At 47.6% G+C, this 141,005-nt stretch overlaps 8 protein-coding genes and 2 long non-coding RNA genes across 18 annotated transcripts; 7 read left to right on the top strand and 3 right to left on the bottom strand.

Moving 5' to 3' along the window:
* Positions 1-16,146: 16,146 nt before the first annotated feature.
* On the bottom strand, positions 16,147-20,293 carry LOC125747798 (dual specificity protein phosphatase 6-like). Its single transcript, XM_049023307.1, has 3 exons — positions 19,371-20,293; positions 18,782-19,216; positions 16,147-17,751 (listed from the first exon to the last, which is right to left on the bottom strand). The coding sequence occupies exons 1-3, from the start codon at positions 19,768-19,770 to the stop codon at positions 17,435-17,437; spliced, it is 1,152 nt and encodes a 383-aa protein (XP_048879264.1). The 5' UTR covers positions 19,771-20,293; the 3' UTR covers positions 16,147-17,434.
* Positions 20,294-23,481: 3,188 nt separating this feature from the next.
* poc1b (POC1 centriolar protein B) lies at positions 23,482-50,499 on the bottom strand. 2 transcript variants are annotated; one of them, XM_049022236.1, is made up of 12 exons: positions 49,880-50,499; positions 48,772-48,856; positions 48,512-48,683; positions 47,770-47,949; positions 47,323-47,430; positions 45,943-46,058; positions 45,502-45,635; positions 45,329-45,397; positions 45,071-45,223; positions 44,905-44,982; positions 31,373-31,570; positions 23,482-29,977 (listed from the first exon to the last, which is right to left on the bottom strand). In XM_049022236.1, exons 1-12 carry the CDS (start codon positions 49,892-49,894, stop codon positions 29,840-29,842), a joined length of 1,446 nt encoding a protein of 481 aa, XP_048878193.1. In that variant the 5' UTR covers positions 49,895-50,499; the 3' UTR covers positions 23,482-29,839. The 2 variants fall into 2 exon arrangements, with proteins under 2 accessions (XP_048878193.1, XP_048878202.1); XM_049022245.1 differs by having other exon boundaries at positions 48,772-48,852.
* Positions 50,500-50,772: 273 nt separating this feature from the next.
* LOC125747263 (uncharacterized) lies at positions 50,773-53,941 on the top strand. Its single transcript, XM_049022259.1, has 5 exons — positions 50,773-52,349; positions 52,451-52,507; positions 52,628-52,774; positions 52,847-53,085; positions 53,251-53,941. The coding sequence occupies exons 1-5, from the start codon at positions 52,256-52,258 to the stop codon at positions 53,647-53,649; spliced, it is 936 nt and encodes a 311-aa protein (XP_048878216.1). The 5' UTR covers positions 50,773-52,255; the 3' UTR covers positions 53,650-53,941.
* Positions 53,942-55,975: 2,034 nt separating this feature from the next.
* Positions 55,976-63,448, top strand: tes (testis derived transcript (3 LIM domains)). Of its 5 annotated transcripts, none has more exons than XR_007399559.1 (8): positions 55,976-56,173; positions 57,244-57,329; positions 58,264-58,522; positions 58,861-59,235; positions 59,425-59,640; positions 60,929-61,087; positions 62,188-62,461; positions 62,702-63,448. XR_007399559.1 is itself a non-coding variant. In XM_049024611.1 (8 exons), the coding sequence occupies exons 1-7, from the start codon at positions 56,147-56,149 to the stop codon at positions 62,377-62,379; spliced, it is 1,314 nt and encodes a 437-aa protein (XP_048880568.1). In that variant the 5' UTR covers positions 55,977-56,146; the 3' UTR covers positions 62,380-62,382; positions 62,671-63,448. The 5 variants fall into 5 exon arrangements, 1 of the variants encoding a protein (XP_048880568.1); XR_007399561.1 differs by lacking the exon at positions 62,702-63,448 and adding an exon at positions 62,558-62,653; XR_007399562.1 differs by lacking the exon at positions 62,702-63,448 and adding an exon at positions 62,606-62,642.
* Positions 62,345-62,798, bottom strand: LOC125748474 (uncharacterized). Its single transcript, XR_007399563.1, has 3 exons — positions 62,702-62,798; positions 62,558-62,653; positions 62,345-62,461 (listed from the first exon to the last, which is right to left on the bottom strand). It is a non-coding gene; the product is annotated as an uncharacterized LOC125748474 (long non-coding RNA).
* Positions 63,449-65,502: 2,054 nt separating the features above from the next.
* On the top strand, positions 65,503-72,390 carry LOC125743752 (uncharacterized). The gene is made up of 3 exons (XR_007398329.1): positions 65,503-65,687; positions 65,820-66,024; positions 70,856-72,390. It is a non-coding gene; the product is annotated as an uncharacterized LOC125743752 (long non-coding RNA).
* An 8,619-nt stretch (positions 72,391-81,009) lies between these two features.
* On the top strand, positions 81,010-83,727 carry LOC125745431 (caveolin-2-like). The gene is made up of 3 exons (XM_049018332.1): positions 81,010-81,717; positions 81,928-82,115; positions 82,570-83,727. Exons 1-3 carry the CDS (start codon positions 81,550-81,552, stop codon positions 82,718-82,720), a joined length of 507 nt encoding a protein of 168 aa, XP_048874289.1. The 5' UTR covers positions 81,010-81,549; the 3' UTR covers positions 82,721-83,727.
* Positions 83,728-84,795: 1,068 nt separating this feature from the next.
* Positions 84,796-89,336, top strand: LOC125745425 (caveolin-1). Its single transcript, XM_049018319.1, has 3 exons — positions 84,796-85,073; positions 85,703-85,870; positions 88,145-89,336. The coding sequence occupies exons 1-3, from the start codon at positions 85,041-85,043 to the stop codon at positions 88,484-88,486; spliced, it is 543 nt and encodes a 180-aa protein (XP_048874276.1). The 5' UTR covers positions 84,796-85,040; the 3' UTR covers positions 88,487-89,336.
* An 8,304-nt stretch (positions 89,337-97,640) lies between these two features.
* Positions 97,641-128,168, top strand: met (MET proto-oncogene, receptor tyrosine kinase). Of its 4 annotated transcripts, none has more exons than XM_049025642.1 (21): positions 97,641-97,872; positions 98,911-100,102; positions 107,423-107,614; positions 109,856-109,990; positions 110,796-110,969; positions 112,223-112,383; positions 112,758-112,860; positions 112,945-113,081; positions 113,191-113,355; positions 113,921-114,020; positions 117,576-117,794; positions 118,657-118,803; positions 120,146-120,302; positions 121,228-121,368; positions 121,777-121,995; positions 123,913-123,993; positions 124,520-124,701; positions 125,381-125,490; positions 125,640-125,805; positions 126,490-126,626; positions 126,948-128,168. In XM_049025642.1, exons 1-21 carry the CDS (start codon positions 97,865-97,867, stop codon positions 127,156-127,158), a joined length of 4,137 nt encoding a protein of 1,378 aa, XP_048881599.1. In that variant the 5' UTR covers positions 97,641-97,864; the 3' UTR covers positions 127,159-128,168. The 4 variants fall into 4 exon arrangements, with proteins under 4 accessions (XP_048881599.1, XP_048881608.1, XP_048881591.1 ...); XM_049025651.1 differs by lacking the exon at positions 97,641-97,872 and adding an exon at positions 98,010-98,030; XM_049025634.1 differs by lacking the exon at positions 97,641-97,872 and adding an exon at positions 98,514-98,665.
* Positions 128,169-132,920: 4,752 nt separating this feature from the next.
* Positions 132,921-140,628, top strand: LOC125738814 (F-actin-capping protein subunit alpha-2-like). The gene is made up of 10 exons (XM_049008210.1): positions 132,921-133,034; positions 137,052-137,115; positions 137,647-137,698; positions 137,790-137,853; positions 138,046-138,252; positions 138,598-138,677; positions 138,863-138,941; positions 139,241-139,312; positions 139,475-139,537; positions 139,789-140,628. Exons 1-10 carry the CDS (start codon positions 132,996-132,998, stop codon positions 139,927-139,929), a joined length of 861 nt encoding a protein of 286 aa, XP_048864167.1. The 5' UTR covers positions 132,921-132,995; the 3' UTR covers positions 139,930-140,628.
* The last annotated feature ends 377 nt before the right edge of the window (positions 140,629-141,005 follow it).

The following is a 141,005-nucleotide window of genomic DNA, read 5'->3' as shown; positions in this document are numbered from 1 at the left end:
TCCCGGGCTCCCGCTCGCTTCCCTCCGTCTTTTAATACCGGGGTATTTCTGAATCCACCCACTCTGCCGTGTTTTTTTGTATTTTTTTTTTAAGTTGCCATCATCTCCGCTTATTTTATAAGTGCGATAGGAGCAGCCCAAATACAACTAGATAGAGCTGAGCCCCCATACGCTGGTCCTTCCAGGTCTTAGGGGGCGCCGTACGACTCGGCGGGTCAGGATGCCGTGTCTGTCACCGGAAGGTTGTTGGTTCGAATCCCAGGGTCAGCTGAGCCACTTCACTGCTGGGCCTGTAAACAAGCCTCATAACTCCCAGGGACTGTCTAACCTCACATTCTCAATCGTACATCACTGGATAAAAGCATCTGTAAAATGTCAAAAAGCACCAACTGTCACATTATTTTTGTTTTTATTTTGTTACCCTTTGTCTACCTTGTTTGTTGCACAGTCATGTCATTGCCAGTGTACCAGTACATTCATGCATGTGACTAATAAAAAATCTTGAATCCTGAATCTTGAAACCGGTGCCGATTCCAGCTCTGTGTGCAAGTGAGCATCGGAGAGCAGAGTTGATGACAAAGCCATATGTGTGTGTGTGTGTGTGTGTTTGTGTGTGTGTGTGTGTGTGTTCAATTTGTCCACGTATTAAATCCTCTTGCGCACATTTATGTAAGATAAATGCACATAATAATGACAGTACTCGTCTGTTTTGCACAGTTCTTATGAAGGTTGACACTTTTTTTGGATGAACATGTGAGATATATAATGTGAACAACATGGATTTGAAAAAAGTGTCAGAAAAATGTGTTAAATGTGTTCTGGAAGAAAAAAAAACTGTTATGTAACATCTTATGTTATGCAACATTCGACAACCAGGAATATGAAACCTAATTAGACATGCGCATATATCCTGGCACAGGGATGGCTGCCTCTATGAATAGGAAGGATGGATGCAGGGATGCAGAATGGGGAGCTAACAGAATGGGGAGCTGACAGAATGGGGAGCTGACAGAATGAGGAGCTGACAGAATGGGGAGCTGACAGAATGGGGAGCTGACAGAATGGGGAGCTCACAGAATGAGGAGCTGACAGAATGGGGAGCTGACAGAATGGGGAGCTCACAGAATGAGGAGCTGACAAAATGGGGAGCTGATAGAATGAGGAGCTGAGAGAATGGGGAGCTCACAGAATGGGGAGCTGACAAAATGGGGAGCTGACAGAATGGGGAGCTCACAGAATGAGGAGCTGATAGAATGAGGAGCTGATAGAATGGGGAGCTGACAGAATGGGGAGCTGACAAAATGGGGAGCTGATAGAATGGGGAGCTGACAGAATGGGGAGCTGATAGAATGAGGAGCTGACAGAATGGGGAGCTGACAGAATGGGGAGCTGACAGAATGGGGAGCTAACAGAATGAGGAGCTGACAGAATGGGGAGCTGACAGAATGGGGAGCTGACAGAATGGGGAGCTCACAGAATGAGGAGCTGACAAAATGGGGAGCTGATAGAATGAGGAGCTGAGAGAATGGGGAGCTCACAGAATGGGGAGCTGACAAAATGGGGAGCTGACAGAATGGGGAGCTCACAGAATGAGGAGCTGATAGAATGAGGAGCTGATAGAATGGGGAGCTGACAGAATGGGGAGCTGACAAAATGGGGAGCTGATAGAATGGGGAGCTGACAGAATGGGGAGCTGATAGAATGAGGAGCTGACAGAATGGGGAGCTGACAGAATGGGGAGCTGACAGAATGGGGAGCTCACAGAATGAGGAGCTGACAAAATGGGGAGCTGATAGAATGAGGAGCTGAGAGAATGGGGAGCTCACAGAATGGGGAGCTGACAAAATGGGGAGCTGACAGAATGGGGAGCTCACAGAATGAGGAGCTGACAGAATGGGGAGCTGATAGAATGGGGAGCTGACAGAATGGGGAGCTGACAGAATGGGGAGCTGATAGAATGAGGAGCTGAGAGAATGGGGAGCTCACAGAATGGGGAGCTGACAGAATGGGGAGCTGATAGAATGGGGAGCTGACAGAATGGGGAGCTGATAGAATGAGGAGCTCACAAAATGAGGAGCTGACAAAATGGGGAGCTGATAGAATGAGGAGCTGAGAGAATGGGGAGCTCACAGAATGGGGAGCTGAAAAAATGGGGAGCTGACAGAATGGGGAGCTCACAGAATGAGGAGCTGATAGAATGGGGAGCTCACAGAATGAGGAGCTGATAGAATGGGGAGCTGACAGAATGGGGAGCTGACAAAATGGGGAGCTGATAGAATGAGGAGCTGAGAGAATGGGGAGCTGACAGAATGGGGAGCTGACAAAATGGGGAGCTGATAGAATGGGGAGCTGACAGAATGGGGAGCTGATAGAATGAGGAGCTGACAGAATGGGGAGCTGAAAGAATGGGGAGCTGACAGAATGGGGAGCTCACAGAATGGGGAGCTCACAGAATGAGGAGCTGACAAAATGGGGAGCTGATAGAATGAGGAGCTGAGAGAATGGGGAGCTCACAGAATGGGGAGCTGACAAAATGGGGAGCTGACAGAATGGGGAGCTCACAGAATGAGGAGCTGATAGAATGAGGAGCTGATAGAATGGGGAGCTGACAGAATGGGGAGCTGACAAAATGGGGAGCTGATAGAATGGGGAGCTGACAGAATGGGGAGCTGATAGAATGGGGAGCTGACAGAATGGGGAGCTGACAGAATGGGGAGCTGACAGAATGGGGAGCTGAGAGAATGGGGAGCTGACAGAATGGGGAGCTGACAGAATGGGGAGCTCACAAAATGAGGAGCTGACAAAATGGGGAGCTGATAGAATGAGGAGCTGAGAGAATGGGGAGCTCACAGAATGGGGAGCTGAAAAAATGGGGAGCTGACAGAATGGGGAGCTCACAGAATGAGGAGCTGATAGAATGGGGAGCTGACAGAATGAGGAGCTGATAGAATGGGGAGCTGACAGAATGGGGAGCTGACAAAATGGGGAGCTGATAGAATGAGGAGCTGAGAGAATGGGGAGCTGACAGAATGGGGAGCTGATAGAATGAGGAGCTGGTAGAATGGGGAGCTCACAGAATGGGGAGCTGATAGAATGGGGAGCTGACAGAATGAGGAGCTGATAGAATCTGGAGCTGACAGAATGGGGAGCTGACAGAATGGGGAGCTCACAGAACGGGGAGCTGATAGAATCTCCTCCTTTCAGGCTCTACAGCAGTGTTTCCCAACCCGGTCCTCTGGGACCCACAGACACTCCACATTTTTCCTGCCCTGCTTGTCTCCAGTACCTCTGGCATCTCAAAAGATGGTGCATCCATACAGTGAGCTAGTAGTGTTTCCCAATCCGGTCCTCAGCGACCTGCAAACAGTCCACGTTTTCGCTCCCTCCCAGCTCCAGCTAGCAAAAATGTGAGCTGTATGGCAGAGAGCTTGCAGGGAGCAGAAACATGGATCGTCTGTGAGTCCCAGAGGGTCACATTGGGAAACACTGTTCCAATGTGTCTAATGTACCTCAATCATGAGATACAAACACACATCATGAGATACAAACACACATCTCTGATACAAACACACATCTCTGATACAAACACACATCATGAGATACAAAAACACATCTCTGATACAAACACACATCATGAGATACAAACACACACTGCTCTGGGAGATTAACTCAAATGTGCATTAATGTATTTAAGGCAGAATCTCGCCTTCGGCCTACAAAGTTGCCTTACAACTGCATCGCAGTATAACCTGTTGAAGGATGGTGATGCCATCAAAAATGAGCTTCCAGCCCCCCAGAGCAAAGCAGCCAAGGGTTTGAGCATGAGGCCATTGTTAGTCACGTGATGCATGTGCCCACAATGCAAAGCCTTCACACATTTTCCCTTTCACACCTCGATGGTGATTGTGTGTGACACACCTTGGAGGAAACGGTGAGAAAGGATGCATCTGATTCCTGCTGGAAGCGTGACGCGAGAAGCCAAAGACAACCGGAGATTTTATAACCAGCAGCTGAATGGCCGCCAAGCAAGTAAAGCTACATGAAGCACCTTTTCCTGTGATGATCTTACATAGAAAAAACCCTGCTCTGCTGTTCAAACAGCCTTTATTAGACCGTGTTTATTCAAGCCACATGTATGTAAAATAAATATGGGCTGCTTTAAATTTCCTATAATGAGGCACAGCTTCTGATATTTAAATTAATGATCAGAGTTTATGCTTCACAGTAAATACTTCATAGCAAATGCTTCACAGTACATGCTTCCTGGCAGCCAAACAAACAGCACACGATTCACAACACCTGATTCCCGAAATTCAAACAATTGCCGCATATGATTCTTCTCAGAACATGCTTCACGGGAGAGCTGAACACATGATTCACGGTACGTGCTTCACCATCCTGGTTGCCAATCAAACAATCATAGCGGCCTGCAGAGCCTCTTCTGGAGGCATCACTTCACTGCTTACATGTCATGCCATCTTAACAGGTTTGTTCGGGAGCCAAAAAGCGCAGAGCTCATCTAGGGTCATTCATATTATTTTTGTGCTGTGATGTCGTCACATCAGAGATCGGACCAATCAGATGCCGCACGTCGCAGTCGTATGCAATCCTGTGTGGTCGTCACATGTCAGCTAAACATTTCTTTAAAAAGGATCAAAGTGCACTGCCTTGTGAGCGGCAATCTGCTGCTTATCAAACGTGTCCCTGGTGACCTTTTAAACTTCATCTGAAGCTAATTTACCATCTGAAGTAAACGGCGCACTGTGGAATTTTTATAATGCGCCGTAATTGGTGCATTTCCACAACTGGCCTGCTTTGAATGGTAACTCGCTGTCACATGACTCTCCCTCTTTCCAAGAGGTCAAGTAAATAAACCAAAATGACAGGAAAGAGGGTGTTTCTGTAAAACAATCCCCCCTCCCTCCCCCCATGCCGCCCCCATGCCGCCCCCATGCTGCTTCCTGCCAGAACATTTGCAAGTGATTTGAAGTGGTTTTATGGTGTCATTAAAAGGCACCTAACCTGGGGGGGGACACACAGTGCCTGCTGTTTCACTTCTAGGGACTGTGCCTCATGCAAAGAACATTTTAACAAGCATGAGCTGATTGCATTTCGGACTAAAATGTACCAAAGCAGCTTTGAGCTACTTTTATTTTTATTTGCATAAGACCCTAAACCTCCTTATTATACCTAAAGGTTTTTAATGGCAACTAACAATTCACTGTTTTAGAATTACTTTGAGTAATCAATAGCTATACCTGTTTTTAAGGTGAACTGTTTATTTATATTCAAATTAGGCTTGTAGATTGTTTTTTAGAATAAATCAGGAGACACTTATCCAAAGTGATCAGGATCCTGGCTGATTGTTGCTGGTCTGCGTTGAATGGAAGGTGGAAGCTGATGCTAACTTGACTCACATGCCGATGTTTCCAATCTCCAGGCTACCCCGCCTCTCCCCCCCCCCAGCAAAAGCATTTTCCACTTAAGCGAGCAGGTCGCAGAGCTGTGTGTGTCTGACACGGAGCCGCCGTGCAGGTGGCCAGTGGGCCCGCCAGTGGGCCCGCCAGTGGGCCCGCCAGTGGGCCCGCTGAGCGGCACCGTGCGATACTGCGCAACGCGGAGGTGACCCGTCCCCAAACGAGAAGGGAAGCGTGCCCAGCAGCCGTCTAAGGGTAGCATAGAGTGGGGGCGGGTGCTAGTGAGGACCCCCCCAGCATGAAACATCAGATCCACGCACCTCTTCCCAGCAGAGGGCTGGAGCAGCAGGTGGGGGGGTGACTGTACTGTAGACTGGATGGAGACTTTAGACGAGGCCTTGCCTTCATCTCTCCCTCGATAGCCTTGCATGTCATGCTCAGATACTTTAATCCCACTAGTATGTCCCAATACCGATTCCACATCATGCATCCAGAGCCAGTGGCAGGCCGGATCTCCTCCCAGACTCTCACCCAGGACCCCAGGGCGGGACCAGCAGAGGGACCCGCCCCATTCTGATGACCTGCTGCCCTGACTCTGGGGCGCCAGCTGGCTGCCTTTCAGGAGAGCATTTAGAGCCCGGCCCTCCTCAGCCCATGTGGGCCCCCCTCTCCCCGCGGGCCCCCTCCTGCTCCTTGTCCTCTGGATCTCACATCCAAGTCGCCACCAGAGTCTTTCCAGGGAGATTCTGAACCTCCCGCATGGCAAAGCGTCCGATGTCATGCAAGCTATTCGTGGGAAATGTCCCCAACCTTAAGGTTACACATGGTGAGATAAACCTACATTCCAGCACTTCATCACTTTTTTAATTTAATTTGAACTGTTAGTTCACTTTCTCAATGTCATTTTATCCGCACGAGCGGGCAGCTACACCAGGTCTTGTCTCTTCCAGACTGATTCAGAATCGGAATCAGGTTAATTTGGCCGAACATGTTCACAGATACAGGCAGTCAGGGAGTGTCAGATGCTCACATACATGCACTTTTAGGACAAGACAATGATCTCAAACAATTCTGCTCGAATATACAATGTGGCTGCGTGTTGTTGATAAATGTATAAAAAGTGCAGGAGTGCATGTCAGTGTACGAAATGCAGGCATAGATAAAGTGCACAAAAAAATACAATAAGCACAGTGAGCTATTTACAACTTTTCTGCTAAACTTGGTTAGTTGTGAGAAGCACAACCTCTAACCTTTGCATTGCCACCCACTTCAAAGCACCCAGATGGTCCCAAAGGAACAGTTAAGTGGTGAACTTTTAGGCCTGTTAGCCTAACCATCCCCAAGCCTGTTAGCCTAACCCCAACCCCACACCCTACCCACGCTCATACACAAGGCGGCATCTCTCCCTCCCCTCTCTCCTCTTTGTCCGGCATATTTAAGGCCGACCCCTTGACCCTCGGCCCACACGGAGAAGAGGTGACAAGGAAAAACAGCAGCCTCCCGCATTCTTCAAGGAACAGCTGACCTGCCTTCTTCTCTGATGGCCCCCCAGGGGATCAGCTTTCACAAAGGGACCCCCGACGGCGGGTCGTCCATTGTGGTAGCCCCCGGGCCAGGCAAGCAGGCCCCCAGAGCAGAGCAGGAGGCTGCAGAGCAGGGGGGATTAGGGGCCACCATTGTCCCCTCTAATCCTTAGCCATTTAACAGCGTCTCAGTCACCCCGCCCCCTCCCGTCACACCCACAGCAGATGAAAGCAAGGATCGCTCCTAGACGGCGTGAAATCCGCCATTCGCTGGGGAGTAAAAGCTATTCATTCACCTTTAAACCCCCCCCCACCCTGCCGAGGCCCCACTGACCTCCATGTGGACTCTTCAATATGGCCGCCTCAGAAGACAGAATGCTCCTATATATTTGGCCATGAAATGGGACTTTATCCACTTCTCACAGTATGCTGACTGGTTACCACCCCCCCCCCCCCTCCAGCCTGGCCTGTATTCATGCCTCATGTAGTCAGTACAGTGCCAACACTGAGACATCAATTACATTCAGATCAGCAATGTAAATCCCGTGAATGCATTATCGCCGACAGATCGCTGTATTGTGAATGGAAGTATTCATGCAGTAGACAGGTTTGTGATTAAAGGGGACATGCAGTCTTTGCGTTCAGGCAAGGAGGGAGCACTGTGTGTGTGTGTGTGTGTGTGTGTGTGTGTGTGTGAGTGTGTGTGTGGATTGTGTTTATATTACCTTTTGGGGACCAAATGTCCCCTGCAATGTGATAAAAACCTGTTATTTTCACCTTGTGGGGACCATTTTTCAGGTATTATATTTTGTTTGGTTATTGATGGTTAGGGTTAGGGCTGGGTAGGGGTTAAGGTCATCATGTTGGGATTAGAGTTTTCCCCATAGAAATGAATGGAGAAAGATATGATTACAAACCTGTGTGTGTGCATGTGTGTTATGTCATTCCCAGAGCGAGGAAAGTGCACCCAGTCCCCCCCCCCCCCCCCAGTGACGGCTCTCTATAACCCAGTGCTGTCTCCGGTGCTGCTGGCTGCCCACCCTAATGATCTGTCATCAGGGGGCCACGTGTGCTGTGGCCGCCTTCAAAGTCGGCCCCCCTTAGCCTACACATGCATTTCTGCAGCTCCTGATGTATATAGCAGCTATTATTATTATTATTATTATCATCCATCTATTTTCCAAACCGCTTATCCTACTGGGTCGCGGGGGTTCCGGAGCCTATCCCGGAGGCAATGGGCACGAGGCAGGGAACAACCCAGGATGGGGGGCCAGCCCATCGCAGGGCACACTCACACACCATTCACTCACACATGCATTCCTACGGGTAATTTAGCAAGTCCAATTAGCCTCAGCATGTCTTTGGACTGTGGGGGGAAACCGGAGTACCCGGAGGAAACCCCACGACGACATGGGGAGAACATGCAAACTCCACACACATGTGACCCAGGTGGAGACTCGAACCCAGGTCCCAGAGGTGTGAGGCAACAGTGCTAACCACTGCACCACCATGCCACCCCTATTATTATTATTATTATTATTATTATTATTATTATTATTATTATTATTATTATTATTATTATTATTATTGTATACTGGGTTTGGCAACATAAGCCTGCATAAAATCTGAAAAGAGTGGAATTCCCTTATTGTCCCACACTGTTCTCTTTTATACCAAAGTGCACATTATTGTAGTAACATAGCAAATCACATTTAAATTGTATGTATTTACCAGACACTTTTATCCAAAGTGGCCCACAGGGCCAGACAGCCCCTTACTCAGGATCTTACTCAGCATCATTCTGCCAACCAATGGATTTGGACAAACAAGCTGATCATGGACAGAAGATCTTAACCCCCCCACCCCACCTGGCGTGTTCTGTTGATTCCCGAATCATGTTTTTGCAGTAACTTTTTCCATCATGCATTTAGCAAAATAATATATAATATAATGATTTCACTGATGGGCCCTTGAGCCAGACACATCTCATGGCCAGGTCAGCAGCAGGGCAGTGAACCTGTGCTGCTCCTCCCCCACCCGGGGGGGGGGGGGGGGGGGGGGGGGGGGGAGGGGGAGGTTCATTAAGAGGCAGCGTCCCAACATCAGTGGCTCCTCAATGCTTTTAAGAAGCTGAATGGTAGCCTTTGCCTCATCTAAACAGTGTCACAGGAACTAGGTTTCACAGACAGACTCTCCTCCACCATGAAAGCAGACTGAAGTGCTGGATTAATAATATTACACTTCTTCATCTTAAAAAGGCAACAGTCTGTTACACGCTATGGAATAAAAAGTACGTAGATGACAAAAGCATCGTCTACTCACTGGCCACGGTATTTACATGAATATAAAGTTGAATGCCTTCCTTTTTGGAAGGAAGTCACACCTACTGAAGCACCGTCAATGTACGCTGCTGCAGGTACGAACCAGAAACAGGAAATGAGGATTCGATGCTGGTGCTACTTCATCGCATTACTGTGAGCTGCTTCACAATAATTAAAGGATCGAAAAGGGTGGGGGGGGGCACCACTTTGCACACGTGAGCGGCTCCCAGCGCCTCCGCCAGCCTCAGGATGCTGGTTCGGTCTTCAGCGAAAGACTCCCACACTGTCTTGTATTTATATCTAGATAAAGACCTGCTGTTTTAGCAGGACCGAAGCCAATTTGGTGCCATAGGCAAGTGACGCCGCTAGCGCCCCCTGCCTGCGACAAAGTGAAATCTGCTTGTTCAGAAGTTGGCACCCTAGGTAGCTGCCTATGTCGCCCAGTGGGTTGACCAGCCCTGGTTATGCCAGCCTGTTTGTATACATACCTCAATATGGCACTGCTATATGTGGCCTGTCGGCCCAAATCTTGGCTGTTTGTGCCCTTGAGGTCATATTCAGCTGATCGTGGGTCTGACGGCCTGAAATGTCACCCCTGCACAGAGATTGACCCGAAGGAGCCGCTGTTCTGCCGATTGCCCTACTGATAACAGCACTCGCAGGCCTAATATTAGAAATTTTTGTGATGTGACGTTCAAAGAAATTATTTTGTAGATTACAGAGCAGACATTACTGCATTCAAGGGAAACTTTTTGTGTTTAATCATAGATCAGCTGCATCATGGCTCAAAAAAAAAACCTCCAAAGCGGCTTGCAGAGTGTGAGAGTGGGAGGACGAAACTGACTGGAACCGGATTTGAAGGTCTGTGAGTAAGAGATTAAGGACACTGTTGGAATGACAACTGGCTCTGTAAAGGGAGAGGACACCAGGAGAGCAGAGACCAGCTCCATAAAGAGTGAGGACACTGTGAGAGCAGAGACCAGCATGATAAAGGGTGAGGACACTGTGAGAGCAGAGACCAGCATGATAAAGGGTGAGGACACTGTGAGAGCAGAGACCAGCTCCATAAAGAGTGAGGACACTGTGAGAGCAGAGACCAGCATGATAAAGGGTGAGGACACTGTGAGAGCAGAGACCAGCTCCATAAAGAGTGAGGACACTGTGAGAGCAGAGACCAGCTCCATAAAGAGTGAGGACACTGTGAGAGCAGAGACCAGCTCCATAAAGAGTGAGGACACTGTGAGAGCAGAGACCAGCATGATAAAGGGTGAGGACACTGTGAGAGCAGAGACCAGCTCCATAAAGGGTGAGGACACTGTGAGAGCAGAGACCAGCATGATAAAGGGTGAGGACACTGTGAGAGCAGAGACCAGCTCCATAAAGAGTGAGGACACTGTGAGAGCAGAGACCAGCTCCATAAAGAGTGAGGACACTGTGAGAGCAGAGACCAGCTCCATAAAGAGTGAGGACACTGTGAGAGCAGAGACCAGCATGATAAAGGGTGAGGACACTGTGAGAGCAGAGACCAGCTCCATAAAGGGTGAGGACACTGTGGGAGCAGAGACCAGCATGATAAAGGGTGAGGATACTGTGAGAGCAGAGACCAGCTCCATAAAGAGTGAGGACACTGTGAGAGCAGAGACCAGCATGATAAAGGGTGAGGACACTGTGAGAGCAGAGACCAGCTCCATAAAGGGTGAGGACACTGTGAGAGCAGAGACCAGCTCCACAAAGGGTGAGGACACTGTGAGAGCAGAGACCAGCTCCATAAAGGGTGAGGACACTGTGAGAGCAGAGACCAGCATGATAAAGGGTGAGGACACTGTGAGAGCAGAGACCAGCATGATAAAGGGTGAGGACACTGTGAGAGCAGAGACCAGCTCCACAAAGGGTGAGGACACTGTGAGAGCAGAGACCAGCATGATAAAGGGTGAGGACACTGTGAGAGCAGAGACCAGCTCCATAAAGAGTGAGGACACTGTGAGAGCAGAGACCAGCATGATAAAGGGTGAGGACACTGTGAGAGCAGAGACCAGCATGATAAAGGGTGAGGACACTGTGAGAGCAGAGACCAGCTCCACAAAGGGTGAGGACACTGTGAGAGCAGAGACCAGCTCCACAAAGGGTGAGGATACTGTGAGAGCAGAGACCAGCTCCATAAAGAGTGAGGACACTGTGAGAGCAGAGACCAGCATGATAAAGGGTGAGGACACTGTGAGAGCAGAGACCAGCATGATAAAGGGTGAGGACACTGTGAGAGCAGAGACCAGCTCCATAAAGGGTGAGGACACTGTGGGAGCAGAGACCAGCATGATAAAGGGTGAGGACACTGTGAGAGCAGAGACCAGCTCCATAAAGAGTGAGGACACTGTGAGAGCAGAGACCAGCTCCACAAAGGGTGAGGACACTGTGAGAGCAGAGACCAGCTCCATAAAGGGTGAGGACACTGTGAGAGCAGAGACCAGCTCCATAAAGGGTGAGGACACTGTGAGAGCAGAGACCAGCTCCATAAAGGGTGAGGACACTGTGAGAGCAGAGACCAGCTCCATAAAGAGTGAGGACACTGTGAGAGCAGAGACCAGCTCCATAAAGGGTGAAGACACTGTGAGAGCAGAGACCAGCTCCATAAAGAGTGAGGACACTGTGAGAGCAGAGACCAGCATGATAAAGGGTGAGGACACTGTGAGAGCAGAGACCAGCTCCACAAAGGGTGAGGACACTGTGGGAGCAGAGACCAGCTCCATAAAGAGTGAGGACACTGTGAGAGCAGAGACCAGCTCCATAAAGGGTGAAGACACTGTGAGAGCAGAGACCAGCTCCATAAAGAGTGAGGACACTGTGAGAGCAGAGACCAGCTCCATAAAGGGTGAAGACACTGTGAGAGCAGAGACCAGCTCTAGAAAAGGTGAGGACACTGTGAGAGCAGAGACCAGCTCCACAAAGGCTGAGGACACTGTGAGAGCAGAGACCAGCTCCATAAAGGGTGAGGACACTGTGAGAGCAGAGACCAGCATGATAAAGGGTGAGGACACTGTGAGAGCAGAGACCAGCTCCATAAAGGGTGAGGACACTGTGAGAGCAGAGACCAGCATGATAAAGGGTGAGGACACTGTGAGAGCAGAGACCAGCTCCATAAAGAGTGAGGACACTGTGAGAGCAGAGACCAGCTCCATAAAGGGTGAGGACACTGTGAGAGCAGAGACCAGCTCCATAAAGGGTGAGGACACTGTGAGAGCAGAGACCAGCTCCATAAAGGGTGAGGACACTGTGAGAGCAGAGACCAGCATGATAAAGGGTGAGGACACTGTGAGAGCAGAGACCAGCTCCATAAAGAGTGAGGACACTGTGAGAGCAGAGACCAGCTCCATAAAGGGTGAGGACACTGTGAGAGCAGAGACCAGCTCCATAAAGGGTGAGGACACTGTGAGAGCAGAGACCAGCTCCATAAAGGGTGAGGACACTGTGGGAGCAGAGACCAGCATGATAAAGGGTGAGGACACTGTGAGAGCAGAGACCAGCTCCATAAAGGGTGAGGACACTGTGAGAGCAGAGACCAGCATGATAAAGGGTGAGGACACTGTGAGAGCAGAGACCAGCATGATAAAGGGTGAGGACACTGTGAGAGCAGAGACCAGCATGATAAAGGGTGAGGACACTGTGAGAGCAGAGACCAGCTCCATAAAGGGTGAGGACACTGTGAGAGCAGAGACCAGCATGATAAAGGGTGAGGACACTGTGAGAGCAGAGACCAGCATGATAAAGGGTGAGGACACTGTGAGAGCAGAGACCAGCTCCATAAAGGGTGAGGACACTGTGAGAGCAGAGACCAGCATGATAAAGGGTGAGGACACTGTGAGAGCAGAGACCAGCTCCATAAAGGGTGAGGACACTGTGGGAGCAGAGACCAGCATGATAAAGGGTGAGGACACTGTGAGAGCAGAGACCAGCTCCATAAAGGGTGAGGACACTGTGAGAGCAGAGACCAGCTCCATAAAGAGTGAGGACACTGTGAGAGCAGAGACCAGCATGATAAAGGGTGAGGACACTGTGAGAGCAGAGACCAGCTCCATAAAGGGTGAGGACACTGTGAGAGCAGAGACCAGCTCCATAAAGGGTGAGGACACTGTGAGAGCAGAGACCAGCTCCATAAAGGGTGAGGACACTGTGAGAGCAGAGATCGGCTCAGCAAAATACTGCGTGGGTGAGCCCAGTGTTTTCTCATCCTTCACCACTGTTATTTTTAAATAATAACGGCTATTTTTACCCTTCTGCATGGCAGAGTGTGGGCTACAGGATGGCCGCGGATGGAGTGATTCATGTCATTCTCTGGTCTCCATTGTCAGTGGCTGAAAATTTCTCTCCACTTAAAATCCAAGGTTGGTCACCGACACCTACAGAGGTGCAGTGGCACGCAGAGCAGACCATCCTGCAGCTCACACACTCACGCAGAGTATCCTGCATGCATTGCATACTGCCCCCTATAGTAGGGCTTACACACTATAGTAGGGCTTACATGCAAACTGTCCTGCAGCTCACACACTGATGCTTAATGAATGCATAGCTTACCGCAGCCCAAATGCATGCATCTCGCAGTGTGTCTGTAAGGGACGCAGGCATCATGTGTCCCGTGCATGGCCCCTTCATGTTCCATTGCCATCATGTGACTCTCTGCTGTGTGTCCCTCCCCCACCCCTAAAGACAGGTGACACAGTAAAACTCGCCCCTTCGCCGTCCCTGTCGCTGTGCATCTTCCTCCAGTCGGGCGACCGATCTCCGGAACCGGATCTGCAATCTGTCACTGTCACAGCTGCGGAGTGGGGGGGGGGGGGGGGGACATGCATCACTTCCCATTGTCACATCCGCCTCTGCAGCTCTGTTTTAATGCGACAGCAGCTCGGCAAACGGGCTGCGAGTGTGAAAACTCACACTGGAATCATGCTGACGTGTGACCCGCCGGTGCACATTTAAAGAATGGCAGGCACTGGCTCCATTAATCACCAAGTTATTAACCGACCCCAGAATGATGAATGAACACACAGGTGGTAACCGCACCAGGGATGAATGACACGCAGACGTACGCACACACAAATACACACCCCGCCTCAGTCCCCGCTGGTCACATGATCAGCTGCAGCTCTCCAGTTGGCCGCTTTGTCCTTCTGGCTTCTCTCCCGACCCTGGGTATCATTTCAGCAGCGGCCTTCAGCCTGCCTTCCTGTGAGAGGCAGGAGGTGTGAATTGCTGCACCGTAGCGATAATGAAAGTGAGCGGCGGTCCGTCCGGCCCCTGTGGGCTGCGCTCCGTCTCCCTGGCATACCGACACCCCCGTCAGGAGCTCCGGTTACACCTCGGTGCTGAGGCTCAGCGCGGCAGAGAGGATGCATAACCTGTGTTAGCAGGAAGAGCCGGCGGACACTGCGCGACAGCTGCACATTACCAGGAGAGATGGGAACATTCCTGAAATCTCTCTGATACTATTTTCTAGTCGGGGTTACGTGGGTTAAGGGCCAGAAGGTCAAGCTGCCCTAATGACGGCCAGGGGGCTCCTCTGGCCTCCAAAGTGAGCCTGAATTGCAGGTTCTACTGTGAGCTGGGTTCGAGGCCTCAGCAGACCGCAGAGTCGCCCCCACACTGCGGGGGAGGTCTGGAAAAGGCTGGAGCAGCCCCCCACGGCGCCCCTGCTTCATGATGCATCCCAACAGCTTGTCTTTCTCTCCACTTCTTCTCTGTATCTCCCGTGAAACTCAGAGAGAACAACCCCCCCATCATACCCGGAAAAGAAAAAAAATGCTGCAGAGCGATTTAATTAGCAGCTTGTCTGTGGCTCAATTAAAGCGACTTTACTTCACGCAGGGGCCCAGCGTGCTGCAACCTCCCCGCCGCAGCGAAGGCTGGAGGATCACAGCCAGGACACGGTAATGATTCGAGGAGGGCGACCAGGCCAGTAACCCACTCCCCCCAAGCCAGGCCCCGCCCACCCGCTCTCTGGCCAGGCCCGCCCACCTGCTGAGGTCAGCCAGGCCCCGCCCACCCGCTCTCTGGCCAGGCCCGCCCACCTGCTGAGGTCAGCCAGGCCCCGCCCACCCGCTCTCTGGCCAGGCCCGCCCACCTGCTGAGGTCAGCCAGGCCCCGCCCACCCACTCTCCAGCCAGGTCCACCCACCTGTCGAGGCCGGCCGGCCACCTACCTTTCAGGGTCTGCAGACAGCAGAGGGGCAGTGCGCCCGGAAGCGGCTGCGGTGTGTGTTACAGAATCCAAGCCGCGGCTTGACATTAAGCCGGTGGAGACCAGTAAAAGGGGCTGTCGGTGACGGGTGACGGGTGATGGGTGGGGGGAAGCGGAAGCCATTAGCGCGGATTAGCACCACCACAAAGCGCAGTGGCCACGGCCCCTTGGGTTATTTTTAAGCCGCCGAGATGTTATGCAGCCTGTATTATGGGGTGGCCAGGAAAAGCTCTCGCACGAGGACGGACAAACGTGCAAAGAGGCCCAGCACAGAGTCACATGACCGGAGGCATCGGACCCAGGACATATCGCAGAGACGTAATTACCAAAGAGGGCCTTCGTCAGTGCTGCCACCCATTAAGACACATAACACACCTTACATTAAAAAAAAAAGTGTTTTTATGAGAGTGTTCTTTATACTTCAGCAAAACAGTGGAAGCCATTCCTTCCTTTCATAATTAAGCGATAAATTATCAGCAACGTGTGATGTTTTCATGTCCTGCCAATGTCCTGAGTCACGTGACATTTCAGCACCTTGTTCTTGTCGTCAAGCTGCAGGCAGCTGCAGGGAGTGTCATTCAGCGTGAGTTTTAGTGAGTCTGGCATCACACGGATCCCCTTTGCAGCCCCAGCCCCACAAATGAAAACAGACAAGTCATCTCAATAGACAAAATAGCAATTTATTAATAACTTAAACCTCCTTTACACTTGAAGACCACGCCTGCTCACACCAGCATCTAAGTGACAGTGGGGTGGCAGGACAGCGCCCCCTTCAGGGATACACTGACCCTCAAACCGGTCAACTTCTCTGACATCAAACATGCATTTGGCAAAAACAGCCCTGAAGAGAAGACAGAGTCTAGTCCTCAGATTGTCACTGATCCAATCAGTCCACAGCTCTGATTCAAAGTAAGCTGCTTTTTCTCCCCCAGAGGTCCCTGGGAAAAGGAGCCCCCCCCCTCAAATCCAATGAAAACCCCTCAGTGCATTTATGTAGTGCCCTTAAATCGCATTACATCTGCATGCACAAATTAAACTTAAGCTACCACTTTAACTAGCAAGCCTTGTCAATGTATGGATTTGAACACAATGACCTATTTTTTCCTGTTGTAATTTTCCACTGGTTTGGGCTGTATTTGCCCAACTTGGTGGTGACAGACAGGCTGATAAGGGCCAGTGCAGAGCTACTGCCTGGACGTACAGACGGGTGAAAAGAAGTGGCCCACCCCTCCTCACGGAGGGCAGGGGAAGGAGCCGACCGGCAAATCCATACATCGAGCAAAGAGAAAATATATTACAAATATACACATTTGAAATCTGCAAAATCTAAACATTTTTTGGTTTATCAAAACAAGAACGTCAACCTATACGTAGGATTACATAAAGAAACACTGTAGGCCCTTATTTTCATTGGCCGGTTTATGAGAAGAGCAAATCTTTACTGTAGAGTCTTATATTAAATGTATACACATGTATAAATGTTTCAAACTACTCCGCACGAATAAAATGGAGTATCAAGTAGTACGCCCTTAGGATCTGGGGGGGACCCACCCGCCCGCCCACCCGGGCAAGTCTTCACAGAAGACGAGATATCTACACCCTCGTCGACAACGTCTGCAGGTGCAAGTGCTAGTTAAAACACACACATCGGAACCCATAAACATCAGCCTTTGCGGTCACCTGACACATGACCAGTCACATGATTTCCCAACTTTTGGACAAATAAAATCAGAGTCCAGGAGAAAGAGAAAGGTTTCCTTCCTTGTTTGCTTCCTCGCTCATAACAGCTGCTGTGTGTCAGCCAGAGCACACACACACACCCCTCTCTGTGGAGCACAGCTGTCACCTCAAGCCAACTGCGTCAATCGTGTTAAGCTCACTTGACAGGAGACAAACTTTTTTCCCCCCTCCATGAGTGGTCACCTCCTGGCTAGAGGAATGCAGGCTCTCACGTAGACTCCAGGGGGTCCAGCTGAAAGACGTTGTGGTTGGTGGGGGTGCTGAAGTAGAGCGGCTGGGAGCTGGGAGGGGGCAGGTCATTGTCGCAGGGGCTGCTGATGCCCAAGGTCCGCTCAAAGTCCAGCAGCTGGCCCATGAAGTTGAAGTTGGGCGAAATGTTGGACTTCTTCATCTTGACGATGTCGTAAGCGTCGTTCATGGTCAGGTTGAGCTTCTGCATCAGGTAGGCCACGGTGACGGTAACGGACCTGCTGATCCCGGCCAGGCAGTGGACCAGCACTCCGCATTTCCGGCCGCGGGCCTCGTCTGGGGAGGCAGGGAAGACGAAAGAGATGCATGAGGGTGACGCTCAGCTTGGAACGCAAAGAACAGGTGAAAGACCAAATACGGCACAAGCATGAGGACAAAAGGTTTCACGTGTCCAGAAGAAACAGCCAGGAAACTTGCAAACTAGTCTCAAATTTTTAAAAGACTCACTGACACACACACACACACACACACACACAAAAGCCTTGGGTATCATTTCTAAATAATTACTGAGCCCTTCCTAAGAATCCCATGTGACAGAAAAGCACCAGTAAACATGGTCTGTAATACCAAACAAAGACCATTTTTCAACATGGCTTAGAGTATCTGAGACAGGAATCAACAATCAAGGTCTATTAAATGATCCACCCAAGTATTGTACCACTAACAATGGCGCTATTGAAGCATTTAGGAATAAGAGGAAGTCATGAGGTTCAGCTGTGAGGACTAACAGGATGCTGGCATTCCCTGCAAACAGCTTTCTCTCTCTCTCTCTCTCTCTCTCTCTCTCTCCCCCCCCCCCCCCCCCCCCCCCCATGAGGGAAAAACATCGCAGTGCCCTAGATTAGCTGCTCTGCTGCTTCCGGGAGAAATTCCTTCCTGCTCAAATGACACCCCCCACCCTCACAGGGATTCATGACGAACCTCCGTACCACAGCTACCCCCCCCCCCCATGAGAAGCACTAACAATGGCCGCTGTCTTCACGTACATTTTGTACTCGTGTCAGTACCGTACGTGTGACGCAGAGAGCCTGGTGAAAATGCCTTTTCCTCAGCATTTCAGCACATCACCCGACACCCTGACTAATCTGCACTGTCGAGTGAAGACTTAAGCGCCTCCTGATGTCACCTCATCCCTTTACTCAGATTCAGGAACCATATGGCCAGATTTAGCGGCCATAATCAGACCCTACGCCGTGCATCGGCGGTGATCTGGCGTTTTGCCACCGCGACGCACTGCACAAGACCCTCTGAGAGACGCATCGTCTTCCATAATGGCCCTGACTTTCAAAAGCATGCATGTTCTCACCGATGAAGCTGATGGCTTCTGGGAAGAACTGTGACAGATTCTGGCTCCAGTGATCCGATATCGGAATCTGCTTGTACTTAAATTCCCCGGCATTCTCAAACAGGTTGGGGAGATTCGGAGTCACGTTCAGGATGTACTTGATGCCGTACTCTTCCAGAATGTCCAGGTTGGTGGAATCCTTAGCGCAGCCCAGGTACAGGTGAGGCAGGATCTCCACCGGGAACGAGGGCTGGGCGTTACACAGAGGGCTGCCGTCAGAATCGGTTGCACTGTTTGGGTCGCGGTCGACGTCGGACTCGATGTCTGAGGAGTCGGAGCTGATCCGCAGGCCTCCCAGACCCAGGACCTGGGCTGTGGGCGAACTGCTGGATGAGGGGCTGTCCAAGTTGGTCTCACACAAGCCTGGGAACTCGGCTTGAAATTTGCTGAAACCCCCTGCAGAAGCAGACACATGAATACATGAATACTGGTGACCCGAATTAACTCATGCCACACGTCTCCAAGATCCTGACATATTAACCATACACCACTGCATTTTAACGGAAAGCACGCATTGCAACGCATAGATTAAATAATAAGTAATAAGAACCTTCTAGGTAAAAGGCTTTGCACCCCTCGTCCTTCATCCGCCGCAGCAGCAGCCCCAGCACCGAGCCCCGGTCCATGTTCTCGTTCCAGTCCCGGCTGTACTCGTCGTACAGGATCACCGTATCAGTCTTGCACCTGCGCGCAAATTTCTCACGGTCCTCGCCGCTGGCCAGGAGCGACTTGATCGGCAGGCTCCCGTTCTTCAGCCTCCGCAGCATGAGGCTCGGGATGGCGACGTTGATCGCCGTCTCCACATGCGAGGAGTCGTAGAGCTCTTGCGTGCGGCAGTCCATGAGCAGCAGGCGGCCGCTGCGCGTCTCCAGCTGCTCCTTCAACCACTCCGCTGTCTTGCTGATCGCCATCACCGAATCCAAATGCACGGGTCTGACCGTATCTAGCATTAGTAGAAAGCCTAGTTTCAAGGCTTAAGAAATATTATTTCCACGCGGCCTTAATAGGACCTGTATTTTAGATGTAGACCTTTTTCCCCCCTGAAACTAAGCTTCAAGGTAACCAAAGGCAAAAAGTCCTCGCAAAAATACGATGCGGATAATTTAGAGAAACGCCTATAAAATGACTACTTTTATGTTTTTGCGTCGAACCTATCCGGTTATGCAGGGATAGCGGAGTGTGGACGCTTCTCGGCGCCTCATTCATGCGGCCGCACGCATCGCCTGTATATTTATCAATGAGTCACTGAACGCAGCCGCGCCTCCGAATCATACCATCGCAGCGCCTCGTAGCTAAAATCCCAAGGGGCTCCTTTCGCACGATATACTGTTTCAAATGCTGCTCGTATCTCGATGAATCACGGTCGCTCCCCCAAATCCATTTACTTGAATAAAGATCCTTTCCAGACGGCGGTTCGTCCCCGTTACTGCGCTCTCAGCGGCGGCGAGCTCCTGAATGGATACAAACATGAAGCGTCTCAATGGTTACATTATGTGCGCCAGCCAATAGGAGGCCGCCGAGCAGTGGTCGTCCTGGAAACGGGGCCGGATGGAACAGACTGTGTTGATGAATTGTTAATAAGTTTGTCATTCACAAAAACGGAAAGGAATTTCCGCTCCGGATCAGGCGAGCGCAAACAAACAGCGGTGTCTCAGTCGAAGAAGGGGGGGGGATCGGAGCCCCTTCCAGGCGATCATGTTTCCTGGTGTCTCAAGCGCGCTGGGACTTCAGTCGTATTTGGAAGCCTGATCGTCTTTGTGGCTGTAATGAGTAAAAAGGGTGAAAATAACAGGCTGTAATGAGAGCACCAATAATATCCGTACATAATAAATTATATTGAGATATTTCTGGTTATTTACATGTATTTAATTACAATAACAAGTCACGATGCATAAGCCAACCACGGTGGCCTCAACGTAGCCTTTGTTTTTAACCAAAAGAAAACGAATACTTAAGTTTTATGCATTTAGGGAAAACGTGTTTCGTGTATCAATCTACATAAATGTATCTATTTTTGTTCTGAAGTAATCATATTAATTCATGATCATCTACCAACAGAAACCAGACGCGTTGGTGTCTGAGGCGGCTGTGGATTCCGTTTGATCCAGGAAGTAAGATTATAATTATTTGGGATAATGAATCCGTAGCAGCAGCGTGGGCTTATCGCCAATACCAAGCAGCCTCATTGTCATGATATAGCTGTCCCTTTCCCGCACGACCCGTTCTAAGGTTTTAGCGTGTGTGGGCGGCATCCATTAGCGAGAGACGGAGGTATGCGGAACGAGAAGCCGCTTCGCACCGACTCGCTCACTGGAGGCTTCAGCCCCAGTGTATCGAGGCACCGACTTTCCTTTGATCTCCTTTGGTATTCAATGCATTTATGGATACAGTGTTTCAGAGTGCGTGTATAACATGAAGTCTGGAGAAAGTTAAAAGCAGAAATACGAATTCTGATGAGCGGTGCATTTAAAAATTTATAAACTGATAAGCAGCGTTTTACTATGCTTTAACGGTGACACATAGATGATGATAAAGTAGACTTAAAGGCTAATCAATAAATTAAGAGACCCATCTGGAAAGTTCAAACGCTCACATGGGGTTCGGCAGCTCACAGTTGCGGCCAAACGCGTGATTACCTCATTGCACACATATTTATTTCAGGCACATTAGATGAAATTGAAGCTCTAACCCCAGAGTCTGCCAAGTTCAGTGTAACATGGTGCCGAAACATGTGCGGGATTATCGGGCTTTTCCGAGGTGAGAACAGCTGTGTGATACAGGTGACCGTTTTCTGCGTCTTTTACTCTGCAGGTAGCGTCGTCGGACAGTGTGTATGTTGCAGTAACAGTTACATATCAGCTCCTTTTCCTTTTGTGGACATATAGTGGGTGGGTGGGGGGGGGGTGTCACACTTACACTCCAGGTTCCTCAGTACGGCAGTATGTGTAAATGACCGAACTGTTCCGAATATGTGCGCATAAACATCCGGCCATGGCTGGTTGTGTACGTCTGCACCTTGGTTACGCCATAACCATACACCCCATTTAAATGGCCTGAATTCTCATTAGGTTTTTACTAAATCTTTTGTCAGAATTTACGTAATTTAACTCGACTGAGGCAGAACAGCAAAGGTATTTTCACCAGTAATGTTAAGTCGATAATGTTGCTTAACCAGTCTGCCGTTACTTTTAATCACTGCAATACTACCTATTATAACAAAATATATATTTTTTCCACAAATATAAAAATGTCTTTTGTATTTTAAATTACTGTGAGTGGCCTTGCATATGCCATCCTGGGTGTCCCCGTGTCTGTGCTGGGTAAACGGTTACAGAAGGGCAGGCAAACATGGACCACTAAAGACACTGATAAATTTGTGCGGGGGTGCAATTTTTTTTTACCGCGTGGCGGTAGATGTGCGTTTCTGCAGACGCTACTCTCTCTGTGCAAATCTAACAAAAGTCAAACCAATCAAGTCGCTTCTGGTTCTGTTTACCCAGCTGACCCTGAGCAACCGTGGCATTTCCGGACTCGCTTACCCAGAGCAAAAGATCTGATAATGCTACTCTATTTCGACGTAAAAAACAAAAACATACCAGTAATCTACATATATCAGTTAAGTCCTTTTATTCAGCGGAGAGACTTCTGCCTCTTTCCACCATATTCAGTGGGTTGAAATAATCCCTGAATCATGGTGCTTCTAAAATGACTTTTACCCTGCTATAGGCTGGGAGTGTGGGCTGGGCTTCAGGCTTTCACGCTGACATTTCCATCGCTGTCGATCGTGCATACATCCAGTGGGCATCGTAGCTCGCAGGACGTGCAGTTTCGGCTTTATTAACACAAGAATCGTGACACCGGCGAATGACAAAAGGGCTTCCTTTAAATTCGCTGTGGTGGGTGTTACAGGTAGCTAGCGTTCATGTGTGCCTTCATGCTTTCATGCGCGATTTAACATTGGTACGTATGCAAATGAACAGTAGCACGATAAAAAAAAACAAATAAGAATTTCTTCTGTTCTCCAAAAAGCTCCTGCCATCTTGTTGGATAGGTAGATGGACACCCCTTTGGCTTGAATAAAAAAATACATGGACTTACTGGACGGTTGCTAGAAGTACTGGAGTGACGTCAGGAGTGATTTTGGAATGATTCAGCTGAGACACTTTGACCGACAATAATATATAATATAATCAACATCAAAATCCTTTAAACATCTTCTTCTTTGACTGCGTTAGACTTTTGCACAATAATGTATGTATAATGTGTTTGCCTGTATTAAAATATAAATGTAGCCTATGTAGAGCTTGGGGCAGCCCTCTGACCCATTCTGAGGGACATTTGGAGAAAATTCAGACCCCCCAAGGATTAGAATGTTGCTGGTTAATTATTTTTGTTGGTAATTGGTTTGCTGAAATAATGATGCATCTAATTATTTATTTTTTCTCAGCTGGAGTACAGGCAGGGCCAGAATGGTCACAAGTGTCACGCAACGGGTCCGCATGGGTGGGTGTGCTAGCTTGGATCGTCACTCATTGGGGGGGGGGTGAATCATGTGAATAGTGAAAGATTGCAGATATGTAATCTATCTCAGTAAAATATGACAGAAAGGAATGTAAGACTGTACCTATTTCCATGTACACAAATGTTTATTGATGCCACTGTATGGTTGATAAGGGTTAGGGTTACAGGATAAGATACACTGAACAGCTGTTTGCCTAAACTTGTCAAGGTCGGGCATCACACTTACATTCACAGAAAAACAAAAAGGCCCCTTTTCATCATGTGACACGGGACCCGGGTCACTTCCTGTTGTCTGCCTGTTCTGCAGGCCGCCTTTTTCATGCCTGACTGCGCTGCTGCCACGGCTGCCAGATAATGGCGACTCCGTTCTTATCAGCTGACCCCTCAGGCCATCTCTGTGGTGCGTAGGGGCCCTTTAATCTGCCACCCACCCCCCATGGGGGTCAGGCCAGGAGCCGTGTTCCTGCAGTGTGAAGTTTCACTTCCTGTCACCAAGGCACTTCCTCCCTGCTTCTGTCACTGGATGTTTGTGTTTGGAGGTTGTTGTTCTCTCCTTGAGCATTTAAAAAAAATGGCTGATTGCTTCTAACCTTTAAAACGAGGAAACCTGAACACAGTGCTGCCCGAGATGAAACCTGCAGGCCCCGGGTCCGAGGACACGAAAGATGATTGGCTGCAGGGACTCTGTGATGCCATAATTTACATATTTATTGGCTCGCTTTTTATGGACTCATCAAGCAAACAAAAGCAAATTGAATATTAACTGATTCAGGTCACCCTGAACTATTGGAAGAAATAAGTTCAAACTCTGTTCCTTATTAATTTCACAGCTCTTCAAGGTCCCAGTTAGAGAGACCATCTCGCTTTCATTCATTTCTCCATCTTCTTGCTGGTCACACCCATTCGTTCCTCCACATTCCCTCACATTTAAAACATGCATGTTTCCTACAGGCTCCCCAAACATCCTTAACACAGAAAGGATGTTTTTACGCGTTAGTGCAGCCCACACAGGGCATTCTGGGTAATGGTCCTGAACCTGTAATTTACTGACAGCAGGAGGATTGTTAATAGGCGGCTCCTGCAGTATAATTACTGATGTCTCGGTGTTCGCCGGAGGCCCGCCATGGGGAACCACATCCGCGGTGAGACCGGGCTGCCAGGAGGGCCCACTTCAGCAATATGTTCAGAACCTCTGGTTCCAGAGCGCCACAGAGATGCCCGCACATGACCCTGGCACAGAGCAACAAGTGCCTTTGGAAAACACCTCCCTGTAGTTAGTGAGATTATGGGTGTCCCTAAATGCCACATATTTAGCTATAATCGCCCCAGCTGGGTCAGCTAAGCAAACAGAAGCTTTTATCTGGCCATTTAGAACCTGCCTAGAACATGTCAGCGATGCTTTGAAAGGTCAATGTCGTGAAAGTGGATTTTGACAAGTGTGCCAGTAGCTCTGGCCAGGGGCCTTTGACCTTTAGGGGTGCTCGGCCTCAAAGAAATACGAGGTGAAATTGCCGGATCGGTTTAGAATAGTGTTTCCCAATCCGGTCCACATTTTTGTTCCCTCCCAGAGCAACAATGTGAATTGTCTGGCAGGGAGCTGGGAGTGAACAAAAATGTGGACTGTCTGCGGGTCCCTAAGGACCGGATTGGAAACCACTGGTTTAGAATAATAATTTTTCATGGAGGTAAACACTAGAATCGAGAATGGCCTGTGTTTCTGCCTATACACAGAGCATTAGTGACAGATGGGAAGCCAAAGGCTTTGCCTGTCGACCTCACTGCGCTGATCCTGACAAGACCACCTCTGCCTCGGCTCTGTGAAAAGGTCACTCTGGCTGCCCGCTGTTGCACTGGGGACAGTCACCGCCTGCAGGAAGCCATCTCAGCAGCTCGACTTCAGTGTCAGGCTGCTTCCTTAATCACACCGCACACGCTCACGGCATCCCTTAATGGTGTGAAGATCAGCCAAGCACACTCGAAGGAGTTTCTTCAGGGAGGGCTTGGAACTATGACAGTTTATGGGTTTATCAGGATGCCTGGGGGGGGGGGGCTGCAATGAATGCCTCACAACAGCCGTGACTGCGAAGTGATGGAGGATGTCAGAGATAAAGGGAGAAAGGAGACTGGACTGTGTAAATGTGGATTTGAGTGTTCAGCCATCTACTGATGATACACAATGAGAAGTCTCTGCACGCCATGAAGATGCCATTGCGTGCCACACTTCATACCCCTCTGTGCCGCTCAGTGGGTTAGTGGCTCAGTCCACACACACTACAAGTAATTTAGAGACACCAATTCTCCAAACTACAAGGCATCTGGCTTTGGGAGGGAACCTGTACAGCACTGGGGGAACAGGGATGGGATTCAAACCCTCATTCCTAGGGCTTTGAGGTTTCACGGACCTGTTATGAAACTGATGATGGAGGTCATCCCCCACAATCCTTTTCACCCGACACTCCTGGATGTCACCTGCCAGCTGCGCTTAACCGGATCCCGGTAAGACGCATTAACCTGGCTGAGTCATGCCTACTAGAATGACGGAAGCCAAGCAGGCATTGTTGTAGCACCAGCCTTAGAAGCTCTGTACCACGCAGGTGGACCAGCTGTCCATTAGACTCATTCACTGGGTCACACGGAACCACCTGGGAGATAATGTCCAATTCCAGAATCTACAAGAATCTACCGTTCACTGATAAAACTTCATGCGCAGACCAGGTGTGATCTCTGTACAATTTAATCATTCATACAAACGTATTAAAAAAGATTTTATTTACCCGTCCATCTTTCAACCACATGCCATAATTATTGAAATAATTTGCAGTTCCACAAAGCATGGGGAAAAAATGTACGGTTCTACTGAAAGTCTTGGCTGAAGAGCTTCCAGGCTCTGGGGCATGAAGACACAGCATGTTCATCTCGGAGTCACATTGGCTCAGAAAAAAATATCTTTAAATCTTCTAAGTTTTCTTTCCATTTTATTCAAGGTTTTTTTTTTTCCATTCAGAAACCACAATCCAGCCTCACCTAGAAGCCCTGACCACGAAAAGCAGCTCAGCTTCCTGGTTATGTAGCTCATACTGTGTTATATACTAAAGAAACTTCTTAATTTAACAACATTATTAACAAAAGCTCCTCTTAAAAGTATATATGAATGAATATCTTCATTCTGTTGCACTTATGCTGCATCATTTGTGCTGCTAAAGGTCTCGGCAGAGTTTAACTCCGGAAGAGAAAGCAGGTGTGTTTTTTTTCTCTTAAAAGTATCATTAAAGTAAACAGTGGATTTCCTCGGCTCCAAACCGCCCCCAGCCTCTGCCGGTAAGTGCTCCGATCGCCAGGAAGTCATCGGGAAAAGACAACAGCCATTACAGCCACGGAAGTGCTGATGCTATCGCTGGGACAAAGCGTCCGAGGGAGGGCCATGGATAACCCTACCGTTGGGTTCATTAGGCCCCTCCCATGGAGGAAAGGGGGTGCGGCCGTCCAGCCACGTTGCAGAGCAAACGCGAGCCCCAGGCTTAGCAGACCTGTTCATTTGGGACTTCCTGTTCCACCGATTTTTACCTGTGTGTCAGCATGAAAACTGCTTACAGCTGCAGCCTAAAGCAGCCATCCACAGATCCCACACTCAGAAGAAAGCTCATGACAAAAGCAACGTGGCTGCCGGTCCCATCCGATCAAACAGTCCATTCAAACTCCGTTCATGTTATATATAGCGCCTCTCACAACACAAGGCACTTGACAAGAGTGCGTGGCAACACTGATTAAACAAAATGGTGCATGAACTGGGAAGGAGAGGAAGAAAGAATGTGAGAAGACAATGGAGGAGAATCCTTTGAAAGAGGGACCTCTATTATGCAAGTTCAGCACGACCCACATGGGCAGCAGATGAGTCTCCAGCAGAGGGCCGGCATTCCTGCCCAGCTTTCCCAAGGCCTGATCACCTTCATCGTGCTGTCATGGCTAAGCGTGGACAAAGTGGCAAAAGTGTGGTTATAGAAACCCAGAAGCAAAATAAAAAACTGAAACAAGAGTATGCTGTGTTGACTGAGATAGTCTCTCACTGATCTGGGGGATTAGCAGCTTTCCACGACGGACCCCCCCCCACCCCCCACCCAAGGTGAGGCTGCAGAAAGTCGCCGATGTGGCAGGAACACCTGACAGCGTCTCATATGGAGGGCAGAGGCACAGGAGAAAACACCTATCACACTGGTGGATCCCAACCGCCAACCGGCAACCCCAGCACCCAGCCCACGCACCCACATCGCACATGCAGAGCAGCAGAAAGGGGGCGTTGTGTGGATCAGTTGGTGAGGATGCTATGCCTGTGATTGGAAAGTCATTGGTTCGAATCCCAGACTCGGTTTAGTGATGTCACCATTGGACCCTTATGCAAGACCCTTAATCCCCAATTGCTCCAGGATCTATGTATACCTGGTTTCTCAAAAAATGTATATTGTTCTGAGTCCCCAGTGCAGCCACACGCAGCAGCGGAGCTGGAGAGAGAGTGATCCTACACTTCCTCTGTCAAGCAGAAACCGGATAATAAACAACGAGCTACGCCCACGTGCAAGAAGCGATATTCAGCGGGGAGGCACAACAAGAAAACCGCAGTGAAATGGAGCAAGCAACTTAGAGGCCTCGGCAGCTTGACACGACGCGTTTGAAGAGCGTGACCCCATTCACAAAACGAGACGGCAGCAGAAGGTGAGCACCCTCCTGCACAGCTGCCAAAATTACTTTCTGTGCGGCAGACGTGACACCTGCAGCTCACACACCCCTCGTGCGGTCACCCCCCACCAGGTGCGAGAGGCGCCGTGGATGCAGGACTTCAACCACAGATACCAAGTTTGCTAGCCAGCCTGCTGCAGTCACTCGTTTGCAGGAAAAAAGGCAGAAAGTTTTCCCATTTTTCCGGTCTATTCTGTGGCTGTTACACAGATCCGTCTCCACGGGCTGCAGAGCGGCGGCAGCAATGAGCTGCAACGTACAAGCGTTGCCGCCTCCTCCTGTCCATCGGCTTGTGATTTACTGCTGTGCTCTCCCTGTGGCAGAGGGAGAAACCCGGAGCACAGGCTAAAGAGGGCAGGGGTCTCCTTCTTTCTGGAGGTCAGTGAGTCTGCACAGGAAGTGAGACACCAGACCGTGAGAGACAAGCCTGGTCCTGCTGGTCCCCTGCTCACACCGCTTTACTGTGCATGTCCCCCAGCACCTCATTTCCTGTACACGAGGTCTCTGCAAACAAAAGACATTGCAAACGAGCCCACATTGCATGGCGTGTCGGATCCACGGGCGCCGCTGTGGGCCTCAAGGCCGGCAGCACTTGAGACGGGATATCCGCCGGCTCAGCCTGTCCGCTGCCGCCACCCTCCTTTCCTGTGGATGTGCAGAGGCAGCAGGGTGTGTGTTTACAGATCAGGCAAACGCCAGAGAGACGCCACTAAGGTCTGGAAGATTCTACAGTGGTGCAGGCGAGGCCCAGACCCAAGGATGGCGAGTCAGACACAAAAGGAGATGTGAGCGAGGCCCCTTGAGAGGAGCTTCAGAACTGTATTGTGCTGCAGAGATGCCACACATGGCAGCCCCTTTACATATCAGCTGGACCATCTGTGCCGATTGCTTTGCCTTCGATGCGTATGTCTGCAAGCCACTGACACCCGGAGCCACACTTCCTGTATGCAGAGGCATAGGAACTGGAGGGGTGGGGGAGAAACCCCCCAAATATTTAATCTGGCTTCATCACACCAATAAAGACCTTCATATTTATATTATGAAGTTGTGTCCCTTTCAATCTCAGCTTCCTCTTGCACTATTGCCTGTATGTATTAACACTCAACCAACAAAGCAGATTCTGATTCTTCTAACGTAAGCCTGGCCTTACGGCTCTGTGTTCAGCGTGCAAAAACAATATTCCCGTACGGCATGAAAGTTCACTGGCCCCAACTGGCTTATTTCCATCACACACACACACACACACACACACAAAAGAGGCCATCGGCGTGAGGAAGGATGTCGCGCTGAAAGGGCACACGCCTGCATGCTCTTTATGGCTTCCGCGACAGGAAACCCACTTTCATGCGGGCGGATGAGTAAACAAGATGGTTCCTCTCGGCACAGACACAACAGACGGCAGAGCGATGCAGTGCCCTGAGGAGGGTGAAGGGGCTGCTTTAATTCCCACAGAAAGTACAAAGACAGACACGTGCTGGGTTAGGAGGACAGTACGACTGCTGTGTACGACGCTCTGTGCTGTTTGCGACGACCTGCACCAGGCGCTCTGAGGAAGTGGGCAGATTTGCATATTCGCTGCCTTTCTGCTGCCGACAAAACAAGAGGAGCTGGTTTTGTAGCTGTGGGTGTTTTCGGGGGGGGGGGGGGGGGGGGCGTGGGAGGGTGGAGGTTAGACCTTTATGCAGACAAGCTTAGGGAGCCATTGTCAGTCAGCTCCGTCCTGCGCAGCTCGAGGGCGGGGGGGGTAAGGCAGGCGCAGCCGGGCCTTTACACAGATGAGCTCAGGGAGCTGCTGTCGGCCTCCGGCTCCACTGCACGCAGCTGGAATATTCTGGCCTGCTGCTCCAGACACTCCCGCAGCTTGTCTTCGGTCATTGTCAGCCGCTCCTCCAGGATGGACACCGCCTGCAAGACAGACGGGACAGGCAGCTGGAGCGCTCAGTGCGTGGGTGGGTGTGGGGGGGTCACGCCTGGAGAAGCGGGGTTAGGGGCCAGCCAGGGTCACGCTGCACTCACTGCCCCCCATGAAGGAAGAGAGCGTGTGCTCTGTGACAGAGAGCGAGCGGAGAGGCTGTCCAGTGTCCAGCACTTACATGCTACAGTACAGCTACAGTACAGTACGGTCCAGGGTTTTCCCACAACCATTACGATCAAGCGTTCACTCGCTACGGCTACTCTCCAGTGTTTACATGCTGCGGCTACTGTCCAGTGTTTTTCCACAACCATTACGATCAAGCGTTTACTCGGTACGGCTACTGTCCAGTGTTTACATGCTGCGGCTACGGTCCAGGGTTTTCTCACAACCATTACGATCAAGCGTTCACTCGCTACGGCTACTGTCCAGTGTTTACATGCTGCGGCTACTGTCCAGTGTTTTTCCACAACCATTACGATCAAGCGTTCACTCGCTACGGCTACTGTCCAGTGTTTACATGCTACGGCTACGGTCCAGGGTTTTCTCACAACCATTACGATCAAGCGTTCACTTGCTACAGCTACTGTCCAGTGTTTACATGCTGCGGCTACGGTCCAGGGTTTTCCCACAACCATTACGATCAAGCGTTCACTCGCTACAGCTACTCTCCAGTGTTCACATGCTACGGCTACGGTCCAGCGTTTACATGCTACGGTCCAGCATTTATGCGCTATCATTACGATTGAGTGTTTACTCACTACGGCTACAGTCCAGCATTCACTTGCTACAGCTACGATCTGACATCCTTGCTCTGGCTATGGTCCAGCGTTAAATGCTCTGGCTACGTTTATTCGCTATGGCGAATCGCTATACAGTGCAGCGTTTACTCAATATGGTTATGGCAACATTTACAGCTACAGTGCAGCATTTAAAACTACAGTGCAGCAATGACACACTACAGCTATGATTTCATATTTACAAATAGCTTCGAGTCTAGAACAAAATTTTTAGTTTCTGTACGAAACTTTTTGCATTTACAGGAGAAACATCAGGTCGCAACGATGCCAAACCAAAGCACTGTATGTTTAAGATCGATACACACATGGTTTAGAGTGTTTCTAAGCCCAGTCCACGGGGACCCCCAGAGAGACCACATTTTTGGGAGCTGGGAGGGAGCAGTACTGTGGACTGCTGGGAGTTCCTGAGGACTGGGCTGAGACTCACTGACGGAGAGCATAAGCAGGACAGTAGCAGTGTGGCTCTTTGTGATGTTTGTTCGCAGTGAGGGTCTTCACGGCATTGCATGTGACTGCTGGTTAATGCGGCTCAGCAGCTACCAGCCCGATGCTAAGAGGAAGTAACGTTATGCTTGAATGTCATTAAACCTGCGTCAGGAGATCCAGCTGCTGGACGATGTTCTCCAGGGTGCTGGAGAAGGCCGAGGGCAGGCAGGAGCGCTCCTCCAGGGGGAAGGTCACAGCGCCCATCTGCTCCTCTTCCTCCTGCCTTGAGCCAGGTCCTTTTGAGGCCCGTGTGTCATCACCGACGGGCCACCTTCTGCTCCCAAGGCCGCCACCACCGTCCTGCAGCAGAGCAGAGGACGAGGCACCGTTCACAGCATGGTCCAAGCGGAAAGGCGAGGTCGTGGGGACACATTTCCTCTCATTCTGCAGCAATCGTATCCACCACGCCGGCCCCTTTTCTCGGGAAAGCCCACTTTGGCAGCACCGAAGAAAAGGCCGCTTTTAATCCTGCAACGGAAATCTTGTTGTCATGGCAAAATGTGCCACTTCTTAAAAACATAAAGTTAGCACTTAGGGCGTGATTAACAAAATGTTTTCTAGAACAGACCGCAGAGTGTTTGGTGGAGTGTAGAGCACAGACTGTTCAGCATTACAGCTAGCATAGTATATGTTATATATAACTTAGTCAGAACGATGTATTGACACTGACCCGACCCACCCAAAAGCGTGAAATGTTCTGTTAAGCTGACCCGAACCTTCCTGACTAGCATGTCAACCCACAGGGCCTATAGGTTATGGCGAGACTCACGTCTCACTACTGTTCAGATAATTACTAATGTGGACTTCTTTTAAGCACCTTGCTAGAATATAAAAATACATTTCCTATCCCCTTTCTTTATAATTCCTCATTGAAATGTCATCTCTTTTGTAAGCTTCCATCAGATCTATACCGTCACTGTAATGAACGACTTCGAATTAAGAATCGTCTGACTCACGGAGTCTCTCTGACTGAATTAAGAATCGTCGACTTTCAAGGGGAGCCCTAGTGTTCAGCACAGCCTTTAGCTGACCGTTTAACACAGGGGTGCCCAACTCCAGTCCTGGGGGGCCAGAGCCCTGCACATTTATGGGTTTCCCCTCATTTAAAACACCTGATCCTTATGCTAATTACCACACAGCTCTTGAGCTGAATCATTTGTGGTGGAACAGGGAAATAGCTAAGCTACACAGGGCTCCGGCCCCCCAGGACTGCAGTTTGACACCCCTGGTTTAACATAACAGGTAGCACGGTGTCTAGAAAAGCATTCACTACAGAAATCCATGGCCTATCACTAGTTCATTAAATTACATGAAAAAGGGTTTTGAATGAAGAATAGAATAGAGAAGACAGTGGGACACCCCTGAGACCTGGAGAATGCAGCTTCACATACAGCACTAGGTGTGTATATATGCACATCTTTAGAGGCATAATGAGCAGTGCTGCAAGGCGAGAACGTGGAGCACAGGCATGAAAAGGGGTGTGGGGGGGGATGGTGACATCACACTCACACATACCAACCTCACGCGCGAAAAAGGATGCAGTGTGACATCGACGCGGCTCAGGTGAGGAAAACGCCGGCAGGTGCCGTGAGAATAGCAGCCACACATCCGGCCCAAATTTGCTTTCAACATACGAAGGTATTTTTCACCCTCTCTTTTTCAAATGCAAATGAACGCTGGGTTCCCGCGTTTGTGGCGGTGCGCTGAGGTAAATCACGCTGCCAGTGCACCACCAAACCTGGCCGAGTGTCCCCCACCAGCCAAACTTAGAGGCTTATTTTAACTGTACGACTTCCCTATTCTCACTGACCCGTATCTGCATATGAGACTACTCACAGTCCACATCCCTGCAATAGTACCACACTTGAATGGTGTTTCAGTGCAGTGTAAACAACAGACAATCCCCTGAACTTCCCTAATCCTGAACCCAGATGATCAGCCCTTCACTGGTGATACAGATACAGCCACACTGCTGATGTGGACACCGACCACACTGGTCGACATGAACACAGCCACGCTACCGATATATACACAGACCACACTCACTGCTGCCACTTTCCCTGCTCTCAGCTGTTACACATGGATTATTAGGAGCTGAAATATGCCCATTCAGAATGCAAGCCTCATTGTGGCAGTGTCACATGACTGACTCTTCAGCCGCAGAGGAGAATATGCATGAAAGAGAAGTAGGGGAAGATCGGCGCATCCTCCGGGCTTTTGTTTCCTGGTTGCGTACAAAGGAAATGCAGCACGCCAGTGACCCAGCAGCAGAGATGCTCCCCAGCGCCTATAAGCACATTACGAGATTAAAGCGCGCTGGCAGGTCACGTGACAGGGGCGGGAACATCTTCCATCTGTAGGCGGCCATATGGTGCATTGAGAGTAGAACTCCCAATCAAATCACTGCAGACGGTTGGGGCCCATGTGAAATATCTAACCCGTTTTCTGAAAATCAAAGTTAGACATCTGCTGCTCCAACTATCAGCAGGAGCCTCCATAACTAGAGTTTCATATTTTACAGAAAGGATCATTCAATACTGGACGGAGAGTCGAGAGGCGCTGACAGTCACAGCAGGTTATGGAGAACATCCCCAGCCTGACATTCCTTGGTGACAAAATGCCATCCACCGGCCTTTGCGAGAGCTGCTAGTCGCCGTGTGCTTTGGACTCACTCCCATGGCGGCAAGCTAAAAGCCGCCCACACGTAGGATTTAACGCAGATAAATACCAACCATCAGAAATGTCAGTGCATAAGCAGCTACTTGACTGAGCACCGATGCTGCGTTAGGTCGTGATTAGTGCGAACACTCAAATGAGGCACTGAGGCAGGATGTGACTGCTGGAGAAGGCAGGGAAAGATATTCATCAAGAAAGTTCAGATTCATCATCAGGGGATGTTCTCGGGGTACGGGGAATGCTTTAGAGGCACCGGGGAATGCTCTTGGAACAAGAGGGAACGCTCTGGGGGCTCGGAGCATAGCGCTTTCGGGACACGGGGGAACGCTCTCGGGACACGGGGGGACGCTCTCGGAGCAATGTGCTCTTGAGGCAAGGGGGAACACTCTCGGGACACAGGGGAACGTTTTAGTAGCATGGGGGAACACTCTAGGGGCACGGAGGAACGCACAGAGAACATGGGGGACACTGATGGAATGGGGGGGGGGGGGGATGCGCTCACTCACAGCAGAGGGCTGGCATCCACACTAAATATTTCCAGCAAATAAGTGAGGCAGAGGGAATTCCAAATATGGCAGTAGACATGGGGCTGTGTTTTGACCCAGTTCTAGGAATGACAAAACAGCTGTGAGATCCTTGGTGGAGCCTGCCGATGACTCATCGCCGCACGGGGGCTTTAAGCCAGAGCATGTTTCCTGGCGCCACAATCCAGAGAACGGCGAGAGAGCATGAGAAATGGGGCGTCGCATTAAATGCGAGGACAACAATAATAATGAACCTACAGAGACACCTTCTGCTTCATTTTGTTCAAACCCTCATCTGTCTAGTGTTCACTGCATTACATTCTGATGTTAAGCAAGCAAGCCAGCGTTCAGCATGACTGTGTGCAGCATGACCCTTAACACCTCTAACAGGGCGCTAGACGCAAAGGCTGCGACTCCTGCATTATCTCATGGGTGAGCAGCACCCACTCGAGCTTGGCTGACCACAGCAGCCAAGCACGCCGGGAAGCTACCCCTACCCCGGCGTTAACGACAAGCTGCAGGAGAAGCTGCGAGATGGAGAGGTATCTGTGCTGAAGGTCTCTCAGGACAGCAGCACAGGCATAAAGCAGAAGAGCAGGAAGCCATTAACATGGAATTACAAAGCGGATGCAGGGCAGGAAATAGCATCCTGCCGTCTGAGAAGCCAATGTCAGAGCCCTCTCTGTGTGAAATTGATTATTATTACTTTGTGTCTGGGGGGTGGGGGGGGGGGAGGCATGGAGGCAAGACTGAATGGTGCGGAGGCCAAGATCAAACAGCCACAGCCTTGAGGATGAGGATCAGCCTGCTATCCAGACTTCTCCACTATCCGTCTAGGTGACGGACGTTTCATTTACTTTGAGGAGATGCTGTATATTTCAGGAAACACTGTTTCCATTCATTTGAAATGATTCATTTTCCCAGGTAGGTTCTTCTGATGCAGACCTGCGCTGAGCCGGGTATCTCCCAGGAAACACAGAGCACACACGCACACGCACACAGACACAGACACAGACACACGGCAGCACCACACCAGCGTCCCAAGGCACCCAGAGAAAATCCACACGTTTAGTTATACGCCTCATTATTTTAAGCTCCAGTTGTAACAGCCGAAAAGTTAATCGGAACTGGAAAAAGTGGCTGGCTGGTAAGCTGCGGACGGGGCCTACACACGTAATAGCGGGTCTCCAGCGGCCTGCTGTTTAAACTGCCACTTCCCTCCGCATTTCCGGCTGCCCGGCGCCCCCCGCTGCTGCTCCTCCCCACCTGTTTTGACCGGAGTGTCCTTTTCTTTGCGCTCCCACCCTCGCACGCACTCGTTTTGCCTTTATTTTTAGATCCTTCCGGATCCAGCCACTTCCGCCCTGGCAGGGACGTTCAGTTACTCCCCTGGCCGCCGCCCCGTTTGCTGTGTGGGACTCCACCTCCCCGGCCGGTCGGCTCTGTTTTTACTCCCCCTGACACACTTATCCATTCGGCTCCTCGTGGTGCTGACTGGCCTCGGCTTCCTGGAGAGCCTGACTCTCCCTGAGGACAGACAGATGGACAGACTGTTCGCCGCCATTACTCTGCATGATCACCCCTTAAGGCAGGGTCGCCGGGATCTGACTGACCACCACTGACAGCACAGAAGCAAAAATACCAGGCAAAGGCTCCAAAAGATCCTACTCAGCTCTCCTGCTGCCCAAGTGCATAAGCGATAAACCCATATGCAGCACCCCATTCTGCTGTTTCTGCACAGATACCACTGAATATAAAACAAAGTTCTGGTCAGGGCTACGTTGGCACCAGTACTACAAGCAACTAACAGCTTCTAACGCTCTGTAAAACGACAGCTTAATACAGAGTGATAATACTCCAACCTCATCAATGCCCAGAACACTTCAGAATTAGAATTTTTAGTGATTAGTTGTCATTGTTGACACACCACAGCACAGTGCACAACAATGAAATGTGCTCTCTGCATTTAACCCATATGTGACAATGTGACATAGCAGGGGGCAGCTAATTCAGTGCCTGGGGAGCAGTGCTTGGGGCGGTACCTTACTCAGGGTACCTCATTGGTGCCTTGTTGGTCGGGGATTCGAACCTTTCAATTACGAGTGTGCTTCCCTAACCATTAAGCCACCACTGCTCACATTAAGCCTGCCCACCCTTTAGTGATCAGTGCAACAATTTGTAGATTAGACTAGACTCTGCCATACTCCTACTTCAGCTATTTCTTTCAGAGAGCAGACCGATCCAGTGACACAGCGGGTTCCAGAGAGCAGACCGATCCAGTGACACAGCGGGTTCCAGAGAGCAGACCGATCCAGTGACACAGCGGGCTCCAGAGAGCAGACCGATCCAGTGACACAGCGGACTCCAGAGAGCAGACCGATCCAGTGACACAGCTGGCTCCAGAGAGCAGACCGATCCAGTGACACAGCTGGCTCCAGAGAGCAGACCGATCCAGTGACACAGCTGGCTCCAGAGAGCAGACCGATCCAGTGACACAGCGGGCTCCAGAGAGCAGACCGATCCAGTGACACAGCGGACTCCAGAGAGCAGACCGATCCAGTGACACAGCGGACTCCAGAGAGCAGACCGATCCAGTGACACAGCGGACTCCAGAGAGCAGACCGATCCAGTGACACAGCGGACTCCAGAGAGCAGACCGATCCAGTGACACAGCGGGCTCCAGAGAGCAGACCGATCCAGTGACACAGCTGGCTCCAGAGAGCAGACCGATCCAGTGACACAGCTGGCTCCAGAGAGCAGACCGATCCAGTGACACAGCGGGTTCCAGAGAGCAGACAGATCCAGTGACACAGCGGGTTCCAGAGAGCAGACCGATCCAGGGACACAGCGGGTTCCAGAGAGCAGACCGATCCAGGGACACAGCGGGTTCCAGAGAGCAGACCGATCCAGTGACACAGCGGGTTCCAGAGAGCAGACCGATCCAGTGACACAGCGGGCTCCAGAGAGTAGACTGATCCAGTCACACACCGGGCTCCAGAGAGCAGACTGATCCAGTGACACACCGGGCTCCAGAGAGCAGACCAAACGCACCGCACACTGGGCTCCAGAGAGCAGACCGAATGCGCCGCACACTAGACTCCAGAGAGCAGACCGAACACGCCGCACACTGGAGACTCCAACAGCCAACACACCCAGGTGTGCTTGTGGGAGCAGCTGTCTCTTGTTAAGCACAGGTCGACACATAAGCATCTAGCCTACAGGAACATTTCTTCCCAAAATCTGAATGTCATTATCCATCTTATTAATAGTTCTTCTTTGTAACAGAGAAATTCAGTGGCACATGGGCTATGGACAGCAGCCACCCCCTCCCCATCCAAAGGCCACACCACCACAGTAAATAAGAGCCAAAGCGCCACACGAGGCCCTGCCAGTCCAAACACACCACATGTGCCAGGCTGGGTTCCAGAAGCAGGAACATATGCAGCAGTTAAATGGGGCCCCTGTACAGCATGGGGCCCCCGGGGGCGACAGGGTGGGTGTAGGCTCAAAGATGTGTTCCCCATCAGAACATTGCGAAGGAATGTAAAGCCCTGACCAACAAAGGATTCCTCACACCTACTGCATGCCACCCACATCTCTGCAGAGCCAGGAATCTGCTGACAAAAGCCAGCCACAGCGACATCCTATCTGATATCCGGTGGCCCTGGCCATGAGGATCAATGAGAAGGTTCCTCTGAAGCCCCACCATCTCCAGTTTATCAGAGGCCAGACTGAGACCAGCACAACGTTAGATGCAACAGTGAATATGCGCTTCGCTAACAAACACACCACCCAAAACCTTTCAGTAAAAGCATATGTCACTGGTTCAAGCCTGTAAAACAGGGGTAGCCAATCTTATCCGCAAAGGGCCGGTGTGTGTGCAGGTTTTTGGGGTAACCTTTAGGTCAGCTGCTCAAACCCAGGTGTGAGGACTCTTCAGCCAATCCATCCTCTAATTAGTGACCTAATTAGGGAGATGCAGTGAAAACCTGCATACACACCGGCCCTTTGCGGATACGATTGGCCACCCCTGCTGTAAAAGATGCACTGGTTTAAAGGAATGAGTACTCCAGTGTACTCCTTTCATCTGATGTTAAGCTGTCTAGTAAAGAAACAATTAGACAAAGGAATGGATGATCCACATAGCAGTGATTTTGGATGGGACACCAGTAAACTCAACTCAGCCTGGTTATTCTCAGTCTCCCATAAAGCAGCACATGCTGTAGGCGCAGGGAGACTGTGAAGATCCTAAAAAGAGATTCGTAGAGGTCAAGGACAGGGCTGTACACAGAAGGTAACGTCCATCACGCTTGGGCAGGCCTCCGAAGCATGAACCTACGACCGACCGGAACAAACCAGTCACCAGAGGCCCGGGGGTGAGGGAGAGATCAGTGCGGAAAGATCCGGAGGGCCAGCAGCTATCAAATATGCCTGCTTTCTAAAAGGTGAGAAAGGATGCCATTGGTGTTCCTAAAAATAGACCTCCGGCAGAGAGCGAGAGAGGGATGGCCTTCTGTGGATCATCGTAAATAATCCAGACAGAGCCGGAACAGAACAGGAAGAAGCCTACAGTAACTGCACGGCATCCCGGGAATGCAGGGAAACATCCGCCCAGGGTCTGACACACTACCCCCAACAGGGGGGCCGTAAGAGGAGCTGGGGGCAATACCACTGCTTCCCCTCGTCTAATAAGAGCAAATTCCCACAAAGGGACCCACACCTGCCAAGAGGTGCAGCTCGGGAGACAAACAACAGGAATCCAGTTCCTGGGAACGCTGCTGAAAGGAGAACACAGGACACCAATGACAGCGAAGATCTCAAGGAAATGTTTCTTTGAAACTGCTTTATGGCAGCTAGCATACGTCTGAATATTGGCATAGGCTATGAGAAGAGGGAGCACATCGCAAGTATCACTCACACAGAGAGATGGTGTGGGCTGTGATGTCAGGGCACACCTGCTGCCCGACGTACCACTCGGTGTATATAACCCTAACCCTAAGCCTAAGCCGGAGAGCAGCAGCAGCCAAACCAAAGGTTCTGGGGGGGATCGAGTTACAGCCAGAGCCACACAACACGTGGCTTGACAACAACCCTCCGCTGACGGGTCTCCCTGCCATGGACCTGCAACGGGCTCCTCACCCAATGCAATCTGACATTTCACAGTACTGCTCCCCTTAAAAATGCCACAGGTCACGTAACCTGTTAAGAAGGGCAAATGTTACAGTAGGAACCACTGTAGAGCACAAAACAAATGACCTTCGCCCCCCTGAACTGCAGGAAGACGCATTCTTATGCGATCATCGCACGATACATCTGAATTTTTTGCTCGACAGGAGGATATCCGGTACACAAACTGTGCAATGTGGGGCTTCACATAGGAGCAGGACTAAAGGAACGGCCATGATTCGGTAATAAGGCCACACCAGGAAGAGGGCTGGTGAGATTGTCTAGAAAATGTCTCACTGAAGATCCAGCAGAGAAACCCAAACAGGAAAAGGAGGAAGGTCATTTAAAGGGGGAGGGACTTCCTTTAGTAAAGCAAACTCAGTCATCTGGTGCTTCTCAAAGGCATAACATGAATATGCAGTGTATCCATGCGCCCTGTGCTATCGATATATTAAAAATGGACACGTTTCCCAGCCCGATGCTAATGGCTAATGGACCAGCAAAAGCTGCAAGCAAATAGAAACTCATCATTCACTGTCTGCATCCTGAAGCTTCTCTAGAGAAGGTCCACCCTGCACCCCTTCATCCTCCCTGGCCCAAATACCCTGGAGGGTCACCAGGCCTGATGCCACCTTAGCTCTTAATTAGTCAACCAGTTGGTCAATTAACTGGGGAAGAGAATCTTCCTCCTGAGGTGGGAGAGACGGTGACCTGCATCTGTGCCAGGAAACTATCAACTGGCAATGACACTGCTCAAAGAATCCTAACCTGCATCTATACCATCAACAATAAAAATGATTTTTAAAAAACCTTTCGGTCTGGATTATCAAAACAAAGCAGCAAGACAGGACCTCCGACAACTCCTTCAAAAAATGAGCATGTACAGCATTTGGACCTTCCCTGAAAAACACTGGAAAATCTTTTTCCATTTCACACTTGAGGGTCCTGACTGCAAATGCACGGAAGTTTCATTCCCTGAAGCAACTTACTTTGTGGGAATCGCTGAAATTCAAAATAACAAATGATGAAATTGTGACCAAGTGACCAGTGCTGAATGTCTCCAGTGACTGGACTGCTCCCAACAGGCCTAGGCTATGCCGAAAGAACATTCTTAAGAATGGCACAATCGGTGCAGGAGACCTCCTTCTCAGAAATCTGCACTTCTCGGGTAATTAACATTCATCACAGAAATAATATACCAGACCAGCACTGGATTGTTTTGACACTTAACTGCAGGAAAACGGCAGCTAAAACTGAAACAGAACTTAGCACTGTGTCGTCACTGACATACGATTCGGCTGTGGCGGCCTGACCTCGGGACGAACAGGAAGCGGCTGTCAGGGGTGAAGGGCGCCGAGGGCGCGGGCATTCTGCACATGCCTTCCTATCAGCTACATGGCTCCGCTGACGCCTCCATGGAAACAGGAGGTTATGCGGAGGCAGGGCTAACACGCGAGATGAAAGGGGAATGGGACCGAAGAGACCGCAGATCCGGCCCTGGCCACATGGCGAAAGACAGATCCTGGATTTCACAGCCGTTCAGCTGTGACTCACAGCCAGAGACACTGTCCCTGGTGAAGAGCAGAAATATATCCGTTCATTACCATGTGACCCAGACACCAAGGCACTCAGTAATCCCTGATCGCCGGGTGTCTGTTTTCAGCACCGCAAAAGACCACGTCCCTCAGAGAGCTCTATGCTTCCACCATGTTTCAGGGATCCACTCTTTAAGCCCAGTTTGAGGGGCTCTACTGGAATAGATTTAGATATCTGAAAATTTCACTTCCCGTTTATACAACCCACTAGACTATGTTAATAATCCCCCCATGACACAACGTTCTGAGCACCCACTTAAATAATTCTCCAGCCAAAAATCGGTTAGCAAAATCAAACCCGTACAACCAGTCTAACCATAAAATTTTTTGCTACTAGCCGACTGGGCTAGTTCAGTAAAACATGTTATCCCACATGCAATCATTTTTTGTACTTGGGTTTTATCTGAATTACTCTCCTTTTTCAGCCAGTATATGAAAATGAAACGAACGCAGCTCAGAGCGCACATGGATGAACACGGAAATGGAAAGAAACATTACTAAAGGCACCTGCACAAACACACACTGTATCTCACGTCAAACTGGCCACAGTGTCGCGTTATTAATAACACGCTCTGTCATATTAATCACCAGCCACGAGCCTCGGGGGATGTCATAGCTGAAGATTAACAGCCACCGCCGGCCCTTCAAGTCAAGCGCATTTCCTGCGACCTGAAAAGGGACGACGGCACCACAAGGAACTGGGATTTAGTCGAGATTTTGCTCTGCTGCCATAGAGACAAGCAGGACACCATCTCGTCCATCCTCTACGGCCTGGCAGGACACTGGCAGGGCAAAGCCAAACCACCAGACATCAGTGTTCCTCACCGACAGTGACTGGTCTGGTAACGACACACACTGTACCTCCTCCCACTATCACCCCTGTTTAAGCCACTTTCAGACGTTCACTAGCACCCTGAACTTTTTTATACATTACACAGAAAGGCAGTACGTGTGAACGCAAATGTCTCAATCAGTCGTGCCGGACATTACAAAACGTCTCCCTGCTAGCTTCCTAGGACAAAGCCCAGGTAATTTCCAACTGACCCCCATGTGCGAATGGAACAGGAAACCATCCGCAAGTTCACCGCAAGCAAGCAGGCGTGTTGAAGACGCAGGAAAACAGAAGCCAGAAAATTCTGTCGGAAAGTGCATATGCTGAAATCTGTCATCCGACAGATTCAAGGAATGACAAGAGACTCAAAGGTGTGCGATCATATTACGATCCGGCTATGTGACTGCGGTGTAATCTGAACTAAGGCGCAGGTGAGCAGTGAACATTTTTGATGTGCTAACAAAACAGTGATTTCCGCAGTGTACGTCTTGCGTCATGCCCTACCTCCTGCATGCTCTACCAAAGTGCCACCCCTTGTTTAAACCCACTGTAGTATTTCTAGTAGGTGTGAATGCATCTGACACTGACAGCATCCGCTTGTGCCACATGTGGGAAAGGGCTACTCTGAAAAATGTCCAGTCCGGATTCTGCGGACAATATCTGGAATTCACGCGTGAATATGGTTTTACATACATTATTTATTTGTGTCACCCTCTATTCCATCCTATGCTGCTTCTGACTGTCAGTAGACAATCGAGCATAAGAAGTACAGATGCTCCTCTACTTAGGAATGAGATACGTTCTGGACGGCCGTTCTCAACTTGAAATGCTCGTAAGTCGTTATTCAACATCATTTTAAGGGTATACGTGAATACAAAGAACTACGATGCTGGGAGTATGCACGCTACGCTGCTGTGCAGCGGGAGTAGCGGCCAGGAGTCGTACTGGGCGGAATTGGTGCGTAGAAAAAAGAAAATTGATGTTGCAAACAGGAAACGGGAGCCAAATGAAGACAATTTGGACTTACAGTCCTCTTCGTTTATATGTCTGAAAGTTCATAAGTGGAAAGTTTGTAAGTACAGGAGCGTCTGTATGTGCAAAAATTTTATGTGTAGATACTTAGAAAATGTCATGCATGTTCTATGTTATATCTACCCTGGATAAGCTCCTCCTGTGTTGAACATACTTAGCCTATAAAGACCTTCCTGACTGTGAAGAAACTGGCTGCACAGCCGTGGATTTTGCTCAGCATGAGGCCTTTAAAGGTAACGCACAGGCATAGCGGCCGGATAGCGCACAGAGGCAGTGCTCGCCTTTGAGGCGTCCCCGATACCTGCAATAACCCCCCCACACAACTATTTATAGGCCTGGTGTCAGCCCTCTGTCAGGGTATTTTTAGCAGCCCCAGAAGGCACAGCTCCATACCCTTGAAAAAAGATGAAAGAAAGGCAGGGAGGGTGAGAGAGAGCGGTTATACAGGGAACATGGGGCAGGGTGCTGTTCACCCACACGGCCTGCGTGACACGGCCTGCGGTGCGGGAACAGGAAGTGATGCGGAGGGAGCCCCTATCAGCACCTAGGCTGCCGGCCAGTGGCATGGCCTGCGGTGCGGGAACAGGAAGTGATGCGGAGGGAGCCCCTATCAGCATGGCTAGCCACGCCACTAGCCCCCAAGGTGACTCCTCCACCTCCGCCTTGGTCTCTTGGACTGTCCCATTTGAGCTTCTTCTGCATCTTCAGCATCCCCCAACAATGAGACACTGAAGGCATCCCCCCTACTGCCAGCATGGCTTAAAGACAGCCCTGGCGTGTAGCGGTGCCCGCGGCCTGTCAGCCATGCGGCTCCCTGGGGGAAGTGGCCTTTGAGAACAAGGACCACATCCTGTCACTCGAGCCGCGGACCATAAGGCCGGCATCCACACCTCGCCGGCATCCGATACCTCGCAGGTTACGTCGCGGGAAGTGATCGCGTCCGCTTCCCGCATACTGAGACACGAAAACACCTGCTGCTCCCCTGGCCGGACACGCCGAGCAGAGGCGCCGGCTACCCTGCCAGAACCAGGAATAATCCTAACGTGAGCAGCGAGAGAAAAGCTGCAGTTAAGTGTCAAAATGCTCAAAGCTGGGCTCTGCAAACCAGGAGCATCTGCAGGTGCAGCTGCCACTAACCTACACATTACCACCACTGACAGTGAGAATACACTATATGCTGCAGTCGACGGTACTCCTACAGGTGCATGTGTGAAATAGAGGCATATTCTCTGTCCGGGAGGGGGGGGGGGACCAGACACACAACGCCCTAGGAGGAGAACTTAGAGCCACACAAATACAAGCTTTGTGTACTTCCCTGGACCAGTGAGAAAGTGCACTACTACTTTCAAGTCATTTTAACACTGAAAGGTCCAGTTTCGGAACAAGGGAAATGGCCAATACACAGCACAGCAAGATTACCCAAAATCCCCAGGAGCTGCTAGCAAGCGTTCCACATAAAAACGCAGCTCAAGTCTCAAAGGACTGGTCACATGGGGCATCTCGATACATGCAGTACATTAGGCACACACTGCCATCTGCTGGACACCTCCAGACATTACACACGTTACACAAGCATTATGCTTCAGAAACTAAACCAGGACATCCAATGATGGCTATTCTTATTTAATTAGCACTATTTTCGGTGTCGTAAAATAAGAGAACCAAAATGATCCTGAGGATTAACACACCCTCTGTAAACTGTTTTTAACATCAATATAGTGGCTTGAAGACAAGATACAGGAAACGTCCAACTTACTAGACGCTTACTATTCAACAGGTTCTGGCCAAAGAATATAGTGAAAGGAGTACCATGCTGGAGGTGAGGCTCTGGCCCAGCTCTACGACGTGTGGGTCCGGGCTCTGCGTGTCTGCGACACAGGGACTGATCTGCGAAGAGAGGCACACGGGATGTAGTGCGGCTATTAACGCTGGAGGAGGTGAAGCACTATGGATTAGGAGGCAGACGCTGTGCAACCTCGATCGAGCTGGACTGGGCCGAGTGGAGGTGGGGGGCCCGCGGGTAGATATCCATCAGGTGTGGGGGCGGGTCCGGATTGACGCGCCGGCGATGCCTTTTCAGCACTTCCTTATAGTCGAACGCGTCAAAGTTGGTGTTCCACATGAGAACCTGGACCGGCAGAGAAACGAGCATGGCAGCTGGGCCTCATTGAACCTCGCCATCGAGGACCAAACCAAACACGGTGTTTCTAAGATCCCCGGAAGCCACATGTACCTGGGAATCGCAGCCCCCGGAGACAAAGAGGTGACCATCGGGGGAGAACGCCACGGCAAGCACCGGCCCCTGGGGGAAATGCCAAACATTCCCAGCAGCAATTACAGTACAACCATCTTTACTCCACTCTACTGTCATGGAAGGCAATGACGGTCCCTGCCCAACAGCACAACCTTGTGGCCGCGGAGGGTATAGATCAGCCTCCCCTCCATCAGGTCCAGGATCTTCACTGTGCCGTCACTGGACGCACTGATGAGGTAGTTGTCCGATGGGTGAAACGAAAAGCAATTGATCCCAGCACTGTGAACTGTTACAGAATAAGAAAATAAACCTGTATGATCAAGCAGCACTAAAAGTCAAAGGGCAGGTCCAATGTGCGGGAAATGATTAGGGTTGGGGAACGCTATGTGCTGGTATACTGCCTCTGTTTCATCCCCAGTAAGGACATTTATGCTGAATCCTTGCCGTTTCACACCGTACTGGAATTAATGAATGTTACCCTATTCAGTACGAATTCGTCAGTACAGAGTATTTACAATCACAGCAGAACAACAGAAAGAGGTGTTTAGATGCACACTCGGTACATAAATAAAAGTTTATTCGCGCACACATACCTCGGTAGTGCTGCAGGAGCTGGTTGGTACGGATGTCCCATATTTTTAAAGTGTTATCTGTCCCCGAAGAACAGATACAGGTGCCTCTACTGTTAAAACCCACATATGTCTCACACCTAAAAAAAAAATGAAAGTTATGGCATTTTCCATTTATTTTCTCACATTCGGCTCAATCTTACATCTCCCGAGTGGCTGGTATATAGCTCAGTTTATGGGGACAGCCCTAGCGAGGGAGATGGAGTCCGTCTTTGTGTTAGCAGAGAGACACACGAGCCCTCGAGGTCTCCTGACCTTGGGGTACCTCATGGTCATGTGCCAGCCATTTGACCTACTTAGGAAATTCACGGTGGTTACCACAGCAACCATTCGTAGCTCTCCACAAACTGATACCGATGTGGTGCTCAAGGAACGATGCAGGAGAGGAAAACTCAGGCCAGGAGGCCACCTATGTGGTTCCAAATTAGAAAGTTTTAATTAGAAAGAAGTTATTTCCAAATACGACTAACATGTCACTCGCTGGGATTGGACACTCCATCATTGGTAATCCCGCCTTCTGGAAAAGCAATCCCTATACGCAGAAAGTAAAACAAGAAGCCCCCGTTACTAGGACAAAACAGTACTGGCTAGGCCAATCAGATTTCACGCTCCAAGGCTGTTTTGATCACATGGGCTGGGAAACACTTCATGTGGCCTTGGAAGATAACAATGCACAGGGTATTGTTTTGGTCTCAGTGAACGCACAGTATGTCAAGAGCTGCAACTATGATAAGGGGTGGGGGATTTCTGGAACGTTTCCATGGAAATTTTGACATGAGACTTTTGGGCAAACCCTGGACTCGCTGCAGAGTTTATATCTCTTGGCAGACCTGAGGACGCCTTGGTATCCCCCTGGAGGAGCTGGCTGCGGATCTGGGCATCCCCACTGAGCTCCAGTAGCTCAACATATAGGGCACTGCACTAACAGCACAAAGGTCATTGGTTCAAATCCCAGAGAATACACATAAATTGTAACTTCTCTACTGTAAAATAAAATAAAAAAAAGTTAGATAAATGAAATGAATAAATGCTCAGACTGCTGCCCTACCAACCGGAAGTGTGCTGTTGGCTGAATAATTCACCGAGACCCTGTTACCGGTTGTAGCAATAACCTTACAAATCCTCCCAACACCAGCTGCATCGGAACACACAAGCATGGGACTGTGCTGTAGTGTCCCACCCAGCAGAGGGCACCATGGACAGCCCAGGGTGTTGCACTTCCCTTCCTCCAGAACATCAGGCTGCTTGCTGCCTCGGCATGGCCTTCAGTTATCCCACCGTGAGCACAGGGCACGCGACGAGGCAGCAGATCGGGGCTTAAGTGAAGATGAGAAGCCGGCTTACCCGCCATGGTCTGTGAAGGTGTTTATGCACTGGCGGCTGGCGGTGTCCCAGAGGCGCACCGCCCTGTCGTCACCACACGAGGCGATCAGACGTCCGTCTGGTGAGAAACTGGGGAAAAAGCAGGGTGAGGAATCTGGAGGAGCCAGCAGGAGATGAGCCACACACACAAGCCGGCAGGTTCTGGCAGCCCCCTATGTGACGACCCTAAGGTTGGGCCCCCTCCCCAAAAATGACCACCTCTTTGCTTATCCTCATCTGTAGCTCACAGAAACTGCAGAGCGCTAGGCAGGTTTCCCCTGGAGAGTGTTTGTTTGACTCTGCAGGCTACAAATGAAGCCAACCACCCCCCTAAGCAGTCTCTGAAGACGATGACCCAGGCTGTGTACCAGCACCACACCTGACCGTCTATACACAGACCGTGTATGACGGGCGTTTCTCGGCCTGTACCGTGCACAGCGAGCCCAATTGGTGTGCTGCTTCAGGGAGAAGATGAAGCGCTGCTTCTGGACACTCCACACTTTCAGGGATTTGTCATCGGAGGCGGTGAGCAGCTGCTGGCCGTTGGGGGAGAAGCTGACGCTGCGCACTGCGGCCGTGTGCGCTCTGAACACCGCGGTCTGCCCTTTCCTGGGCAGGAAACGACACGTCACATTGCTGCCGTCACTAGCGGAATAGCGTTCAAAGGTGGGACATACAGACAGTGAGTGATGGGGAGAGCTTTCACAGGACTTACAGAGTAAAGCACAGGACAGTGTGAAGCACTTGTTGCATAGATGTATATCGTTCCTACAGTGGCAAGTATAGATGTAACTCAAACTGAGCCAAAATAAAGGAACCTTGGGTGTTTCTCACTGTGCCTACTTGACTGTACTTGTGTTCCAATACTCAAGAACAGAAGTACAAGTACAGTAAAAATCCCTAGATGTCGTTTTTGCCCCGCCTCAAATATCAAGGGTACATGGGTTGCCTCCTTGCTAAATTAAACCGATCACATGATTCATTGCGCCCCTAGTTCATTCTTCGGAGACAAGATAGCAAGACCGGTGTTGCCAAGACCACAAGCACGACCTTTGCATTCTTGGTATTGAGAAACACCCAGTATTATGATGGGGGTCCAGGGCATTTCACTTTGAAGACCCCTGGATGTATTTAAGGAATAAAGAACATGTGGTTTCTCCTCCTCACTCACGTGCTGGGGGTCCACAGCCGAACCGTTCTGTCCAGCGAAGCAGAGGCCAGCAGGTGCCCAGCGGGAGAAAATTCAACTCCAGTGACAGTTAGTGTGTGGCCCACCAATCGGATGGCCCGGGCCTTGGGATTCAGGCTCCACACCATGACAGCCGTGTCAACTGAGCTGGTTGCTGAAGAGCAGCAGACCAAGACAAATGGCATTTCCAGAAGTGAGAGAAGGAGCAAAATGAAAGCCGGATTTAAAGGCCACACACATACCCAGCTGTGTTCGGTTTGAGCTGAAGTGAGCACAGGTGACAGCATCTTTGTGACCTTTAAACTGTCGATCCAAGGAAGGATCTTCCTGAAACAACATAATTACATCCACAACTTGCAACACCCCATCCGAGTGAACATGACATATGAAAGATAAAAGTCATGGTTACTGTATATAATGAGCAACACTTTCTGCACGCAAACAAGGGACACAGTCTTACGTTATGAGGGGATCCGTTTTAGACACCGAGGATGACAGTATTTCTTGAGTGCATTAGCAGGAAATGTGGCTTGTTAAAGGCAGGGGCAATTCTACGATTTAATCACCCTGCCCCCACCCCACCGAATCCCTGATCATAAACTTAGCTCAAAAGGGAAACCCCGTAAACTTTGTATGAAACGTGTCGCTAAATGGATTTAGAAAAAAAAAAATTCAGGGGGATTGAGAACATATGCAGGGTGACCAGCTCTCACGCATCTGGCGTGACACTCACGCTTTCAGACTCTCACGCAAGTAATTTCACAGCAAATCTATATTATTCCATTATAAACCTAAATTAGCGACATCAAAAGCGTTGAGGCCTTGTGCCAACCCTACAGACTATTTACAAGGTAATAAAACTGTTACATAGATGTACATGCGTTTGCAAACTTCTCTGGGATTGAAAATCTGGTAATACTTTACTTGAGGGGACACAAACACATAGTAGTAACTCGGTTACTACTGAAGTAGAAATCATGAACAAATATAGTAGCTACTAAGATGAAAGATGTTTCATGATTCATTAATGAACAAACATGATGTAAGTATTTCAAATGTATTATTCATGACTTGTTCCTTCAGTAGTAACTAACACTTATTTTGTGGTTAATTAATACATAAGTAATAGCATAATACTGCATTATTTGTGTCCCCTCAAGTAAAGTGTTACCTAAAATCTAACCAAAGCTGGCAACTCTGCACATATGACAAAATGAGGAAAGTGACAGGGTGGATCCCTAAACAGGATCTAGAATCGACTATGGTTAAGGGGTTGGTGACTCAGACATACAGTAGTTCGTGTTTACTAAGTTACTCAGCGGAAAAGAGCCGCCCTGAGCGCCTTCTTACCAGCACGGACGCCATGGGCAGCGCCTGCGATTCTCCGGTGTGTGTGTGACGTACGAAGAGTCTTCAGCAGCAAATAAGACCGTTAGCCTATTAGCCTGTTAGCGCCGCAGCAGCGCTCACTGTCAAACAGGCGCGCTTTTCCCCAGGCTAGAGTATACGATGACCGAGTCACCTACCAGCGGAAACAAGTCGTACACATATCAGAAACTAACTATATTATGGTATATGCATCCATTTACTGGGGAGACACAATAGTTTCATCCTAAAAGTAAATGAAGTAAATTAACGTTAAGCATTTCTGAAGATGTTGGCTTTGCACGCACACTTAAAATATGCATAGATATATTAGCGTAATACAAAAAATTTGCACTGATTAATAAAAGTGCCTCAAGACTCCAACAAAGACACTACTCGTTCCCCAGATAAACTAGCTGAAGTGATTTTTTTTTTTGTAGCATGATCAAACTCCGTCCAGCATAAAGGAAATAAGGGGAACGTTTGGTCACTGTTGCTAGGCGACTGTTTTCCCAAAACCTGAACGTCCCAATAAGCTCATCACTGATTGGCTTTTTATACTGATTGGCATATTATTATAGAGGGCCGTAGTTATGCATGAAAGATTGCGTCCTGTTCGAGAAAATGTGGAGAAAATTATTCATATATATTAGTCTGTAACTGTTTTTTACTTTTACTGACGAATGCCAATGACACTTCCAGCTCATATACACTGCCTACACACAATAACAGCACGATACATGATAAAGACATACAGCTATATGTTCGTTTGGCATCAGTCCACCATGCTGTCCGATGGGATTCCCCAGCATCTGCTACAGGAGAAGAATTGCTATGCAAATCAGCAATGACAATACCCTTCAGGGAGTAAGTATGAAACGACATCCCGTCTTAAGAACATTGACACTTTTAGGGCGGGAAGGTGAGATAGTCAGCAAAAGTTGAAAGATCAAAACTTAACTTTAAATGGCAGGTTTTGTTTCATAGGGGCCGGATATTCTTCATAGACATATAGCTATTGGCTATCACTGGTAATGCAAAAAAGATGAAAAGGAGGAAACCTCAGTTTAAGGGTATATAGCTCTGTTTAAATACTGGAATAGGTGGAATTAAAAGAATATAAATCAGATATCTGTGGTCTCTAAGTGATCTTGCCATAATAATTCTTTTACTCTGCTTCATTTCCGTGAATGATACTAACAATCATATCCTAAAGGGGCAGTGTACGCATTACGTCTTAAAATCGAGTTGAGATAATTCCTAAAAAAACACACACAGAAAATCACCCTTTTCCATACCTAGACTTTGGTTAACGTGGTCTACTACGCAGAGTAGAACGTTAGTAAAATCGACCTATTTTAGTAAATACAGCGGAAAGGAAATTACGAAATTACAGCTTTATGTTGAGTATAAATTTAGGAGGACTGATGCTGTTGTGTTCCTTTTTGCAACACCCACCCCTCCCAGCATCGTCCAGGATGTACATAAATTTCTTCCGTGAAGGCAATTGCAAGGTTTTTTTCGGGGGGGAGGGTTCAGCGCATGTTCTATCCAGTTGCTGGGTCTCACCCCGACGGAGCCCTTGACCAGCTCCATAAAGGCAGAATCACATATTGGGTGCGTTGGACTTGGGCTATTATGTCTCTGCAGCTGAGGTGACGTGGAGCGCGATCTGCCGGCGGCTGCAGGGCTGGAGTATAAACTGACTGCAGCCAAGCCGGACAACTTCTACTCCTCGTAGTGTGCGAGACCTGCCTGCAATGGCAGCAGTGGGACAAAAAAAACTATTGCGTATAATGACCCTGTGTAAAAACATAGCTGCCAGGAATCAATATCAAGTACTGTACTATAATATTTATTTCAAGGATTCAAGTTCGAAATAAATTTTTCAAGTTTTTATTGTCATGTACTGAATACAATGCGATTCTTACTTGAATGCCTTCATTACAGACTAGACGATTAAACAAATAAAGCAGCGCAACATTACAGTAACTAACAATAAATAGACAACTAACTTCCATGTACTATTTCTATGCTGCACGATCGTCTTCTTGCTCTCGCGAGGTTTTTGTACCATGTGATATGGTGACGCGTGGTGACGTTTTTCAATCGCCGCTTTTTTCACACAAAAAAACTAACCACGATGCATCGCTTCCGGACCAGAATGCTTTGCTTTAAGCCAGCGCTGTAAGCGGCTGTGTTAAGTCGAACGCATCCATTTTCTGTCCAGTTAACTTTAATGAATAGTTTCATTAAATTTATGCATTAAGATTACGCATTTCTGCAGTGGAACAGATGCTGTGTGTTTCTGGGTAGATGGTTAAGCCTATATTAAACCTCCAGATATACATTACTTGAACCATGGCAACTGAAATCGTTCCAGTCTTACTAACTGATTCTCAAGGCTCATTGGTACTGCATGTGCCCAAAGATGTTGCAGAAAGGCTAAGGACTGGTGAGTACACAGTAATCTTTCATTTGCTAATGCTTGTTTAAGGCAAGTTGGGTCAAACACTATTGTCAATACCTCTTTGGTTGTGTGCTTTTCCTCCCCAGATAAGGAGTGCTTGGCTAGTCTAGCACATCAGGTTAGACTATCTGCAATGTTGCAAGGTAAAGTTTATTTTCGTATTTGTTTTATCAAACCACATTATTAGACAATGGGAGGCCAGTCAAAGAGTATAGTCATAACTACCACATCATCTGCTCTGCCTCCTGTTTTAATTCTTCCAGCACCATCTGCGTCCCCAAGACCCACTGCTGCAAGCCCACCTGGGCCCCTGAACCTTGGCATGCATATCCATTCACCAGCAGCACACTCAGCAGGTCCTAGTGCTGTGGAGGAGAATTCAAATCGGGGCATTTCAGAGTCACAACCAGGTATAGTGCCTATTTGAAAAATCACAATTAAATTTTACACTGTGAAATGACAGTACAATCTTTTCCTCTCAGAACTGAAACACCGGCTCACACTTTTTCTGCTTGCAACAATAAAAAAACATCACTCCATTTACAACACAAATAAGCCAGCTTTTTATAAAAGAGTCTATAAAGACATGTTACAAAGGGACCACAAATGCTCAGCGGAGCAGATAAGGAAGAAAATTACTAACATGTTGGCGACCTACAAAAGGGTCAAAGACAGATGTCAGACCACTGGAGAGGCAAGCATCAGCTGGGACTATTACACAGTAAGTAGAATAATGTTTACCAGTCTTGATATTAATGTTAACATTATGCCATTTTTTTACTGTACACTACTAATTAGGTCATGTAGCATGAGTTTTCCAACAATCACTACAGAATTGCAAGCTAATGTCACTTTGCTGGACTTAAACTTGTCTTTGTTTTCACAGATTATGGATGAAATATTTGGCCAGTCAGGAGTTGGGGGTGTCCCAGAGGGTACAGTAACCTCCACACCCCTCTCTACCCCCCAGCCTTCAGCACCAGAGCTTGATCCTGCTGTTTTAACCAAAAAAACAGCTACAGACGGGGCCACGGGTAGGAAACCAGCAAGTCAGGCTGGATCATTCTTTGAGTCATACGAAACCCATGCAGACCGGAGAACTGCTGTGCTGGAGTCCCTTGTGCGCCCAGATTTGGAGCGGTTCAGAAGGCTGAAGGAGAGGAGGAGGAGAAGCTTTGAGAAGAAAGTTCTCACAAGTCTTGGGCAAATTTCAAAGAGCTTGCAGGAGATTGCTAAAGGCCGACAAGAAATTGTTAAACTCTTGCAGAATGTACAGCACACATAAAAAAAAAACTGTGTGTCACGCATCATCATTCTCTTTGGGTGTTCTGTTCTCATAACATTTACATTAAAGACAGCAGTTGGTTAGTCAGTCTAGATCTCTAGGGACCAATAGTTACTGAGATTTCCTGCGGATTTGGCCAGGTTTCGTGGCTCCCAGGTTCCATGACCTGCACCAGGTAGGTACGGCAGGGGTCTGGAGTGTGAGACACTGCCATTAAAAGGTAAATTACAAGGTGCGATGCAAAAGTTCACACAATGTCTGCATGAACAACAATAAAAATGCACTTGATTTACATGTTGCCGTCACCCCCTTTAAAACAGTCCAATACCAAAATGGCAAATTTGTCAAAGTTAACTTTGTCATCTCAACCTTGTAGAAGTATACAGTGAGATGAAATGGCACAGCTCAGGGTCTACAGTGTGACAAATACTTAGAACAAAAAAAAAAAAAAAAAACGCAATATTGCAAAGACAAAGACTGCAAACCTAGACAAAAAATAGCAGGAATGTGGCATATAGCAAGTAATGTGTAGATTACTACAACGTATGGTCCTAATATATGTACATCACATTTATCAGAATAGCAGCATGACTTGCAGTACTGAAAGCAGTGTGTGATTACATATTTAAGAACATGTGTAAACAGCTGACAGGTCAGAATGTTTCACAGCTAAAGAGTAACGATAGAAACAGTACAGAACAATGATGATTCTTCATATCGCAGGCACGACAAAGTGACAAATGCAATGTGCAAGTGATATTTAAAGGTGATGTGTGATTTCCAGTACTTTTGGTCTTTGTGCAAACTGGACATTACAGTAAAGTGGCTGTGCATGTGTGCAAGTTAAAGAGGTGAATGTGGCAGTGTAGAAGATCCCAGGGGGTGAGCGGTGTTGAGGAGCCTGACAGTCTGGGGATAAACACTGTCCTCCAACCTGGCAGACCTGCGTCTGATGCTGCAGAATCTCCTCTCCTCAGGAGAGTGAACAGTCCATGTGAGGCATCCTGCACAATGCTGCAAGCCTCGTGAACACCGCGCTTGTGAAATGTGTGCTGTAGTGAAGGAAGTGGCACCCCGATAGTGTTCTCTGCTGTTTTCACTATCCTCTGCAGGCACTTGCAATCGGATGTGATGCAGTTGACGCACCAGGTATTGATGCAGCTGGTCAGAATAACGTCGATGGTGCCTCTATGGAACGTGGTGAGGATGGAAGGGAGGAGCCTCGCCCGTTTCAGCCGCCGTAGGAAGTGTAATCTCTGAGAAAACAGGTCATTGATAACATGGAAACATTGTTATAATAAACTATAACAATAAAGTAGCCTCAAAATGCCGTACATACCTCCACATGTCCTTTAGAAACCCGGAAATGACTCCTAAACTCTGGCAGATTGTATAGAGCAGGGGTCACCAACATGGTGCCCGCGGGCACCTGGATGCCCCCAAGCACCACATGAGTCGCCCGCGGACCTGTTCTAAAAATAGCACAATTCACCAGTGAACAGCGTCTAAAATTTAATTTTATTTTGTTGCTATTCTTCTTTAATCACATTTGCATTTGTATGGATTTGAAAATGACAATATCTAAAAAAAAAAAAACCTTTAAAACATGTTTATTATACGTGAAGTTTAAATAAATTTAGGAGGGGGTTTCAAAGTGGTAGTCCTTCATACGGCTCAGTACCCATGAAGTAGCTCTCAGTTTCAAAAAGGTTGGTGACCCCCTGGTACAGAAGAATGACATCATCCACAGACCCAATAATTTTTGGAACATGCCTAGAGAAGGGGATAGAATAAATGTATTTTCTCCTCAATGTATTCTTATCTCTCTTTATTTCACTTATGGGCTCCTCACTTAAAAGACACAGGAAGGTTCTCAATAAGAACTCCAACGCCGCGAGATCGGCCATTGCAATCATATCTCGCAGACACATTACGAGGAGTGGAAGTTGTCCGACTTGGCTGCAGTCATGATATATGATTTATACTCCATCCCTACATCCGCCGGCAGATGGCGCTCCACGTCACGTCAGCTGCAGACAGACATAAGCCCAACTCCATCGCACCCAATATCTGATACTGCCTTTATGGAGCTGGTCAAGGGGTCCATCGGGTTGGTAAAACATAACACTCTATCATTGTTTTTAAGGTCGTCAGTATTTTAATAAATCAATAAATCAGGTTGTGATTCCATAGTGGCAATAATATTATTAATAATAATATATCCAGACAATCATCCCAGCATCCAAAGTCGTTCTTATCTTTAAAAGCGTTTTAATGAACATGGAACGCACATTCCCTGCATAACATAGCACGGCTTCCCCGAGCGCCCTGTACTCTACTTGGCCATCAGAGGCGCCGCAGCCGCGGAAGTGCCTGCAAACAATAAAACGGGGGTGAGGATCGTCGGTCTGCGCTCCGTGAGAGGACAAGGCTCAGCGTTTATAATAAGTACATACACACAGCAACACTTTGGTCGCAGTCAGTGAGCCTACGGACCATGGAAGTGGAGCGGGAGCTTAAAAAGGTACGTGTCCCGGATCGTGGACGACGCCCTGGAGGTGCGGCGGAGTTTCGCTACGTCCCGTCAAATGATCTCAGAATGTGCTTATATATGTAAGCTTTCTGAAATGCAATCGGCCCTTCATCTTTGACTTATGCCGCACACTTATCTTTATATTATAGACACTTTATATTATGTTATATTTTAGGTGCCCTTAAATTTTTTGTTTTATTGACGACATCTTTCTTTCAATTATACACGAGCTGTAGTTGTAATCAATAAACCATGTGCCGTACAGGCATGCACATCCTTTGAGCTGATATGAAAACTGATATTCATATATTTACAGCAAAATGCACATTTATAATGTTTACTCGTATAAACTGATATCACGTATGGACACCCAGCGGATCGCAAGATGCGGCTCCCGAACTGGACTTTGCGCTCCAAGGGGCATGTGGACGTGATTTTACGGACTTTTCTGGGGTTTTTTCTCGAGTTATAAATGCATGGCCCGAAGATTTTCAGGCCGTCTTAAGTGTTATTCAGAGTGCAAAACCTCAACAGTCCTATGTGACACAAGGAAGCCCTGCGCAGTCCGTTTGACTTGCATAAGAAAAACGCCTTTGGCTGCTTAATTCCCCAGTTTAATGGCGAAATGAACACGAAAGCTGAGCTTTCATACGAAGTTTTTAGTAGTATCCTACTATACTGTGACCCTGCCTACGTGCCGCTGTTTGCTCTTGGTGAAGCTTTATCAGCGTTTGCGGACACACCTCCATTCATTCGTGGCCATTAAACGGAAGCGCTGCACTGAGTCATGAATTAGTAAGAAACTGACAAAGGTCTTTGACATGAATAGAATGAAAACCGTTAGGAAAGTTGCCAAATTGAGATACATCTTAAGCTTAGTTTTCTCTCGAGTGTGCAATGGCATCATTTCACTTGTGGATTTTATGCGTAGTATTTCAGAATTACCGTATTTACTTAATCGGGACACGTAACAGCAAATGTATGAATATCATCTGCATGCAGAGGGTCTGGGAGGGTCTGCATAGGGTTTGACGTTCTCACCATGGTCCTTTTCTCCGCAGGTCACTCTGGGCCACGAGATTGGAGCTGGAGCACCATGTCTTAAGTGCAAAGATAAATGTGAAGGCTTCGAGCTGCACTTCTGGAGGTTTGTTTCACTGTCACCGCTTAAGGTTTTGGGTGAAGGTTTGTTCTTTTTTATAACAAGGGAGAGCAGCATCCTGTCTCTAGTTGTAAAACAACAAAAAGTAACATTTCTGCAATAACATCCCTGCTCTTCAGATTGTAAGGGAGCTGATAATTCTCTCTTTATCTTCAGATAACACACAAGAAAGCACTGCGTTGTGTTTTCCAGGTATCTAGATCTTAAGCAAGTTTAATTTTACCATCAGAGGCCAATCCGGGGAATCTATAGGGGGAAGACTGCTATAGGGGTGTATTTGAAGAATCACTTGTTTCAGATGGGATGTTGTGGGTGTGATGTCATGCAGCCAGGAGGTCATGACCTTCCATAGAGAGCCGTTAGTCTTTATGTGTGCAGTAATGACTGCTGAATTTTATGGATAGAAACAGAGGTGAAAAGGCATGAGTGCCTGACCTCACAGATGCTCTTCTGAATGAATAGGCAAAAATTCCCAGAAGAGTGGCTGCTGTTATAGCTGCAATGGGGGGACCAACTTATTGATGGCTGTGGATTTAGAATGGGATGTCATGAAAGTTCCTGTAGGTTTAATGGCCAATATTTTTGTCCATAAAGTGTATCTTGCACGTGCAGTCCATGTGCATGAAGACGCATCATCTCCTCTGGACAAAAAAATCTGGGCTAGATGCGAACCATCTGCAGCCATCCGGTGCAAACCCCCAATACGTCATTTCACTTTGCTCGCAGCTAAATGCGCCCATGGAAATACGAAGTATTAATTTTCTGCAACAAGTTTAGCACAACAAATAACAGAGGATTCATTGCATTATATTATAATTTTGTATAAGTAAGCCTTTGCGAAAGTGTATGACTGATGTAGCTTTCGAATGTTTGAGCATTGGGGCCCCCTAGCTTATGGTATGATGTCACTCCCCTATAGAAAGATCTGTCGCAACTGCAAATGTGGCCTGGAGGACCATGACGTGCAGATGAGCTCCGAGGAGAGAAAGAAGGTGGGCAAGCTCTTCGAGGACACCAAATACACCGGCCTCATCGCCAAGCTGAAGAAAGATGTACTGCCCTCTGCGCCGGGCAACACAGGCCCCCTCCCCACTGATGCGGCAGTCAAGAAGGACGCCGCGCCGGTCCTGAAGGTGGCGACGTATGAGTGGATCCCGCCTGTGGCCAACCCAAGCCTGGTAACGTTCACGCTTACGTTGTGTTAGCCGTTAAGCAGATCATCTTCCTGCAGATCTGCAGCTGTGCAGGCAGCTGTAAAAAATTAGAAAACAATTGTAGGTATAAGTAATTTCTTGGTTTTGGGATGAAGGAGGAATGACCTTCTTTTTTTAGTCATAAAAAAGGCGATAATTCATACAGAAGAGCCAGTCTCATCATTAGCCAATTATGTGATTTTATGTGGTGAATGACAAGAGATGGGGCACCCTGGCGGCCAATCAGCTTTGAGCTGATACCGATGTTCCTGTGGCCCCACCCCTACATGCGTCCCTAAGCGTGTCCTGCTTCCTGCCTCCAGGCCGCACGCTACATAGAGATGCTGCCCAAGGAGAAGCAGCCAGTCACAGGCACCGAAGGCGCCATGTACCGCAAGAAGCAGCTGGCCAAGCAGCTGCCCGAACACGACCAGGACCCGACCAAGTGCCACGAGCTGTCGCCGGGCGAGGTCAAGCAGATGCAGCAGTATGTGAAGAAGTACAAGGAGGAGGCGCTGGGCGTGGGTGACCTAACGCTGCCTGAGGACCTGAAGAGCCAGGTTCACGCTGCCGCAAGGGAGGCCCCTGGGGCTGGGAGCGGGGGTGGAGGAGTGCCAGGCAGGGCCACCACGGCTGCTGTGGGGACGGTGGGACCTACAGGAAGTCCTCAGGCTGCAGCCAAGGCTGGACAAGCCTATGTGAGTTTGCTTTACTTTAAGGGAGCCAATAGAAATACAGAGATGGAAAGTGGGAGGAGCTTCCAAAATAAACAATTCACATCAGTAACTAGGAGGAGCTATTTAGCTATTCGATGCTGGCTATTGCTGACACGCAGCATATACACTGTACGTGGAAGTCCTAACCTGTGTCCACTGTTCTCCCCGCAGTCGTGCCACCACTGCCAGCAGCCGATGCGGCAGGGCGAGCCCGCCGTATACGCCGAGCGGGCCGGCTACGACAAGCTGTGGCACCCGGCCTGCTTCGTGTGCAGCGTCTGCTCCGAGCTGCTCGTCGACATGATCTACTTCTGGAAGAAGAGCAAGATGTACTGCGGGCGTCACTACGGTGACAGCGAGAAGCCGCGCTGCTCTGGCTGCGATGAGGTGAGGCCGCGCAGGGGTGAGGCTGGGGGGTGGTCAGCCGAGTGCTCGTTCTCCATTAATCCTGAGCTGAGGATTATGGGGAGTTTTGCTATGCCCTGGGGGTTTAGCCCTGAGAAACCGCCCGTTCTAAATGAAACTCATAATTACCATGTTTGTTACCTTTATTTTCTTAATTGTATTTAATCTCATTAGCGCATTTCAGCAGAGTTCAGTGCTCAGTGTGGGTTGGAGCCTTGGTCCGAGACCCATTTCTGACTCTCACAGTGACCTGGTTAAGCTCAGCTCAGGTGCCACCCGCAGGCATCTCACGTGCACCACCCATCGAACTGTACTGTCTTAACTTGGGGGAGATTCTCCTGCACCAGCAGCTTCGGCCCCCTCATCCCAGTATTCCCCCACAGCTAATGTTCAGTTAGGAGTTGAGCTTAGTGTTAGGGTTTGGGTTACACTTGGACTAGGGTTAAGCTTAGCATTAGGCTTAGAGTCATGCCTATGCTAAATACTCTACTTTGCCCTACTTTTGATTTATTTATTTTTCTTCAGTGAATCCAGCACCAGAATACTACTTTGTTTCTATGTGCTCCTTCAGTAATGTGTGTGTGTGTGTGTGTGTGTGTGAGAGAGAGAGAGAGAGACACTCATCATTGAAGCAGCACAAATGTGTATATATAATATACATAGTCGTAATATACGACTTTAGATATAGGGTTAGGATTAGGCTTAGATTTAGGGTTAGGATTAGGTTTAGATTTAGGGCATACTCGCATGTGACACAAACAGGAAGAAAAGTGTTTTCGCACAGCACACCAGAGTTCACAACTAATGTCCTTATTTTATTGCTTATTTGGAGTCATTTTGGGTACATGACAGACGGCAACTCATGGATTTATCTTGTATGCAGTGCAGTGATTTTCATTTAATTGTGCTGCACATAGAAGAAGAGTCACATATTTTACCAGAGTTTTTCTCTGTTGCATCCAGCTGTTCCTAGATACTCTCATCAGTCCATATTTCCAGCAAACACTGCACCTCTGCCACAAACCAAACTCATCTCTTTGCCGCCATGTTTGTTAAATGTTTGTCGCTACCTAATCTATACAACCGACCCGCTCCATTAGCGATCACACTAGATGGGCATCGTGCCCAGGCTCAGTGTGGAGTGATCACCCTAGTCAAATGAACTGGATTTTGGGGGTGAAATGTGCCTGGGCACGGTGCAGATCGCCTAGTGTGAGTACACCCTTAGGATTAGGGTTACCTGCATGTTTGTCGACGCGCTCTCCCACAGCTGATCTTCAGCCTGGAGTACACGCAGGCCGAGGGCCAGGACTGGCACCTGAAACACTTCTGCTGCTTCGACTGCGACTGCGTGCTGGCGGGGGAAACCTACGTCATGGAGAAGGACAAGCCGGTGTGCAAGCCGTGCTACATGAAGAACCACGCCGTGGTGAGCGGTCATCCGCCCCCGCCCCACCTTCTCATCCTCAGCACGCCTTATCGGGTCACTGAGCACGCTTGCGCGCTGCACAGGGTAACACGTCCACACACACACACAAGTGCAAAAGGTGTGTTCAGTCCTTACGCTCACTTTTTCAAGTGAATCTCCTCTAGGTGTTTCTGCGCCAAAGGCAGTATTCAGCTGCCATGGAATATGCACACAGGTGCTTCTCGATTCACGACTAGGGTACATTCTGATGAAGTGGAAAAGTCAAATATTTGATATGATATGTAAACTACTGTCACTGAATAAGTAAATAGTGTAACTAATTAAATACCAGTAATTGAAAAGTAATCTTGTATGGTTAATTTCAGGAGAAAATAAACATATGATACTTTGTTAAATACTTTATGAGATTTTTACGCTCAGAAATGCTACTGAGATTGAATGCTTGGCTGGGTGGATGCTGCCATCCAGCAGTATCGTACGGCATATCACTGGCCCAGGAACGGATAACAATGCAAAGTTGACTTCTGATCGTACATTGCCGTCGCACAATTGCAAAGCGAGGAATGAACAGGCGACTCGCATCGCTTTTCTGCTCTCGGCTCTCGGCCTTTCATAGCTGAGAACGTGAGACCATTTCACCTCAGCCTCGGGTAACTAGCGTATAATTGGAAGATCCTGATCGCCCCCTTCTAGAAATTGCTGTGCTGGCCCCGCCACTACAGAAACAGCAAATTGGGGAATATCATGAGAGAGGGACTGGCGTTTAGCAAAGGTAGCGACACCCACCTGTTCAGCGGCGCACGATTGGACAAAAAGAGTGAAATACTTAAAAGTTTCTTTCCCTTTCATTTCAAAGAAGTGGGTGCATGCCGTGTGTGGAGAATTAAGAAATGTGTTCCTGGAACTCACACATCATTTGAAGCAGTCCCCCCCCCCCAAACAATCCACATTTCTGCTCCCCCCAGGCAGGGAGCTGGATGGAGACAAAATATGGAATGTAGATTCTGGACGTGGAGTCAAAGTGTAACACCAAAGGTGTGCTTTGCACCGACATAATCATTGAATTTTAAATTGTTCTCTTTGTCCATACTGCCCCCTAGTGTTGCGCCGCCTGCCAGCAGCCGGTGGAGCCTGAGGCCCAGCGCGTCACCTACGGGGAGCACAACTGGCACGCCGAGCCCCAGTGCTTCCGCTGCTCCGGCTGCTCCTGCTGCCTGATCGGCCAGCGCTTCATGGCTGTACAGGGCCGCCTCTTCTGTTCAGTGGAGTGCAAGAAGAAGACCCCGGCCTAGGGGGTGCTCAACTGCATTCAGACACATAAAACACCTTCACCCAGCTAGGGGGCGCTCAACTGCATTCAGACACATAAAACACCTTCACCCTGCTAGGGGGCGCTCAACTGCATTCAGACACGTAAAACACATTCACCCAGCTAGGGGGCGCTCAACTGCATTCAGACATGTAAAACACCTTCACCCAGCTAGGGGGCGCTCAACTGCATTCAGACATGTAAAACACCTTCACCCAGCTAGGGGGCGCTCAACTGCATTCAGACATGTAAAACACCTTCACCCAGCTAGGAGGCGCTCAACTGCATTCAGACATGTAAAACACCTTCACCCAGCTAGGGGGCGCTCAACTGCATTCAGACATGTAAAACACCTTCACCCAGCTAGGGGGCGCTCAACTGCATTCAGACACATAAAACACCTTCACCCAGCTAGGGGGCGCTCAACTGTATTCAAACATGTAAAACACCTTCACACAACTGCATTCAGACATGTAAAACACCTTCACACAACTAGGGGGCACTCTTACACATTCAGACATGTAGTGCACCTTCACACAGCTAGGGGGCAGTCATCTGTATTCAGATCCGTAAAACACCTTCCCCCAGCCTTTATCGGTGTTCTTAATGCTTCCATTGTTGTTCACAGTCCTCTCTGAGGGTTGTGCGGGTCTGCCTTATGTCTGACATGTATTTCTAGTGATTGTACAGGTGATTTTTTTTTTTCTTTAAGACCTACAACATGAACTTGAGATTAAGCCAAAGCAAGCAGTTTCCTTTCACTGTATTAATGATATGCTTACTAGTAGCATTCAAAGTGACTACTGACCCTTGAGGGGGGGGGGAGTGCTCTAACATCAGGTGAACAGAGGTCACGGTCGGAGGACATCTGATGCCAAGTCAGGGATTCTTCTTTCTTACACCAAGTATTTGGAGTAAAATGTGGTGCTCATACCTGCTTAGAAATACAAAGCAATAGGTTTCTTACAGCATTGTTGTATTTTCATCGTGCTACTCAGCTGCACTTTATTAAACGCCTTTCATACACGCTAATAAAGTATCCTTGGTCAAGATGGAATGTGTGTTGCCTTGCCCAAATAGCTGGTCCCCCCCCCCCCGAGTCCGGAAGCGTCTTTGTCAGCGGTGGCACTGACCCAATCAGCAGTGCCCGCTTTGCCCCCGTGCAGACGGACGCGAAGGCACTGCCCCTGGTTGTCCCAGCTGATGGGCTGGCTCTTCATCCTGAGGTGTGCAGGGGAAAGTCCTTTTCCACCGTCCCTTTGATGTCTCACCCAGAGACACTCTGAGGATTGCATGGTGAGTTTTCTTTCTTGCAGAGGAAGCCTCTCTTTTAAGTTTGGCAGGCAGCCGCCCATTAAGTATATTATCGCTGTCACTCGTAGAGGGCTGTGACATTCTCTCAAAGGGCCCTGGTCCTTCCTTCCCTCCTCTGGGACACGTCATCCTGAAATAGACATGAATATTTTCTCTCGGCTACTTAAAGGGACGGGGTTAGAGACTAGTGAAAGCTTGCCTTAATAAATGTATGTTCACCGTACGAACTGGATATGGATGTATGCAAGTGCTTCACGTTTTCTGTCACGTGCACAAATGTACGCTGTACGTCTGCGTCGCAAAATGCTGGTCTATCTGCTGCCAGAATTGTGCTCGAAAGGAAGGAAACGGTACAAACAAATAAGATTAACAAAAGCAAAATGACTGCAAAACATATAATAAAAATCACGAGCAAAGACATCAGTAGCTGTAAAAAGATGTGCAGGGAAAATATGAGATGGTAAAAGCGCCATAACATTTAACTCAACCCCCTAATTAGTCGCGCTATATAATTACTTTGTTGGAAATCTGAAGCAATGAAACTTTTTAATTTATATGAGCTTGAAAAGCACTTCCGCAGCACTCCACTGTGGGGCGCCGATTTGTGTCGTTCTTAAAGGGGCTGTGCTCATGCCAGTTTTCGTGTGTATCCATGTTCACGTTCGCCTCACTTATTTGCATTGAAACGTTCATAGTAACGTTTTGCTTTGTTATCAGAACTTAGGTTCTCAGACGCTCCTGCATTCAAAGAGCCCGTTTTTTTAGCATGAGAGCTCACCATAAACTCCCTGGTTGTGACAGGAATGGATTGTTGTCGACTGCCGTAATTTACAACTTGGTGAGGCAGCTGCCAGATGCGTGACGCTTTTCTCAGAAGGTTTCGGAGGAGCGAAGCCTGGAGACAAAATGCCGCACATGATCTATGACAGCGGGGCTGAATTCGTGGGTCTAGCTTAACCACAAAAAGCAAGAAGAAAATACCTCGTTTGCCCTCGTGTTTTCCCCTTCATCAGAAACTGATTTTTAATAAAATATAGCAGCACCACAAAACAGAACATCACTGATGATTGCAGATTCTTAAAAATTATATGTTTCACTCATCCCGACATATAGCTTTTTATACTTAGTGCCTTGTTTGTCCTTTTCCTCGCAGAGACGGGATATTTATAGCCCCGATAACTGGGAACCACTTTTCAGTGTTTCAGGGGATTGGACAGCAAGCTGCACTTGGGGGTAGATTTTTGCCAGCTGAGCACCATAGCGACGACTGTCAGGGCAACGCGCGGGAATGTGGGGGTCTGTAGATGGGAGATCACTACACCCCCCCTCCCCACAGAAGGTCCTGTACCAACATTAAAGAATCCTCTTAATTCTTCATCAAAAACCTCAGAGGAATGACGTCTCAAGAGTATAAATCACATGCAGATGTAGCAGATATTATGGCTGACAAAACTCCAGCTACTGAATGTTATGTAGAAAGAGACAGGAAGACTAAGTGTTCAGTGACTGAGCATGTGCAGGAGGCTTCTGGACAATAACTCCTGGTAAATAAGCAGCTGGATGGCACACCGGTGGTTAGTTAGTGCCTCATCGTCATGGGGACCGGAGCTGGGCAAAGCTTCACCAGCCGGGGTTTCCCTGCTGCTTGGGAATTCTGGGTAATTATCCAAACATGCAATCACTGAAGGGGTGGTGGGTCAGTTCCGCCCCTCCCTTGCTCTCCAAGCCAGAGTAACATAGCTGCTCTGCTGAGGATAACCAAAGACACTCTGTGCCTTTCAGGGGAGCCGTACTTAGTGAAACAAAGTGTGCTGTTCTCTGCCTGACAGGAAGAGCCTGACACCTCTGGCTGAATGATGTAAGCAATTCATCAGAAGCAGATACGAGAAAGCGACGGATGATTCCGTGCAAGCCAAATCATGCCTCTGAGTCGGGCATGGAGAGCAAAGTATCTGTTTCATGAGTGCATAGAAAAAGGTGAGCATTTGAAAATGACTCTCCTACCCTGGCAATGTATTCGTAGACAGCATAATTATCATAATTATTTACATTTTAACCAACTAAAATACTGTCTTGGATTTGGTATTTTGTCAATTGATATACACTCAGTGGCCAACAGCCAACGGTGTGGCTGCAGCTGAAAATTTTGTATATGGAGGATTTGGGAGCAACAGAAGTGGTGGCTCTGGCTACGGAGAGGAAAAGCCCACCTCCAAAAATACACACTGCAGCGACTGCTGTGATGAACCAAAAGCATTCTGTGCCAGAAAGGCTTCGCAGAATGCACTCATCTACCCATGAAGAGTTTCTGAAGGTAAAAGTAACTCCTACAGAGTGCTGCTTACCAGGTGCCGGTACTCCCCTTGTTACTCAGTACCAGGGACCGGTACTCTCCTTGTTATGTGGTACCAGGGGCCGGTGCTCCCTTTATTACTCGGTACCAGGCACCGGTACTCCCCTTGTTACTCGGTACCAGGTGCCGGTTCTCCCCTTGTTATGCGATACCAGGTGCCGGTACTCCCCTTGTTACTCAGTACCACGGACCGGTACTCCCCTTGTTACTCAGTACCACGTGCCGGTACTCCCCTTGTTACTCAGAACTAGGGACTGGTACTCCCCTTGTTACAAGGTACCAGGTCCCGGTACTCCCCTTGTTACTCAGTACCAGGCGCCGGTACTCTCCTTGTTATGCGGTATCAGTCGCCAGTACACCCCTTGTTATGTGGTACCAGGTGCCGGTACTCCCTTTGTTACTCAGTACCAGGTGCCGGTACTCCCCTTGTTACTCAGTACCAGGGACCGGTACTCTCCTTGTTATGTGGTACCAGGGGCCGGTGCTCCCCTTGTTACTCGGTACCAGGTGCCGGTTCTCCCCTTGTTATGCGATACCAGGTGCCGGTACTCCCCTTGTTACTCAGTACCAGGGACCGGTACTCCCCTTGTTACTCGGTACCAGGTGCCGGTACTCCCCTTGTTACTCAGTACCAGGGACCGGTACTCTCCTTGTTATGCGATACCAGGTGCTGGTACTCCCCTTGTTACTCAGTACCAGGGACCGGTACTCCCCTTGTTACTCGGTACCAGGTGCCGGTTCTCCCCTTGTTATGCGATACCAGGTGCCGGTACTCCCCTTGTTACTCAGTACCACGGACCGGTACTCCCCTTGTTACTCGGTACCACGTGCCGGTACTCCCCTTGTTACTCGGTACCACGTGCCGGTACTCCCCTTGTTACTCAGAACCAGGGACCGGTACTCCCCTTGTTACACGGTACCAGGTGCCGGTACTCCCCTTGTTACTCAGTACCAGGGACCGGTACTCTCCTTGTTATGTGGTACCAGGGGCCGGTACTCCCTTTCTTACTCAGTACCAGGTGCCGGTACTCCCCTTGTTACTCAGTACCAGGGACCGGTACTCTCCTTGTTATGTGGTACCAGGGGCCGGTGCTCCCCTTGTTACTCGGTACCAGGCACCGGTACTCCCCTTGTTACTCGGTACCAGGTGCCGGTTCTCCCCTTGTTATGCGATACCAGGTGCCGGTACTCCCCTTGTTACTCAGTACCAGGGACCGGTACTCCCCTTGTTACTCGGTACCAGGTGCCGGTACTCCCCTTGTTACTCAGTACCAGGGACCGGTACTCTCCTTGTTATGCGATACCAGGTGCTGGTACTCCCCTTGTTACTCAGTACCAGGGACCGGTACACCCCTTGTTACTCAGTACCTGGGACCGGTACTCTCCTTGTTATGCGATACCAGGTGCCGGTACTCCCCTTGTTACTCAGTACCAGGGACCGGTACTCCCCTTGTTACACGGTACCAGGTGCCGGTACTCCCCTTGTTACTCAGTACCAGGGACCGGTACTCCCCTTGTTACACGGTACCAGGTGCCGGTACTCCCCTTGTTACTCAGTACCAGGGACCGGTACTCCCCTTGTTACACGGTACCAGGTGCCGGTTCTACCATTGTTACACAGTACCAGGTGCCGGTATTCCCCTTGTTACTCGGTACCAGGTGCCAGTTCTCCCCTTGTTATGAGATACCAGGTGCCGGTACTCCCCTTGTTACTCGGTACCAGGTGCCAGTTCTCCCCTTGTTACACAGTACCAGGTGTCGGTTCTCCCCTTGTTACACGGTACCAGGTGCCGGTTCTCCCCTTGTTACGCGGTACCAGGTACTGGTACTCCCCTTGTTACTCGGTACCAGGTGCCGGTTCTCCCCTTGTTACACGGTACCAGGTGCCGGTTCTCCCCTTGTTACTCGGTACCAGGTGCCGGTTCTCCCCTTGTTACGCGGTACCAGGTGCCGGTTCTCCCCTTGTTACGCGGTACCAGGTGCCGGTTCTCCCCTTGTTACATGGTACCAGGTGTGGTACTCCGCTTTTTATGTGGTACCAGGTGCCAATACTCCCCTTGTCACACGGTACCAGGTGCCGGTTCTCCCCTTGTTACTCAGTACCAGGTGCCGGTTCTCCCCTTGTTATTCAGTACCAGGTGCCGATACTCCCCTTGTTATGTGGTACCAGCAGATACTGAGAGATGCTGGTACTCTGTAGAAAAAAACAAGAGGTGCTGGTACTGTGTACTGGTGAGTACCGGCCCACATCAAGCACTGGCTAGGCTTAAGATAAAAGCTAATTGTTACTACACTGGCACATCTATTGTAGTATGTTTATCAGGAGGATCAGCAGCTGTAAGTATCCCAATACTACTCCGCGTGTCTTTAGGGCTGCGAATGGGTAGGATTACCGATTACTTTATCACCCAATCAGAGATTGAAAACATGTGCAAACATGGTTTTTGTCTCACCACCCCTATCAGACTTGAGTATACACATTCCGCGAGCTTGAGGCGGCAGTTTGGCAAGACCCCCAGACAGCTTTCCATGCAGCTCACGGACGATTGCGATAATGACATGGGCCTTGTTTGGTTATTATCCGGAGTGCGAATTTACTGCTTGGGAATGTCAGGGTGTCCTGCAGGGGCACTGGTGGGGCCCATCAGACTGCACACGCTCCGCACACACTCCTTTCACGGGCCGGACAGCCGAGGCTGCATGCAGGCCGAGCTTTTTTGGGATGTGTTTACATGGTGGAGAGTGAGAGAGAGTAAAGGAAGATGTGTTTAAAATGTGTCCCTGACACTGGGACAGCTCTACATCTTCCCAGAGCCACTCTCACACATGCTTAGTCCAATCATTCATATCTTTGTGGGGACTCTCCATTCATTTCTATGAGAATAACCCTAATTGCAACAATGGCAACCTTAACCCCTACCCAGCCATAACCTTAACCATGAGTAATGGAACAAGATACAAGACCTTTGGCATTTTTAGTTTTTTTGATTGCATTTGGATGTTAAAAAAAATTGAGGTTACTGTTGTGGGGACCTGAAAAATGTCACCACAAGCTAAAAAGTAACATACAACCCCCCCAGAGACACACAGCCACAGACAGATCATCTCTCACATGCACTCACACACACAGACACACCAGGCTGGAATGTTCTGGGTGCCTGACCTCAGAGCCGCTGCCCAGCGATCCCTCAGATCACACTGCGTGGAGGTGCAGCGTTCATTATGTACCTCTTATTCCTTTTTATTCTTTAACTACAAGAAATATATTAACTCTTTGTGTACTTGAGTCCAGGAGTGTTAGAGGGGCGTGGCAGATTCAGGGGGCCCCATACCATATAGGGGGCCCGGAATGTGAAACATAATGGCCCAAATGTATACACTTGGTGACCATGGGGAACATATAATATACATACCCCCACGCCAGCAATTTTAATGGTGAGGGACACCCCCCCCCCCCCCCCCCCAAGGTGTCATTTTGTCAGGCAGGCTAGAATTCCTAGCTAAGCCCCTTCTTTGTGTCACGCAGATACCGCATAATTCTGAAATTCTTCTGCATTCTGATCTTTTCCTAGATCAAACTGCCTTGTATCTACTGATTTATACACAGTTTATGCTACATTTTCATATCCTATAACTAAGACTTTTTAAGATTGAGATTCGTTCAGCTTAGTTTCTGCCGAAGCCCACCGTTAAAATGGAGGGGATGGTCTGCTCTCATCATGCACTTTCCAGAACCTCCCTGACTGCCTGCAAACGGACACAGTTAGCAGAGACTAAGCTGCCACTGGGTGAACTCTATCCCAGACAGAAGAAACCGTCTAAATGTTTCTCAACAAGCCATGTACTTACAGAAGCTTCATTTCTGCTAAATTGCTCCATTAATTCCAGTTTTACCCTCAAGGCCTACATTGAGCAAAGAGTGTCGCGCGTTGTCTTCTTAGCTAATCCATGTCAAAGCGTCAGTGTCCTCCTGAGGCCAAAATGGACAGAAAGCCGAAATGCGTCCAACGGGGCTGATACAAACCTTTGGAACTCTTGTATATAATTGAAATAATGGCACCCTTTAGAGGTACCCCCTTAGTGCCACCCCATTAGAGGGACCACCATTAGAGATTCCCCCTTAGAGGCACCCCATTACAGGCAACCCATTAGAGGTATCCTCTAAGTGCCACCCCATTAGAGGGACGACCATTAGAGATTCCCCCTTAGTGCCACCCCCTTAGAGGCACCCCATTACAGGCAACCCATTACAGGTATCCTCTTAGTGCCATTCCCTTAGAGGCACCCATTTAAAGGCACCCCATTACAGCCACCCCCTTAGAGGCACCCCATTACAGGCAACCCATTAGAGGTATCCTCTTAGTGCCATCCCCTTAGAGGCACCCAATTAGAGGCACCCCATTACAGCCACCCCCTTAGAGGCACCCCATTACAGGCAACCAATTAGGGCAGGTCTGGGGAACCTGTTCCATGGAGGGACAGTGTGGGTGCGGGTTTTTGGAATAACAGTGGATCCCCAGGACTGGATTTGAGACCCCCTGCTTCATTGTTTGCTGATTGAGAGGTCATCCCGAAAATCTGCACCCACACCGGCCCTGCAAGGATCAGGTTCCCCACCACTGCATTAGAGGCACTCCCTCAAAGACACCCCCTTAGAGACACCCCATCAGAGGCACCCCCTTAGAAGCACCCCTCCCTCCGGCTTCTTTAATTTTTCCACATTTTGCTAACTGGGGGAGGTGGCAGTGCAAGCCAGGGGCTCAGCCTTATACAGCTTTCCCATTGCATCCAGGCCACGTTCCAAGAGGCTGACTCAGACACGGCGGCCTGTGTCGGCAGAGCCTGGAGAGCGGCGAGCCCCTGGCCTGCGGCTGGGGGCTGGTGACCTGGGGGAGAGCAGCTGCCAGCACCGTGACAGCTGGAGATACAGACTGTCGTCATGCAGGTTGATTCCGCTGCACAGATCTGCTGAATATCTGCATCTGTGAAGGCTGATAAGTGATGAATTAGATGCTCTTCCAGTGGGGCATCTCTGTAATGAACAGTTTTATTTAAGTGTGACTGAACAATGCCAGTGGAATCTTGACTACACATTCTTTCCAGAAGAGTCATCAGTTTTGAGTGAACTATGTTTTTTCACAATTATGTTTTTCTTTGAAGAAACCAATGAAATAGCAGTGTTCCTCTGAAGAAAAAAGGTGACTTTATCTATCTTCTGTGAATAGTTTCAATCATTCAGTCCTTAACGCTAACAGTGCTGAAACCGTTATACAGTTATGCATTCATAGATTCATTTCTCCAAATCAGATGATGCTTTCACAGTTAAGTTCTTAAGTAGTACTGAAGTGGAGGAGTGTGTACACAGATGTGTGCTTTGCAGATCTTTGGTGGGTCCTGCAGCCACACCCAGTGGAAAAACGCTAATCCTTCAAGTCTTTCCAGAAGAAACCGGCATTCTTGCTCTGTGCTGGAAAACAGGGCTTGATTAATGTCAGGTCCTTGTCTTAGGGTTGCTGCATGAGCTTCTGTTCAGCATTATCTTTACTGTGTCGTTTCAACTATTTCCTTTGGCAGCCTGGGAAACATTCCTCAGGCTTTAGCAGATGTGCGCTTGTGTTTATCGTGTTCGCCATTGTTACACTGTTTGTGCGAGGCGTGGTTTGGATCGTGACCGTGACTTGCTTTAAGGAAAGCAGGAAGGGTCAAAGGAGATTATTAAAGTAGGTAAAACCACATTGTGTCCACTGAAATGCTTTTCTTCTGTGTCACAGACTTCTAGGGGAATTCACAGAAATAACATTTCTCATTTCATCACACAGGGAGTCTTTCTGGATAGTCGCCTCGTCTATGTATTGCAGCACCTTGGTACTTTTCTGCTGAAGGCGTATCAAGCAAGCGTTTGATGTTCTGAGAACCTCTAGTTCATAACTGTTCTCGGTAGGGGCGGGCAAATCTGTATTTTACCTACTTGTACCCTCCTCTGACTCGGGCATTCCTCACTATGCCTCCTGAACATTCTCCTGCACGCTGCTGTCTTCACATCATGAGTTATGTACCTCCCTGCTCCTCATCTCCCTCCTCCAGGATCTGATGATGCAGGTCCTGTTGCCTGTTCTTCTGGGGAACCTCCCCTTCATCCTTATGTTGTGTTTTCCTCATTTAAGGCTCCTGTTTTGGAACTAGGGAAGCCCTTTCCACGTCAATGCGAGGATATTGTTGTCAGCAGGTGATTCCGTGACCGCAGGACAATCTCTGGGGGATTTGACTCATGCTGTAAAAAAATGTCGTGATTTCCTCTGGCTATTGAAAACACAATGCCTCCGTGTAAAGGGAAAATCTGAACCCAGATATGAGGGTGTGCCTCTCACAGGCTCAAAGGAAGGCTTTCCACAATTATCCTGTTTTCAGCCTGGCCTTCACCGATTAGGAGAGGAAGTTCTGGAGCTAAGCAGGGCATGAAATTCTGAAGCACAGAAACATGACTTCAAGAATGTCCTTTGGCAGTTTCCATTCTTTACGAGACCTGCCATCATTTTTTTTTTTCTTGAACAGCAGAACATTATTTGATGTTTCATAATATAGTATTACATTACTTGTGACTGTGGGCACTGTTGAATGTTGCTAGTAAAATCTGGAAGATGAATGTATATTTTGTGAATGGTGGAGAATCAAGGTTTCCCTTGCTGATGCGGAGGTCTGATATACGTAAGGTTGTAAAGCTGACTTTCCTCACTGGCTTGAAGCAGAATCCATTTATACGTGCTATTGACTACAGACATTCCTCTGCTGAAATGTCAGATGGGAAACCCGGAGACAAGCACCATAGAAACCAGTTACTGGAGAACAAAGGAAAGAGGAGACTGTCCACATGTCTGAGCATGCGATGCTAACAATGAATCAAATCTGAAATATAGAGGATTCCATTAGAGAATGACATCAATCAAGTTCAGTCTAGGTCAGGAAAACCTGCCAACATATATTGTCAAAAATGATCCAGATGTCTGTACTTGGCGTGGCTGACTTATTTAGGTTTGCTACTCGCGTTTCGTTGCCGGGGTATTCCACTTGTTTTCGGTGGAGGGACCTCCTAGCTAGATGCGGAAAGCAGGAAGGGAATTCTGTTTTTCTGAGGCAAGACTGACTCATTTTGGCACAGAGAGAGGGTAGCAGATATGCTGGCTCCGTGTACGGCAGGGAGGAACCGGGCGTAAAAGAAAGCTAAGGGCTGTGTGGATTTCAGAGCATTTAGAGTACGGCTGAGTACCGACATTTTCTTTTTGTGGTTGTTGTAGACGTGACAGTTTGCTATGAGAGACGCAGGGCAGCGTTACTGATGATGAAGGAGGCTTCTGTCCCTCTTTGAATCATCAGGTCCTGTGTTTGTGTATGTTTCATTGTATCCAGGCAAAGGCTGTTCTTAGTTTCCATCCTCCCGCTTAAAGCAGCCCTTTCCTGAACCGGTGCCAGGAAAATCTGTGCTGGCTTGGCTGGGCAACTGTGGGAAGGACATAGTAAGGGCTGCCTGAGGTCTGAGGCAGAGAGCTTTATATAGCCTGGAGTCCCTGAAAACCTACCTTAGTACAAATGGCTCCAGAGCAAACTCCCTCGAAAGTTTGAAGGCTACAGTAGCAAGCAACCATAGGAAGGTGACCTGGGTCCCACCATTAGATGACCTGAGGTCCAATTGTTAGGTGACCTGGGCTCCCATAGGAAGGTGACCTGAGGTCCAATTGTTAGGTGACCTGGCCTCCTATAGGAAGGTGACCTGGGTCCCATCATTAGATGACCTGAGGTCCAATTGCTAGGTGACCTGGGCTCCCATAGGAAGGTGACCTGGGTCCCATCATTCGGTGACCTGGGGGGTTGCCTCATAAGGCTGCCTGGAGTCTCTGTCAGGCACCAGCACCACCATGATCCCCATACAAATGGAAATGCAATTATCCACTTGTGTTTGACAAAGAACCCAGTACTGCAAGAACAATTAAACATGTACCTTGGGGTCCGAGTGTCATGAGGTCACGCCTGACAGGATGAGATAAGGCTGGAATGACCTATTCTGCAGCATAACAGAACCCTAGTGCACTTCCTGCTCCACATTAATTAGCCATCACATTTACTTTCCACGTGCTGAGTTTGGCTCCTCAGCCCCTGCCTGCTCCATTATCTTCTCCGTAGCAGTTCCTGGGCAGCTCGGTCTGAAAGGCCTGTCACCCTCAGACCTGTCATGGACATTCTTGGCACCGTGGAGTTTGCAGCAGAATGAGCTCATGCAGAAGGTATGCAGTGCCAGCGGCAGTGGTTGTTAACCTCACTGTCGAATGACGTCGCAGACCTTCCTTTACTGTGCAAAACATAATACATTCCAAAAACACGACAGAACTCGGCCTTGACAAAAATTCTTAGTTTGCAGCTTTGACGTTATACGACTTTCAAAAAGACGCAAACAATGAAGACCATTTAAAAAGACACATGGAAGGATTTAATTCCACACATTATACACTAAAAATCAGAGTGCAGGTATCATGGAACTAAGTAGCCCACAGACCAAGGCGGTACACAGTCTCTAATAACAGAGCAGGAACTGAGGAATGCTGCACTTATTAAAGCAGGAGCACCTAAAGCACGGCGTCGATAGGAAGGTGCCTCCTCCACACCCAGAAGGATGGAAGCCTTGGAAAACCTGCAAGGAGTCTCATGAAGCATATGATGTCACACAGATGATTCATCATTTACCAGGGTTCCCTCCTCCGACCCAGGAACCCCCTTCGTTCCAGTGCAGACTTGTGCGTTCAGGTTGCTGTGTTTCACAGCATGAAGGTGCAAACTGTTAGGGTGAGCACTGGACATCGCAAAATGTATTCGGCAGGAATAGTCAGCTATTTGCAGTACCAGTCAAAAATCTGGACACTCCTACCCACAATAAGGTTTATTTCTACTATTTTCTACTTTTTAAAATAATTATAAAGACATCAAAACTATAAAATGACATGTATTGAATTATGCACTGACCGAAAAAGTATTAAATAAAAAAAAATTGTTGGGTGGGGCGGGATAAGCAGCTGTGGGTTGAGACTTCAAATCCCTGTTCAAATCCCTGGGTGGGTAAAATGATCCCATCACTGGGCCCTTGAGCAAGGTCCTTAGCCTCAATTTCTCCAGGGACTGGCTGGTCCTACTTTCTCCTCTACATCAATTTCATGAGGTGGCCTCCTGAGATGCTTCTCCAGCCGCCCTGACGGAGTTCCCATACATGCTGAGCACTCATTGGCTGTTTTTCCTTCACTGTCTGGTGAAAATCCTCCAGAACCATCTCTACCATGTGTAGGGGAGGTGGTCAGGTCATGTGATGTGACACTCTGTCACTCTCCGTCACAGACGGCTTGGCGTGTCCAAACTTTTGACTGGCAGTGTATTTTATTTACAGCCTCTGACAGGAGAGTACGCCGACCTCAGCTAGTGGCTTTCCCGGGTACAGGATCATCTGTCCTTATGTCTGGCTTGTGGTGGGATTGCTGCAGCAATGCTTACGTGTCGGTGATGTGTCACAAAGCTTCAGGCAGCACAGAGATGATGCACATTTGTGTCACATCAACAGGGCCCTGACCCTGAAAAGACTCTTTCCGTTCTCCGGTCCATTTTATTGATTTGCAGTGGTTTAAAACAGAAAACTAACCAAACGTTTTGTTTTGTAATAGTGTGACATTCGCAGTAAAGTACTTAACAGCAAACTAATAAAATTCATGCCCACATAATGTCGCTTAATTTAATTGAGCTGAGCGAGACTTTGCTTGGTCAGACAAGGGACAATAGGACACTTGTCACTTTCCCTTTACCGTTAATTTCCTCATTAATATCATGGCGCATCATTAAGAGCACATTACAGCAGGCGTAGTGGAACCTCTGGTTTAGGTCCATTACCAATTTGTGCATGTTTGCACAGTGATGTGGTATCACAGCAGTGGAAACTTCCTTATTTGGGTTCTGTTTTAGAGCAATGAATAGAGGTGCACTAGCCATGCATCAAGCCAGTGAGCAACAGCCCTAAGAGCACCTGAGAAGAGGATACTTTACTTTTTGCTTTGCTGGATTATCCCATGTTGGGAAAACGGCATTTTCCCTTTTGATTTAATGGTGAAGCTGAATCAGAAACAAGGGGATTTGATAAGTAATGCCTGTGTGGGTCTTTATCTCCGGTGTTACTGCGCTTAATAGTCAAACATCCATCCATCCATCCATTTTCCAAACCGCTTATCCTATTGGGTCGCGGGGGGTCCGGAGCCTATCCCGGAATCAATGGGCACGAGGCAGGGAACAACCCAGGATGGGGGGCCAGCCCATCGCAGGGCACACTCACACACCATTCACTCACACATGCACACCTACGGGCAATTCAGCAACCCCAATTAGCCTCAGCATGTTTTTGGACTGTGGGGGGAAACCGGAGTACCCGGAGGAAACCCCACGACGACACGGGGAGAACATGCAAACTCCGCACACATGTGACCCAGGTGGAGACTCGAACCCGGGTCCCAGAGGTGTGAGGCGACAGTGCTAACCACTGCACCACCATGCCGCCCCTAATAGTCAAACATTTTTATTAAAATAAAATTAAAAAAACAATTTCCATAAGTGTCTTTTCATACTTTCTTATGTGTGTCACTGTTTTGGACAGTTTGGATACTTTGATCAAAGAACAATTACAGAATATTTAAGCACTATCTCCGTTTAGTTCACAAGATGTCCAAAGACCTGAAAGATTTACGACGGACGTCTTTTAAAAGATGTAAAACAATGTGAAACAGACGTATAAACTTCACTCGGTCTGTTTTATCCATCCTTTTGGGTCAGGCGGTAATGTAACTGAGCGTAATTATGACTCACGAGGAGATACCGCCGGCCATCGCGGGCTGCAGAAAGCTTCAGACGGGCAGAGTGCTGCTGCCAAGCCCCGCCCCGCATTCCTCAGCCGGAAGATGAGACAGAAACAAAGGTTCCTTGTACAAACAGGAATGCAGATGTAGCACTTTAGGTGGAGAGGCAGGGCAAAGAGGCGAGCAAACTCATTGGCCGGAGGCTGCGCCCCATCCGCTGGATCTGCACCATCACCAAGCCGGACGGCCAGGTACACCAGGGCTTCGATTCACTGGAACATCAGTGCGCAGTGAATCAGGAACATCTCGCAGTTTACAAGTATTTACACATGAAATTTGAACACATATTTTTACACTAGACTTGTCTACCAAGTCAGAAGCAACATGAGCTGACATAAATAAATAGTGAATGTAAGTAGACAGGGGTGCTGCTGGGAAGGGTTACAGGACGACAGAGAGCTGGGTAATGCAGGTCCAGAGAGTAAAAGTCCAGACCGGGATTTCGTTTCAACCAACCAGCATAAAGAGTCACAGTCACAGAGGTCTCAACTGGTTGACCGAAACAAAATCTCGGTCTGGATTATTATTCCCTGGATCTGAATTGCCCAAGTCTGGGAACGCAGCTAACTAAAATTAATAGTAGTATATTCAGATCAGTGGGAACAAGGAAACTGAACGTATTTCCACTGTATTTCATCCTGTGTTTGACAGGAGCTGGTCAGTGCTACGCAGTGCTGGTAGACTCAGCGCTGTCTTCAAAAGATCAGACTTTTACCAACTGCTCGTTAAACTCTATTACTGGGAAGTTCAACATTCCACTGCAGTGCCTATTTTGGTCATGTGAGGGGGTGGTCCAGAAGGGCTTGGAAATGTCTGTTTACATGTGGGGGGGGATGATGCCCCCGCTTCATGTGCCGCTTCGAGTTAATGGCAAGACCTGATTCCTTTTATAATTCAGACACAGTGCTACGTAGTGCTCAGAAAGCACTTTCCACAGGGTCTCTATACAATATGTCCACTTTAAATAGTTATTATTTAGGTATTGTATATCACAGGGAGATTGAAACTGGCAAGTGCTTAAAGTGTGTAAGTGTAGCAGAGTCCAATCAGGACTCAGAACATTCCACCCCCAGACACACTGACATTGTCCCATTTATAAATTTACTGGAAATTTACCTGGAAGGACCTGGGTGAGCAGAGGAGGCTTCTGTTCTCATTAACAATGAACTTCATTATTTTGCGTGTAGCTCCAGTGCCCAGCAATGCAGGATGGAAACACGGACGAGGAATCTGGGGTTTTCTCCATGCTCCAAAACATGCGAAGGTGAAATGAAGTTGCCAAATTCTCTATAGGTGTGACTGTGTGTGTGTGTGTGTGTGTGTGTGTTTGGTTGTGTGGGTTATGCATATATTACATTCAGGGACCTTGTGGGGACACTTTTTGGTTCCTACAAGGGGAAACTCTATTGAATGCACTATATAGCTAAAAGTATTGGGACACCCCTACAAGTCATTGAATTCAGGTGTTCCAATCACTTCTATAGCCACAGGTGCATAACATCAAGCACCCAGGCATGCAGACTGCTTCTACAAACATTTGTGAAGGAATGGGTCACTCTCAGGAGCTCAGGAGGAATTCAAGCATGGTACCTGTGCATTCGTCCATACGTGAAATTTCCCTGCTAATAAATATTCCTCGGTGAAACCGTTAGTGGTATTATAATGAAAGTGGAAGCAATTGGGAACAACAGCAACTCAGCTACCAAGTGGTAGGCCATGTACGAGCTAGTATCGGAAAATTCATTGCAGAGTCTTAAAGCACTTATGTAAGTCACTCTGGCTAAGGGAGTCTGCCAAATGCTGTAAATGTAAATCATAGAGTGGGGACAACGCATGCTGAGACGCACAGTGTACTGAAGTCATCAACTGTCTGCAGAGTCGATAGCTATAGACCTCCAAACGTCATGTGGCCTTCAGATTAGCTCAAGGACAGTGTGTAGAGAACTTCATGGAATGGGTTTCCATGGTCGAGCAACTACATCCATTGCCTTACATCACCAAGTGCAATGCAAAGCGTCGGATGCAGTGACATAAAGCATGCTGCCACTGGACTCTGGAGCAATGAAGACGTGTTCTCTGGAGTGATGAATCACACATCTCTCTGGCAATCCGATGGACGAGTCTGGGTTTGGCGGCTGCCAGGAGAATGGTACCTGCCTGACTGCATTGTGCCAAGTGTAAAGTTTGCTAGAGGGGTGATTATGGTGTGGGGTTGTTTTTCAAGGATTGGGCTTGGCCCCTTATTTCCAGTGAAAGGAACTCTTAATGGTGCAGCATTCAAAGCCATTTTGGACAATTTCTTGGGAACAATTTGGGGATGGCTCCTTCCTATTCCAACATGTCAGCACACCAGTGCACAAAGCCAGGTCCATAAGGACATGGATGAGCGAGTCTGGTGTGGAGGAAAGTGACTGGTCTGCACAGAGCCCTGATCTCGACCTGATGGACCATGTTTGGAATGAATTAGAGCGGAGACTGTGAGTCAGGGCTTCTTGTCTAACATGCCTGACCTCACACATGCTCTCCTGGAAGAATGTTCAAAAATTCCCATAAACACACCCCTAAACCTTGTGGACAGCCTCCCCAGAAGAGTTGAAGCTGTTATAACTGCAAAGGGTGGGCCAACTCCATATTAAAGCTTATGTATTAGGAATGGGACTCCATTAAAGTTTGTGTGTGTAAAGGTAGGTGTCCCAATACTTTTGTCAATGTAGTGTATGTAAGAAAGTCTGTGAATGCAATCAAAAGCCTACAGACCTAAAGTCTTACATATTGTTCAGTTACTTATGGTTACGGTTAGAGATGGGTATAGGTTAAGGGTGTGGTACAGGACCTGTGGTATAGCAGAATGAATGAATCCTGTTTCTCAGGATTCTGTTTGTGTACTTTGTACTTTTCTCTTTGCACTACATTTACTTGTCTACACCATGTACACTGTCCTTGCAGCTTGTCTGTGTTGCACTAAATGTATGTTCGTCTGTGCACTACGTACCTCGCTGCTGTATGGACAAGAATTTCCCCCCTGGCATCAATAACGTTTATCTAATCCAATCTAATCTTACATGTTATTTGTTTTTTTAGCTTAATTTGCAACATAATACAGGCACAGTTTTGCTTTTTGGTTACCAGTGGAAACAAAGTTGCAGAAATATTAATACTTCTACTGAAAGACGCATCCAAGTTTGAGCTGGAGTGGAACGTGAGCCTGATCTCCCCTCCATCCTCCAGCGGGACGGTGACTGTCTGACCCTGCCCCACTTTTTACTTGGGCACCACCCTGGCCCATACACCCCAGGCCCCCAGCAAAACAAGGCGGAGACAGAAATTCCAGCGCTCTGCCATTGTTTATAGCAAAAGGTGATTCTTTTCTGTAAAAGACAGATATGTTATCAAGTTACATAGCCTGCGGGAACAGACGCCGCTCGACTTGCTTTACCGCCTAACACCAGATCCTGTCTTATAAATATAATCCCAGTCTTGTGTAAGAGCATAAAACGAAAGAGCTGTTTGTGCCGAGCTGTGGTGCTGCGCTGGGACACCACGTTGGCATCGCGCTTGTTTCAGGGAATGCACACCCCTCATTAACGCTTAACACTCACCTCCTGGAGGATGATCCAGGACTGGGGGCGGGGGGACACCCTTTTCGAGAAGCATTAAGAATGCGTTGATGGTGAATCACAGAAAATACTGACAATTTAATGCAAACTGCTATTTGTTTGTTGATTTGTTTGTTTATTAAAGCCCAAATTATACTCCTGTCATTATTGAATGGATATGTTATATCAAAGTTCTTATAAAAGCATACAAGTGGACATGACTGTACACCCCCCCCCCCCCTTGTTTGGATGCAGTCATGGGAATCTGTATCTACAACATAATCTTAGAACAGCCACAGACTAATAATGCTTGAGGGACAAGCAGCCTTTTTTTCTCACTGTACCAACAATGCCCTGTGGGTAACTAGGCCTGGGGTTTAGGGGGGGGGGGGGGGGGGGGCAACAGCATACCTTGCCTGTCACATTCCTCAGGCTACACGTCCTCCCTCAGAGTGAGCACGAAGCGTCCGAGATGAGGACATGCTAACCTGACACTTAGGCCCAGACTAAGAGAATCATTGAAATCAACTTCATCCATGTCTATTACATCTCGGAGGGAGGGAGGGAAGCAGGCTGCGCGCTAACGCAGAGAGCGTGGAGAAGATGTTAATGTGAGGCAGTTCCCATGTTACCCACGGTGTTCCCACATTAGCAAACATCTTCGGGATTCAGTAGCCGATTATTTCGTCATCGCTAAGATGCATTTACCGTTTTTTTCTTTTGGCTTTCATACAGCCTGCCTTACGGTACACACCCAGCAATTGAGCAGGTAAAATGCAATCCAGGTATCAAAAAATATATATTCAATCCATTACAAGTGAAATACTCCCCTTTGAGCGTACAACCTGCACGGTGTTTTTCACTTTACGCGTTGGGCGTGTGCCTTCACCTAGGAATTAGAGCTCCCGTGAAGCGCGCTCTCGTGAGGCGCGCTATCGAGCGCCTCTAGTCCGTTCGAAATGGGCCTCGAAAAGGAGAAATCCGAGACTAAGGTACTTGTGGATCATGTTGACGGTGATGATGGTGGCGGTCTCAGCCGATCAATGACACCGATTCTGGGCTGGAATGAGAAGGTGTCCCGGGTGGCTGAAGACAGAGATCCTCACGGCATAAACGCAGAGCTGCAGGTAAAGGTGCATTCCCACTCTGGGCTAAAGACTGTTTGTGTGCAGACTTTATCCGGGTTGCATTCGTGTCAGTCCCAGTCACGCAGGGGCGATTCATTTAATTGTATGAAAGTCGCTTCTTTAGGTCTGGTCATGGTCATCATAATGCCGCATAGCGGTGCCGACTTACCCCGTCTGTCCCTAAACGCAGGTGTGTGTGTGTGCGCGCAGGTTGCCTTTCCCGACATCATCGGCGAGCCGCCCGGCGTCCACAGTTTCGACGCGGTGTGGATCTGCAGCCACTCCGCGCTGGAGCTGCTGAAATACTCGCTTTACCGGCTGCTCACCGCTCTGCTCGCTGTGCCGGTTTCATTTATAGCCGGACTTCTGTTCGCCGTCACCAGCTGCATAAATATTTGGTATGACTTTATTGTTTTTATATTGTTATAAAATAATTATTTTCCAAATGCCTCTCTAGAACCTCTTTTGATATTCAGGCAGAGCATAGTACGTGTTTGTTTCTTTATATTTAAGTTCTAATTCTTGTATATAGTCTCCTTAAATTTAATTGTGAATGTACTCTGTGCCACGTTTCTCTCGGTCCCTTACAAAGATTAATGGGTTACATTTTATATGTTACGGAGATGACAGTGACTTGAATTGGCCCCTAGCGCGTGCAATCCAAACAGGTGCGCATGCGCTCATTCTGGGACGAAGGTATCATAAGGGAGCGGATATTGAAGGATAATAAGAATTAAATGTGAAGTAGTCTGCTCTTGGGAATCATCACCCATGAAAAGTTTTTTCTGTCCAGTGAGATTAGCCCTAATGCCCTTTCTCCTACAGCAGTGACATGGTGCGTTTCATTCTTAGGCTTATCACGCCTCTGATGCGAAGCTGCGTCATGGCCGTGTCCCCGGTTAAAACCATCTGGAGCAGCTGGACCCTGCTTTTCGTCGAGCCCTTCTTCCGGAGCGCAGGGCGCTGCCTTGCGGCACTTAGTGTCCGAGCTGAGGATCACTGAGACGCAGGGAACTCCAGAGGCTGATGCTTATGAGCAACGCCCTTTGCTAACTTTATTAATCTAGAGAGTAAAACAAACGTATTAATATGAACATTACTTGTCTACAACATTTGGTGTCATATGAACAAAATGTGGCATATCACTGAATAGTACCTATGTGGCATTTTCACTATACAGTGGTATTTGAGTTCCTGCCTTAACGAGCCATAATTAAATACCCACGTCGGGTATCCAAGTGAAGAAATCCAGGAGAAACAAGTACCATCCAAACGCAGGAGAAGCATAGCAATGAAATGAGGGCGATTCCCAGTGACAAATCATTGCAATAAGAGCCCAAAACAGAAGGTTACATTTATTGTCTTTTTAAATATTGTTTTCGTTTCTTATTTTTCAACATAAATGTGCCTATTAAATAAATGTCTGTTTATAAACTGTTAGAAAAGAGGGTACAGCCCTGGTAGATTGTACAGCTAGGGTACAATTGGCAGACCCTTGAGATTACAGCCCCTGTGACGCCATAATTGTACCACCAAGGGAACAAATTGGCATTTTTTTTCTGACAGTGCATTACTATGAAATGTAATATATAGTACTGGAAAATAATAATAATAGAATGAATATAAACACAAATGCACATTACATGTTTGTTATGCTGAAATAGGCATTTCGAGTGTCACGGAGCATTGGGGAGATTAATCAGGTTTACTTGGATGGACGACGACCTAATAACGATTTGGTAATTCCCGATAGTCGAGCTTGTGTTGTTCGAGGAACCAGTTACCCATAAATCCAGGGTACATAGACAGATGCTTTATCTGTGATGCAAGGTTGGGATTGAACTTGTGATTGTAATATGGATCTGTGTGCTTTATGTATGACTTTGTTTAGCTTTTGTTACGGCTGACCTGTTTTAATGCTCTGTAAGGGTGTTTTTGTCAAAGTGATGCAGTTGTGTTATTGTAATGTCGGGCAAATAACAACAATAATAAAAACAGAATTAACAAGTGGCTCGGCATCATGGGAGATATTCAAAGTGAGATGTTAGGCTTGGTCCTATCAGGGCAGGAGGTGTTGCTGGCTATCCTGTTTCCTCTGTCTTGTAGGCCCAAGTCACTAGTGTGTTTCCCTGCTCCCTGGGCTGCTGCTTTGCTAAATGGTTGAGTGTGTGGTTCTATGGTTATACCCCTTTAGTACTCAGTTTGAGGCTCACCTGTCCTGTATTTTTTATTAGTTTATTTCTTGTGTTTGGTATTGTTTATTTTTTTTCGCTTTTTGTATTTTCTTTTAAGTTTACCCTGCTCTTGCCTGGTTAAAATCCGTTCTTATGCTTTTGTCCCTATAATCTTTTCCTAGTTGTGAGCCTCTGAGTTTAGTAACGTTCTCTAGTTTCCCATGCTTCTTAATTGAAATGTATTCCTCCTGTTTCTCGTTATCCTGTGCCTCGCTGATTGGTTAATTGAGTTCTCGTTTTCACCTGTCCAGAGTCACGTCCTATTACTGGCGTATTTAAATGCCTGCTTTTGTTCTCTTCTTTGCTGATTCATTGTGGTTGTTTCTTAGTGTTGCTCTATATTTGTTTGTTAGTATTCTTAATTAATATTCCCTGCTTGATAGTTGTAGTAGTTAGTAGTCCTCCTGAATTTCACCCCACCCTCTGTATAATGGTTCCCAGTGTTGCTCCCTGCCTTAGTGTTTCTGTTAGTTTTGTTTGTCCCCTTGTGTTTTTTTATCTTCTGGTTCCACCTTTGTGTCTGTTTTTGTTCACAAACCTCTTTTTCTTGTGCTCCGCACCATCACTTTTCCTGCCTGCACCATGCCCTGCCGTAACACGTTTATGTTTTCACGCCTATAGTCAAAATTCTAGTGTAATTTTAGGACTTTAGGGCTTTAATATATGTATTCAAAGATATTCCACAAAGATTAAACTGGGTAGGTCATTCTAACCTGACCCAATGGGGAAAGTGTCAAGAAATTACGTACATAAGCAGTTACTAGTAAACAGCAAGCTTTTGTTCGTGTCACACCAATAACGTTTAATAAGTAATAGGTTACAGATACGCATGTCCTTGGAAGTGCCCCTTCACAGTAGATTAAAAGCGGAGAAGGGGAATGAGTACACGAAAGGTAGGAAGACAGACGCCAGCTTCCTGGAGGACGTGCAGCTAGGCAGCAGCGTGCACACGCTCCCTGTGCAGGTTGCGTCCTTCGCTCGGTTGCACTGGCCCGGTCCTGTAGGTTCGTCCCCACGCCTCCCGCGCGCCGCCTCCCAAAAGCCATCGTGCTGCTCAGAAGCGCTCGATCCGTTCGCACTCGGGACAGCATGACAGGAGGCATCAAAGACGAAGCACCTGAGGTAGGACTACCAAGGCCGATAAGATTAACTTACAAAAATGAACATATCCTTCGTTTTGTAGACGCTCATGCATTGCACAATATTTTATTCAGACGAAAAGAACGCACACTGTAAAGTGTGTGTGATGAAACGCTTTACGTTGATTTAAGAGCTCGGACTATGTCACATAATCTGGCAAAAGTATGATTCTTCATAAAAGTTAGTCGACTTGCGTTTTTTTTTTTTTTTTTTTTTTTACATTTTTTCTTCCTTTTCAGTTATATTGCCAGTCTTCATGGTCAGCTTATATTTCTCTGACGCGTATTTCGCTGAAAAAGTATAGCAAGTTTTATACATGTAGCTTACTACGTGCGCATTGTATCGCTGTGCTGGAAACTCACGTAGGGCGTTAGTGGGTCGTACTTGGGGCGGGGGCGAGGGGGGGGCGGGGGGTATTACCCAGGAGTGCTCCCGAGGCCCCCTTGTGGTGGGACACCCCTCATTACTTTCGATGGGTGTGGTGTTGTTACCTTTCATCCACTTATAACCATCTCGGTCTGCGGCAAGCTGCAGGTTTAGACGCTGATATAGTCCCCCTGTCTTAACACCCTTTAACTTTTCCCTTTCTCTGGACTTCAACGTATTCAAAGGATTTCCCCCACTCGCCATTCATAAGGAAACAAGGAAATATATACAAACCTAATAATAAAACTATGGATAACGACAGCATTCACGAGAAGACCCTGGAAGATGTTCACACGAAGGAAATTGACCTGGTTAATCGGGACCCCAAGCACTTAAATGACGAGGTGGTGAAGGTTAGTCCAAGTCGCCGTTACCAGCACGGACAACGCGAGTTAACAGTCTACGGTAACCGAGCGCCATCAGTAATGTGAATAATAATAATAAACAAAATATCTTTTACGTTGTGCTGCAGTCTAAATTGGACATTTCAATAACGTGCTAAGCGTTGCATGTATTATTTGACTAGTTGTGTTACTTGTTTAACAAGTGGTGCTTATTACAGTTATAATTATTTGCTTCAACTGGTCTTTTTTTGCATTTTGGAACACCTGCTGAAGAAGCGTTAATACTTTGGTTATTGCCATTCATATTTTATCTTGTTCAGCTTGATGGAGTTCGTAAAACTATACTGCTTTACAAATATTTACTCATACACGCTGACAATTCAGAATGGAACATTAAATATTTGTAGGAAGAACTGTTCCAAGGAATCCTTCATCCATCAGCAAAGACTGGCGCTCCAAACATCTGTTGCAAACATGAAAGATAAGGGCGCTTCGGGGATCCGCCCGTTCCGATGCAGCCAATTCGCACGAGTTTATTTAAAGCCGTGAGATCAGTTACTCCCGAGTGTGAACTCTTATACAAACATAATGAATCCAGCGCTAAGGAGATGGGTAATAGATTTGGAAAAACACTGCACCACCAGGTAGATATTTGTAAGGAGCCACAGCAAAGAGCCCGGGACAGCATGTGACATCCACAAAGCGAGAACTGCCAGGTTATTCCCGACATTGACTCGTCCGTGCAGTTTACGTACAGTGGATTCCTGTGTGGTCTTTATGTAGGCTACTTTATGCACAGTGGATTCCTGCGTGGTCTTTATGCGGTTTACGTACAGTGGATTTTTGCGTGGTCTTTATGTACTTTATGCACAGTGGATTCCTGCGTGGTCTTTATGCAGTTTACGCCACAGTGGATTCCTGCGTGGTCTTTATGCAGTTTACGCGCAGTGGATTTTTGCGTGGTCTTTATGCGGTTTACGTACAGTGGATTTTTGCGTGGTCTTTATGTACTTTATGCACAGTGGATTCCTGCGTGGTCTTTATGCAGTTTACGCACAGTGGATTTTTGCGTGGTCTTTATGCAGTTTACGCAAAGTGGATTCCCATGTGTAAAGCTTAAGAAGACGGCAGATAACTAAGAAAAATAAAAATGGGATCCAAATATAACTGTAGTCAAGTGATTATGGCCCCATGATTGTGTGTCATCAAAAAGTTCTCAGGCTGTTTCTATCCACTAAGCTAAGAAAATCAGAGGACAGCGAGAATCTGTGCCCCATTAACTACAGATATCATGGAAGATGAGACCATGTGATCAGGGGGCTGTGACAAGCAGCGATGCATCACATGCACTCCCAAATGTCCTGCTTTTTGACTTGTTACTCAGGTTAAAGTGGTTTTAACGAGTATAGATTTAAGCAAAACGAAACCAAACATTCACCTGGAATGTCATCCTAAGTGCCAGAGGGGAAGTGTCCGAATGGAGCAGTCACGTTTGGAAACCACTTCCTATAGGCCAGGATGACTGGGCTGTACATTGTGAAGCTGCTTTGAATCTGCAGAGCATGATGCCTGAAAGCTGATCAGTCAGAAACGTCTCTAGTTTCACATTGCTCTACCAGATGGGTTTCTTCAACCAAGCTTAATTTTAATATAACTTCCATTGCAGACCTACTACTAGGGATATAGTCTTTCCAGGGCAGACTAGCTTCTCCGTGGCTCCAGATTGACGTGGGGGCCCCCTAAGTGGGTCATTTGAGCTAATTTTTGAAGCAAAAGAGAAAGGAGAGGGAATTAAAAACGATGAGACATCTATTACCTGTTAATCCAAGCGTTGGGGTCCCAGCCTAAACTTTACCGATCAGGGTGGGGGCGGGAATGCCGCCAGTTAATTATGGCACAGGGGAGTGTCACGCCGGCGGATCGATCGGCCTAATTGATTGAAGAATATGTTGTTATCATGAAGAAACCCTTGCTGAATCTCACTCTTTGTCCTCCCTGTGTGGCTCTGCAGGTTAGACCCCCCACCCCCCCCCCGGTGCCTGTTATTACAGAGTCACTTATTCAAATGCCCACTTCAGTAAAATAGTCACATGTCTATTGACAAAGCCCCTAAGCCCCCCCCCCTCCAGGGGTGCCGGATAAATGGCTGACCCCAAGCTTTGCTCTCTGCTGCATAAATCTCATAGAGCAAGATGAGACACATGGAAGCTAATGGATTCCCGTCTACCTGCACTCATACACGGGCAAATAAAACTTCATTGAATTTCTTTATTGCCCCTCCAGGTGGACTTCGAAGACGTGATCGCCGAGCCCGCTGGCACCTACAGCTTCGACGGCGTGTGGAAGGCCAGCTTCACCACCTTCACCGTCACCAAGTACTGGTGCTACCGGCTGCTGACGGCGCTGGTGGGCATCCCCCTGGCCCTGGTCTGGGGTATCTTCTTCGCCATCCTCTCCTTCCTGCACATCTGGGCCGTGGTTCCATGCGTCAAGAGCTACCTGATCGAGATCCACTGCGTGAGCCGGGTCTACTCCATCTGCATCCACACCTTCTGCGACCCCTTCTTCGAGGCCATTGGCAAGTGCTTCGGCAGCATGCGTATGCGGCTGACCAAGGAGGTGTAACGCAGGGAACGGACCAGTCGAATGCGGTCAAATATCCAATTTGAGCAGGGGCAGGTGTAGGGAGGCTGCTTGTATATCTAACTGCCCCCCTACCCCACACAAGCTCCTAATTAGCTCCCCCTGACCACAGATGCAGGAAGTCAGCAGTCATGACTTCCTGTCCTAGTATTACCCTTTCTACAGTTTTTTTTTCTTCCCCAAGCTTTTAATGGGACTCCCTCCACATCTTTAGCTAATTTACTTTGCAAGGGGCGAAGTTCTGTTGCGGGATACTAAAGGAGATGCGCAGAGATAAAGGTTCCCCCGACGGTGGTGAACGCAGACGAGTTCATCGCTTTATGAGAAACTCGTAGTTTCAATGACGATTCTAGGCACCCTGCCACAAGCTTGTATTTCCTGTTTTCACGCCACATAGCTAGACCCGTAAGCCTAACTCAAAACGCCATTGCAGAGACCTCGCACGAAGCTGTCATATCTTACTCAAGTGGGGCCTCACCTTTCCACGCCTATAAAATCACTGTAAACACGAGGTTGGCCTCGGTCTTGCTGTATTCGCTGATAGTCGAGTCCTTACTATTCTATGTATATTAAATGAGATGAAACGCCTCACTCATTCTGAGCACAGACACTGGTTGGGACCTCTTCATATATCAGTCTTAAATGTTCCTTCACTTTCATGTGAAGACAGTTAGATGGGTGCTTTTCGCAGAGACCAGCTCACTTTGACATCGCGACTGCACACCTACTATCCTTGAAGAGCGTAGTTTGAGTATTTTTTATGTGTATTGGAGTTTACCTGCTTTTACTGTATTTCTACAACCTGAGCACATTAAAATCTGCTTTACCTGTCTGTACTGTAATGGCATCTTACTTCGCGGACTCCTGGTTGTGTTTGTGTGAGCCATTGAAACATTGACATTCGCTCATCCCACTTCGTAAAACACTCTGGACCTCTGTGTCACCTCCAAGTTCCCTTCAAGCATAAAGACAAACAGCCGGATACATAATACCACGAATATCAGGAAATCAATTTGCAGGACATTCACAGACCAAGATACATGCAGGAATAGTCCTTGTTGACTGCACCCAGTCTTGTGCCTGTTTAAAGATTTTTTTTTGTCATCATTTCTTTGTTATAACTTTTACAAAGCAATAGGCGTGGAGGCAACAAAAGAGCAGCAAGATGAAAGTGAATAAAACACAAGAGGATCCATCTCATGGCAGCAGACTGGTGACTCTGGCAAAGTGACACAGGAACTGTCTCACTGCTCCTGGGAGCCCTTGACGTACCGTCTGACTCACACAACATGATAAACACAGAATACTCAAAAAACACTATACCCCCCCTAACTTCATATCTGTGGCTGGGGGGGTTCCTCTTTCTGCTCAGCCTTAATTTGGGGGCCCCTATTCTACTTTAGTTTCACTTGGGGACCCTATATCTGAACAACTTAAATTTGAGGGCCCCTCTTCTTCTTTAGTTTAATTTGTGGTCTCTCGATTTGCACAGCTTGATTTTTATTTTATTTTATTTTTTTTGGGGGGGGGGGGGGCTATTCTGCTCTTATTTCATTTGGGATCCCTAGTTCTTCTCCATATTGTTGTGGGGGGGGGGGGGTTCTGCTCTTATTTCATTTGAGGTCCCTAGTTCTGCTCCATATTGTTGTGGGGGTGGGGGGGGGGGGCTTTTCTGCTCCTATTTCATTTGGGGTCCCTAGTTCTGCTCTGTCTTGTTGTGGGGGCCCCATTTCTGCTCTTATTTCATTTGTGGGTCCATACTTCTGCTCTGCAAACAAGGTTGAAAACCCCATACTCTAAGTCAAGGAACCTCATCACTACATACAGGAAAAAATTCAGATGTGCAAAGAACTATTAGTATTAGCACAGTTTAAGGCAGCAAAACTACAGGGAACTGCAACACACTCTATTATGGTCATGTTGCCGTCGTCTTGGTTTAACGACTTCTATCATTCTGAAAGAAAGCAGCGCCTGCCTCAACTCTGTGAAGCTTTCGCCACCTGCTGGTGAATTTAGAAACAACGTGATGGAAAACTACATGCTTTACGGATTAATCGTCAACTGCCAGCTGCGCTGAGCATTCATCGTGAAGGTATGTGAAGCACGAGAGCTTCGCTTTAATTCACACTTACATCGGCTTAAATTCCACTCCACATGTGCAACAGCTTAACCACTAGCAGCAAAGACTGAGTCTGATGTGATGTGCAAATTGTACATTATCAATCCAAATAGAAAAATTGGAAGCAGTAAGTCACCTTCACAAGCACATTGTGCATAAAAGTCACAAACTCTCTGGTGATTCAGTAACCTCAGAGTTCCAAACTTCCTCTGGCAGTATCCCCAATACAAAAACTGTCACCAGGAGCTTCATGGAATGGGCTTCCATGGCCGAGTAACTGCATGCAAGCCTCACATAACCAAGCCCAATGCCAGGCGTCAGATGGAATACTGTAAAGCACACCGTCACTGGACTGTGGAGCAGTGGAAATATGCTCTATGGCGTGACAAATCGCCCTTCTCTGTCTGGCAGACTAGTAGCTGAGTCTGCAATTGGTGGATGTCAGGAGAATGTTACCTGACTGCGTTGTGCCAACTGTAAAGGGGGGATTATGGTATGGGGGTGTTCTTCAGGGGTTGGGCTAGGCCCCTTAGTTCCAGTGAAGGGAACTCTTAATGCTTCAGGATACCAAGACATTTTGGACAATTCTATACTTCCAACTTTGTTGGAACAGTCTGGGGAAGGCCCTTTGCTGTTGCAGCACGACTGAGACCCAAAGCACAAAGCAAGGTCCATAAAGACACGGCTGGGTCTAGTGTGGAAGAACGTGACTGGCCTGCACAGAGCCCTGATCTCAACCCTGTCGAACACCTTTGGAATGAACCAGAACGGAGATTGTGAGCCAGGCCTTCCCATCCAGTATCAGTGCCTGACTTCACAAATGCTCTTCCCACAGATACAGTACACTCCCAAAATCTTGTGGAAAGCTTCCCAGAAGAGTGGCAGCTGTTGTAGCTGCCAATACTTTTGTGTGTATACCAATACTTTTGTGTTTATAGCAATACTTTTGTGTTTATACCAATACTTTTCTGTGTATACCAATACTTTAGTCCATATAGTGTATATCAGGATGTCTCGGAGGTGGGGTTACAGCTTGACTTGGAGGGTGGACATGCTGTTCCCATAACTGGATCGATGCTGGTTTGAATCCAGCGGTCGGCAGACTGATTTCAACAGAAGTAAGTTAACAGAAGTTAACCCCAATTACCCCAGGAACTGCTTCACTCTTCTTTCCTAATGATATGTCACATGCCACATTTCTGCTAAATAAGTATCAGTAGGGGGCATTTAATTAGCTGTTGATCAGATCTGCATTAAAGGAAACTGAAATAACCATCGGCCTCAGGGAGGCAGCCAGGATTTGAAAATTAGTGAGATGGGGGGCGGGGGGAGCCGTTATTTCCAAAACAATCATTTTATTGGTATTTTAATTGAAAGCTACGCTAACACCCCCCCCCCACCACCACACAAACGCACTATGAACATCGGTGTGACCACATCCCTCCCTCTGCCTGTGACTTTAAAGTGGAAAATTCTCAGTGTGTGTGTGTAAAGAAATAGCCTAACCTTCATCATGGGCAGAGTAAGCATATTTAACACGTTTCATACAATTGCCTTTACTCCGGACTCTGTACCAGACACTGCCAGTGAAAGTTCTGATGCAAGAGGCTGTGTCCTCACTCGCAACTCTCACTGACGCTAAATAGCAAGTCTAAACTGAATTAAGCATCCACTGGTCTCGGAAGAGAAGTTCTCAGCTGCTGATTTTTTTATATAGTTGTATTTAGCTTTAGCTTCCATTTTTTTTATTAAGCTCTAAAATGTTACTGAGGTCCACACCTCGATGATCTCATAGCTGGCTACAGGCACGATCTGCCTCCTCTCGGTGGTTACTGCTTAAAAAAAGAAATATTTCCCCCAGACACCTTTAATTTTACATTTAATTAGGTGCGTTGCTACATGTTATTTTGGTATTGTACCACGGAACAGCTTGTCCTATCATGCCTTAACATTGTGACATCATTTCCTGTCTAAAGCCCTGATGGATTGCCTGTGGCAAGTTAAGCGGCTGATTTCCCTGAAATATGCATATTTATCATTTTCTCAGTCTAATATCTTCCAAGAGTGACTCAGGAATGAAAAGAATGTTTCGTACAAAACTATGAGGACTATTTTTATAGCTGATTCTAGGAGGTATCGTGTGTTTGGAGCCAAGTGATAGACATTATGATTGATGTTTTTGTTCACCTCACCCTAGAAAACAGGCCATTGCTGACTTTCGCCATTCATTCCGTCCACAAAGCATCTTTTTCATCGAGCCATTCCTAACCTCGAACAAAAAGAAGGAGAGTCTGCACGGCCCGTCTGGCTGTCAGTTCCATCTTCAGCTGAAACCTGCGTCACTCTCCTGCTTCAAATGCAACGATAATGTGTCGATATGCAAAAATAAACAGATTCCAGAACACAGATCAGTAAAAAAAATACACTGTCAAAAGCATACTGAGCTGCATCTTAACCTGTTGTCCCATTATCAATATAAATCACAAATTTATGCCTAGTGGTGTACATCTCAGTCTTTTCTGATCCTTTATTTGACACCACACAGCTTGTAACTCCCCTCAGTTACGAACACAAGCTGATCTCTGTTCACGGGCATTTAATCGCATATCCATCCGGTGGAGCATTCCGTGAGAACTAGATAAAATAAAGCACATAAATCATAAAATGAATCAGTAAAAACATCGGCATTTCCTAGAAATAACCGAACGCAAGCATATATACAGCTCGCTCACGCCATTAACTTTGACAAATTGACAAAAGCACTCGTGCCTCATTGGCCGTGTTAATTCAAGAGGAGTTAAAGAAAGAAAACTTTAATTATGATTGCAGCTCATCCAATAACTCAAATCTCCATGAATACTGACACTATTAGTTAAAACATTTTCTCAGTCGCATAAATGCTTCGCTTAACTGAGCAAATAATAGTTACCAACAAAACTGACCAGACCCCAACCCAAATGCAAGATTAGTTCCGCTACAGAAATACTAGAAGGGTCCTTACAAACATATGCCTTTAATTATAATTATGTTAACTAATAAATTCTTCGTTTAAATCAAATAATGCTGCAATTTGAGTCATGTTTAAATTATTCTTATATTTAAAATAATTAAACTTAAAACAGCATAACTGACCCTAATGGAAATTAGACAGCTGTCATGTATACTTTAAGTTCATTTTCAAATGATCAAGTAAAGTGTTTCACGTTTGATTTAACCTTTCTAACGTTGCTGACTACAGAAACCCATTAAATCACGGTTATATTGACAAAGACGATTAAACCACGAAGGTAACCTGATTAAGTCCAAAGGGCTGAGACATCAGTCAGGGTGAACTGTGGCAGGAACATCCTGCTGAGTGTCTGATCTATCGATATTATGCTGATTAATTTGCTGCCCATCGTAATCAGTCAGCAGTGACGTGCAGTCACTTTTAAATGAATCGTCATGGCGTCACGCTGCAAAAACCTGATGCAGCCCCAACCCCACTGAGCTGAGAAAAGCGAAAAGTACCTGTGATCGATCGGATATTTGAATATGTGATAACAGTTGTAAGCAATACTGTCCACCCGCTGCAGGGGGCGCTGTCTTGAAGCACCATTACCCATTGGCTCATTCCGTCATGCTATGCTAAGCGCTACTGGGGATCCTTCCCTCCCTGCTGTCATCAGGCACTACAGCGCCTCCTCCTGGCGTACCACCCCCACCCCCATAAATCATGTCGGCATCATCCCCACTTTGACTTAATAAACGTCCGGTGATTTCGGTTTTAATTTGACATAGACCACCCGTTAATTTTGAAATATTTATTTCCTGGACGGTAATTTGCGCAATGTGTACTTTTAATATGTGCTTGCAGCGTGTATCATTGCTCTTCATTTTTTGCTCTTTGTCTTTGACGTGAACTACATGTTTTGCATCTGTGCACTTCACGTATGTTGCTGCTGTGTGCAAGAGAATTTCCACCTGGAATCGATAAAGATTGTCTTATCTTATCTTATGTTATCTTATCTTATCTTATATTAGCAGTGTATTTTAGAGTGTATTTACTCACCTGGGCAGGTGGTTGTGATGTAGAAAAATATAAAAGAAAAGGCAAACTTGCACTTTCATCTACTGTCCCAAATGTCCCCACAATGTGGTCAAACCTGTCTCCACAAAGATAGAAATGTACGAATTATGTGTGCGTGCGTGTGTGTGTGCGTGGTTTTGCATAGGTCCACATTTAGATAACCTCAATTTTTATAAAAATCTGTGAATGTGAGCGAAAAAGTATAAGTGCCAAAAGTCTTGCATTTTGATTGGTTACTTATGGTTACGGTTAGGGCTGGGTAGGAGTTAAGGGTGTCGTGATTGGGGTTAGGGTTTTTCCCATAGAAATGAATGGACGGTACCCATTTAGATAGGAAGACCAGCTTGTGTGAGTGTGTGTGTGCATGCGAGCGGATATACCTATCCTTATGGGGACATAATGTCCCCATAACGTGATAAACATCCAATTTTTTTTCCCTTATGGGGATTGGTTTCCTGGTCCCCATAAGGGAAAACTCTATTTTATAAAAATCGGTGACTGCTATGAAAAAACTAAAAATGCAAAAACACTTGTATTTTGCTTGGTTACTTACGGTTATGGTTCGGGCAGGGTGGGGGTTAAGGTTGTCATAGTTAGCGTTAGCATTTTTCCCATCGAAGTGAATGAGCGGGCCCCATAAGGATCGATATACCCTACGTGTGTGTGTGTGTGTCTGTGTGTGTGTGTGTGTGTGTGTGTGTGTGTGTGTGCTCTCCCTGTGTCGGGCAACCTTGTCTCTGTCATGGACTGGTCTCAGTCCACACTCACACTTGGAAGATGGATGGAAGGATGAAATACACTATATTGTCAAAAGTATTGGGATTCCACTCCATCTGTCTGCAGAGTCAATAGCTATAGACTTCCAAACATCATGTGGCCTTCAGATTAGCTCAAGAGCAGCGTAAAGAATTTTGTGGAATGGGTTTCCATTGCCAAGCAACTGCACCCAAGCCTTATGTCACCAAGTGTAATGCAAAACGTCGGATGCAGTGGTGTAAAGCAAGTCGCCACTGCACTCTAGAGCAGTGGAGACATGTACTCTGGAGTGACAAATCACGCTTCTTTGTTTGGCAATCCAATGGACGAGTCTGGGTTTGGCGGCTGCCAGGAGAATGGTACCTGCCTGACTGCATTGTGCCAAGTGTAAAGTTTGCTAGAGGGGTGATTATGGTGTGGGGTTGTTTTTCAGGGATTGGGCTTGGCCCTTTATTTCCAGTGAAAGGAACTCTTAATGGTGCAGCATTCAAAGCCATTTTGGACAATTTCTTGGGAACAATTTGGGGATGGCTCCTTCCTATTCCAACATGTCAGCACACCAGTGCACAAAGCAAGGTCCATAAGGACATGGATGAGCGAGTCTGGTGTGGAGGAAACTCTGGTCTGCACAGAGCCCTGACCTCGACCTGATAGAGCACCTTTGGGATGAATTAGAGTGGAGACTGCGAGCCAGGCCTTCTCGTCCAACATCCGTGCCTGACCTCACAAATACTCTCCTGGAAGAATGGTCAAAAATTCCCATAAACACACTCCTAAACCTTGTAGAGAGCCTCCCCAGAAGAGCTGAAGCTGTTATAGCTGCAAAGGGTGGGCCAACTCCATATTAAAACCTATGTGTTAAGAATGGGACCTTCATTAAAGTTCATGTGTGAGTCAAGGGAGGTGTCGCAATATAGTACAATTGCCAATATAGTGTATATGTTGGCCTATACACATTTTCAACAGTAGATGGCGACAAAGAAAAGCAATCCGTTTGCATATTGAAATTGGTAATTTGTAAAGTTGTCAACCTTACATTTGGGAAATACAGACATTATAAGAATAAAAAGAGGTAATAAATACAGGGGTTGCCCGTTTTGCCAAGTCTCACGTATCTGGCGTGACACTCACTCTTTCACTCTGTCACGCTCATGCAAGTAATCTTACGGCTAATCTATATCATTCCATTATAAACCTAATATGACCTAAATATCGCAATCGTTTGGGCAGTCTGCAAACCCTACAGACAAGTGTAACAAGGTAATAAAACTGTTACACACACGTAAATGAGTGTGCAGATTTGTCTCGAATTGAAAATTTCACGCCAGCCAGCTAACCAAAGTTGGCGACCCTGATAATAAGTAGTGCGATACGAGGATGGGGTAGTTTGTGGGATGTGAAAATAGACAAACTGACAATAACACAGTGCAGGGGGTAAATTACCAGTATAGTACTGTGCAATACAACGGGACAGACAGGCACAGGTAACATGTCTCTGAAACGGCCGGGTGGTTCTGGTCATACAGAACATACCTGCACTTTCATTGCGGCAGAAAGCGACAGGGACGCACAGTGTCGCTGATGTACGTCTTGTGGTACGATTGTAGATACACAGCCTCCAGTGAATATTATACAGGAACCACGTTGTGTAATGAGCCTTAATTTGTATAAATGTAAAAAATTAACCGCAGTGTTTTGCTCTAAAGATCTGGTACGCGGCGTAAAACTGAGTGAGAACAACAATTTGCGAACGGGGCCCATAACTGTCTTACCGTAATTAAAATATTTACCAAGCAGCAAAAGTCATACGCAGCATATGGCACTGTCATAAAACTTAAGTTGTGATAAACGACTTATGTACTTTGAAAGAGAATGTGTGCTTTGATACCATCTCCCGAGAAAGAGGCTGTTTCGATTACATTTTGTCATTCATTTTTACTGTTTTGTACTTTATGCAGAGCTTACAAGATGGCACATTTGACATGAACCCAGCCACCATTATTAGCCCCGGATGCGGACAGTGAAATTACATCTTTAAGATATTATATATATAAGTTTTTTTTTCTCATTAAGTCCATAGATACAGATGCTTCTTTGAAGGTCCCACCTCGCAGCCTTTTTGGGGGCTGGTTTTGGGCTGATGGGGACACCCCCCAGTCGAGGGTGACACCCCCAGCCTCACCTGCATCTGACAGTGCAGAGCGCCGAGGGCCAGCAAGACGGGAGCGAAAGGCGGAGATAGTGTAACCAGGAGGGGAAGCTTTAAGTGAAGGATCTAAGCTGCAGATAGTGCCACCAGAAAGGGAAACTGTATGAATGATCCGCGCAGCATCCCGGAGACAGTTCGCTCTCTGCGCCTAGTGCGTTTCGGCATGATCTAAACCCAAACCCAGAAACTGCGTGGACTGCGAACAACATGCGGAGGTAAAGGCGTTTTAAAACTCTAATGCGCATTTTTTTCCCCGTTAAACCTTAAACTGCAAGAAGCGTTAACGATGTGGCACGAGGTTTAACATTTTACGCAGTTGTTCGACTATGTAATTCTGGCTAAATACCGACTAGTTATTAGCTTCAGAAATGAGGTAGGGCACATTTTAATGCACGTGGAGTTTCTGTAAAAACTTACCGTTTGGTCATGCGTCTGTATTAATGCTCCTGCATTTGAATCCTGGGCTTCATAAGGAGACTTAACATTCATGCGTTTTAACTTCACTGAAATGCTGGATATTTATACGACAAACTACGAAGCATGTGCATCTCTGCCTTAATTTGAAATTAAGAGTTTTGCGTAATCATATTACTTTCGATATTTCTGTTTAGTTTATGTTTTATGCTGGTCATATTTTATGTGCACATTTACATCTAATCAAAGGAAACATAAATAATATTAATCTGTAACGGAATAATGGGTTAAACCGAAAAGGGGTACTTTAAAAATACTCATATTTTAAGTATTGCGTTGGCATTTATCTTTCCAGTCTGTTTATGGCGTTTCAAAAGCACTTTTACGAAACTCACTTTGGCAAATCTCAGCATGTTTAGTATCTGATAAATCCTTAACTCTGCCAGACCCTATCACTGGACGGGAAAACACCCACATACAGGACCATTTAAGCACTTTTAAACGTAGATAACTAGCTTTACTAATTGCCTGAGCGTTCCGATGCCGTCGTTGCCGTTCCCGATTTAGTCGTGGACGATTCACTATGGCAATTCTGTAATAATTTTAATAAGTGGTTCAAAGTCAGGACACAGCACAATTAATTTTGTCACCTGTACAAGAACCTTTAATGACTAATTTTGTGACTTGGTTATTTATTAATTTGTAAGTTTTTCTGCAATTCTGTATAATCTGGAATGGATCCATTTTTGATGCAGCAGAAACCTGTGCTGATTCGGGTGATTAATGGTGTTCTTCTTGAGTTACTGACTCTTTGTTCGTTGTTGCCTCTCTTTGCTCAGGGCTGACATGAGGACCAGCACGCTGCTGTCCGCTTGCATTTCCATCTGCTTGCATTTGGGGGCGCTGCCGCTCGGGGCCAGCGGGCAGTGTGAAGAGACCTCAGAAGGTTCCAGGCTCAATCTTTCCATGAAGTATGTCCTGCCCAGCTTTTCGGCAGACACCCCCATTCAGAGTCTCGTGGCGTATGACGGCCATGTGTACGTGGGAGCAACAAACAGGATCTACTTGCTGGATGAAGACTTACAGAAAGTCTCTGAGTACAAGACGGGGCCTGTGATGGAGGGAAGGTCCTGCTCCCCCTGCCAGGACTGCAGCGAGGAGACCAACACCTCTATTAGCGGCTTGAAGGACAACGTCAACATAGCCTTGCTCATGGAGACTTTTTACGACGAAGAGCTCTTCAGCTGTGGCTCCGCCCACGGTGGAGTCTGCTTCCGGTACGTCCTGGATGGTGGGCGGCACCCCCCGCAGGTAGAGTGCATGTACACCCCCAAGGCCAACGGGGGGCAGCATGGGTGTCCCGACTGCATCGCCAGCCCTGCCGGGACCCGCATCCTCAGCATCGAGAGCGGGGGCGTTGTCAGGTTCTTCGTGGGGAACACAGTGGCGCCCCCTATGGCTCATCATGCCATCTCCATCCGGCACATGAAGGAGACCCAGGACGGCTTCCACTTCTTCTCTAACCAGTCATACATGGACCTCGTGCCCCAGCTGCCTGACAGCTTCCTGATCCGGTACGTGCACGCCTTCCGGAGCGGCCCACACGCCTACTTCCTGACCGTGCAGCCGGAGGACCGCAGCTCCCGCGCATTCCACACACGCATCGTGCGCATGTGTGCCTCCGAGCCCGAGCTGCGCCGCTACGCCGAGCTGCCCTTCGAGTGCATCCTGACGGAGAAGCGGAGGCGCCGGGCCGCCCGCGTCGAGGTCTTCAACGTCCTGCAGGCTGCCCACGTGGCCCGGCCCGGGCGGGCGCTCCGCGAGGAGATGGGCCTGGAAGAGGGCGAGGACGTGCTCTTCGCTGCCTTCGCGCGCAGCCGGCCAGACTCTCCGGAAACTTCCCCCAGCTCAGCCGTCTGCATCATCCCCATCCGAGACGTCAACATCTTCTTCAGGGACTTCATGCAGAAGTGCCACACGAGGCAGCCGTTCCACTTCAAAGGCTCACAAGAAAAGCGTTGCTTCAACTCGGTAAGGAAGACGTTCTCAGGCTCACTGGTGCTCTGACTTCGTTGATCAATCTGCTGTTTCAGGTTTGCGCTTCTCAGTGTTCAGCGGATCTAAACATTACTGCTGGCCTAGTGACCCACAGAAAGTAAGGACTTTGTATCACATCTCTCATACTTCCTCTCATGGAGGTATTCTAAAGGTCCATCACAGGATCGAAACACTGTCACTATGCAGAGAGCGGCCTTGATTTAAGAAACCACCATCACAGATACCTCACTGCAGACCTGCATCACTCAGCTTCCTGACTCTCTAAATCACCTGGATGGATGGATCTTTAGTCCATTGCCCATGTGTGCTGTCCATCAGTACCGATCGGGCGAATACTAAATCAACTGATCGATACTGACCGGGATTTAGCTGCTGACAATCTCTGTCTGCCGATATCTGAATTAGTTTAATTTTCGTTTTCCGTTTTAATTTCACCAGCTGTCATTCAGTTGTGAATTGGTTTTAACACATATTCGTTTCAGATAAGATCATTGATCCAAGGTGGGAAATTCTCTTGCATACAGTGCACAAAAAATAGCAGACATCACAGTGCAAAGACAGTAATACACGTGGTGCAAATTAATTTATAAAGAAAACTTACAAATTGCTTTCGAATCATGACAGTCAATGGCTGAAGGACAGGATGTGGAGTAATTTTAGGAAGATGATCGCTATCTGAAGGAATGTGAACCTGATTTAGGAATCAGCCCATCCATTACCCAGTTAAACACGTGGCCCACTTTGGTGAAGACAAGACAAGACTGTATAATTAAAGAATCAACATCGTACCGCATCCCACTGGCCGTTACTGACCTTAAAAGGCTCTGGCAAGTATTTGTGTAGGATGGAGGATTTGCTAAATGAATCATTTCCCAATGGGCATGATGGTAAACTTTGAGAATCAAATTTGAGAATCATGAAATCTGTCACTGGTGATTCATCCCAGGATTCATTTCAGGTTCATCTTTTATTTAGTTAATCTATTATCTTCCAAAATAGGCCGTGGTCAGTGAACTGTTGTAGATAAATACAGACGTGAGATATTTTCAGCTGCTGGCCGTCTTTAGCCTACTAGGGTTGTCCCTCACTTTGCCTGCCCGTGTACCTTCACCGGGGACCCTGAAGTATTTATACGTCTTTATAAACCTCAAGTGCAGAGGTTATAAAAATGAACGTCGCCTGTTCCTGGAGAATGTTCATTTGTTATAACAGACTAATGTGTGTGTGTTGATTAGAAGATAGCCAACGCTGCTTTTAGGGATTGAGGCCGGCGTCTTGTGTAAGCAGAGCTGATGGAAGTGAAGGTGAGTGATATTCCGGCTGAATGGGGTGAAAGGCTCGGAACCCAGCAGAGCTATATTTGCTTTTGAGATTTTCTTCTAAGATCTGGTCCCATCCTAATCTTCAATGTTATTAACGAGACGTACCTTAACATGGCAGTTAATTAGCTTAATTAACGTTATTGACGGTAGATTCGATTTGCTTTCTCTTCTCTCTTTTTTTAAGCATATTTGTATTGTATGATTACAGGTGATGTTGCATTATTGGGAAAAGAAATATGTCTGTTTGCTTCCTTATATACTGGCCATTGAACCAAAGTTCCAGAAACGCGATGAAAATGCTCCCTATTTTACGCCGCATCCGCTGAGGGCAGGATTTCCCAGCCAGGTTCATGACTGCAGGCTAACAAGAATCCTTAATTCACTATTGATCTGTGGGCGTGCAGCTGCCCAGTGGTATCACTTAACGAATCAGGCATAAATAACTCTCAGCTTGTAGCTTAATTGCAGGAACATTCAAACAAACAAGTGTTCGATATGTTAAGCACCAGAAACCCAACGGCAGGGAAACCGCACCTTATTATAAGTGACTATGACATTTAAAGGGGAATTACTGAAATTGCTCCTTTTATAGATCAAAGATCAAAATGTCTTAGAACGTCTGCAAATTATAACGGTAATGTTTCCCTTGAGGACCGGCCAGGGAGTCTGTCGCACGCAATGCATCTTATATGCTGTCTGGTACTCCCTATAATACTGTAAGTGGGTCGGATCTTTTGGAAATACCATCTTGTTGGAGAGCAAGGTGATCTAAATTTGGGGGCAGTTCTCCTCCAGCTGAGCAGGGAGGCATCACACCTGTGCCGCCCTCCCCCAGTCTGGGGCCCGCGGCTCCCTTTGATCCTCTGCCGGTGACTAACCGTGTGGGGATGTTTAGTGTGGCACTCTGCCCTTCAGCCAGAGGGCGACGCAGAGCCTCCCACAGCTGCCCCTCTCCTCGCGATGAGTCACAGGCATCACCGGTGCCCCCTTTATTGACGGAAGCTGCACAGGGGTGGCCCAGCTGACCTTTATTATCCACCGAGAGGCACCTGAGCTACTTCCAGGCTGAGCCCCTGCAGTGTCTGTTCATCAATGCGGGGCAGTATGAGTGAATTCAGCCCAGTGGTGTATTGAAACACATTCCCGTTAGAAAGCCCCACTGCTATTTGCTCAGCCGTAATGGGCCAGTTAGCGCAGATGTTTATCATGACCAACTGAAGCGGCTCTGCGATGGAGGACAGAGCAGCATATCTTGTGTTTGTTATCAGTTAATCATTGCCGAAGGTGCACAGACTCACGGCATTTGGTGAATGTGTGTGTGAGCTCCTGTCTGGCCAGCACTCGCAGGCGTGTATCCCTGGCAGGTAAAGCCATTGGTGGTAAACTACACCCACGAGTTAATGTCTCTTTTATAGCATGTGAAGCCCCATAAATAGCCTGAAGTGGACGTGTTGTTTACTCTCTGCAGATTGTGCCAGCTTGGAGATGCTGGATGCGAGGAAATATGTTTGCAAAGTGGCGACTGTGTGTATCTGCCACACTGTGTATACATTTTTGATCCAAAGGCATTTTCATTTGCTTCCCCAACATTTTATCTATTCCAATTTCCCCTTCGTGGTTTTTCGGCCTCGAAATCACATAAAAGCCTTCAGTTTTCTGCTCTGTTAACTCTCACTCAGCCTCCTGTAGCCAATTTCCTCAGCAGAACCTCTGGAAACTCCCCCATTCCGCTGAATGGCCTTGCAGGTCGGGGATATAGGCCCTCGCAGTGAGATCTGCTCGAACTCAGTCAGCCATAACGTCAGCAGCACCATGGCAGGAGCCTTCAGGCAGACAGGAATAAAGTGCTGCTTTTTTTTCTGCTAAATGGATTTTACAGTGTGAAAACACTGAATGGAAGACAGTCTTTCTCATGTGGCACTTTTGCAAGTTAAGATCACAGCGTGAGTAAATCATGTTTGTATTGATTTCCGCCTGTTGGCGTTCAGTTTTGTTTGTTTGCCTGTGGTCTCAGGTCCAAAGGCACTCGCAAGGTTTATCTGGCTGTGTGCTTAAGTATTCAGCTTGTTTGTTTGCCAGTCTCACCCAAACGCCCCGCAAAGCCCAGAATTATGCCGTAATAGGATATGGCTTCACACCCGGATACCCCGCTGCCATGCCTCTTATCCTGTCCGTGGGAGGAACTACAGAAAACTGAGGACCCGCGCATTCACACTGCGTGTTTAGGCAGTGTTTGGTTCACACTGCGTGTTTAGGCAGCGTTTGGTTCGTTCCACAGTTCGCACCAGGAACAATTAAATGTGCTACATGAGTAAATGAAAATTACTTCCTTAAAATTTGTCCTGGGTCTTCGGTCATCATCTTACAAACCATGGTCCCGCACGTGAGCCAAATATGACCCAGTGTGCCTCTTCCATCCTCTGGATGAGCTCTGGTCTGTACTTACCTCACAATCCCCTTCCTGCTGTCTAAATCACAAAGCCTCCATCCGGTCTCCACCTGGAGAACTTTGTGGCCGTAATCACCCCTGGATGACTTTCTCCTCCTAAGATCTGAGGTCCAACAGCACCGTTTACTTTGGACAGCTTGGTGTTGTCCATGCTGGAGACTTCATAATCAGTTTTATTAGGCCCAGTGTGTGTGTGTGTGTGTGTGTGTGTTACAAAGCATAAAATATAACCACACAACAAAGATACGATAACATACTGGATACAGCAGACAGTAGTATATGAGTTTAGTGCTTTGCAGCAGAGCAATAAAAGACAATGGAGTAATAATATAATCATTCTCAATGTTCTACATATACATGGATAAATGAGATGCTGGGCGAGTCAGTGTCTGTGTCCCAGAGGTCTGAACCATATTACTGAGCTTGACTGCCACTGGGAAGAAACCCTTCTGGTGCCATGAGGTGCTGGTCTTCATGGAGTGCAGTGTTTTGCCAGTGGTTTCATGATGCTTCGTCGTGTGCTACCTCAGTGTGCCAGGTGCTGCTGTGCAGCCCTCTACAGCGCCCCCTTTGGGACAATGATTGTAACTTGCTAAACGCCTGCACTTGTCGGGCCTGACCTCAGATGTAAAGGCCTGGATGAGCTGCAGTTGGCATAGCTGCACTCCCAGTGTGCTGAGGAGGGGCCAGTTAATGCATGGGTGTAGGGGCCTGGTAAAATAAGGGGCCCTGCCCAGCAAAATCAGGCCCCAACCCCAAGTTGGGAAAATGGAATGGATAAATGCATTAAATCTGCCCAGTTGATCTCCTTATTGGCACTTTTTACTGCTGACATCTCGACTCCCTGATAAGTGGATTATTGACGTAACATAATTTTTAATCCTCTTAATTCCGGCTCCAGAAATGAACTTAAATGGTCCTCTTGGGAAGTTAATTTGCCCCTGATGCCGACCCTCCTCAGTTTCCGTGTAGATCCAGCTTGAAGTGCTTGGCCCGTAACCCGTTTACACGACGTAACTTAACTTTTCTCAGATTTCTCATCTACAGTCATCGTGCGCTTAGTGCCGAGGCCGACCTTCTCCGTCTGCAGACCTGCGGCCGCTTATCGGCTGATGGCAGGTGAAGCCGCTGCTGCCATTTGACCCTTGACCCCCCCCCCCCACCCCCCAAGATCTAAAATACTTGCTGCCTCTTCCCTGCCGTGAGGTGAGAATGACTTTGTATGGAGTGGTTGGCCGACATTTTCTTGAATATTACAATCGGTTATCATTCATTCAACAAGCCTTAATTTATGTCGTCAGGAACAGCACAGACCGTGGAGGTATTGTTTTTCAGGCAGAAACCCAGGAAGAGCAGAGCAGCCCGATGACAGGTAATGCAGGGGGGGGATGGCTCAGGCCGGTCACACGGCAGGGGAACGAGGGCCCCCCGGACCTTCCCCCTACGCAGCAGGTGCCACTGAGCTTTCCGTCCTGCTTCCTGTCACACCGGCAAGTTCCTGTCACCACAACACAAAAACCACTGAAGTGAAATATGAATATTGTTTCTCCTGCTCCGTTTATTTTTCTCCCTTTCTTTCTCTTGCGTGCCCATTGGTGCGGCATCCTGTGGACACGCCTCCTGCAGGCCAGCTGCGGTCCCACACAGCCGTCCACAGTGTGTGACCGCGCAGGACCTGGCCTGAAGTTGCTCCAGGACGTGGCGTTCATAAACTAGAGGCCTCCGCCAGGTTGGAGGGCCCCCGAATTTGCTCTGGGCTGGTGGAAAGATATTTTACTTCTTCATATAAATAACACACGCAGTCAGTGGAAAGTCTGTGGCATCCAGTGCGATGAGACAAGGCTTACAGACAGAAGGATTTCATCAAATGTAGGATAATTTGACATTTGAATGTCAGCAAAATTATACTGAAACACCAAAGCATGTGAAACAGAATTCTTGACCTGAAGGCTCCTGTATGACACTGGGAGACACTGGGAGACACTGGGAATAGCACTGAAGTTGATGAGTGGTTTATGATGGCAATTCAACGGTGATGCCATCGACAGCTTGCGGTATATTATCTTCACAGAGCGGATGGTGTGACTGGTGCAGAGACAATCCTTCTGTAAGACTCATGAGCCCTATAGCAAATACAGTAAATCCGAGGCACCCACCCCACCCCCCGACGGGAAACCCATGGTTGCCCTGGCAACATCAGGAACTCAAGGTCAACTGACTTCATGTCAGAAAAGAGTTTAGAAAAACCCCCAAAAATAATAGAAACCCAGACAAAACTTATGAAAACGTCATTTGATGCTCTTGATTCAGGCCATAATTTCTCTGGAACCATGAGCGCTGGCTCTGATTTCCGCTGTTCCTCAGCCGCATTTGCACCCATGCAGTCATTCCTGCTGCGTCTTTCCTATGCGCTGCTGCTGATGTCATGGGTGTGCATCCATTCGTGAGACTTACCTTTTTCATTACAGTTTTTTTGTTCTCTAAAATTAACAGTTTATTCTGCACAAACTATGTCTTATCGCTACTTTTCCATTAAAAATGGAGCAAACGTAACTTCCTCAAGCAGTGGAGGAGAGAATGTTGTCAATCGACGGAATAAGATTAACATTCTTTCCTGCCTTTAGCAGAATGAGGTATCATCCACTGCAAGACCACGGGTCAGTGCCACTCACTCTTTATTTGAGGAGGATGGAGTTTGCGCTGATAGGGCTGTAGTTGTACTTTAGATCTCTTTGTTTGTGGTTTGCTTCCTGTTCTGCGGCTCAGTAGCCTTCCCTCAAAGAGCAGTGATCTGTGAATGCTTGTGCGATGCAGTCTCTGACTTCGCCTGTAAGAATCACCACATTTTTTTCTTTCGCTGTTCAGGTCACCGTGTTCCATGACCCCTATTTGCTCTTTGCTGAAACAATATACCACTCGCAGAGATCCCTTTTAATCATTAAATGCCTGTGTGCTTTCCTTTGGCCGCTTAGTCACGGTTTGGGGGTCGCGATCTCGCTTCATTAATTATTGATGGCTGTGTTCCCTCTACAAGGTGCGTCTTTTGACCTGAAACCGCTTGATCACAGACCCTTGGATATGAATGGATCCTTTGAGTCTCAGCAAGGAAATGGTTAGACTGAGGTTTGCATGGAATCATGCAGAAGGTGCGGAGAATCCGTGCCGCTTTCCCGTTCGTCCCTGTGTCCGTGATCCCAGCGCATGGGTGCTTCATCGCTGCATAGCTGAACATTTTTTTTTAGGTGATGCTCTGCAAGGCATCCTCATGCCCAGGGATGTAAGCAGATGAAATACTACACTGGACTGCACATATTTCCTTGGGCTGGGGATTCTCCTCAAGGCTGCACGGCCATTAAATACATTTAACACGGGGTCTTTATCCGCCTCGCGCTGGATGGGACCCCTTGTGTCTGAGCTTGAAGACCCACAAAGGGCTCTTCAATACTGTTGTGCTAAATGGCAGAAAAACAGCCTGTTTTTTTCCGCCTGCCGGCCGCGCTGATGTTCTGCGCTGTGCTGCAGAGCTCCATGGATGAGGCCTCCAGTTGCGGGCAGCACGGCGAGGCCTACCAGCTGGAGGTCACCAGCACCATGACGCGCCTCGACTACTTCAGCGGCCAGTTCAGCAGCGTCCTGATCACCTCCATCGCCGTCTTCTCCTTGGGGGAGCAGACCGTGGCCAACCTGGGAACGTCTAAAGGCCGGATCATCCAGGTGGGAGACACACCTCGTCTGACACCACTCTGTCATCAGTCTGTAATCTTAAACCCTAACCCTTAATCCCTAAGTCTTAACCCCTAAACCCTAACCCTAATCTCTAAACCCTAAACCCTAAACCAGGGGTTCTCAAAGTCCAGACCATGGTCCGGATGCAAATTGAACCACAAGTTAATCCGGCCAATAATACACCTTATAAGTCTATATGGTTGATGCAGAACCACACGTATAACTCATTATAATGCCCATACATGACAGAGAGTCGAAACAATCAGCGAATGTTGAAACGTTCCCATTATTGTTAAATACTAATGTCTGTATCAATGGTTATTGTTAATTCATTGAAGTTCATGAAACGCTGTTTTGTTATAGAATATTGTTTCAGACCTCTGAATACTATCTGATGTGGACCTTTGATAGTTTGAGAACCCCTGCCCTAAATATGAGGCTTAAACATAACCAATGTGACTTTTTAATAAAATAAAGGATAATATACGCTGCCCGGCCAAAAAAAAAGTCACCATTTTAATTTATATCAGCAAATACTTAAGTGACCGAATCATTATTACAGCTCAGCAACGTTATGCAGCAATAAAGTAAAGTCAGCTGAGTACCTGAATCTACTGACTGGCCAGGTTACACCTCCATCCATCAGCAATGGATTGTTTTCTTCCCTGTTGGCTTGGACATATTCCAGGGCAAGGATGCCAAGATTCATTGGGTTCCAATTGTCAAAGAGTGGCTCAGGGAGCATGAGGAATCATTTTCACGTAGGACTTGGCCACCACAGAGTTGTGACCTTAACCTCATTGAAGGTCTTTGGGACTGAAGGAGGCTTTATGGAGGTTCAACTCACTTGTCAATATTGGATCTCGGTGAGAAATTAATGCAAATCTAGATGAAAATAAAGGGTGAGATGTTGCATAAGCCTGTGGAAACAATGTCGTGACAAATGTGCGACATAATCAAAGCTAAAGGCGGTACAACGAAAATTCAAATGGCGACTTTTTTTGGCTGGGTATTGTAGCTGTACAGCTATTGGCCCCATAAACTCCAGAATATTCCTGCAGCTCCCCAGCTTGGTGCTTTTGCCGTGCGTGCATCGCGGCAGGATGTTGGTCCGCAGCCAATAAAACTGCAGTGGAATGAGGAGGCACAGAGGTGCGGGAGCAGGTGGGCGAATGCGTGGGCTTCCTGTTTGTGCCGCCGCTGCCCAATCGCAGCCGCCCGCTGCGGCTCTAGGCCGGCAAAGCCCTGCTTTGCGTGTTGCTGCGTTTTCAGGGAGTTCCAACGCTATATGACCTGCCAGAGAAACAAATATGAGGCATTCTGCGAAAATGCAGCCCCGGTCTTGATCCGGGGGGGGGGCTTTTCGACATGCTCCGTAAAGGCGATTAGAGGAGGGTGAAGCGCGACAGCTGCGCCGGAGCGGACCCCAAGGCCCCTGATAGGTTAATACCAGCACGGGTGCCCGCAGTAGGCCCGCACGCCATGCTTCAGAGCGGGCGCAGCTGTCGCGCAGGCTCAGGGGAGCGGCGAGCGGGCGCAGCTGTCGCGATTCGCCGCGGAGGTCCGGGGAGAGAGGGAGATCGGGCGGCGTGTGAGAAAGCCGGAGCGCAGGGGCCATTGTGCAGCCCGAGGAAGTGTTTAGCCCTCGAAAACCGCTCCTTGCCTTCGCATGGGGAATCGCGCAGCCTCCACACTCGCAAGCAGCGCTTCCTTCCCGCCATTATTCCCCGAAATGCTCGAATTCACACATCTCCCTCCTTAACTCGTAAACCTGTTCACGGAGATTTGCCCCCCAGTCGGAACGGTATTCTTTCCTGGCTCATGAAATCGGTGTCATGTGACATTCCAAGTGTCTGGGGTTTCAATTGCCCCAAAACCGTCGAGAATGAGGGGTGACCGGATTCGCCTTTAATTCCCAGCACTGACTCGTCAGCTGAAGTGTGTGACCTTCATGTATTTCATCTGTTGTTTTTGCAGATTTTATATTTTATTATATTTTAGTTGCTAGATTGACTAGAGTCCAGTCTGCTTTACGCGGCTTTAACTGAGTGACAGAACAGCTCTTCCCCAGCTGAGACACTCAGAAAGGGGACATGCTGATTGGTCTAAATCCTGAGCTCACAGAACCCACGAATCCATCTTTGGGAAGAATACAGTCCTTTGTGTATTCCTTACTGCACGGCCAAGTGTCGTCTTCTGGGCTGAGGAGACGCTATGGCGTCATTTCAGGTCGTGGTCTCGCGCTCCAGACAGAGATCTGCCCACGTGAACTTCCAGCTGGACTCCAAACCTGTGTCCCGTGAGCTGGAGCTGCTCTCCACCCAGCAGCCAGGGGGCGCCCTGCTGTTGGTGACAGGAAACAAGGTGAGTGAGTGACTGTCATCATTGGCGGAGGTCAGATAGCATCAGGGAGAATCTGAGGGATTCATCTCATCACTAATTGTGCATGTGATGTAGGAATGTTCTCAGCCATTAGCCTGTTCTGTGTATGATCAGATCAGGTCACTTTCGTCACATCACTAGAACGAGTGATCTAGTGCGTGAAAGTCTTGGATCCAGTGTTCCCCATTTGCAGTGCAGTACACTAAATAAATACAAACTGTACATAAAACCGTAACCTCCATGGAAAAAGTTACAGTTCAGTTGGCCACTGAGCTCAAATTTTCTGACATTCAGAAAATCCTTAAAAGTAGAATAGTAAAAAAACAACAACAGAATATGACTTACACTGAGAGTGCTGCTCTAACACTGATTCACAGAAGTGGACAAGGTCTTAGTGACCTATAACTTTGACCAAAGATGCTGTCAAACATCTCCCTGTTAACATATCAGTCTCCATCTCACTAGTGCCTAGATGCTGATAATTCTTTATCAATATGAAAGCGCAGCGGAGGAGGGCCCTCTGTGAGGTCTGACTTTTGAGTCATACTTAAAGCACACTGGACAAAAAAATTCTTATCAGTTTCAAACAAGTCATGATAAGTGTGTGGATTCACTGGACAGCTATGAAGCCTGATTTCATTCGGAGGTCAGCTAGACCCCCCCCCCCCCCCCCCCCCCGCAGCTTACCCTGCTTTGAGATGCACCAGCTCAGGTCAGACCCTCTAGCTGCGTTGATGTGCTTCTTGGATCGTTGCTGGGCTCTGATCAGTTTGTGCTCTGGCTCTAGCTGACCAAGGTTCCTCTGGAGGGCCCGGGCTGCGAGCCCCTCTCTACCTGCACCTCCTGCCTGCTGGCTCCAGCCTTCATGGGCTGCGGCTGGTGCCAGGACCACTGCTCCAGGTCCGGGCAGTGCTCCCCCTCACGCTGGACCCGGGATTCCTGCCCCCCCACTATATCCGTGGTAAGCTTCGGCTAAAGGTGCTGAAAATTCATAATGGACGCTTTCAACACAAGTTCCTGGGCCATCTCGAGCAGAAACTTTTGTAGCGACTGGCCACTATTATTTTTCGCTTTCACACCACACAACAGGAACTAAGACCTTTATGCTAGATAAGCATGGGAGACGCAAAAAGGTTGTAGTTTGATTCTGATCAAAATGGGACACAATCTTTCATTTATATTTTATTTATACGACCTGCATCTTGTTTATAATTCTTATTAAATCTGTCCTATTCCACAGAATAAATGAACTGTGTCTGGCTAATAAGCACTGGCAACTTTCACAAATGTTTATTGGTTATCTAAATTTTCCATTGCAAGCAAAAAGGTATTCACTGATGCACTGAAATATAAGTTCCATCTGCTCATTTTTCGTTCCACTACTTTTATATCTTTTTCCCACACTTCCACAATCCTTCCTAGGTAGTGGCGGTGTTTGTGGTCAATCAGTCAGCAAGATATCGCTGTAAGGGAAAGTAGTTTGTGTTCAAACAAAAAGACTCTGGAGTATGAATTAAAAAAACTGCAACCAAATTCTTGCAGTGTGAACATGACAAAAGTTCCTGGTTCCAGAAAAAGGTTCTGTTTCCTAAAAAAAAGTTCCTATGGTGTGAAAGCACCCAATGACAAGACTGCACTGTATTATGGAATCTGAAGTGAGTGAAAAACCTGAGCAGATGGCCTTCTGTGTGCCTGGCTCTATGTGGAAGGACCTGAGATGGACCGGGCACTAAGACTGCTTCGTTCGGTAAACCGAGTCCGGGGGAAGGAAAGCCACACAATGGCTTTTACATTCCGGAAGCCATTGAGGGGGCATGATGTCTCTCTGACTTTTCTCAGCAAATGTGAATCACCTCCTAAGGCTTTCAGGGCCAGCAATGTGATACCTGTTAGCATGCTTGTGGCTCAGTTTCCTTTTGATAAGAGGGTTCTGGGAACCAAAATCATGCTGGGGGCCAGTTTATGACTGTGATCAGAAGGCTGCCAGTTCAAATCCCAGAGTCAGCAGAGTGGCTTCATAGTTTGGCCCCTGAACGAGGCCTTTATGACTCAATAGCTCCTGGGAGTGTGAAACTCCGCCTTCTTAATTGTATGTAGATTTGGATAAAAGTGGCTGATAAATTAGTGCAAGGAGAGCAGTAAGTGGATGCCTCATTTACCCCGTAAGCAATGATTGTAAATGGTTTGCCCTGCTTTGTGTCTTCTTCCCTGGAGATCTCCCCAGCTAATGCCCCCATCGGAGGGAACACACGCGTCACCATCTGTGGGAGGGAGTTCGGCTTTAACAAGAGCGAAAGGTTCGACGCCAGTCTCGTGGACGTCCATATTGGCGGGAACCCGTGCAAGCTGGACGTGAGAGAGAGCAGCAGCAATCGGTACGACGTTCATGCGATGCTACATGCCGTCCTGGCTGTTTACGCGGTGTCCTCCCAGACCGGCCCTTACACGCCTGCACATTCCACAGCCTGCGTTAACACAGAGACTCCACTAAGCGCGTAATTATAAATGGCTGCCTTGAGTCGTTCAGTCAGTGAGTCGTATTAACATTCATTTTCTTAGCTCAAAAACCTCCGTGTTTTATAATTAACATATTCACAGTATCACCTTTGTTAAAATGCGGCGGGATAATCTTTCTGCCCACAGAACTGCTATTTTGCGGTTTAATCCGATTATCGTCGATTGCCGAGATGCTGACCTCATCTGAGAAAAATCATGCTCTACTTTGTTTTTTCGCCGTGTTCGTTTGCAGGCTCGTTTGCACACCTAGTGCGGCACGAACGCCGCTCAGTAACGGCGTCGTCACGGTGAACAGCGGCGACAGCCAGGCTCACAGAGACGGCTTCTCCTTCGTGGTAAGACCTCGCACGTACACTGCTTGTCTCCTGCCCATGTTCCTGCTGCACCTAAGCTCTCCGTCCACTTGCTGGCCAATATAGGAGCCTATCATCACCGAAATCTTCCCTGACTTCGGGCCCAAATCCGGGGGAACGATGCTGACGATCCGGGGGGATCATTTGGACAGTGGGACGCTCAGACAGGTCTCCATCGGGAACGTCCCATGCCAGCTGCAGAGGTGAGGAAGCCCCTTTGGGTATCATGGCAGAGGCGTGGACCCGATCTGGGCACTGGGGAGGGTTTGCACGCCATGGGGGCCTGGCTGACACTCCTCCCCTCCTCTGCAGCGCCTCCCGCAGCATGCTGACGTGCAGGACCCCCCCCCACGGCGCCCTGGCCCAGGTCCCTGTCTCGCTTAGCATCGACTCCGCACTGAGTGAGGCCCCCGGCATGTTCAGCTACAATCAGGACCCTTTCATCGCCCACATTCAACCGTCGCGCTCCTTCATCAGGTGGGGGGAGATGGAGAGCCGCTCAGCTACCGAGGCGGAACGACCTCATCACCGGCAAAAAAACGTCCCCAGAGGGTCAAAATTATCACATTGTGGGGACATTTGATATAATATATTCCCATGACCACATGCACACTTTGGTGTTAATGACCCTGTGCTGCAGTAACACCTCTGGGGATGGTGAGGAAGGATAGGTGTCTGTGTTGGGGGTGTTAGCGGGGGGAGGTGTGTTTGGGGGGGTTAAGGCCTGCGTGTGAGGGTGTGTGTTTGGGGGGGTTAAGGCCTGCGTGTGAGGGTGTGTGTTTGGGGGGGGTTAAGGCCTGCGTGTGAGGGTGTGTGTTTGGGGGGGTTAAGGCCTGCGTGTGAGGGTGTGTGTTTGGGGGGGGTTAAGGCCTGCGTGTGAGGGTGTGTGTTTGGGGGGTTAAGGCCTGCGTGTGAGGGCGTGTGTTTGGGGGGGTTAAGGCCTGCGTGTGAGGGTGTGTGTTTGGGGGCGTGTGGGCTCTGCTAGCCTCATCACCAGGACAGGAAGTTGCCTAACAGCAGGATTCTCCATGGGCCCCCACAGCGGGGGCAGCACCCTCTCCGCACACGGAGCCTTCCTGCGCTCGGCGCTGCAGCCCCAGATGCTCGTCACACCAGCCCACGAGGGGAAGGTGTTCCAAGTGGTGAGTGCGGTACCCCCCCCCAGCTGGGGTGTGTTATTACTATTAGGCCCCCAGCGCAGAAAAAAAAACATCCGCCAGAAGAATGAAATGTGAAAGCCACACACGCACACACACACACACACATATACATACATACACACACACAAACTATAGCTACCACTATTTCAGTGTCTCTGCTGATGTTTACATTACATTTAACATATATAGCAGACACTTTTATCTAAAGTCTAAAGCAGGGTCAGCCAGTCCCCATTCGGGGGTTAAGGGCCTTGCTCTGAGCTCCAACATTGACATCACACTACCAGCCATGGGATATGAACCGACAACCTTCTGATCATGGGTACAGCACCACACACACCCCTCATGTCCATCTCTGTGTCTAGCTCTATATCCCAGTTTCTTGTAGACCCTACAGAGGCGTTTTTTTCCTGCGCTGGACCTCCTGGCTCCTCCCACACCTGCTTTATATGTTTCCATCAACACCCAGTGCGCTGAACAGTCACTGGTGTTTTATAGCGAGTGCAGCCTGATGGATCGTCCATGTATGTATGCACAGCAGTGATTCACATTGCTCAGCAAGCATGTAAAGGGATGCTGTGCGGCTCAGCAGGTCAGAATGCTGTGTCTGTGATCGGAAGGTCACTGGGTCAAATCCCAAGGTTGGTAGTGTGATATCACTGTTGGGCTCCTTAACCGCCAATTACTTCAAGAACTGCCTGCATTTCAATTGCACGCTGCTTTGGATAAGAGTATACGCTAAATAGATAGGTGAAGGCGTAAATATCTGTAGCATGTGCAAAGCAATAAAAATTTACTGTGTCTACATGTAAGTCAAGGGTTAATGTGTCAGTAATGTGTGAGTTAAGATAAATGCGAGTGGTTTAAAGAACCAGAGGCTAGTAATTGTGTGGCACAGTAATTATGTGTGATAGCAAGAAGTGATGAATGTGCAGGACCCACACGTCAAACTTCTCCAAGTGCTGCTGGACCTCCAGACGCTCCTCAGTCTTAAGGGCACTAATGGACCTTCAGAGATTCAGCCCTTTCTTCAGGGCGTTAAAGGGTATCATAAAAAGTTCAATTATGCATCTTGGATTTCATTGCAGTTGTTTTGAAATCTAATAGCTTGAAACTTGCTCCATATTCTCCCATGTTAGTGGGGGGAGGGACGCAGGCCTGTGGACTGTAGTGTTGGTTTTCTGGTGTCTTCTGTGAGATTTTTCACAACTTCGGCCTCCTGGCTCGTCTGGGCTTGTTTTGTATGGACTTGGGAGATGTTTTCCCCAAACACACAGACACTGCTGCACTGGATCCATCCTCTTATCATGCATCATCCACAAATGACCCAGCAGGTCCTCCAGGGTATTTTCACAGCTTTGAGGACATGAAGGTACCAGCATTGCATGACTTAAAGCTGTCCTCAGGGTAGTAGAGGAGGTATATCAGCAAATGTGAGACATCGTGTACTGTGTAAGATTCGGTGCAGTATGATTCAGTACTCGGGGTTATTGTTGTAGTAAAATGACAGTAATGAATGTAAGTTTATCTTCCATCTTGAAGGCACGATGTGAAGTACCTTCGTAATTTTTCTGAAATCCGATCACAGCTTAAGCGCGCCGTGATGAATGATGTTTCTTGTTTTGTTTTTGTGTGGATTTCTGCATTGCAGACACCTTCTGTGGCGCTGTAATCGGAGCCGGTCGCCTCGCTTGGCTGTAAATCATGTTATCAGCTCAGGTGTGATTGCTGGAGGTGCCAAATTAGTGGTTTTTGTGTTGAGTTTCACACGTGCAGCGCACAATGGCAGTTTGGAAGGTGCCCGTTTTCAGCTGTGGGGGTCCGTGTGCAGTAACTGTTTATCTTAGGTGCAGCATGGTCATGGCTTAATGGACCTGCCTGTGTGCTTTCGTTAATTAACTGTTAATTGGTGATGGGAGACACCAAGTCTGAGTCCAGATGGGCGGGGATTCATCGTCCCTTCTAACTAAACAAGTAATCGTTTTAGCATGCTTAACCAGTTATTCAGATTTTCATGAGTTTCTAGTAAATTAACCCAGACAATGACTGAAGCAGTTAGCTAGTCTCATCCACGATGAATTCCTAAGCCTCCCTTAACCAGTGTTAAGTTCTGTTAACCAAACACAGGACTAAGCTACTGTGATGCTGGAGTGCTGGAATCCAGCAGCTTTTCCATCCTAAATGATCTCTGATGAGCCACACCTGATCTCAGGCAGAGAGTAATTCATCAGGTAGGGTAGATATCCCGCTGGATACCTGCACTCCACACCACATCACACCACACGTAATAACCAGGCATTTGTACTGCATGCATGTACAAATCAGTCCTACTGGAGTTTCCTTATTTTATAAAGAAAATAAAAAGACAGACAGACACATGTTATGCATACATCTTGAAGGAAATTGCAGTGTGCCCAGTAACAGTGTTTGCAGCTACACTTCAAATATTTACCTCTTACCAGTGCAGACCTTGAATGACTTCACTGGGACCTGCTACAAGTTTTGTCTGGAGAGACTGTGATCTCCAGCCAGTGAGGCTGCTGAACCAGATTGGCCAACAAAGTTAATTTCGCTGGGGTTTATTTATCTGTTCTTGGGCGCAGTTGCTCCCTTCTGTTACACAAACACGCGAAGCCTTTTAGAGAAATGAGAAAAACACTGCTTATGAACAGGATGTGAAGCACACCCTGTAAACGTAATGTAAGCGTAGATTCCAGGTATTTCAGCAGCAGAATTCCGTGTGGCTGGAGATCTAATGACTGGTGGTGGAAAAAAGGGGGGCTGATGATGTTTCCCTCGTTGGTGATTGTTTCTCATTCATAATGCACTGGCAGAGGATGTTTCCATCGGAAGCGCGTGAGAAATGCGTCCATATATTCAACATCTCATCCCTGCTGGAGCCGCATGCTTGCTGTTTAAACGCCCTACTGATTTCTCTGACAGATGTTCAGGGCCTGTTCTGCTTAGTGTAGGCTCTTGTCACGGCTGTACGTAGGAGGCTGTGGGATAAGCCCGTGGTGGGTGGAACAAAACTGACATCATTGTTCTAAGTGGAGAATAGGGGCTGTAAATGAGGCTGGAGCAGGAGCGTATACAGGGGAGGGCTCACGAGGGCACTATTCCCAACTAAAAGCTGATTGGCCCGCAGAGTGCCCCTCTCCTGTCACTCACCGATTTGAAACATTTCATTGGCTAATAATAAGGTTAGCCCTTCTGTATGAATTATGGCCTGTCGTATGCCCCTCCCACCTTAAAAAATCCTGGAATCGCCCCCGGGGTGGAGGTTCTGGACACCTGCAGTGAGAACTTTGCCAGACCTTGGTTCATACTCAGCAGGTGTGAGTCTGCATGAAATATAAGGAAAACGAATGAAAAGTAGAAACAGAGTGATTGCAGATGGGGATCTTGTGATAAAATGCCCCAGCAACCTGCATATAATATATGTGTCCAGCTTGGTGTCTCTGTTACCTGCACAGAACCATGTTACTCGCGCTCAATACTTAGCAGTCTGATGGTTTTTGCTTTCTATGCGTCTAGACCTGCGCGCTCAGCGAGGACAAACACGTGATCCTGTGTACCACACCCTCCTTGAAGGACCTCAAGCTTCAGCCTCCAGTGGTGACCAAGGTCTGCTTCGTCCTGGATGGCTTCTCGACCAAGCAGTTCAACCTGATGTACGTGGAGGACCCCAAGTTCGAGGAGTTCGAGAAGCCCACCGTCACCTCGAAAGGCAACAGGAATATTTTGGAGATCAAGGTAACTCAGTTCTCCCCCGTTGGCGCGCTCAGGAAACAATACTCAATCAAAACAGGAAGCCGGCATTGTACTGTTTAATGCGATTTGCCATGCTTTCAACACTCGATCTGGAGGGGGGGTGGGGTGCTGTCACAGCTGCGGGAATCTGGTCAGATAAGGTCTGTGCTGTTTGTGTTTTCTGTGCCTTTATTTGAGCGTGACTAACACCAGGTCATCTACGGGAAAAATAGTATCAGTATCAGTCCTCGTTATTTAAATGTTTGACGGTATGTAAGTGGCACAAACCCAAACACTTTTAAAAGGCGAAGCCTTTCAGGATATGTCTAGCTTTCATGAAAACTCTTTGCCTGTGTGTGCTGATTGGTCGACAGTCAGCTCTTTCTTCAGCTGAGCTCAGGAATATGCTGCATGAGAAAGAGGCCAGGCCAGCTGGCCCTCTACAGGGAGAGAACAGGTGCAACCCCGAATCGTGTGTCCAATCCTAGAAGCCTGTGCTGTCATCGCAGGAATGCGATCTGTCCCTCTAATGCCGTCTGCTGTGTAGGAAACCAGAACCGGGCAATCTGAGCCAACCTTTATATGTCTCGAATGGCACCAGAACCTCGTTTCTATCATGTCTTATGCTTAAATTGTGCTTCATGCGCAATCAGCGATCAGGCAGGAATGGTCCGCTAGGTTTGGCAAATACTTGGCTGGGGCAAATACAGGGACGGGGCCACAAGGGCACTGAAAGCTGATTGGCCACCGGAGTTACCCACCCCTGTCACCCACCTATTCAAAGCGCATCATTGGCTAATGATGAACCCAGCCGCTCTCTATGAATGATGGCTCCTGCAATGATGGCCGTTCATCTCCTCCGCAGGTGCCTCGTGTGGACCAGGAGGCTATGCGGGGCGAGGTCCTGCGGGTGAGCAACCGCAGCTGTGAGAGCATCTTCCTGGTGGGGAACACGCTGGAGTGCACCGTCCCGACGGAGCTGAAGACTGCCACCCGGGAGCTGGAGGTGGAGGTGGGTCTCCCTGCCTGATGCTCCCCCAGAGTCCTTCAGCACGTGTCATCTAGCAGCTCTTCTGGCTGGCATCTTACACACCCATCCATCCATCCGCACACAATCTATCCACCCATCCATCCATCATCCACCCATACATACATACATACATACATAATCCCTCCATCCATCCATCACCCATACACAATCCATTCATCCATCCATATATAATCTTTCCATCCATCCATAAACAATCCCTCCATCCATCCATCACCCATACACAATCCCTCCACCATCCATCCATCATCTATCCATCCATCCATCCATCCACACACAATCTCTCCATCCACCCATTCACACACAATCCTTCATCCATCCATTCATCCACACACAATCTCTCCACCCATCCATCCATCATCCACCCATACATACATACATACATAATCCCTCCATCATCCATCACTCATACACAATCCATTCATCCATCCAAATATAATCTTTCCATCCATCCATACAAAATCCCTTCACCATGCATCCATCATCCATCCATCCACACGCAATCTCTCCATCCATCCATCCATCCAACCACACACAATCCTCCCTCCATCCATCCATCCCTGGTGGTGAGGCAGAATGTATGGGAACCCCCGGAATGCCAGTCCGTCACAGGGCACGTTTTCACACACTGAGGGCATACAAAATATAATGTTTTAGCTACCGCATATTTCTTTACCCAGAGGACGAGCATGAGGAGAAGAGGCCCACACACAGGGCCAGCAGCCCCAGTGCTGGCGAACGATGATCTTCCAGACTTCTGGACTAGTGCTTTATATGTGCAGCTGCCTTCACTCTGACCAGCTCTGTGAAGATGCTGAAGGCAGCTGTAGGTCGTTAGCATGTGATCTGGGTGCGTGTCCTTAGCTACCTTCACGGCAGGCGTGTTCCCAGAAGGCAGATCCCGTCTCCGTGGAGTCAGATTTTTCTTGACTTACTGGTCTTTCTGACAAATATGCTGGCTCTCATGAACCGCGTTACTTCAAAAGATCAGACGCGATTTAATTTCCCACCCACGTGTAATAAGGTTTTCTACCGCTCAAGATAAAACACAGCAATATCGCCCGCCTGACTGCCCTCCTTCCCAGCGGCGTAGCCTTGACGGAAGTAACCTTGCAGAAATGATGAGCAATTACGTTTTTTTCATGATTCCTTTGCTGGCCGTTCATGTCGGTTTTAGGCAGAGGCTACAGAAAACAGAATAAACCTGAATGGTGATACGTCTTGTTTGTTCACACTCGTCCTTATGCATCCCCCTCCCTCTCCCTGCATGCATCTGCCCGGCGATCCGACTCACGCGGGGGTGCAGTGGAAGCAGGCGAGCTCCTCCGTGATTCTGGGGAGGGTGGCACTGGCCCAGGCGCAGGATTACAGTGGCCTCCTGGGGGGGGTGCTGTCTGTCAGCCTGCTGCTCCTGCTGCTGCTCGCCACCTTCGCCTGGATGAGGAAGAAGAAGAGAATCGAGGGTAAGTGAGCGGCCACCGTAACGCCCGCACCCCCAAGTAATTTCACCGGTTCTAGGTTATTCAAGGTTATTTTAAAGTTATTTTTCTGAGCCTTTATTTGTAATTTTCTTAGTTATTGATCACTGTGTAGCGTTGCTCACCTGTCTTGGTGTCACACTGCTCTCTTGTCACTGTGTCACTGTATAGAGCTGCTCTCCTATCACCATGTCACACTGCTCTCCTATCACCATGTCACACTGCTCTCCTGTCACCATGTTATTGTATAGAACTGCTCTCCTGTCACCATGTCACTGTATAGAGCTGCTCTCTTGTCACTGTGTCACTGTATAGAGCTGCTCTCCTATCACCATGTCACACTGCTCTCCTATCACCATGTCACACTGCGCTGCTGTCACAATGTCACTGTATAGAGTTGTTCTCCTGTCACCGTGTCACTGTATAGAGCTGCTCTCTTGTGCCTGTGTCACTGTATAGAGCTGCTCTCCTATCACCATGTCACACTGCTCTCCTATCACCATGTCACACTGCGCTGCTGTCACCATGTCACTGTATAGAGTTGCTCTCCTGTCACCGTGTCATTGTATAGAACCGCTCTCCTGTTATCATGTCACACTGCTCTCCTGTCACTGTGTCACTGTATATAGCTGCTCTTCTGTCACCATGTCACTGTATAGAGCTGCTCTCCTGTCACCGTGTCACTGTATAGAGCTGCTCTCCTGTCACCATGTCATTGTATAGAGCTGCTCTCCTGTCACCATGTCATTGTATAGAGCTGCTCTCCTGTCACCATATCACACTGCTCCCCTGTCACTGTGTCACTCTATAGAGCTGATCTCTTTTCACCGTGTCACTGTGTAAAGCTGCTCTCCTTTCACCATGTCACCGTGTTACTGCGTAACACTGCCGTCCCCCTGCCCCCTTGCAGATGTGGCGGTGGGAATGGTCTGGTGCGACGGTCGGGCTCACATCCCCCACCTGGACATGCTGGCTAATGCAAGGAGTATCAGCCCCACCAACGAGATGGTTTCCCATGAGTCAGTGGACTACAGGACTACCTTGCTCGAGGGTACACTTCTTTTCCACACTCCTCCCTTTATGCTCCCCATTTAAAAAACGATCTTCTTTCATGCATGTCACCATCTTTTGTCCACTCGCTGTTCTTTCTGAAACATTAATGTAGTTTAATCCACAGGCTGGGCTCAGGTTTCAGGCTTGTCCTTTGAATGCAGTGCTAGGAGTCCATCCCCTTTAGTTCAGTCTCACTCGAGTTCACCTTTGACCCCTGCTCCACCTTTGACCTGTGAAGGGCGGTGTGTGGCTCAGCGGGTTAGGACACTGTGCCTGTGATCAGGTGGTCTTCAGCTCAAATCCCAGAGTGATTTCACCTTTTGGGCCCATAAGAAAGTCCCTTAACCCTCAGTTGCTGATAAAAGCATATGCTATGTAGTAATTGTAATTATTGTAATTGTTCCAGACCAGAGCCCAGCCGCCTCGCAGGCCGAGTCCTGCAGGATGCCCCTGTATGCTCACTCAGAGCTGCCAGAGAGTGACCGGGATGTGGTGATGCCCCTCAGGCCAGAGGGTGCCCACATCGACCTGGCAGGGCTTCCCCCTGAGCTCATGGCTGAGCTGCAGAACGTGGTCATCGCCTGCGAGGACCTGCTGCTGCACCTCAATGAGGTCATTGGGCGAGGTAGGGACACGTGTGCATGAGCACACGCATGACGCCATGCAGCACTGTTCACCGTCTGCAGTGTGGATGCGCCGCCGAGCTCCAGCTGCACAGATGCAAAACTCTCTCTCATACATTTTATTTATTTAGCACATGATTTTATCCAAAGCGACGTGCATTACTGTGCAAAAGTCTTAGGCAGTCAAAGGAAACGTTTAAAGCTGTTTATCATGGCAGTAAGTGTATATTTCCTCAGCAAAAAAAAGAACACGATTTACCATTAGAACATAAACAAATTAGCAGTAACAATAAATTAACAAGAATTTCATCTCTTCTCCAAAAACGCTACTGAGATGTTGGAGATCTTGATGAACACCACTGTGGTTCCCAAGTCTTTGCTCAGGGGCACCCCAGCCATTCCATGTATTTTTTAACTTTCGCCACCAGTTCAACTAATTAACTTAACTTAAATAACTAAATGAAGTATTCATTAGCCACGCATGGCATGCTAGTGGTTGAATCAAAAATGCATCAATGTATTGGATAATCACTAAAAATACTGGGCTGACTTACTGGGAGAGGTTTTGAAATGGCTAAACAGACTTTGACTGACATAGCACAGTTTTAGACAAACATAAAGAACATTTACACATCATTTTCTTTGATTCCATTAGACTATTGTACAGTACTGTATGTCTGAGAGATGAAGGTCAACCAGTCCCTGGAGGAATTGGGGGCTAAAAGCCTCACTCAAGGTCTTAATGGTGACACTCAGCTGGCCCTGAGATTTGAACTGACAACCTTCTGATCACAGGCACAACAGCCTAATCCACTGAACCACACACCACCCCCCCCCTGCTGGCTCTGAGAGAGAGATGGTGTGGTGTTTCAGTGATGTCTCCGCTAGCTGTCCCAGGCCAGCCTGCCTGTGGGCCTCATTACCTCTCCATAAGGCATTTCCTTTGTCCGGCTGCCACAGATAAACTCCTGCCCACGTCCGCGTGTGATGTGGGGCTGCGCGCTGCAGAGCCGGCACTTTGTGCGGCGTCACATGATTTGCCACCGTCTCAGGTTGCAGGCCCATTGTGCTGGGCGCAGTAACCCGACCCTGCTGGCATGTGCGGAACGTGATCTCAGCCTAGGAGATGCTTCATGCTTTATTATTTTTATGTGTGTGTATAAAGCTGCCCTTCATCACCGTGCATAATGAAATAAGAGCCACATCTGGGCCTCCTGTTGGCATCTGTGTCCACACATGCGGCGCTCTGTTTCTTCCCAACAAACATGCGGAGCTGTGCTCCCTCCCAACACACATACAGAGCTGTGCTCCCTCCCAACACACATACAGAGCTGTGCTCCCTCCCAACACACATACAGAGCTGTGCTCCCTCCCAACACACATACAGAGCTGTGCTACCTCCCAACACACATACAGAGCTGTGCTCCTTCCCAACACACATAAAGAGCTGTGCTCCTTCCCAACACACATAAAGAGCTGTGCTCCCTCTCAACAAACATGCAGAGCTGTGCTCCTTCCCAACACACATACAGAGCTGTGCTCCTTCCCAACACACATACAGAGCTGTGCTCCTTCCCAACACACATACAGAGCTGTGCTCCCTCCCAACAAACATTCAGAGCTGTGCTCCTTCCCAACAAACATGCGGAGCTATGCTCTCTTCCAACATACATGCATGACTGTGCTCCCTTCTAGCAAACATGCAGCGCTGACCTTCCTCCCAACATACATATACAGCTGTGCTCTCTTCTGACAAACATGTAGGGCTGTTCTCTGTCCCATCATACAAATAGAGCTGTGCTCCTTTCCAGCTTACACACAAAGCTGTACTCCCATCCATGCAGAGCTATTTGTGTGTGTGTGTGTGTGTGTGTGTGTGTGTGCATGTGTGTATTCATGGGCCCCTTTTTGTCATCCAGGACACTTCGGCTGTGTTTTCCATGGGACTCTGTTGGACAAAAATAGCCTCAAGCAGCACTGCGCTGTCAAGTCCCTCAACAGTGAGTACCAGTCAGGATCGCGACCCACAGCCCTACCGGTCACAGGATCGCGACCCACAGCCCTGCTGGTCACAGGATAGCCACAGCATTGCTGTCGTAGGACTGTTCCTTGCTCCTCACTATCTGCCGATACTGTCGCAGAGATTCTTTTCCATTAGAGTTGATGTTGTAAATTATATTTTAGATAAGCTTACCTAGTATATTGAGTAGACTAGGCACAAACAACAGCTTTAGAAATGAGATTTCAATATTATTGTAGTTATTTTGTTCAAGTGTTCTTTTCCTGCATAGAAAGGGGTAAAATAACAGTGCAGTTTGGTTATTACTTATTACTCAGGATTTATAAATATATCCAAGTCTTAGCAGCAGGTTTTGGAAGTCATGGACACTGAATATTGACTGCTGCAATCTTGGGTATTGCTAAACTTTAACATGGCTTCTTGTTGTTTGTTGAGCTGAGTGAGAGCTGTTGAAATTTGGGAATTTCCATGGGGGGTAAGCGGGCCTCTTTGCCGGTGTCGTCCAGGGATCACAGACCTGCAGGAGGTGTCCCAGTTCCTGAGGGAGGGTATCATCATGAAGGACTTCAGCCACCCCAATGTGCTGTCGCTGCTGGGCATCTGCCTGCCCCCTCAGGGCTCCCCGCTGGTCGTGCTGCCCTACATGAAGCACGGGGACCTGTGCAACTTCATCCGGGACGAGAAGCACGTATGTACAGCCAGCGTGGGACACCCACAGGATGGTGCGATGTGGGGTCACAGTAACAGTGTGGCTTCAGATGTGCCACCATAACATTTTACTTAACACAGAATGTGAGCTAAAGACTCAGGTGGAAATTCCAGGTCCAGAAAGTATAAATCCAGACCATGATTTATCTTCAACCAATCAGTTGAGCATAAAGAGTCACAGTTACAGAGTAACTCCACAGGTTGGTTGAAACAAAATCCTGGTCTGGATTTCTACTTTCTGGACCTGAAATTTCCACCTCTGGTTAACACTGTTATCAATACAGTTTTGACCTACCACAAATGGCACAGAGATGCCATTTCATTCATCATTTCATTTCCTTTCATTTTCCTGCAGCTGACCTCTCTGGTTCTGATTCGATCTCCCAGGGCTGCTTTTCACTTCTCCTTCACTGAAACATTCTTCATAGTCCTCTGTCTTCCTTTCATAACTAATTTTGACTGAAAGCTTCGCTTTCTGTCCTGATTTCCCCCAGCTGTTAAAGCTGCTGCATCCTGAGCACCATAAATGCTGAATTTCTGAACTATTCTGCAGTTGCTTTTTGTCTGTCATGTCTGTTTCATGTGTCTGCAGTCTGATCGGGTACGCAGGTGAGCACACTGCCTGTGTCTGACCTCCGACTGTTGCCCTGTCTGCATAGAACCCCACGGTCAAAGACCTCATGGGCTTCGGGCTGCAGGTAGCCAAAGGCATGGAGTACCTGGCCAGCAAGAAGTTTGTGCACAGAGACCTGGCAGCCAGGAACTGCATGTGAGTACCGGCCAGCCACAAAAAGCACCCCCATCATGGATTGAGTGGTGACTGAGACAGGAAGTGGGTCTGTGTTTTCGGGCCCTTTACAGGAAGTCAGTTTGGTCACTGAATTACCTCATTTCCTGCACTCTACCGCTTCCCCCCAGGCTGGATGAGAGCTACACGGTGAAGGTGGCCGATTTTGGACTGGCGCGGGACGTCTACGAGAAGGAGTACTACAGCGTGCACAACAAGAGCGGCGTCAAGCTGCCTGTCAAGTGGATGGCGCTAGAGAGCTTGCAGACACACAAGTTCACCCCCAAGTCAGACGTGGTGAGTAGCTTTACCTCCAGGCCAGAGATGCTCCATACATCAAGCCTGTCTGTTCAAGTCGTTATACCGGTCACACTGTGCTCTGTGTTTTTAGGGCTAAAGGTCACCAATGCTTTTGGAAACAACACAGGAGTGTCTCTGTTTTAGACGTTTCCTTACCTTCTTTTCAACAATGTTTTAAGCACTGTGGACTGTCTGTTGGAGAAGATTACAATTCAACAGCTGCAGATTCTCCTGGGGGAAGATTTAGAAACAGTGCCTTTAAATCTATGAATCAGAAGATAGTGAACGCTGTAACATTTCAGTACATTCTTTAATTTCTCTCTGTTCTCTGTATGTCTGAACATACCCAATTCATGTCAGAATTATAAAAGAGTAATGGAGCATCTCTGAGCATCACCGAATTGGTTGAAACAAAATCTTGGTCTGGATATTTACTTTCTGGACCTGAACTATCCATCCCTGGCATTGGTGAAAACGTAGTGTAATTGCAGAGGTATGTGAGTAACTGCAGGAACATGTGAGTAGCTATGGAGGTGTGCTAGTAATTACGAGGATGTGTGAGTAACAGTGGGAATGTCTGAGTAACAACGGGGTTGTTGGAGTAACTGTTGAAATGTGTGAGTAATGGCAGCAATGTGTGAGTAATTGTGTGGAGTATGTGTGTGATTTGTTCCCATGCAGTGGTCCTTTGGCGTACTGCTGTGGGAGTTGATGACCCGTGGAGCCCCTCCTTACTCTGATGTCAGCTCCTTCGACATCACCATGTTTCTCCTGCAGGGGCGCCGTCTGCTGCAGCCAGAATTCTGCCCCGACTCCCTGTAAGAGACGCACAACAACCGCATTAAACAGGAAAGGACTGTACAGATTATTACCTGCAGCCTGATTGTCCTGTATTACCCCAAATTCCCGATGTAACAAAATCTTTGATGACCATTTTCCTGATAAATCGTAATATTATAGCCATTTCTTAAATTCGTTTTCGAATGATGCAGGAAATGCTGTCATGTATAGTGTACTTTCCATAGTGGTGATTTTGCTCGTTGCCATGCCGACCATCACTAAATGCCGATTTGACTGCAGTATAACTCTCAGAATTATCGTCTGCTAGGACACTAAAAAGGCCTCCTCGTTTCCAACAGGTATAACACCATGATTGAGTGCTGGCACCCCAAGCCAGAGCGGCGGCCCACGTTTGCAGAGCTCGTTTCCAGCATCACTGCAATTTTCTCCAGTTTTAGTGGAGAGCACTATGTCCTCCTGAACACGGCGTACGTCAACATCGAGAAGATGGCACCATACCCCTCTCTCATTTTTCCCCACTGTCAGCTGGAGCGAGAGTGTTGCACTTGAGACGTTCAAGTTCATGGGGGCGTCAGGAACAGATCAAACGAAGGTCTCTGCTTGAGATTTTCGAGGCTTGTGCCAGACGAATGAAATAACTACATTTTCCAGGTGACTGAGAGACGCTGGAGGCGAACCCTGCAAGGATCATCGAGGAGCAGAGCGACAGTCAGCCTGTGAGCTTGGAATGAATTATACTCATGATTATTTTCTGCTGAGTTGTCCCAAGAGGAACTGGCACGTCACTGCCAATAAGAGCAGCCCATCTGCCAGAGTTGTGTCCTGCACATCACATACCACATTCCAGCTCTGCCTGGTGCTGCTGAAAGCTCTCCTGAGAGCTGTTATTCATCAGCAGCTGTTGTTGGCTTGGAGCAGTCAGAGGGCTTATATGGACAGGAGATATTAGACTGATAATGATCTTCATGGCAGAGTCAGTGATCACTATTATCAATCCTTATCTACCAAACCTGCTACATATGGTGTATTATACTCCTTGGTTCCTGCTGAACTTTCTGTCTTCTGTCAGGGTCTTCAAGCATCCAAAGGGCATGTTCATTGTTGTGACACATATACTGTAGAATGCAAGTAATAATTGTACAATACATCTTTATATTTTGTGTCATAATTTCCAAAGTTCCTTTGATCTATTTTTCATCATGCTATTGTATTTCAAGCAACCTGTTGTGACATTTCAGACCCTGATATCATGGTGGATCTGGAGGTTGATGTCTCCATGAAGCGGAAGTTTTCATTTGTAAATTAAAATGTGTAAATAGCATGATCTCATTCAAAGGAATGAGTAAGAGGTGTCGTTTTACTATAAAGCATGAACTATGGCCAATGGTATCATAGAAATGGAAGAAGAATGTTTCTGTTCTAGCAGGTAATCAGCATTCTGTGGCTTTGTTATTGAAGCTTTTTAAACATCAGTATGTAGCTGTAGATGTGCTTGGTACATATTCCTGTGTCATGTGGTCAGTATGCCTTCATGTAATAAAGATGACTTGTACAAATACTGCCAGTGATCAGTGTTCATGCTGGATGAGTGAATCAGGGAAGAGATACCTGCGATTCAGTCGTAAGGGCAACACTGTTCCTCGATTTCGGTAGGGGGGTGCAGATTCGGGCAGACAGGAAAGATGCAGCTTCAGAAAACTTCCTGTTCTTTCAATGACCCCAGGAACTTCTCTACACTATTTCTTTTCTATTTTTTCTCATTACCTTATTGACTTCTTGTCAGGGTGTGGGCTGGTTGCGATCACTGGGTGAAAGCGGGTGATCGCACGGGTGTGCAGGCGAGCGAGCAGCAAGCAGGCGAAATACAAGGTTTTATTAATGAGCACAACGGGACGGAATACTGACATTGACAACATCAATGACAGACAATGAACTCAGGCAAGACATGGACTGAAATAGACAGGACTGGCCGAAAATAAGTGGACACAGCTGGGTACGTTCGGGGAAGCACACGTGGATAATCGGGGTCGTGGCACACACGAGGATCGTACGGCATGACATTTCTAGCCATCACAATTTTTTTTCATTGTACTAAAATATTTTTACTTGATATTTCCAGTCATTTCATTTGCTCCACCCAGTATAATCTTTAATTTGATAATGTAATGTTTGTATGTGTTATCAAGCATCAGCTGCTTTTATATTAGCGGGCTGTTCTGTGAATTGCCAAAGCTTATTTCTTTCAGTGTGGTCCTATGTCTCCCAATACATTCCTATATCTTTCAGTGTGGTCCTATGTCTCCCGATACGTTCCTGTGTCTTTCAGTGTGGTCCTATGTCTCCCGATACGTTCCTGTGTCTTTCAGTGTGGTCCTATGTCTCCCGATACGTTCCTGTGTCTTTCAGTGTGGTCCTATGTCTCCCGATACGTTCCTATGTCTTTCAGTGTGGTCCTATGTCTCCCGATACGCTCCTATTTCAACTGATGCATTCCCAGTGCGTTCCTGTTCCTCTAAGTTTGTTCCAGTTTTTCCTAACGCATTCCTATTTCTCTCCTGTTTCATGTTATCAGTGATGCTGAATTATTTTAAGTCAACATTTAAGTCTAATGAAGAACAAACAGGCTTGGGGGAACATATGTACTGTGGGCAACAGCCACATTTCAATTAAATCAGCTTTTTTACTGTACTTCTGCACACTCATAATTGCCCAATTTATTTTTAAAAAAAGGCTATTTATTTTTAAACCTGTCCGCCCTCGTCTGAGCTAAAGTTAAATGTACACTCATAGCATAATAATTCTTTTGTATAGGTAGATAGGAATTCTTTAGTTTTGGCATATTCCATCTTGCTCCTATGTGACACATACTGTAAGGTGAGAGCAAAATTTTGGGTCAGAGTGGAGGATCATCCATTCATCCGGCACCCTGTAGCCTTGCTCAAGGGCCCTACAGTGATATGTGACTCATCTAGAGACCATGATATTTGGACCAGCAACCACCCAACTCCTAACCCACGGAACCATACAGCTCCATGATGTTTTACTGAAAGGAACGTACCGGGACTGCTAGCTTACCGTACTGCAACGGCATACGCTCAGATTCAGAACGCTGCAAAAAATATTGGGTACTGTTAATGTCGACTGCTGCTTAAAATTAATTGTTCGCAGAACCGCTCTGTCACGAAATCGCTGCTCCCGGCATCTCGCTTCTTTCAAGCAGAGGGATACAGTTTCACTGTCTGACCTCCAAGCCCTTGGAGGTCTGAGCGACTTACCGCAAAGTTGTTAAGAACACAACCACTAGCAGACCAGGATGCAGATGGAAGAAACAGGTGCTGACTGCGTTTAACAGGCAAATAGATTTTTAGAAACACTACTTAACACACGTTCGCTAAATGCTGTTAATGTTGCACTTTGTCTGTTGCCATGTAGAGTTCTCTTACTAGATTCTTGTCTTTTTTTCTTTTTTGGAAGACATGGTACAGCTCCTGCTCTGGTACTGCTCACTGCGCATTCACTGGAGGCTCCGCCTAGCTGCTCCTGTGCCCAGCAGATTCCTTGACCGCCATATGCTTGTAATGCTATTTGCCTCACTTGTGTGTTGCTTTTGATAAAAGCATCCCCTAAATAAAAATACATGTAAATGAATGTAAAAGAGCTATGAAATATTGGGGAAAATACCTGAACATTTACAAAATTGTATTTAGACAGAAGGATCTGCATCTCCAATGCACATTACCCAGAATTTGAGAATACATGTGGTGTCACGTCAAGCAGAACTGGGTAATTCAGGTCCAGAGAGTAAAAGTCCAGACTGGGATTTTGTTTCAATCAACCAGTTGAGTACTCTGTGACGGTGACTCTTTACGCTCAACTGGTTGGTTGAAACAAAATCCCGGTCTGGACTTTTACTCTCTGGACCTGCATTACCCAACTGTGTGAAGCATGTACTATAACAATACCTATATTATTTACATTACCTTCATGTATAATAAATGCATTATTCAGAAAGACATAATACAGCTCTATGTCATACACCTAAATATGGAACTAATGCCTTATTACCTTATGCTGGTTGTTCATTATTTTCCCTGCTGTTTTTCCAATGGAGGAATTTATTTCTTCAATAAATAAACAAATAACAGCTGTTCCCTTACGCCAATGCCCAAAGCAGAGACCTTTAGCAGAAATGCCCAGGAAGCAGTACTAAAACCAGCCAGGAGAGGGAGACACTCACCACAAGTAAGGACTGGAAGAACAAAGTACACAGAAGTAGACAAATCTAGAAGGACCATGTCAGCATCTCTCTAGACAAATTATTCATGCATCTCACAACTGCTTATCCTGGTCAGAGTCACAGAGAAGTCTGAACTTGAGGGGTACACCCAGGACTGGATGTCAGTCCATCCAGGGATGAATCCCGGCAAGGTCGAGAGGTACAAACGCCCAGGGTGGCATCTTCTGAGGGGATGCCAACCTGTTGCCATCCGTGGAGCCACCATGAAAATCATGCCACCATGTTAGGAAAATGCCCAACTTGTCATTTGTACAGAGAATCAAGAACACGGCTTTTGTTGTTATTAGAGGCTGAGTCAGATTCCCCGTTGAGGTAAATTGCAGTACGAAGGCAGAGAATAACCCCATAGCTGATAGAGATCTCAGGCAGGAACAAACCTTTATTTGCGTGTTCATGGTAATTAGCAGAACCAAACTATTTAATGGTCAGATGACGTTGGAACAGATTTACTTATAGCCATTATGTTAAAGACAAGGTGGACTGGCATGACAACATGGCTACAAGAGGAAGAGAAAGATACTGTCGTAGCTAATGTCATGTGGTTCACGTCAGGGGTAATATCAAGGTGAAAGTGAACACTAAACACACCTTGGCGGAAAGTTGGTTCTGTCGTAGGACTGAGATGGGACTCCTTGCAAGCAGAGGTGGAGAAGAACAGTGCCCAAACTGTAGTTCTGAATAATGATGGCCATCCTCTCCATTAAGAGTTGGCACAGCTGAGGGGCACCGACTTCGGGATTTTCACCCTGAATTGCACAACTGAGTGTTTCAGGTCCTCCTAGGTGCTTTTGTGATACATTTCTGCAGCATAATTTAAACACAGTGAAAGAGAGAAGACAAATAAATGAAAGAAAACCAGATGACAACAGAGGAGAGGAACCAAAATGGATGGATTTATGAATGAATGAATGAATAAATGAATGAATGAATGAATGAATGGTGAGGGAGAGTGGACTGTCGAACCACTACACAAGCTCGGACAGTCACATATATTTGGAAAGGCACTGACATCTAGCGGCAAAAACTAGCTATAGCTTGTTTTAGTATTGGGTAAACAATCACTTTGCAAAAAGGTGTCAACTTAGTAGTAAGAACACGGAAAAACAGAACGGTTTCAAATGGGTGCACGCACCGTACTGTGATAGCGACTTTGTGAGCACATGCACGCCGAAAGTTGCAGAAGCGTCGGCCAATACAAGTCGGACCACAAATGCGGTTGCAGACAAATTTAGACCTCGCCTGTTTTCGTGTGTTTTCTTTATGCAGCACCACGTGGCGAATAACCCAGTGATTATTATCTACATCAGCAGCGCCACATGGCGCCTTCTGAAAACCTTCTGAAACCGAGAGAGCAAGTGAAGAGTCGTCTGCTTGAAATGTCACACGTCGTCACTAATTTGTTTGCCTGAAGCGTTTGTGAGGGTATGGGGGTAATTTTCCAAACTGAGAGGTGAACTCAAAATCGGACTGGGTGCGGTGAGGCCAGTTAGCTGCAGAGATAGATTAGATAGACAGACAGGTGAACAGAAAGAGAGAGAGAGAATTCATTGCCAAAGAAACTTAAAGTAAGAGAACTACACATAACATAACACACTTACGTACAAAAAAATTAATAAATCAATCAAAATAAACATCTTTATACTCGGATTATGGGATATGTCTTTGAAACGTACGTGGTACTCCAAAAAAATTTCGGTTAAAAATACGGTTATCGCACTGTGTATTATCCAGTTGCTTTGTCTTATAAATCATTGAGAATACAACAATCTGGACAAAATATGAATTCCTATGTCATATTTTATTTGTGGTAACATATCACGGTTAGAATTCCTTTGTCTAGAACAGCAATATCAACCCTACAGCGTGATTTGGTCTATGTCCTGTCATTGCAATGGTGAAACAATGCATTACAGCGCACAATAAAATCACTGGCGCTGTCTGCGTAGCGCGCAGGTGGCTGCTCCAGCCAGCGCATCCGCGAGCTCCTTCTCTCACCTCCAGCGCGATCCAATGACATGCGCCCGTGAGGCTTCCGAGCGCCGCGCCGGGGCCCGCCCCTCGGTGGCGTCACCCCGCATTCAGAGCGAAGATGGCGGATCATGAGGAGCAGTTAACTGACGACGAGAAGGTAGGGATGCTCTGTTTCGACATTTCATTAACCGGGGAAGCGCCTCCTTAAGAGACGCGGCTGTTTACATCGAGTGCCCCCCTCAGTTTGTTATTATACGAGGTAGAGGTATTAGAAAGCTGCTGGCTACAACGGCGTCAGTCTTATTTTTATCCCCTCGGTCTGCCGCCCCACTTCCGCTCCAGTCTGCGAGTCTCAGACGGAGCCCCAGCGCTGGGAAGCTCCGTGCGTTCCGGCTACTGAAACTGGAGCGCCCGCTCGTCTGTCGCGTTTGTATGTCCCCTGAATTGCTGCTGTTCGGGCCGTGCTGCCCCTAGCCTACCTCTGTATGTATGGGCAGCGCCTGTCCATGCAGACCCCAGTTTGCGGGGTGAGGCGGGCGTCTCCTCGTATGAGGCCGGGGGTGCGCTCTACGTTATTAAAGATTTCTCTTAATATTGCGAGCCCACTCTCTCTTTCCATGCTAGCTATTAATTCATGTTTATTTCCTCCTGTACCTTGTTACAGGTCACTCTTAACATGCCCGTTCATGTTCATTCATGGTTATTTCCTCCATCGTTTTACGGAAGCTAGAAATGTGCTGTGGAATTACGAGCAGAGAAATGCATCATTTTGACGCGAACAATGCAAACACCACAATGTCGTTTTGTTGTGCAGTTGAAGGTTTTACTGCAGCTGGGACCAAATGCAGCCTCTCATGAATCTGTGCTGAATCATTGCAACTGAATTAGGATATCTGTGATTCCCATCTTTACATGAAGGCGTAGAATGACGTTTTTCAGCAGTATTTCATGCACGCAGGTTTTTAATTTAAAATATTTTTTTACCAATAATCACAATTCCTGGAACTACAGTATTACTAGAAGTACATTATTAATTCACGTTGGTATGACGACATTGTCTGTAAATCGTCAGAGCAGGTGAGCATGAGGGATTCCACATTTCGGAACTGGTTTGGAAGGTGTTATATTTAGTCATTTACTGGCGTATTTGACTTGCGAGTTTAACTTAATGGCCACATATAAGGCGAGCTGCTTCAAAAATCATAAAAGTTACATGTGTTGTTCTCGCTGTAGGTGATGTTCCACAGAGAGGAATGCAAGACCTGGAGATATGTGACATGTGGGAACATGTCTGTCTTGCAGCTGTGTGTAATTTAGGCATTTACACAGGAAACTTTACACGTAGACCAGTATGACTGAAGAATCATCAATTGATTTCATATACTGGAAGAAGTGTAAAGCCGTTCCACTTAAACTTTTCTTCACACCACACAGATGATCACCAGGAAGAGGCCGTTGATCCTTTTTCAATGAGTATAATTACTCTATATTTAACAATGGTGATTTATTGCAAAGTCGTGTGCAATTCTCACTCAAATCCTCCAAGGTGATTTAATACAAGGTTATATATGACACTCTGGAAAAATTATCCAGCTGAGCACCTTGGTTAATGTGTGTGAGGTTCGTGGCATGCATTCAAACTGTCTTGGGCATTTAAGATGTACGCAGAATCACTTTATTTGCTCCTAATCCAAATTTACACAGATGGAGTTTTTCAGAGAAAAGAGGAGTTTCAGGGTGCCCATGTGTGAGAGCTTGAAAGCTACTGTTTACATCTATTTATAATAATGTGTGGGTACATTTCAAACAGTTTTTTTTGTGTTATATCAGTAACAGTGTGCCCTTGGACCTCGTTTTACAATGGATACTTTTGACCAGTCTCTCATTTTCAAAGGGGTGCGTTTTTCACAGTGTTCAGTCCTCATAGCTTAGTCCTTATTTTAAAAAGACACACAGAAATATTTGTTCAGGTACTGGGTCAGCGTGGCGCTGAATGTTGGCACATACTGCCGTCTCTCAGATGCTACTGGGCTACCTGGCCAGCTGTGTTTCAGAATATAGAACAGATGTGACACTGCTTGGCCAGATGTGTCGCCTGGCTATCCATGTGACTCCCATCGTCCCACTGTGCTGGTGCAGCAGTAAACATGGTCCTTGAACTGCGCTGTCCCTGTACACTGAGCTGAGTGTTCTCTCCCAGTACAGAGTGATTAATGGCCTGGCTTTAAGCTTTGGATACAAACATGCTTTTGCCATCCTATGAGCCTAAAGTTCCATGTTTCCCGGCGGTGTAATTTAATTCACCCCAGAGTTAGATGGTCCTTCATCCTGGTCTGAAGTGGAAATTTACAGACGCACAAACGAGCCCAACCTCTCAAAAGTCTTTAGAGCCAGCTGAAAGCCATTATGACTTAGCTTTGGACACCCAAAAATTTGGCAGATTTCAGGGTTATCCCTTTGAAATCTCATTCTGGGAGTACTGGGGCTGTCTAGGTGACTTGTATTTGGCGTTTAATCTTTTGCATGTAAGATGTAACTACCCCAATATCGGTGCTGCTGTTCGTGCTTTTTAAATAAGGAAACGTTTCATTAAACCTGAAACCACTGCAGTTAATGGAAGGCCCTGTATGACCGCCTAGGTAACGTGGGCCCTTTGTCACTCTGTCGGTATGAGGTGCTCGCTGGGCTCCAGCACTCGGGCTGAAACAGCAGAGAAACCAAACTGCAGCTCTTTATCACAGGAACAATGGCTGCCTTTCTGTCGACCCCTTTTGAGAAACCAAGGCCGAGGTCCAGGTTCAGATGAACAGGTTCACACAGGAAGTCTGCTGACTGTGAAGCAGTTTCAGCATTTGAATGGAATCCTGCCTTATCAGAATCAGACAGATCTTAGGCAAGTATATTAAACATTCAAGGAATGTATCTTGGTGGGTGTGTCCCAGTATGAGAGACAACAATCAAGACGATTTCAAGTCAGTTTACAAGTATGTACACATGAAATTTTTACACATACTATTTACACTAGACTGTCTACCGAGTGTCAGAAGCAACATGGGATGAAATTCAGGGTGACATAAATAAATAGTGAATGTAAATAAACAAGGGCAATGTTAGCAATAGTTATGCCACTTCTACAGTTTAGGTAATCCCATTACCAAAAATCTCATACAGTCGGTGAAGGGTGCAATCCATAATGCAGTATAATTTGATAGTTGGGATACAATAGCGGAGAACTGATGGTATTTCAAGCAACACAAGTCAGTTCCTTTCAAATTGTAGCCATGTTTTGCCCTGAGTGTAATTCTGTTACCATAGAGCTAGCCATGTGGAATCCCAGCTGACCAAAGTGCACAGTGTCTGCAGTCAGCAGACCAGTTACTGTCGATGAGGGACACTGATGTGGGATGAAAACTGTCCCTGTGTCTGGTGATTTGGTCTTGATGGCTCCTGAAAGTCGTCTGCCGGAGGGTGGTGGCTGGATGCCCCACTTTCTGCCGTCGTCTGTCAGTTCGAGGCCCTGCCTGATAAAGGCCCCACTTCCTTTAACTGGCAAGTGTTTTTCTTTCTATAAGGCAGCCGCATGGCAAGCCGCTGTACCCCCCCAGGCCTGCGGCAGGGGACACGGCCGGCCAGTGACATGCCCATGTACGGTCATGCGTTCCATCTCTCCTGCCACACAGACGGTTTCATCGCGACAGGAAGTTTTGCAGCAATACTGTGATGAATGTGCATAACTGGCTATCGATTCAAGGCAGATACACCTCCTAAAAAGCCGGGGTGTCATTTGTACATTTTATTTTGCAGACACTTTGATCCAAAGCGACATACTTTTTTTGAAAAGGCAGGGTCAGACACTTCCGGGAGCAGTATAATTACCCTGCTGACTGTGGGATTTACCAGCACCCTTAGTCATATCCATGGCTTAACTGAAGCCACACACTGGCCCACACTCTTTAATGAAGGGCGCTTTTCAGTCTTTTAATTAAAGAGTGACTTGGGCAGCCCTGCACCATGTTTTGTAAAATACTATTTGTGTCTTAGTATTAATACCTTGATGTTAAAGAGTATTGTCCCCTTTGAGGATTAACTTCCTGTTTCACATGGCATTGGTTCTCTGATGTGTCATCGGTCACGTTATCTCCCGTCGCTACACCTCAGTGCTCTTACATTACAGGTGCGCATCGCTGCAAACTTCATCATCCACGCCCCTCCTGGAGAGTTCAACGAAGTTTTCAAGGGTAAGTTTGGAGCCCATGACCTGTAGGGGGGGCATCAGGACGGTACCAACCCCCCCCCCCCCGAATTAGGGGAGATTGTCTCGTGGAGCTCAGAAGGTTACGACTATAAAATATTCATAAACTGAATCATATTTATAGATTAATTTTAAATCATTATTGATCAGGCGTCTAATTCCTCACATTCTAAGAGCAGGTTTTCCATTAGTCACTCAGGGCCAGGTTAGCCGTGAGCCAGCAGCTGGATGTGCATTACAGAGGGAAACCCCCAGAGAGAACCCCCCAGGAGAGGTTTCTCTGGAGCTGGAATTACCCTTAATGACCACAGCAGGGGAATTCCCGCACGTCTGGGGTGCCGATGAGGATCCTGCCACTACAATTAAATTCTACTCTAGGTTACCCTCTGTGGCATCTTGGTGCTTGCTGTAATTAAGCGGCCGTTGCCTCTGTCTCTGCCTCTGAATGACACTCTGTTCCGTGCCGCACGCTGAAGTGAGGTGTGAGGGTGTGTTAGTGTGATCTCTCTGCTTTCAGATGTGAGGCTGCTTCTGGACAACGATGATCTTCTCAGGGATGGAGCAGCGCAGTAAGTTCACAGCTGCTGCAGCGTGTCATTACAAATGCAGCATAAATATCTCGGCGTTTAATGCTGCTTTGTTCTATGGTTTTCCTTAAAGTGCATTCGCACAATACAACGCGGACCAGTTCACACCGGTTCAAATCACGGGACACAAAGAGCAGGTATGTGAAATATGAATCACATCGCACTTTTCATACTGTAATGCTACGTTACATCCCACAGAAACGTCTCCAAATATAGCTCCTGTCTTAAGTTATTCAGTGCTGATACTTAATGGACCAGTAAAAGTGGAATAGCGTGAATGGAAAAGGTCTCCAGTCTTGCGAGATGGTGGTGCTTATTCTTCTCCCCAGGTCTTAATCACAGAGCATGGCGACCTGGGCAATGGCCGCATTCTGGACCCCAAGAACAAAATTTCCTTCAAGTTCGACCACCTGAGGAAGGAGGCGAGTGACCCCCGACCCCACGACGTGGACGCCAGCATCGAGAGCTGGAGGAGTGCCGTGGATGCTGCCGTCCGCACCTATGTCAAGGAGCACTACCCCAACGGCGTCTGCACCGTAAGTGCGGCCTTCCGCCTGGGCCAGTGGCGTACTACTGTGCAACCCAGATCATCAACTCTGGAGGTTCCAGCTTCAGTGTCTGCTGATGATGTGTGTGTTGATTGGCTGTACTTTTGTGGTGGGTGGCTGAGTAGGTTAGGATGCCAGCCCTGTGATCAGAAGGTCACTGGTACAAATCCCAGTCTTGGCAGTTTGATTTCACCATCGGGCCCCTGAGCAAGTCCGCCGTCTCTTAGTTGCTCCAGGGACTGCCTGCCCTTGCTGCCTTGACTTGTAAATTAATTTTGTTGGAAAATCAAGTAATCAGACTTGCGTTGTTGTTCCTCTGCTGTCATTTAATAGATATATGGGAAAACCATCGACAAACATCAGACTATCATCGTGTGCATCGAGTGCCATCAGTTTCAGCCCAAAAATTTCTGGTATGTTCTGTGCTCATCACTACCTTCCTGTGTTACAGTGAGGGAATTGTTTTTTATTATTATTTTGTTACTATATTACTTCGCCAGGACAGGACATGTGCTCTCATATGCAAGTGAATTCATCACTGACTGAAAAAGAAGCCTTTTCGAATGATGGTGTGGTCTTTGATATCTGTACCCTATAGGAATGGACGCTGGAGGTCTGAATGGAAGTTCACCATTACCCCTTCATCTACTGAAGTGATGGGAATCATGAAGATCCAGGTATAGCGACAGAGTCTTGCTGCTTTTTCTCTATGGCCCTGTAGACCTCTTCAAAGGCTTCCTTATGTCTGAAAAGGTAACAAAAAAAAGTAACTCACTGCTAAGTTAGCAAGAGAAGCCGAGTTGTAGCGGTTCAGTCAGGAAATCCTGTGATAACCTCAAGTCTCCTTTGGTGATGAAACACAATAGGGCACATGTGGCAAATACGACAGAAGCCAGAAGAACACGTGCCGATCAAGTCAGATGTTCTATATATGCACAATCTGGTCTTAGATGTGCTTTGTTTTCTTGGATGGTAGGTCCACTATTATGAAGATGGAAACGTTCAGCTAGTGAGCCACAAGGAAGCTCGGGAATCGATGACGGTCTCGGTGCGTATGTAACAAATGTGTGGCTAAAAGCCGGAAGGCCTCATTGTGCCTTTGGAGTCCTTTCTGTGTGAGACATCTGTGCCTGCATGTAAATTCAATTGCACTCATGTTCATTATAAATTCTTAATTGAATCAGGATTTAAGTGTTTATTTCTGCATTAGACCCAAGAGAAAACGGCAAGTGAATTCGTGAAGATAATGGAGGCTGCAGAGAATGATTACCAAGTATGTTTTCTGAAATCCGTAAATTCTACCGACGGTCAAATTCTGTGCTTAATTCCGTTTCTCTTTTTATTCCTTAAACTTCTTATGTCTGTTCAGTGTTTTGTAGAGATGACCTCAATCCCGCCAAATTAAACACTTACATCTTCTATGTGCCGCTTTTCCACTTGAGGGTTACGGTGTAATTAAATACGATAATAGCCCAACTGCCACAGTGTTGGTACGACATAACCCCAAGCCCCTTTGTCTCTCAGACCGCAATTAACGAGAATTACCAGACCATGTCGGACACGACCTTCAAAGCTCTACGTCGGCAGCTCCCTGTGACGCGCACCAAGATCGACTGGAACAAGATCCTGAGCTACAAGATCGGCAAGGAGATGCAGAACGCTTAGGGACAGCATTGCATGCTGGGATTGCTGTTTGTCCATGTACAAAGTAAAGTCTGTCAAAATGTAAGATATCGATCATACTTAAAATGCTTACTTTTATTACATATTTTATAATAATCTTTTTTTTCCCCCCCTTCAAGTTTGCCGACGTGTGTGTGCTGTTGCGTGGGGATGTGCGAGCGGCTAAAAAAAAATAGTTTCATGTGCGATACTGTTGCAGCTATGGTCTCGTGAAAATGTGACCGCCATTTTTGATTCTAAAGAAAGGAAGCTGTCATAAGATTGTTGCTCAGTGTCAGTACCTGTAAGTTTTACTGTGCGATCATCATTCCTCTATTACACGGCTTCATCTCCCAAAGCACATGCTCAGATTCCTGCATATGTGTCTAACTTCATTCCCAGCCACCTGAGCGAGAACTTTAATCAATAACCTGAACTCAGCTAACGAGCTATATGAAAGTAACAAAAACAGGGTGAGCCTACGTGAAATGTCTTTAACTACTCAAAATGCGGCGTGTTGCTACTTATGTTCATTGTTTATATTACGTGCCCATGTTAGGAATGGAAATGGCTGTAATACCAAGGCATACTGTAATATATCTGTATTAAATGATCTGTCACTTTGGTGATCTGCGTCATCTTGGAATGAACTGTAATGCAGTGAAAATTATGTGGCATTAAATGACAGATTTTCTATTTAAATGTGACTTTTCTGCAAGTGCACAGTCTACTCCAAACCTCTCTTCCCAAAAAGGTCTGTAATATCATACTGGAACCCATCGGCACAGCATCCTGACCACAGACCCCGGCTCTCTGGCCTAATGGAGCATCAGTCTCAGAACTCAGAACCAGAAATTGAAGCAGAGTAGGCTGTTTGTGGAGGAGGTGTTGGTCTGTAACACCGTCCTATGTAGCTAGATACAGCATAGCAGTTATGAATGTAATTTACACTCACCTTTGCATTGTGGACAGGAGCGGCTACAGGTTTGATGGGTTAGGACTTGACAGGGTTACCAACTTTGGTCAAGGGGATAGAGTGAGATTTTTAATTCCAGACAAGTCTGCACACACATCCACAT

The sequence above is a fragment of the Brienomyrus brachyistius genome, chromosome 1 (assembly GCF_023856365.1).
Source record: "Brienomyrus brachyistius isolate T26 chromosome 1, BBRACH_0.4, whole genome shotgun sequence".
Lineage (NCBI taxonomy): Eukaryota > Metazoa > Chordata > Actinopteri > Osteoglossiformes > Mormyridae > Brienomyrus > Brienomyrus brachyistius.
This window is presented reverse-complemented; position numbering and strand designations above follow the sequence as displayed.

What these genes read in the sequence shown, in the direction of transcription:
- LOC125747798 (XM_049023307.1), bottom strand. Translation starts at nt 19,770, where the DNA reads ATGCTAGATACGGTCAGACCCGTGCATTTGGATTCGGTGATGGCGATC. An exon ending in CAAAGCCTTTTACCTAGAAG is followed by an intron (nt 19,217 to 19,370) that starts GTTCTTATTACT and finishes CTGCTTCTGCAG; the next exon opens with GGGGTTTCAGCAAATTTCAA. An exon ending in AGAAGCCATCAGCTTCATCG is followed by an intron (nt 17,752 to 18,781) that starts GTGAGAACATGC and finishes CTGCCTCCCCAG; the next exon opens with ACGAGGCCCGCGGCCGGAAA.
- poc1b (XM_049022236.1), bottom strand. An exon ending in GCTCCTGCAGCACTACCGAG is followed by an intron (nt 45,636 to 45,942) that starts GTATGTGTGCGC and finishes ATTCTGTAACAG; the next exon opens with TTCACAGTGCTGGGATCAAT. An exon ending in AGCTGGATCTCCTGACGCAG is followed by an intron (nt 29,978 to 31,372) that starts GTTTAATGACAT and finishes TCTGTCTTGCAG; the next exon opens with GCGGTGTCCATCCTGGAGGA.
- LOC125747263 (XM_049022259.1), top strand. Translation starts at nt 52,256, where the DNA reads ATGGCAACTGAAATCGTTCCAGTCTTACTAACTGATTCTCAAGGCTCA. An exon ending in ACTATCTGCAATGTTGCAAG is followed by an intron (nt 52,508 to 52,627) that starts GTAAAGTTTATT and finishes TAATTCTTCCAG; the next exon opens with CACCATCTGCGTCCCCAAGA. An exon ending in CATTTCAGAGTCACAACCAG is followed by an intron (nt 52,775 to 52,846) that starts GTATAGTGCCTA and finishes TTTTCCTCTCAG; the next exon opens with AACTGAAACACCGGCTCACA.
- tes (XM_049024611.1), top strand. Translation starts at nt 56,147, where the DNA reads ATGGAAGTGGAGCGGGAGCTTAAAAAG. An exon ending in CCAAGGCTGGACAAGCCTAT is followed by an intron (nt 59,236 to 59,424) that starts GTGAGTTTGCTT and finishes TTCTCCCCGCAG; the next exon opens with TCGTGCCACCACTGCCAGCA. An exon ending in ACATGAAGAACCACGCCGTG is followed by an intron (nt 61,088 to 62,187) that starts GTGAGCGGTCAT and finishes ACTGCCCCCTAG; the next exon opens with TGTTGCGCCGCCTGCCAGCA.
- LOC125745431 (XM_049018332.1), top strand. Translation starts at nt 81,550, where the DNA reads ATGGGCCTCGAAAAGGAGAAATCCGAGACTAAGGTACTTGTGGATCAT. An exon ending in GCATAAACGCAGAGCTGCAG is followed by an intron (nt 81,718 to 81,927) that starts GTAAAGGTGCAT and finishes GTGTGCGCGCAG; the next exon opens with GTTGCCTTTCCCGACATCAT. An exon ending in ACCAGCTGCATAAATATTTG is followed by an intron (nt 82,116 to 82,569) that starts GTATGACTTTAT and finishes TTTCATTCTTAG; the next exon opens with GCTTATCACGCCTCTGATGC.
- LOC125745425 (XM_049018319.1), top strand. Translation starts at nt 85,041, where the DNA reads ATGACAGGAGGCATCAAAGACGAAGCACCTGAG. An exon ending in TCAAAGACGAAGCACCTGAG is followed by an intron (nt 85,074 to 85,702) that starts GTAGGACTACCA and finishes ACGTATTCAAAG; the next exon opens with GATTTCCCCCACTCGCCATT. An exon ending in TAAATGACGAGGTGGTGAAG is followed by an intron (nt 85,871 to 88,144) that starts GTTAGTCCAAGT and finishes TTGCCCCTCCAG; the next exon opens with GTGGACTTCGAAGACGTGAT.
- met (XM_049025625.1), top strand. Translation starts at nt 98,739, where the DNA reads ATGACTAATTTTGTGACTTGGTTATTTATTAATTT. An exon ending in TGTTGGTGACAGGAAACAAG is followed by an intron (nt 109,991 to 110,795) that starts GTGAGTGAGTGA and finishes CTCTGGCTCTAG; the next exon opens with CTGACCAAGGTTCCTCTGGA. An exon ending in CCCGGGAGCTGGAGGTGGAG is followed by an intron (nt 118,804 to 120,145) that starts GTGGGTCTCCCT and finishes GCGGGGGTGCAG; the next exon opens with TGGAAGCAGGCGAGCTCCTC.
- LOC125738814 (XM_049008210.1), top strand. Translation starts at nt 132,996, where the DNA reads ATGGCGGATCATGAGGAGCAGTTAACTGACGACGAGAAG. An exon ending in GTTCAACGAAGTTTTCAAGG is followed by an intron (nt 137,116 to 137,646) that starts GTAAGTTTGGAG and finishes CTCTGCTTTCAG; the next exon opens with ATGTGAGGCTGCTTCTGGAC. An exon ending in ACCCCAACGGCGTCTGCACC is followed by an intron (nt 138,253 to 138,597) that starts GTAAGTGCGGCC and finishes GTCATTTAATAG; the next exon opens with ATATATGGGAAAACCATCGA.